Source organism: Microcebus murinus, chromosome 14 (assembly GCF_040939455.1).
Source record: "Microcebus murinus isolate Inina chromosome 14, M.murinus_Inina_mat1.0, whole genome shotgun sequence".
NCBI classification, from domain to species: Eukaryota; Metazoa; Chordata; class Mammalia; order Primates; family Cheirogaleidae; genus Microcebus; species Microcebus murinus.
Window position 1 is genome coordinate 78,189,796 of NC_134117.1, and position 110,040 is coordinate 78,299,835.

Here is a 110,040-nt window from a genome sequence, read left to right on the forward strand (position 1 = left end):
GGGTTAGTGGGGATGGGCGAAGGGACACGGAGGAATTAGGAAGAATACTCGCTTCTCTCTAGGGACAAAGATGTCACTCACTAAAACGTTGGACTCCTTGAAAAGAACACCAGAAAATGCAGAACAAAGAAGGAAACGGGCCATCTGTGGGCTTGAAGGGAAGCCTGGACTTGTTCAGACTCCTGTGGGCAGGGCTCACACCCTAGCCAGGAGGCCTAGTCTGTGAATTCCCAGCACCTGGACCTCCGGGCCTGGCACATTGGTGCTCAGTGAATGTCGCTTGGATGAGTTGGAGTATCCAGTCCAGTGGGATTCATTCTGGCTAAGTTACTCTGCATGAATCCTTTCATTTTTAACGTAATGTGTACTTTGCCCTTTTATAAACCGAACATACCGCAGCTGCCTACACGTGTGTTTCCAGATACCCTAAAGGGGTATCTGGAAAGTGACACAAACCCTCCTAGAGAGACGCCCTGGACTCCCCTTGCCTGGGCTGCTGTTCCATCAGTCATACTCCTTGCACTTGAGGCTACAGAGGAAGAGGGGACCTGCTCAGAGGGTCCCACTGAGCCAAGGGGGTGATCTTGGTGGGGCAGGAAGGTGTGGGCCAGGCACACAGCTGGCGTGGGAATAGCCCTGAGGACCAGTTCTCCCCCTTAGTCCTCCTTTCTCAAGCCTTGGTGGTCACCCCTCCACTGCATATTCTGCCCTTCTGAAGTGCCCTTTCACTCAGGCTCCTGGTGCTCAGTGCCACACAAGCCCACCTGTTAGGCAGCAGGTCCTGGTTTATGGGCTTAGTTCATCCCCTGATAAGTCTTTTTTTTTTTTTTTTTTTTTGAGACAGAGTCTCACTTTGTTGTCCAGGCTGGAGTGAGTGCCGTGGCGTCAGGCTAGCTCACAGCAACCTCAAACTCCTGGGCTCAAGCAATCCACCTGCCTCAGCCTCCTGAGTAGCTGGGACTACAGGCATGCGCCACCATGCCCGGCTAATTTTTTCTATGTATATTAGTTGGCCAATTAATTTCTTTGTATTTATAGTAGAGACGGGGTCTCACTCTTGCCCAGGCTGGTTTCAAACTCCTGACCTTGAGCAATCCGCCCACCTCGGCCTCTTAGAGAGCTAGGATTACAGGTGTGAGCCACCGTGCCCAGCTTACCCTGATAAGTCTTCCACCAAGTTCCTCCCCTATGATCTAAGGGAGCAGTTACCCAAGTCCAGTGACCATTGACCAGCCCCAGTTAGGGGTCTAGGTTACTTAACACAGCAATTCTACCTCCAAATTCTACCTCCAAATTCCAACTACAGCCATTGCCTGAATGTAACTGGTACTTCCCAAAAAGCCAATGGGACTGAGGGTAGTGCCATCTCTAACTGGTCACGTGCAGATGAATCACCTGATGCTCTTATTAAAATGCAGGAAGCCTGGGCAGGGCCTGGGTCTGCATTTCTAGCAAGCTCCCAGGTGACACCATTGTGTCTGCTCCAAGGGACCACACTCTGAGTAGCAAGGACTGGGGTGTGCAGCCTAGGACAAGGCTGCCTATAGCCCCAATGGTGAAGTCATTCCTACTCTCAAGCCCTAGTTTCACAAGTTTGTCTCTGCCCTGTCCCCTGCCCTCACCATATCCTCTACATTAATAATATGAATAGACAGCATTTTATGGAGAAACTGCCATGTGTCAGACACAGTAACTAAGGGACAGATGGGTAAAGAGAATAAACAACTTGCCCAAGGTGAGGCGGGTCAGTCCAGCTCTGCCCCTAGAGCCTGCTCTTGTAGCCATTGCACTTTGCTGCTCCTATTTCCTGGGTTTTATTGACCTTGGGATATCAGTATTGGAAGCTGCTTTCCTCCTGGGGGTCTCTTCTTAAACTGTCTGGCTAACTCCTGCTCCCAGGCTGGTCTTCTCTTTGCTCTTGGTCACTGGCAGCTCTAATGTTAATGTGCTCCCTTTTTTTGGTTGGTTGTTTTTTTGTTTTGTTTTCTTGTCTCAGCCACAGGCCTCCCTATTCCTGTATTTGCTTGAGCTCTAATAGCCCAGCATGGTGGGAATGGAGTAGGCAGCGGAGGACAACAGAAGGAACGTGTAGGGTGGTGTGGAAGGACCCATTCTTGGTGGGCTGGTGCCAGTCAAGTGGCAGATGTCAGGATTCATCTGTCAGAACTTACCCTCCCATAGATTAAGGGTGCCAACTAGTGTCTGGCTGGGTAGGAAATGCACTGGACATTTGAAAAAAGTCCCAGATCAGAACTTCATTTATTTCCTGTTTCAGTGCCATTTGTGCATGGTGCTGGCCCACAGAGCATGCGTAGCTCCTGACTTCCTCACTCATTGATTTACTTAGTCACTCAGCTCCAGGTGGGTGTGTCTCCACCCGCCCGGGAAGGACAGGAGGTGGGGCAGGTGGCACATCTAAGGCACGGGAAAAGGCCACAGGGCAGGAGAGGTGGCTGGAGCTGAGTGTGGAGGAGGGGCCAGAGGGCCTGTAAATCCTGCCCAGAGTCTGAACTGATCCAGAAGATACAAAGCCACTGAAGGTTTTGACATGGAAGAGGAACACAGATTTGTGTTTGAGGAACAGGACTCTGTAGGACAGAGAATGGGTTGGGTAACAGCAAGACTGGGCTGGGGAACCATTTGGGAGAACGTATAGTGGCCACGCAGGGGAGGGTGCTGGTGGCTGAGCCCAGGCCAGTGGCTGCAGGGCCTGAGAGAAACACATGGATTTTAGATGTGGTGATTAGAGGGATGAGGAGCTGAGGGACAGAAAGGGACAAAAATGAGCCTGAAGGCTTGGCTTGGGTGGCCAGATGGTTGGTGATGTCATTTATGTGGATGGGATGGTGGAGGAGGAAGAGTCGGAGGGCAGATGGGTTCAGTGCTGAGCATCCCAGGGGTGTCTAGAAGGCTGGTGGGGACACCAAGCAGGAGCTCAGAAGAGGAGCCTGAGCTCGAGACATGGCTGTGGAAGTGGGTGACGGGTTGAAAGGCGGTAAGCTTAGAGTGCGGAAAGATTTGGGAAGAGCCAGGGCAGCAAGAACCCTGAGGACCACCACCGTCTGGCATTGCATGTATCCATCCTTACAAATACGCCATGGCAAGTGCCTCTGAGCCTGCACCTTTGTCAGTTGTGTTCTCTGAGTAAACTCTATGGGAGGGGTGGACATCCCTTGGTCTGGACTGGTCATTGACTAACCAGCCATCTTATGGGGCTAAGCAGCAATCCTAGGAGCAATGTGTTTATCATGTGGCCTCCAGACCCCCCCTGCCGTGGGGCTGGGCAGCTCTTGCTTACTTGAAGAAACTCAGGTCCTTTGTTATGCCTCTAGGCAGCAACCTTGTTTGTCACAAGGACCCTGTCCAGAACAAATTACTTTCAAATGCTCTGGGCAGAGCACGTACATTACTCACTAAATTTAATTCTTAAACCGGGAAAGTATAAGGTCAGTCCCCAACACTAGACCCTTAACAGAAAGATGATTTGCAAACATTTTCTGCCATTCTATGGGTTGTATTTTCACTTTCTTGATAGTGTCCTTTGATGCAGAAAAAGTCTTTTGCTATCTGTTACTCAACTTGGTGGTTCTCTCCTCAATCCACTGAGTCTCTCCTTAGTCTTCTCATTCTGCCACTGAGCCCACCCACTGAGTGTTTAATGTTGGTTATTATATTTTTCAGTTCTAAAATTTCCATTTGGTTCTTTATATTTCCTCCCTGAGACTATTTTTAAACTTATTTTAGTTGTGTTTGTAGTTGCTCACAAAAACTCCTTGACAGGTAATTCTAACATCTATCTGTGTCATCTTGGGGTTGGCTTCTGTTGTCCTTTTTTCCCTCATGTGAAGATTTTTCTGGCTCTTGACACAATGAGTAATACAATGAATCGTAAATGTGTGGGTATTATGTTATGAGACTCTGGTCCTTACGTAGATCTTCATTTTTAGCAGATGCTCCCTGGCACTGTGTTGGCAGGACGGGGGCTCTGACTCATTGCTTTCAGGTGACAGTGGAAGTCTGGATTCCCCACTCAGTCTCTATTGACACCTCAAGGGCAGCTGCTCAGGGGTGAGTGCTCTGGTTCTCCATGAGTCCTCTGCTGATGTCACCCTTGCTGGGAGAGTCAGGGGTACCTCATTACTGCTCCTCACATGACACTTCAGGGGTGCCCTGCTACTACTGTATGGTGGAAAAGTCCCCTGACACCATCCCAGTTGGGGGCCAAGGAGCACATTGTCATTATCTGGTGAAGATGCAGGTCCAGGCATCAATGTGGCCACTACTGACTCTGTGGATGGGGGGGAAAGCCACCATCAGCTGGGAATGAGGGTCTCGCTCCCCACTTGGCCTCCTCTAGCATGACCCTGTGGGGAGAGGGGTGCCTCATTACAGCTGGTTGGGGTAAAGTCTTGGCTCTCCACTCGCTCTTGCTGACCATTTGTTGAAAAGACTATCTCAATTCAATGCCTTCATTTCTTTGTCAAAGATCAGTTAACTATATATGCTTGGGTCTATTTTTGGGCTCTCAATTCTGTTCCTTTAATCTATTTGTGTATTCTTTCACCAACGTCACACTCTCTTGATAAATGTACTTTATAGTAACTCTTGAAGTTGGATAGTGTCAGTCCTACAACTTTGTTTTTCTTCTTCAGTATTATGTTGTCTGTTTTTTTCTTTTCTTTTTCATTTAAACTTTAGAATCAATTGTTGATATCAGAAAATTAATGTCTGATTGGCATTGTATTAAATCTATGGATAAAGTTGGGAAGAAATGACATATTAACAACATTGAGTCTTTCTATCCATGAACATGGAATCACTCTTCCTTCATTCTGATTTTAAAAAAATTTCTTTCATCAGAATTTTGTGGTTTTCCTTATAAGAATCCTGCACATATTTTGTTAGATTTATTCCTAAATCCTTCATAATATTTGGTGCTAATATAATAATTGATATTATGTTTATAATTTCAAATTCCAATTGTCATTGCTAACATTGATATTAATTAAAATAAAAGCAATTGACTTTTGTATATTAATTTTGTATCCTACAATGTTTCTGTAATCACCTATTAGTTCCAGAAGGTTTTTTGTTAATTATTTGGGATTTTCTACAAAGACCATCATGTCATTTCTGAACAGAGACAATTTTATTTCTTCCTTTCCAATCCATATACCATTTATTTCCTTTTCTTGTCTTATTACATTAGCTATAACTTCCCATACAATGTTGAGTAGGAATGGGGAGGAGGACACCCTTGTCTTGTTCCTGAGCTTAGCAAGAATGTATCCAGTTTCTTATCTACATAAGATATTGGTGTAGATTTTTTAATAATTTTTTAAAAATGAAGTTGAGGAAGTTCCTCTCTATTTCTGGTTAGCTGAGAGTTTGTATGTATAGGTGTTGGATTTTATCAAATGCTTTTTCTGCATCAATTAATTTAATCATATGATTTTTTTCTATAGACTTTGGAAGTGGTGGGTTACATTAATAGTTTTGGAATGTTGAACCAGCCTTGCATACTTGGATTAAATTTTACTTAGCCATGGTATAATATTATGTTATACATTGTTGGATTTGATTTGCTAATATTTTGTTGAAGAGTTTTGCATCCTTGTTCATGAAAAATTGATCTTTAGTTTCACTTACTTGTAATATCTTTATCTGGTTTTGGTACTGAAGTAATTCTGGTTTCATAGAATGAGTTAGAAAGTGTTCCCTCTGTTTATATTTTCTGGAAAATATTGTAGAGAATTGGTGTCATCTCTAAATGTTTGGTAGACTTCAGTGAAGCCATTTAGGCTTGATGCTTTATGTTTCAGAAGGCCATTATCTATTCAATTTATTTAGCAGATATAGGCCTACTTAGATTATCTATTTCTCTTTTTGTGAGTTATTGTAGATTGTGTCTTTCAAGGAATTGGTTCATTTCATTTAAGTCATTAAATTTGTGGGCATAGAATTGCTCATAATATTTCTTTATTATCTTTTAATGTCCATGGAATTAGTAATGATAGCCTTTCTTTCATGTGCGATTTTGTTATTTGTTCTTTCTCTCCTTTTTTCTTGGTTATTTTGGCTATCAACTTAATTGAGATTATCAAAGAAGCTCCTTTTAGTGTTGTCAATTTTCTGTGTTATTTTTCTGTTTTCAATTTCATTGATTTCTGGCCTAATTTTTATTATTTGTTTTCTTTATTTAGATTTAAATTTACTCTTCTTCTGTAGTTTCCTAAGGTGCAAGGTTAAATTATTAATTTTTGATCTTTCTTCTTTTCCAATATATTTATTCAATGTTATAAGTAAGTTCCTACATGAGCACTTCTTTCACTGCATCTCACAAATTTTGGTAGCTCATACTTTTATTTTCATTTACTTAAAAATATTTTTTATTTTTACTTGAGATTTCTTCTTTGACCCCTGTGCTATCTAGAAGTGTGTTGTTTAATCTCTAAACAGTTGAGGATTTTCTGGCTAACTTTGTTATTGAATTATAGTTTAATTCCACTGAGAGCATACTTTGTGTGATTTCTGTACTTTAAATTTGTTATAGTGGGTTTTATGACCCATATATCTCAGTGAATGTTCCATGTGAGCCTGAGAAGAATGTGTATTCTGCTGTTGTTGGATAAAATAGTCTATAGATGTCAATTAGGTCCAGTTGATTGACAGTGTGTTTAGTTTAACTACATCTTTACTCATTTTCTGCCTGCTGGACCTGTTAATTACTGACAGAAAGGTCTTGCAGTCTCCAACATCATTGGCTCCCCTGGTTCTCAGGCCTTCAGACTTGGACTGAATTATGTACACTGAGTTTCCTATGTCTGCAGCCGGTGGACAGCAATTTGTGAGTCTTCTCATCCTTCGTAATCCATGAACCAATTCCTTATAATAAACCCTCTCTTTCTCTGTCTGTCTCTCCTACTAGTTCTGTCTCCGGAGTACCTGACTGAGACAGAAGGTTTCTGAGACTTAAAATTGTTCTATTATTCTTGTTTTTATCTCCCCTATTGTCTTTCGGCTTCCGTAGAAATTCCCTCTTAAACAGAATCTGGTCTTGTTGGTTTTCCAGCTGCCATTCTCTGTTATTACACAGGAGTCATACTGCTGTGGTGGTGTGAGGGCGGGGTATGTTCTATAATCCTGGGATTAGGTGTCAGTCTTTCAGTGAGTTTGTTCCCCTGGGCTGTGACCTTCTTCTTAAGATAAGAAAACAACAACAACAACAACAAAAATTATATGCTGGAAACTCAGACTTGTGGGGGGTGGGGGGGAAGGGCATTTATTGAAACCTTAAAATCTGTACCCCCATAATATGCCGAAATAAAAATAAATAAATAAAAAAATAAAAAAAATTAAAAAAAATTATATATGTACACACACATATATATGCACACACGCACATACATACATGGTTCTGTTTCTCTGGAGAATACCCTGACAAATATATTATGAATAAATTAAACATAAATCAACTATCATGTAAAATGTTTTTTTAATACATAAATCACTGGATTAATGGATCATAATACTTTAAAGCTGAATTTAAAGGCTCAAGACAAAGTTGCTTTTTAAATTCATAACTTAAATAAATTGAATACCAATTAAAAACATGAAGCTTTAATTAGTCTATAATTAATTAGCTCACAGCCACATCCTCCCCTCTTGTAGAAACTTCAGTGGCCCTTATGGCCATGTGACTTTTGTGACCTTAAGTCAATTAAATTTTCAGTTTCCTCATCTGGAAGTGGAGACCATGTTTGTCTTTCTTATTTTAAAGGGTTTTTGTGGGAATCATAGAAGTTTATGAAAACTCTGTGAACTGTGAAAGGGTACTCTACTTAGCAGTCATTACCATGAAGTATAATTGGTTAGGATTCAATTAGTTCATATTGAGGACAGATTACATGATAATGGGCCCTGAAGCCTTAAAAAAGGATGAAATGGTGCTTCCTACAGGACAGGTAGGACTGTGGGACCCAGGTGGAATATAAACTGCACTAACAACATTGAATTATGTTTTGGACATTTTACTTCAATTTTTTTAGATTACAACAAGAAAATCTGCTTAGAAGTAGACTTTTCATATTTCTCAAACTAATTGATCCTTTCATAATGAAAGATCAGACCCCAGGTTCAGAGCTTTGGTAGGCAATATTATCTGGCAGCAACATTTATAAAATGGTTATAATTATCTTCTATTTATGTCCGATGATACAAATTTTCCATTTACTATAATGATATATGGATTCCTTTAAAAATAAATACATTTAAATAAAAAATTGGGGGGTTATTTTGGGGAGGGGTGGACTGACAGCCTGGAAGTTTTATTTTTTAAATATTTATTTATAATAGTGAGATAAGATCTCACTATTTTGCCCAGGTTAGTCTCCTGGGCTCAAGTGCTCCTCCTGCCTCAACCTGCCTGGTGGCTGGGTTTACAAGCATGCCCGGCTGCCAGGAAGTCTTTGCAGGATGGGCTGGCAGGGCAGAAACCCAGAAACCCAGTGGGAGCTGCCGTTGCAGGGTCAGGGCAGCAGGGCCTGGCAGGCGGTCTGCAAGCAGGATGTGCAGTGGATTCTCCAAAGCGGAACGGTCCTCTTGATTGATGCCATCCTCTCACAGAGCAAAAACTTGCTTTAATTGTCCAAGTGAACTAGGCATGTGGCAAATACCAGGAAAATAGTATGTAAAAGATTGAAGATGAGAGAAACACTACTCTAGAATGCTCTGAACACTTGCAAATAATTCTCTGTGCCGGTGTCCCTCTCCCCTCTGCAAGTGGGAGAGCCCACCTTGGGGTGCTGAGGAAAGGCGGGGCATCTGCTGGTTGCCTTTCTCCCACTAAACCTAATGTTCTGTTTCTCACATCCATCTCTTAAGGCAGGAAGTATCATCTCCCTTTGACGGATGGGGTAAATGAGATGTTGGGAGTGTCCTTGTTCAAGGTTATACTACATCAGTGCTGCAGTCACTGTTCAAATCAGGGGTGGGGTTGGACAATGGAGCAGAGGAGGTGTGTGGACAAGGAATGGTGGTGCAATTTCAGGCATCCGCCTGCAAGACAGGTCCCGAGGAGCTCACTGTGGAGAGTTCTGGAAGGTAAGAGCTCTGATGCCTTTAGCTCTTTAAACGTGCCCAGATGAGGCAGGACAGTATTCTCCTCCTTGGAGGAAAGATGCAGTTTGCTCTGGCAAGTTTTGCTCAAACATTTGGTCTGATGTGGGCAGGTGGTTTTTAATGGATGTCCAAAGGGAGGGGGAAAGAAGACAGACACAGGACCAAAGGGAGGAGGGAGGAAAGGACCATTCTGAGAGCTTTGATTCCTTGGATACCCCAAATCCCATTGCGCGTCTATCTGGGGGACATTGAGACATTTGAGGCATTTCGCTAAGGTTGAAAATGGGATGTTTATAGCCCCTCAATCCTGGCAGACAGATGGAAACAATTAACACCACATCTTAAAAGTCACATAGTTGGACGCTGCTCTCATGCTTAAAATCCCTCTCTGGATGGTTGGAGCAGAGATGGAAAGAGACGGCAATGAGATGTGCTCGCCGCCTTTCATATGCTGAGCACTATAACAGGGTCCCATGGGGAGGCTGCTACTATTGGCCCTGTTGCCCGGATGATAAAACAGGCTCAGAGAGGTTAGGCATGTGCCCTGTGCCCAAGGTCTGGGAGCTGAGGATTCAACCTCCCAAAGCTCACGTCTTTCTCAGACAACAGGTAGAGTAGGTTGAAAGAAAAAGAGTCTGTGGTAGGCTGAGTAATGCCCCTCGGAAACAAAGGATACCCAGATCCTCACTCGCGGGACCTGTGAGTGCTATCTTGTATGGCAAAGAAGGCTCTGCAGATGCAGTTAAGGTGGGCCTTAACTATAATCACAGGTGTCTTTATAACGGGGGCGGGGGGATCTAAGACAGACAGAAAAGGAGAAGGTGACATGGCTGTGGAGGCAGATAGTGGAGTGGTGCGGCTACAAGCCAAGGGCTGCTGGCAGCTGGCAGAAACCGGAAGCAGGACAGGATGGATTCTCCCTTAGAGCCTCTGGGGCAGCGAGGTCCTGCTGACACACTGATTCAGCCCTGTGAAACAGATTTTGGATGGCTGGTCTCTGGAAATGCGAGAGAATAAATTTCTGTTGTTTTAAGCCACCAAGTTTGTTATACAAGCCACAAGAAACAAGCCTGAGACAGAATCCTGAGGGATGACCCTCCAGGGACAGTGAAAGGGAGAAAGAATACCAATACTGAGGACCTCAGGGGGAACCAGAGGTTTGAGGAAACAAGGAGTATTTCAAGGGAGGTTAGTTTCCCAAATGCCTGTCCCCATGAGACCAGGAATGTGAGCTTTGTCCCTGCCCTGCTCACGTCCCCTCTGCTTCCCTTGGTTCCCTGCCTGTCTTCCTGGGCAGTGGCACTTTGAACTCCAGAACCAAGAAGGACCTTAGAGACCCCAGAGACCTTGGCCCAAGCTCTGTCCCAAGACAGGGGTATCTCCCAGGGCATTCCAGAGAGCTGTCAATCCTGCTAACTGGCCATAGGATAAGACCAGAGGTCCCCGAGAGTGCCTTGGTGAAGGGCAGGGGAGGGGAGGTGAACGGGGACAAAACACTGGAATGTGACCAAAATCTTACAGTTCAAAAGCCACCACACTGTCAATGTATGGTTATGAGTAACAGAGATCCTTAAGAAGGCACCTTCGGGTAGGTGGCCTGGCCTAGCAGCTGCTCTTGGCAGCTTTACGGGGGACTTGGGCACAAGCGCTCTTCCTGAGGGTGGGTGGGCAGATGTGAGCCTTGGCCTGATTAAGACCATCCCCACTCACAGGACTGGTGAGTGCAGGTGCGCTAAGGTGCTAGACTGCTGGCCCTCAGGCACAGTTACTTCCCTCTAGTTAATGCTCAGCTGGAGGACCGTGTCACAAAGCCTGGCTTTGCACAGCATGGGTTGCATGTGCTCTGCAAGCAGCAGCTAGGCAAGTTTCCTAATGCTTCCAGACAAAAATGCAAACTCCTTTCCTTGACCTGAGAGGGCCCCCAGATGGCCGACGCGTAGCTGTCCAGCGATGCCCTCACCTCCACACATCTCCGTCATCTCCCTCATCCTGTTCAGTCTCGCCGGGCTTCTCTCTGCTCTCAGAATCTGCCAAGCCCTGAGATTTCGTGCCTGCTCTTCCCTATGCATGGAGAGTTTGTCCTATAGCTGGCATCTTCTCAGCCTACAAATCTCAGCTTCGATGTCACCTCCCCGACACACCTTACCTGACTGCTCAGCTAAAGTGTGCCCCGCACCAAAGGCATACTGTAGTGCATTACCTTGTCCTGCTTTTCCTTTGCAGCCTACCATTCTATGGGATTGTTTTATTTGCTTACCCCTGTACACTGTCCTTTTCCCTCTGCCCTGTCCTGACCCTCATGTGTTGGGATGTTATGCTGCTCATCGTTCTACTCAAGTGCAGAGCTTGAAATATACTAGGTCCTTGATGACACTTGTTAAATATAGGACTGGCTGAAGCAAGGGTGTTGGGCAGCCTCACAGGTGAACTTGGGCTGCTGTCCCATGGCCCACGGGAGAGGGAGGCCCAAGTAGAACACTAAAGATCAATGTGGGGGAGGAGACTCCAGCCCTCGCCAGGCCAGGCCGAGGTCTCTGAAGGCTGGAGGCCAACAGAAGCGAGTGCTGGCAGACAGGAGGCCCCCAGCCTGGGAGCTCACGGGGGAGTCCACGGAAGCTCCTGGATGGGCAAATGGGGCCTGGTGTGGCAAAGGAGACTTGTAGGCCACGAGATGACCACGGAAGCCTTCAGAACAGGGAGTCAGCACACAGGGTCAGTCCGTGGATGAGGACTGAGAAGACGCATGAGTGATGAGGGTGGGGCAGTGGAGGCCCCACAGGAGCGCCCACTGGCTGGACACTTCCCCAGAGCGTCCTCACTGTCTGCTGGACCGGCTTAACTGTGGTGGGATCCCGGCACCCCTTTTATCCATGATGATCCACTTTTAAGCCCACGATGCAGCAGTGCGCCGCCCAGGGTGTCTAGAGAGACTTGGAGAGACGCCCAGAGGCATCATGGTGCGCCGGCGCAAGGCTGACAACTGTTTCACAGCCGCGATCACAGTCTCCCCGAAGCACTTCACGTCCTTTCCACAGCTAGAGTGCCGTGGCCAGGAAGCACACTGCCTCAGAGACCCGGAGGATAAACCCACGACCCAGCTGTGTGACACTGGCCAAGTCGCTTGACCTCTCTGTCCCTCAGTTTCCTCATCTGTGGAGTGGGCATGGATGACAGCCATATTTCAGAAGGCTGACATGAGGCTTACATGAGTTAATACATGTAACACAAACAGGGCCTGGCACATGGTAGACTCTATGGACGTGTTGCTTATGTTGTTATTAGAGTCAGTTTGAAATGGCATTCAGGATGGCACGCAGAGATAACAATGTTAACTGTGAGTCCAGGTGGTTCTTGAGGGCTGTGGGGCTGAAGCAGAGTCCCTGGGGTGTCCCCCAGTGGTCCTCTCTCCATCAAGGCCCTTTCCAAAGGGCGCTGGCGTGAGGGCTGCGGGGGCCTGCCAGGGACGTTCGGAGCTCTGCGGGTTGCCCGGCGTCTGCGCTCTCCCGGCACCAGCTGCCCTCGCTGGGCAGGGGCTCACATTCAGCTGGGATTCGGGGGCCAGACAGGGAGCTGGTACAGAAAAGTGAACACACCCAGTTCTCTCTGCAGAGGCCCATCCTGTGCACTGGAACAAGCAGGGCAGATTTTTAATGGAAAGGTTGATGAGTAGTTTGCTGTCACTGACACCTGAGACGGGCGTTTGGCGTGGAGGCTGTGACCCTGACACTTCCAATAACAAGAATGGAAACTTCAAGCCTCAAGTAACTGTTAGTTTTTACTGGCAAGAGGAGTGTTTGATTGGTCAACCTAATTAGTTATGTGGTTTTCTAGATATTAGATGCCCCTTTTTCTTTTGAGTCAAAGAGGAGAAAAAAAAGGTTCCAATCCAAAAACACTTTATTGTCTTTTATGTTTGCCTATGTCATTACGTTCACTAGTCTTGTCCTTTCTCCATGTGGATTTGAGTTGTTGTCTAGTGTCTCTTCATTTCCGCCTGAAGGACTCCTGCTAGTGTCCCTGGGAGGGAGGTCTGCTAGCAACAGATTCTCAGCTTTTATTTGGATATGTCTTAATTTCTCTTTTAATGTTGAAGGATTGCTTTGTTGTGTACAGAATTCCTGGTTGACACCCCCCCTCCTAGAATACGTCATCTGACTGCCTTCCGGCCCCCACGGCGGCGTCTGATGAGAAGTGGGCTGTTTACCTTACTGGGGATTCTTCTTGTGATGAATCCTAGATATTTTCTCCTATTTTTTCCCTAAAAGTTTATAGTTTTATGTTTATAGTTTTATATTTAATGTTTTCTACATTAAATCTATGATTTAATGATAAATTTGAACTAATTTTAATATAAAGTGTAAAGTTTGAACTAATTTTAATATAAGGTGTAAAGATTAGGCCCATATCTGGTTTTTCCATAAGGGACCCGGCACTATTTGTTGGAGAGCTTTCCTCCCTCCACGGAATCACCGTGTGGAAATGACGGTCTCAACCTGCCACGGCTGCCCACAAGAGTTTAACGCCTTTTTCTTTCTAGTCTTAAGGAGATCAGAAAAAATCCACCCATTCAATACTTTATTTTGGGATTTAGAGATTTTCTGTCTATCATAGTCTCAGTGCCCCACTCCCCTTCTTCTTTAATGTCACCTTTAACTGTGGTTATAGAAAGTTAGAAAAATGTGGCAGAGTGGGACTGCCTTGTCCGTAAGTCTCAACCAGTTTATAAAACAATGAAGAATAAAAAAGGAGAAAAAAGGAAAGAAAAGAAAAAAAATAGAAAACAAAATAAAAGAGAAAGAGAGGGCCTAGACTTCCGCTTCTACTCCATCACTTTACCTGGCCACCTTGGACTGCTTTCCTACCTGAAAATGGAAGCAGTAGTCCCTTCTCCACACACTCCTTGTGATAAACAACAGCTCTCAGGTCAAGCTTCCTGGGAGGTCCCTGCCCGGCCAGAGAGAGCTGGCAGAGCAGGGCTCTCTCTCCTGCGCCTGCCTCTGCCCCCGGGCTGCAGGGGCTGGTGGAAGAGCAGCCTGTGGAAGAGCAGCTGGCGAGTGGCGGATTAGCAGGCTGCTGGGGATGGGTGTCTGCGTGCTCCCCACCCGGCCCCAGCGCTGCGCACCGCCTCGCTGGAGCTCTAGGGAGAGGTCAGTGAGGATGCAAACGGATTAGGAAAGCTAGCGCCCCTCGCCACCAGCACCTGGGGCTCTGGAAATGAGTGGCTGGCAGCTTTGTCAGGGAGATAGATATATAAATGTCAGATTTGGTTTAAAGGCTTCTCAGAAGAAAGGGAAGAGGAGACCAGCCCTCTTCGCCCTCCTCCAGCTTTGCTGGGAGCCTGCCCCTTTCCGTCCTTCCTCTAGGCAGGTGCTGGAGAAAGCGCTGGTGCTGGCATCGGCCCCAGCTCTGCATGTGGCGGCCAGGGGCACAAGTCTCGAATCACATATTGGAGGCAAAAGTGGTGAGCGTGCATTCCCAGGCAGAGGGAGCGGGCAGCGCAGCGCCAGGCGCAGGCAGCTCTCTGCAGCAGCCCACGCCCGGCTCTTGGGCTCCCTTCTCACGGTTCATCTGTCCATTCATTTGATTAAGTAATTAATCAATTAGCTTGCTCATTCACTGAGAGCCAATCAGACAGCCTGGCCACCCTCCGATGAATGTTTATTTAACTTCTCTGTGTGCCTGTGCCTGTGCCCAAACCTGGGGACACAGGTGATGAAAACATGGTGTCTACACACCGTGATGAGTGGCTGCACCATACCTGGCTGGGCCGGAGTGGAAAATACTGGCCCAGATGTGTTCCTGGACATTGCAGGGGCTCTGTCACACGTGTGGGTTTTCTTGCAGGCATGAGCCCAGCCTCTGTGACACTGGCCAGCACCCTGCAGGTCAGGGGCGAAGCTCTGTCTGAAGAGGAAATCTGGTCCCTCCTGCTCCTGGCTGCGGAGCAGATCATGGAAGACCTTCACAATGGTGAGGGGTGCGCGGGGCAGTTCTGTCTTGGGGAGTTGTCTGTGAAGCTTCCCAAACAAACACATTTCTGGCTGCTGCTGGTTGCTCTGTGATGAGTCCGTGGTATCAGAACGCCGGTGAGCGGCACCCCCCCACGGGGCTGCACTGGGAGGGCTGGCCTGTCTCTTGGACCCATGCCGTGTGGCAGAGTTGAAAGGAAGGCCTTGCTTCTGCCTGGGATTGCCGCGTTTCCAGGCATGGAACCTGGGAGGCGTCTGGGGGGACCAGCTGCAGCTCCGTGGGCCTCCACCAACACCTGTGCCATCTCTGGGCACAGCCAGAGACGGGAGGCAGGGCAGGCTCCCAGGACACCGCACTCTGTCCACAGGCCGGCACCAGCTGTGCGGTAGAAGGCAGACCCAGGCTGTGCTCTCAACAGGGGAGGTTGATATTAACATAAGAATTATTAACTGCGATATAACAGAAGAGTAAGGTGTAAGGAAACTACACAGTCCCCAGGGCTGAGGGCAGGTACAAACTTTGAAGGGAAGCCCCTCCCGGGTGCGTTCAGAACCACAGGAGCCGGCTGGCAGCCCAGGAGCACGCAGGCCCAGGCGACAGGCGACTGGCACCAGCAGGCGACCCGCACCAGCGACCGGGTGGGAGCACACGGAGGGCGGGGGCGGGTCACATGGGGAGGTGTAGGCCGGCTCGGGGGAGCCGCCCTCCTCTGGGAGCTGGTGTGGGCAGGGCTGGAGCCAGGCCAGGCCTGGAAGGCGGGAGGGACCTCGGGTCCGGACGTGTCGGGTGCAGAGCGCCCGCCGTGGGCCGGCCTCGGCTGTCTCTCCCGTGCCCTCTCCCGGGGGCGCTGCGCGTCGCCCTCTGTCCGGGAGGGATACCTAAGGCGCCAGAGCGAAGGATGGCCCCGGGGCTCCTGGGCACCTGCCAGACACAGCTGTATGGCTGGCCCTCCGCACAGTGGCCCCATCTCTACACCCTATCCCTGGCTTGGTTTCAGATTCCTGCGACTATGTGGTCTGCCCATGGTCAGCCCTGCTTTCTGCAGCTGGGAGCCTTTCTTTCCAAGGCCACGTTTCCCACATAGAGGCCGCTCCTTTCAAGGCCCCTGAACTGCTACGGGGACAGCATGATGATGAGCAGTGGGATGTGTCCCAGGTAAGGTGCACAGCATCCCTCCAGCTCCCGTGTGCTGTCCCCTGGGAAGGGCCTGTCTGGGCAGTGGCACCCCCCGTGCCCAGCTCAGCTCTGCAGAGCCTGGGCCCCAACACCACAGTGAAACAGGCTGAGAGAATTTCACTCCCAGGCTTTCTTGCCAGCAACTTCTAGCCCTCGGATGAAGGCAAGTCCACTTCCCTGAGCCCCAATTTCTACATCTGTGAAGTGGGGTAAATGTGACTTAATTGATCAGGTATTATCAATATTCTAAAAGAAGTGTCAAAAAGCTGTGGGTAAATGGTTTGGTATATTGGTACCATTGACAGCATGGAGCAAAACCTTAAAAATGACCCCAAAAGTCCTCTACTAGGAATTTGTCCTAAGCCATGAGTAAAGATTTAGTTACAACAATGCTGATTGTTGTTGTATTGTTGACATTAGTGACAAATTGGAAATAAGGTAAATGGTCAGTGAGAGTGGACATAGGGCAGGTAGTATTAAAATGAGGTTGTAGGAACTTGCTTAATGACTTGAAAAGAAACTCAGTGTATGCACACGCAGCGTGGACTGAGTCTGCATAGACAGAATGAAAGAGAAAGAGAGAGGAAGCCCTAAAAATACGTGCCCCAGTGTCTGCAGTGATCATGTCTGCATGGCAACATCAGTGGACGTCTTTGGTTTTCCTGCAGTGGGCATGTTTTACTTACGAATAGCAAAAGGTTCCAGCATAAACATTATTTCCAGTTTTCAAAAGAGAAAGTTCAAAGGAGAGAATGACTCAAGGCAGGCCCATGGCACAAGGTGGGGCACGGTGGCTGTTTAATCAAGGTGTTCTGTTCCTTCTTCCTGACCTTTCTGGGAAAGCACAGATCTAGAAATGTCACTCCTCTCATGAGGCTTCCTGGAACTGGGGCTGCTTTTCCTTCGGGATCTGAGAAGCAGAGAATGGGGCCTTAGTGGCTTCCAGGTTTGGTTCGTCTGGGTCCACATGTCTCCACAGATCGTGATGGTGTAAGCATGAGAGTCCTGGCTGCAGTGGTTCCTGCTCCAACAACCAAACCCCACCCCTTTGGCAGCCACCCTGCAGCCAGTCCCTTGAACCCTCTCCTGCACTGCGAGGGGCCCAGGGGTGAATCACTGGACTCCTGGGTTGGACACAGACTTAGGTGCCTCTAGGATCTGTTTGGGTCTCTTGGCTCCACCTATAGCAAGTTGCCTCCCACCTCCGGACTCAGCTGAGATGCCGCATCTTGAGCTCTGGCGTCTGGCTTTCTGTGTGACTGCTACAGAGGCATGCTAATGCAACCTGAAAATGCAGAGAGTAGTTTCCTATGGGGTAAAACTTAACCAGTGGTAAATGAGAGTTGGGAGGGAACTAAGAGAATAAATTTTCCCTCTCCTCTCTTTGGATAAGGAGGCTTTGAGATGCGCAGGGCTTGCAAACCTTCCAGAAAAGAGCTGAGTGCTAGGGAGCCCTGTCTGCTGCGTTTCCTGCTGTGCTCTGTGGCTTGTAGCAAGAGGGTGGCCAGCATGCCGGTCACATCTGCCCATGCCTCCCTTCCCCTTTTCTCCTTATTCTCATAGCTCTGGGCTTGCAGCTCCTTAAGGAAGGGCCAACACTTAATCCTTGCCTCAGGCTTTGCTTTCTAAAGGACTTGCTAAGCCAGATCTTGCGTGCTCTCAGCACTCCCCCGTGAGGAGCAGGCAAGCAGGAGAGTGGTCCCACGACACAGCTGTGCTCGGAGTCCTCCCCCAGCCCTGGGCTTCGTTCTGAGGTCGGGAGGGTGCACCCTGACCCATCTCCTAGAGCCAACATCCTGCTCTAACCAGTGCACTGTGAAATCTCCCCCACTGCTTGGCATCATCCCAGGTGCAGGTCAGGTGGAAGCAGGTCTCTAACTACAAGTCACCTGTGCTGCCATTACCTGTCCCATGTTCATGGCGGACATCGCCAGCCAAACAGGTGCTCTTTCCTACCACTCCTTGGGAGACAGCATCTGCTAGTGGGCTGGATTTAGGATTTAGAACGAAGCCTGTTGTCACCATGGCCCAGGCTTCCTCAGGACACGTTTTGACAAAACCCTTGAAATGCAGATGAGTTTTCAGGTGTGGAGAGGGCCTCTGGCGGCTCGGCCTGCTGCTCCCGCACCTGCTCGCAGCGTCCCTTCCCTGGACGCGGACTGCCGTTCGTGAGCTTGCCTGCATCGTGTCTAGGCGCAGTCGTCTGAGGGGTGAGGACTGGCTTAGGGGTACAATTTCAAACAAAGATGAAAGTTAATTAATTGGCAAAGGCGGCGCTGAGCACACGTCTGGACCTGGAGATGTGAAAGCCAAACCACCTGCGTTAGCCTGGTGGGCTGCGTGCCGTGTCCCTCACTCCAGCGTTGCCCTTCCGAAGTCCCAAGGTCGTTTCCTGGGGACAAGTGCCGCATGGGGATGTGCCTTGTCAGTTATGATGGAAGCTCCACAGCAACAACGGCCTGACGTTTATGGGGGCAAGTGTGGCCCAGAGGCAGCAGAGCCAAGGAGCTCGGGGCAGGGCGCTGGTTCCAGGGGTCCTGGCTTGTCCTTGCATTGGTTTTCTCCTCTGTAGAATGGGGACAATGAAAATACCTGCATCATAGGAATGTTGTGGGAACTATATTCGTTTATGTAAGTATAAACTAAGGCAATATACTTTACCTTAGAACAAGGCAAGGTATATTGCAGGTGCTCTAGGTCTGGTAAGAACAGTTAACAATAATAATAATCATTGTCACCATCTCCAGGTACTTTTTACTTGATCCTTCTGAGAACTGACTCAGGATATTCATTTTAAAGTGAGGAAACTGAGGCTCAGAGAAGTCAGACAGTGCTCTTCCCATTACATCATGTTGCTTCCTGACACTACGATGCTTTTTAATCAGGCAGAACCGTAATATGTCACGTAGAAATAATTGCCTTTGGCTATAAGAAACAGAAAGCCTAAAATATAGCGGCCAGAACCACAGGGACACTTACTAGTTACTTACACGCAGGCCGAGGGGCTGGCCAGCAGCTGGGTAATGTCGTCCAGGATCCAGGGTAGATGTCTCCACTCTACCCTCCTCAGCTGCTGGCTTTTTGTCCTTATGCCTGTTGCCTCATGGTCACAGGATGGCTGCTGTGACTCCATGTATCAATCATATCAGTGTTCAAGGCAGGAACAAGGGGGAAGGGTAGGACCAGTCACATGTGTTCTTTTAGTCAGTAAAGCAAAAGCTTTCTCAGAAGCATAACAAATTTCTCTTACATATTTCACCAAAATTGGGTGTCATGTTTTCTGCTAGAAAGCAAATTTCTGGCTTTCTAGCCTCTAGAGTAGGAGGGAGCAAAAGTAAGGGAGTCGCAGATGGTGTTGGGCTAGCCAGACAACAATGTCTGCATACGTGGAAATTGACTTGTCTTTTGCTTGCGGGACCGTGGAATAACAAAGATGATGGAAACCTAATCCTGTGCTTTTCTCTTGGCAGATGCACGTCTATTCTTTAGGAATGACCCTCTACTGGGCAGCAGGGTTTCATGTTCCGCCAAACCAGGTCTGTAAACAACATGCTCCAAGTCTTGCCAGGCTATGTCTTTGAGTTCATTTAGTGCTTTTCTCCTGGGCAGGGGCCACATCTATTGAGCACCTATTGCAAATGCTCCCTCCTGGGTCCTAGGCAGGTATTGTAAACTGATTACAGAACTTACTGCTAGTATGGAAGTAACCTCAGAATCCTACTCAACACAACATTACAGGGATCAGAGCTCACTGTAACTTTTAACTCCTGGGCTCAAGCAATCCTCCTGCTGCAGCCTCCTTAGTAGCTGGGACTACACACAGGTGCCACCACACCCACATAATTTAAAAACATTTGTTGTAGAGATGGTGTCTTACTATATTGCCCAGGCTGCTCTTGAACTTCTGGCTTCAAGTGATCCTCCCACCTTGGCTTCCCAAAGCACTGGGATTACAGGCATGAGCCACCAAGCCTGGCCAAAACTTTTAAACTTTGTTTATCATAGCATTTTACAAATTTTTGACTATAGGATATGTGTGCATGTGTTTGTGTAAATTTTCTTCTGACACTATAAGAGTTCCTTAGAAACTGGTGACACAAGAGCACGCCCTGGAGACCCTGCCCAGCTGACCTGCTCAGCCTGCTTCCTGCCTTCCCTCCTACTCACACCTGCCCTCTCCTAGCCAATATCCTGGTGCCTCCTGGGTGCTCTTTCTAAAACAGAGACCTGCTCATGGCCCTCCTCACATGAATCTTTGGCAGCTCCTCACTACCCACGGGATCACATTCCTTCTTCTCAGCAAGACACACCTGGAGCCAGGACTGGGCTTGTGGTCATTGGTGTGTGGCCCGTGCTGTGGCGCAGGGTCCAGTGCTTTGATGCTCTGCTACCACTGTCATGGGGTCCTGGATCACTTTGAACAAGGGCCCTGCATTGTTGTTGTGCCCTGGGCCTCTGTCCTGCCCACAGCCCTTCCCTCCGGGCATGGGCCAGCTCGCGTGCACCTTGTGCCTTTGCACACACTGCTCCTGCACCGCACCTCTCCCCACCACCCCGGTGACTCCAGAGTGCTCTTTGAGAGTTAGTCCAAGTTCCATCCCCAGGTCCCCCTCCCCACACAGGGTGGGCAAGGCCCCTTGCCCTGTGTTATTGCCACGTCTTGTGCATACTATATGGTCTTTGCCCCTTCAAGTGATCGCCTTTCTATCAGACTGTGATCTACTTGAAGGCAGGGACTGTATCTGGAGTAGCTGTGCAGTCCCAGGAACATAAGAGGCCCCAGCGTGCTGTGGACGCAGGACTCCGTGGCCGGCCACATGCGGAGGCAGCATTCAAAGCTGACGCTCCTTGCCAAGAAAAGGTGGTGCAGCCTACCTGGGCGGCGATCCTGTGTGGGCTGAGTGTGGGAAAGGCCCACTGCGAGTCTGGACTTGAGGCCTGCCCCACGCAATCATCACCGTTTAAATGCACGAAGGAAGTGCTTATAAGATGCCTCTTTTTTCTTCCGCTCGATGTGTGCATGCGGCAGAAAGTTCAGCCAGCAGTGACTGAGCACTTGTGCTCGCTGCTGCGAGCTCCACAGGCCGTGTGTTCCTGGAGCTCACCTTCTGGGGCAGAGGCCAGGGAGACCCACCTAAACAGCAGGAGACAATGCCAGGCTGCCCAGGGGAATGTGCATGACAGGCTGACCTCTGGTTTGCTCCGGCATGCTTGGCACAGGTGCAAATCCACTCATTTCCCATCGGCATTCCAAGCACAGGTCTGGGGTGAAGGATTAGAAAGCAGCAAATGACACACCACCAATGCAGAGACCATTGCCCTGCATTTTGTGGCCTCAGCGATGAGTCTTGTGTCTGTCCTAAAACGTTCCAGAAGCACCAGTCATCTGTTCTCGGGAAGACAGGAGCATCCGTTTCCCTCGCCTCCGTGGCCCCGACCCGGTGCCGGGCTGGGCGGCGGCAGCCCTGGCCGCTCACGCTCCTCTCCCGCCCGCTCCAGCCCTTGCAGCTGCGCGAGCCCCTGCTCTCCCTGCTGCTGGCCATGTGCGAAGACCTGCCTCGCAGGCGGCGGCCGCTGCACTCGGTTCTGGAAGCTTGTCGGGCTCGTGAGAAAGAAGTGGCTGTGTACCCAGCCCCTGCCGGCCTCCACGTCCGACGGCTGGTTGGCCTGGTGCTGGGCACCATCTCCGAGGTCAGTGTGGGACTGCACAGTCCAGCCAGGTAGCCGCTAGCCACGTGGCTATTGACATTTAAATTAGCTAAATTATGATTAACTGAAATGAAATAAAAGTGCCTGACACGGCCAAGACCCTCGAGGGCTTTGCAGGGGCCTCTTGGTGCAAAACAGGAGCCTCTTGGTTCATGACCCAAGACTCAGCTCTATCGAAATCCAACTCCAGGCCTTGCACGGGAGCTTCCCTGACCTCACTCTCACGGTCCCTGGCCGCCTCTCCTCACCGCCCCCTCTCGTCCCCGCGAAGGGGCCCTGTGCTGCTCGCTGCCCTGCGCACTCCCCCCGGTGCCAGCAAGGGGCACGGGGGGCTCTCAGCTTAGGCCAGGTTCCTCTGAGCTGGCCCAGAGACGGAGTCCTGTGCTGTGCCAGGCACTCACTAGGGACGTGCTCCGGGGGGCAGGCTGAGCAAGGAGGGTCTCACTGGAGACAGCTCAGCCGCCCTGGTGCAGCAGGCCAGCTCAGAGTCAGTCCCTCTCAAGGCCAGGCAGGCTGGGGCAGGGCGGGCAGCGAGGTGCCGTGGCACAAAATGTAAGCGGCTCGCGTTTGAGGGACCAGAGGAGGAGAGGCTGGGGACCAGCCAGCTGGCTGCACTCGTCCAGGGACAGCTGGACGAGGAGTGACGGGGGCCGTGTGGATGGGGATGAGGGGAGAGCTGGGGGGTGCTGCCAACAGTCAGAGAACCCCACCCTAGTCTTCCTGGACCCCTTCTCTCTTGGCATGTGAACACGTAGCTCTATTAGCTGAGCCAGAGGATTTGGTGGGAGAAGCAGAGTATATTTATTCAAAAGATAGTAGAGTCTGCCACCCACTGATTGGTGTGTCGCCGTCCCTGGGCAGACACTGTGCTGCCCTGCGGCCCTCGGGTCAGGAGCCTGCAAAGCAGACTTCATGCCGTGTTCAGCGTTCACGGGGCCGTGCTGGGAGAGCGCGCTGCGATGCTGGGGAGGTGGGCGAGGAGGTGGACTTAACGCGGCGTGGTGCAACAGAGCCAGGCGAAGGGTGCGTGGGAGGGCCGGTGAGCAGAGGGCAGAGGTGGAGAGGAATAAAAATAGAGAGGACACAGCTCTGGGTCTTGCAGGCACAGAGGAGCTTCTGGGGAGGCTGTAGCCGGCGGAGGCGCAGGAGCGAAGGCACAGGCGTGGTGAGCGCACAGCTATGGGAGAGGGGCTGCGCGGGGGCGTGCGTCCCGAGCACGTTCTGGGTGCTGGAGAACGCACCCTTAAGCTCTCGCTGTGTAAGGCAGGCGATGGCACACTAACAGCCGGTTTGCATGCCCTCCTGACCTTGGGGTGCGGATGTGTGATGCACTTGACCCTCAGGTGGAGAGAAGAGTTGTGGAAGAAAGCTCCTCCATGCAGCAGAACAGAAGCTGCCTGCTCAGGAAGAGGCTGCAGCAGGCCAGCAGTGCCAGCCCCGCGGCGTGGGCGCCGGCGTGGGCGCGCCCGTGCAGAGGTGGGTGTGTGCTGCAGGCACCGTCGCTCCCTGCCCTGCGTGGCCACCCGTCCCGCTGTGAGGGCAGAGCAAGCCCATGCCAGCACCACCCTTCCAGGAAGGCCCTGCAGAGAAGGACTGAGCTTAGGACCGGTCTGGGCCCCCAGGGAAGTCTCACTGGGGACACAGCTTAACAGGGTCATTCATATCCAATGTCAACTTCTTAAAAATTGAGTTTTAACTGTCCAAGTTGATAAAAACAAATTAAAACAAACAACAAAAAAGAAAAAGCTTCCTTCAATTAGTCTTTTTTGTTATTGTTCTAGATTTGCTAAAAGAAAAGCTTTTAATTTTCAAATCTTTCAATGTTTTCTACTTTTCAACTAAATCTGAACTTTTTAAAAAAGAAATTAATGTTATTGTTTGTTATCCCTAAAACAAGGGGTTCTTTGCCATCAGGTTTTATCTTCCCTTGTAGCCCTGCCCCCAACCCTCTGTTACTTCCACCTCCATTTTCTGCATGAGGAAGCAGACTCAGAGAGGTTAAGTAATTTTGCCAAGGTCACACAGCTAGTAAGTCATGATGCCACCAACACTATGGGCTGCCTAATTCAGGAAAGTTGTGCTCTTGGTCTCCATCCATGCCCTACACCACGCTGTTTGGTCAGTTTCAGAAAGAAGCACAGAGCCCGAGAGCTCCCTGGAGCCCCATTCGAGCGCCTCGGCACACAGCCGCTGCAGCCGCTTTGCTACCTGGTAAGCAGCAAGGTGTCCAGGGTGCTGTGACGTCGGTGTGGGTGTGGGTGTGGGGCTGCCACACCCTGCTTCTTTGCTGATTGATTATTGAGGAGACGCCTCCAGAAAATGCTCTCAGAAAATGCCAACCCTGCTGCAGTAGCAGATGAAGAAGTCACGTTTAAGCAGATAGGAAACCCAAGCGGGGTGGACCTGGTGGCAACCGTGCTGTTGGGGCACCTGTCTCCTCCGGGAGCCACGGGCCGGCCCAGGGGCGGAACGACATGCCTGGGTGTTGTTGCAATTGTCTAGTGCCACACCACACTGCGTGATAGAGCCAAAAAATGCAGTGGCTAAAAGCAACAATTATTTATTTAGCTTGTGCTTCTGGGGCTGGGGTTCAGGCTGTGCTCAGCCGGGAGGTCCTCTGACTCTGCTGGGAGCCTCTGTGAAGCTGCAATTACCCGCAGCCCGGCGGCGGCCTCGCGCCTGGGCCTTCTGGCTGCCTGCCATCTGGGGAGCCCTGGCTGCCCTCCACGAGCTGGCCAGCCTGGGGTGTTCTCACGACAGGGGCAGAGGAGAGAAAACAGACAGACAGACAGACAGACAGAGAGAAGTGCACAGCGCCTTCAGAACTGGCCCTCCACGTTTCCAGCTCTTCCTATTGGCTAACCCAGCCTGAGGCCAGCCCGCAGTCAAGGGGCGGGGCAGTGGACCCCTCTCCCGGGAGGAGGGTGCAGAGTCTCATTGCAGAGGGCGTGGGCCAGGGAGAAGAACTGGGGTTGTTTTTGCGATTGTCTAACATATTGCGCTTAAATTGGATCAAAACCTACACGGGCCCACATCTTCCTGCACCGGGACCTTGGGTATTTTGAAGTTTGGGGAATTTATTTATTTACATATTGATTTGTTGAGGGCTGTGACAGTATATTGTCTCTCCATGGTTCAGACAATGGCTTTGGCCAAGTCCATGTCAAATCTGCGGCTGGGTTCTTGACTGGATATTGTATAGCTCACCTTGCCATGGTTTTCCCTGCCATTTAAAACTCTATTTCCCCCCCAAAACCAGTTTTCCCCTGGTTCTATAAACAATATACGTTTATTGTCAAAACATTTTGAATAATATATAAAATTCTAAGGAACACCCTGCGATCCCATGACCTGCTCAGGGCTTGCCCCAGACCTGGGGTCACGGCACCTCGAGCAGAGAGGCAGAGTCACGGGCTGGGGAGAAGTGGCCTGTGGCTGTGCCCAACCCTGCGTCGCCTGTGCTGTGCAGCCTGACTTCTCTGGCCTCAGCTTCCCCACTTGGAAAGTGGGTGCAACGACTCCCCAGCCAGGGCGAAGGTGACATGAAGCGACGGTGCACCCTGCCCGCTGAGCGTCAGCAGTGGTGGCCTTTCACTGGGTGGAGGCGTCACTCACCCTTTCTCCACCCCTGGCCAGCACTCTCCCAGAGGCGGCTCCCCAGGACCAGCGGGAGGTCCAGCAGCTCAGCTCCAGACCCACGCCCTCAGGGGCAGAAAGCTCACTGCCGGCAACTCCTTCCCAAACGGGTTTCCTGCAAGGAAGGGGCAAGGTGAGCAAAAGAGGGGTGAAGGACCCTGCTCAGAGAGGCGCTAACAGCGGCTGAAAATGGGTAGGGCCTTCTGGGTTGGACTAACATAAACGTGGAGGGTGCCGCTTAGGGCGCAGGCGTTGAGCGGCCGCTGGGGCAGGCTGTGGCCACGCTGGGCAGCATATAGGCAGCGCCAGCCCCTCCGCGCAGCAAGCTGCGGCTGCAGGTGCCAGGGCAGTGGCAGAGCGTGGCCGTGGGGAGCGGCCTGACAGGACAGCTGGACTTGGAAGGGGCCTTCTGAACAGATGGAAGGCCAGATCCGGACGGCAGGGAGGGTTCCTTAGGGAACCAGTCCTTTCTGACTTGTGTGAACCAAAATAAAATCTTAAGCCCCCTGCTGACTGAATGGACACCCTCTTGGCCCAGGGAACCACAGAAACACCCGAAAGCTGAGTTGCTGGCAGAGACAAAGGAGGTCAGACACACCTGGCCATGCCCCCTCCCTTCTTGGAGATGTTGACCTCCTGGTGTTGAGAATAAACTGACTCAGGGCGCCCCTCCTCCTCTGTGGCCGAGTTCCCATGCTCCCTGCCCAGCCCTGTCCTCCAGGCCACCCTCCGGCCTGCATGAGCTGGGGGTGGGACGGCGGCGAAGAGGGCTCTGAGAGGCCTTGTTCATCTCTTTTGCATTTTCCTCCCGATCATCGCTAGAGACGCCTCTGCTGGGGATACTCCCAGGACACTGAAGGGCTGGAATTTTGGCCTCTTTAGACAAGAGTCCTGCTGGGTACCCTCGGGGCACTTCAGAAGCCCACCCAACCCTGTGCCTTGCTGGTGGTGAGACATGCATAAGCTTCTTGACCTCTTAAAGCCATGATTTCCTCACCTGTAAAATAGGATACGTACCCCAAAAAGTGATGGCAGGGTTTAAATGACGACGGGTATTGAAGCATTGCTGGGTCCCCAGTGTGGCATGTAGGTGAGATACTGTGAAACTGAGAACAAGTGCTGCCCAAGCACACCATCCTTTCGAAGTCCAGAGCTAGGAAAATATTTGATCTCATCTAAATCTAAAGATATTTTTGTTTCTAAAGAATCTTTTTATTACATACAGTACATATTTATACTACATTTGATGCTTTGACACATACAAAGGTTATGTAATGCTATGGGACCTGTGAAACTCACAACTCACCCTGGACAGCCTGGCATCCAAGACCAGGATGGTGCTAGTACCTGCCCGACCTGTGGGGCTTCTGCCCTGAGATACCCAGCCCAGCGGGGCCTCAGCCCAGTTCAGCCTGTTTCCTGCTGGCTCTGGGGGACACAGGCTCGTGGCGGGTGAGGAGTTGAGCTCAGTGGGGAAGCCCAGACCCAAAGCCTGGAACCTGTCCTCCCTTCTCTACTGTAAGTGACTCGAGTGTTTTCCTCCAGTTTTCCAGGCCAGAGTTTGTCCTGCTGGCTGGAGAGGCGCCAGTGACCCTGCACCTGCCTGGATCGCTTGTGGTAACTGCAGGGCTAGACTGGGCAGGGGCGGAGGTGGCCAGGAAGTGCCCAACCTGCTCAGGTGGGCGGGCCGGGGCGGCCCACTGTGCTCTCACTGGGGTCTCACTCAGGGAACACCCTGGGTGGTGCTCAGTCTCCCCCAGACTCCTGGCAGAGCTGGGGCTACTTACCACTCCCGGCTCTGGTCCTTTGGTCTTTAAGGGGAAGCCCTGTGACTTCTCGCCAGGTCCTGCCGCCCTTCCAGACTCAGCCAGCTCTCACTTCCTGTTGTGCTGGGGAGTATCTGTGAAACGTCCACTAGCCAGATGCCAGTCTAGACCTCAGATCTATGAACAAAACACAGTCCTTTTCGCGTGGACATTACATTCTAGCAGGGGAGACAAAGATAGACAAGTGCATAAACATAAAACAATGCCAGGTAGTGATTTGTGCCAAGCAAAGGACCAATGAAGAAGGGAGGGTTGGAGGATGGCAGGTGAGGGAGAGACAAAGAAGCTCTGGGGAGTGTGTGTGAGCAGAGATGGGGACAAAGAGAGGGAAGGAGCCACATGGGCTCTTGCAGGGAGGGCAAACCTTGAGTGAACTGTCCCTTTCCTGTCCTAGCACCTAGGCATGCCCCCTGCTGGTGTTCCCTGTGGCTGGTCTTAGCCTCAGCTCCCTGGGACACAACTGTCCATGTTCAGGCCACATCCCTTTTGTTCAGGGCCCAGGCTGAGGCTGGGGCAGTCGCAGCTGGTGTCGGGTGTTTGAGTGTGTGTCCTTCACATCATCTCCCCCATGCCCAGAGCTCGAAGCACCTGCCTTGCCAGCCTGGCTCTCAGGGCCTTCCTCAGGGCCCTTTGGAGGCAGGGTTATGGGGACGATGGGCCCTGCACCCCTCTTCTCCCAGGGTCCTGCATCACCCACTGCTTGTCCTTCCCTCACAGAAGGGCACCCAGGGAGCCCTCCCCTGGCTCACTCCAACAAAATGCCATCAAACTCCTGCTTCCATGCACTCCCCTACCAAGGAGACTTCTGTTGCTGGGCACTAACATCATTTCTTTGACATCTGTGCTCTGATGGTATTTGAGCAAACTGGTCAGTGTGAGCAAGACACCTACCTAACCGGAGTCTCTGACTCCATGCAGTTAGCACCTGCACTAGCACTGACCCAGCACCTGCCATAGCCTGGTCCACCTGCGCCAGAACAAAAAGTATGAAATGGGGTGATTTTCAAACCCCAAGAATGCAAAGATTAAGTTACCCAAAGCGTAAAAGTACTGAACCCAAGAGGGCTTAGTGTCAGGGTTGGGGGTATCAGGGCGACTCACTCTGCAGGGGAGGAACCCTCTGGGAGGCTGAGCCAAGGCCAGGTGGTCGGGTGGGGCTGTGGTGGGAGACGAACCTGGTAGTGATCTGAGGAGGCAGGAGAGGCAGAAGGCAGACTCTGGTGCATGTCTTTGGCCCTGCCGACCGATTTCTAGATTCTAACTAATCCCCTTGCCCAGCTCTTCTCTTCATTGGATCTGTATCTGCCCAATTTCTTTCTGAAGTTTAGAATTCATTAACCTGGCGTTCTGCAGTGGCCTGGGGGTGCAGTATTAGGTTGGTGGACATACCCCCAGAGGTGCAAGACTCATTGATGAGGGCTCTGGCAGCCCTGCCAGAAAGCATAGCCAGGGGCAGCCAAGATTCCTGCAGGGGTAGGACCTTAGTCAGACCTGCCTCCCAGCCTTCCTGGCCCTGCAGAACCTGGCCGAGGTCAGATTCAAACCCAGGTTCTGCCACTCACTGACTGTGCAACCCTGGGCAAGTCCTTTACCATCTCTGAGCCCCAGTTTTTCATCTGCTGAATAGGAATCATTAACATACTCATCTCTTAGGGTTGTTTGCAAACTAAATTTATGAAAAGTACTTAGCTCAGTAATTATTAAATAGCACATGCTAAAGCTCAATGACTTATTGTTACAATTGATACTGTTACCATTTTCAGACCAAAAAAGGAAAATCCTATCTGGCGCTCAGGGACCTCTGCGTGGTCCTGCTGAGTGGGCAGTGTCTGGAGGTGAAGTGTGACATGGCATCAACAGTGGGAGCTGTCTTCAACGCCGTGATGTCCTTTGCCAATCTTGGGGAAGTCACCTACTTTGGCTTGGCTTACATGAAAGGTAAGCATCGCTTGTGGAGTCCACGGCTGGCTGGGTGCCTCTAGAAACCCAGGTATCTGGATACCTGAGCTATATTCCTTCTGGGAAAACCTCTTGAGACTGGGGGGCCTTATTTTGCACACCTAGACATTAGTTAGCATGGTGAAGGCTTCAGGTGCTCATGTGTAGAGTGTCAAGGAAGTGCAGAAGATTGTCATGAAATAATGAGTGTAGGATAATGTAGGTATCTGTGGCTGGCTGGATCTGGTTCACCAAGCTCAGTGCATTGAAGTTAGATAAGAAAACATCTAACTTGATTTCCATTTAATCTGCAGGACTAATGGGGACTCAGCACTCCAACCCCAGAAGCTTAAATTAAAATTCCATTCTAAATGTCCAAGAGAAAGTGTTTCTGTACCCTTTTTCCTCTCTGCCCTTCCATTAGAGACTCTTTGTTTCGATTGTCAACCTAAAATAACAACAGAGTGAGACTCCAAAGACTGAGTTTATTTGGGAATTGGCAGGAGATTGCAATCTGGGACACACATGCTATAGCAAACTATAGGTGCATCTGAGGAGGTTGAGGCAAAGGCAAGCCTTTGTAGACAAAGAGAAGTATACGTAAGTTATATTAAAACCAAAAGATCATTAATTATGGAGGCAGGAGTTGATGTCAGTTCATTAGTGGAGGCAGAGTGCCAGGCAAGTGTTCTTGTGCAGGCGGCTAGCTGCCCGTGTGGCACTCATGCAGCCAGCTGCACTTCGGAGAATGTCTCCTGTGGCACTTTTTGGTGTAGGCACAGCATGTGAGTGCTCTCCCTCTGGCCTCCCGGCTCCATTTTACGAGGGTTAGACATAAGTGTCTTCCTTTGGTGTTGATACTTTCACACCATCTACTCAATATCCCTCTGCTGCAGCTGAATCTCTCCAACCACTGTGTGGGGATGGAATTCGGATCGTTGGCTTTCTGGTTAAACCCTGGCTCTCCCTATCTCAGCGGCCCTCCGTCTCCCAGCCCCTGTAGGAGAAGCTCACGAGCTTGTTGTGTGGTCGTGCAGTGTACCACACGCAGCAGGCCTGGCCCGAGATGTCCTTATCTCCCCATAGTTCTCATTAGACCTCTGAAAGATCCCTCACCCAGATAAAAAGAACAACTATTATATGCTTTGATGTGATCAATTGCTGTTTGGTCAACCTTTTGTAAAGTGTGAAAAAAGGCATCTTTAAGAAACATATTTTCATTGATCTATAATATTCAATCTAAGTAAAACCAGTGTGCCTGCTCTGTGAGTACAACCTCAAAGTTTATCCCCTACTGCATCTTCCCAGTCAGGTGGCTGTCCCTGAGCCCATCTTTGTGATGATTCTAGGACTGCTTAGCTAGGGGCCTCCTGGGAAAATCACTCAGAAGTGACCACCTGAAGGGTTTGGATATAGATCAACTTGGGTGGGTTTCACAGCCAACCTGTGAAGGGAAACTGCCCATTCCTTGGGGAGAACTGGTCCTAAGGGAAGGGGGAGTTGGGTGTGGGGTGTTGAATTCAGCAGCAAGGGCAGAGGGCAGAGGGCAGGGGTTGGAGGTCTGAGCACCATGTGCTGACTGCTATTTAACCACTTCGGAGCGGTGCTCACGAGCCGAGAAACCTCACACAGCGGCACTGACAGTCCGCACGGCGGTCTGTGCTGTGCATTGACGACGGATCTGTTTTGCTCTTGTGTGATGAGGAAAGCTTGAAAGCACTGAAAGCTTGTTTTATTTTACAGCCAGCTTTACTTGTCATGTCAATCAGAATAGGTAACATACACATATATGTTTTCATTATGTTATTTTTAAATGTTCATAATGTTATTTTGATAAATGAAAAATTAGAAAAGTCATATTATGGCTGCCGGCTAAAGTTGCTGTGCGCGTTCATCTGTGGCTGTCAACTATAGTCGACGCTCGTACCGAAGTGGTTAAACCACTCTGGACACCTGCTTCCACCCCCAGCATGCATATAGACTTGGGGAAATGGCTGGTTGCATTCCCTACTCCATTCTTTCTCCAAACACTTTCTATTTCCATTTCAGGCAAAGAGTTCTTTTTCCTGGACAATGAGACCAGGTTGTGCGAAATAGCCCCCGAAGGCTTGAGAGAGCAGTCGCAGAAGACCTCCACGAACACCTTCACACTCTTCCTGAGGATACAGTTCTTTGTCAGCCACTGTGGGCTGCTTCAGTGAGTGTCGCACACCTGTTCATTTGCTCCTTAAGGGATAGAGTATGTCCAGGCTGACTGCGAGGTCATGGCTAGGCAAGTACTTTGCAACTGTAAGTTACATATTAATAACAACGATTATTGTGGTTGTTCTTCTGTCGATTGGATCCTGATAGAGCAAGAGGGAAAAGTCAGATCTTTGAGCAGTGCCTGGTCAAAATGAGAGCTTGCCCTTTGTTGCACATGTGCGCCACTCGGGGTCAAGGCTCTCTCTTCCTGCCCCACCTGCCCTCTCCCTCCACATGCAGCCCGGCAGCCCGGTGATGAGGGTGGGGAGAGACATGGGTTTGCAGTGGGGTCACTGCTTCTTTAGTCCTTTGCTCATTAAAAACAACACCGAACTGAATATTTTCCTCACTTGAACCATAGCAACAAACATTTCCATGGATTTGTTGAAGTGCCTGGCATAGGGTAACCCTCATTAGTGGCAGGAGGCATAGTGTGGATGGATGAAGGAGACCACACTTGTCTTATTGGCATTTACCTCTGGGTTTTCTTGGGTTGTATCTCATCTTCCCAAGGTTGCACTGCCCAGACTGAAAAGACCTCCTGGTGTTAGTGTGCTCCCTTGCCCTCGGCGTTGCGGCCACCGTTGTTCCTGCATTCCTTCCCAGGCACAGCCTGACGAGGCATCAGCTTTACCTGCAGCTTCGGAAAGACATCCTGGAGGAGCGGCTGTGCGGCGATGATGAGACACTGCTGCGGCTGGGGGTCCTTGCCTTGCAGGCCGAATGTGGCCATTACCCAAAGGAGGTAGAGGCGACACCCTGGCCTGTCGGTGGAACCACTGGAGAAGCAGTTAGGGGTTGTGGGGCTGTTAGTAAAGTGGAGACCATGCCTTTCCGAAGTGTTGTTAGCATCTACCACTGAGATTGGGGTAAATGACATCTATCCATCCATACATCCACCCACCCATCCAACCATCTAGTCCTCCATTTATCCCTCCATCCACCTATCCATCCAAAAAACATTCATTGAGTGCTCTTTGCTGTGCTCTGGGAGACACAAAGATGAATGAATCAAGTTTGTGCATTATCATGTGGTTCTAGTCTAATAGATCCCTTCCAATGACATGCATTTACTAATTTATTGAATTCCTATCATCATCATCATCATCACCATCAACTGTAATAGCCAACCTTTATTAAGAGATACCTGGCACTGACATTCTCCATAATGTTAACTTCCCTTTCTCAACAACATTGCAAGGTTCATATTATTGCTCACGGTTTTTAGAAAACCTGAGGTTCAGGTGGCTAGTAAATGGTCAAGTCTAAATTTGAGCCCAGGTGTATTTGATTCTAAGGTCAGGGCTGATTCTGTTGGGATGCACTCTTCTCAAATGGCAGCTCTAATCTTGCTGGCCAAGCCCTTGCCACTGCAGCAGAATCACATGTTAATTTCTTTGATTTAATTTGCCCATGATGGTCCTGTTATCATCTTCAGGGAGTTAACAGAGGTGACTGGTTATTTAATTTTTAGATGCCTTAAAGTAGAGAGGGATGATGCTAATACATTTATTTACCTAGTTAGGATTCAAAATGTGGACACCAGGGAGGAAGGAGAGACCAGCCAGGGAGCTGTTACAGAGAGCAGTGCAGTTTTGCTTTTGGGTTCATGAAGCCCCTTGCCCATGTCCAGGTGAGAGGTAAAGGGTTGGCAATGGACCTCAACAGAGACCAGGAAGTGTGCTCTGGGATCTAAATGTGGAGTCCACCTCGGGGGTGCATGAGTAGGAGCAGAGAGGAAACAGGAAGGGAGGCAAAGGTCCCACTAATCTCTTCCCTGGTGACCTCCCAGCCAGTATGCTAGGCTTTGTCTTGGAGGGAACTCACTACTGTCATGTGATAAAGCTGGGTGTCATGGGGAATGCTTAGAGATGCTCTTCTCCAAGAGGGCCATGTGAAGGAGGTATTACTACTCAAAAGAAAACGATTCAAAATTTAACCGCCACCCATTCGCCCCAGAGATCTTCAAAAGGACCTTTTAGTCCTTGAGAGCCTAAGACCTGGCATGTCCCTGGGCCTTTGAGTGCCTTCCCATAGTGTCCACATGTCCATCCCAATCATACCAACTTTTCCAGGCCAGCCTCAACCCAACAACTTTCCTGGCTCCACAAGTGAATAGAAACCCCCGCTCCCCACTGGCCCTGTGCAGCACCTCCCCCACAGCCTGGGCCAGCACAGGGGATCAGGCAGCACTCTCTTCATTCCAACTGATAGGACAGCGAGCTCAGATTGGCTTGAATAAAATGTATAATTTATTGTCTTTCAAAACCGAAGCACCCAGGTCCTCCCTTGGCCTCCCCCACCCCTGTGACAAGCCCCAGCTCTATCACTCTCTCTCTTTTACCTTGGAGCTTCCTCCAGTCTCCTCAGCCCCCAGGGCTGGAGTCCTTATCATGCTTGGGCCTTGCTGGGTACAGGGACTCAAACGATGTCAGTAGGACCTGGGCTTCCTGGGTGTCCCTGGGCTCTGCTGTCCTCTGGCAGGTCTGCCTTCAGTCGCTTCCCAATTCCATTCTCCAGGTTTCAGCCCAGCACAAAAGGGAAAGTCCCTGTCTTGGAAACAAATGCCATGGAAATCCTGGGACTCTGTCTCATTGGTTCTGATAAGGCATGTGCCCACCATAAGCTGTGCCGGGGGATGCTATATTCTGATTGGTTAGACTTGGGTCACATGGCCACCCCAGGAGCCAGGGGATGGAGCTCGCAGGAAGCAAAGTGCATGCACTGAGAGGGAGGAAGGTTGGTTCTCCATTTCCAAAAAGAAGGTGAGTGGTTGTACATGGCCAGAAATATATGTCCATCATCAGTGGGCACTTGGTGGTCAGTGATGCCATACGCTTGGTGAAAAAGGAGCCATGTTTGCCAGCATTCTGTCTACCGGGTCATCTGGGTCTGGCCTTGTGCCAGGGCTGAATCGCGCACGCCCTCTCCCAGGCTTGTACGTGGAAGCCCTAATTCCCAGCACTGCACTATTCAGAAGGTGACAGTATTTGGAGCTAGGTCCTTTTAAAAAGGTGATTAAGCTGAAATAGGTGTTAGGGTATGCCCAGTCCAGTCTGCCTGGAGTCCGTGTATGAAGAGGAGACCTGGACACACGCAGGAGGCAGCAGGGAGCCCGAGCAGCGAGAGGAGGCCACGAGAGCACGCAGGACACGGCTCTGCCAGCCCAGGAGGGAGGCCGCGGGGGAGCCACGCCTGAGCCTCCGGGACCGTGAGACAGCAGCTTCCTGCTGTTGAAGCCCCAGCCCGCGGCACTTGTCAGGGCAGGCTGAGCAGACTAGCACGTGGCAGCTGAGACGGCGACCCGGTGCAGCATGCGTCCGTGTCCCTGCGCCCCGTGCAGTGAGCGGGGCGGGCGGCGGCACTGTGACCAGTAATGGGTTAAAGAGAAAGGGCAGATCAAAAGTTAAAAATGATTCTGTGAGAACAGTAGCTTTTTAGCTTTTGGTGCCATGACCCATGATAAATGGACATTATAACCTGACACACACGTGTCCATGCAACAGAACTGAAGCAAAAATTTCAGGAAATGAGGTGAATCCTTTCTGTATGTGAAGCACTTTGATATCTCCTGGTCTATTCTAGGTGGCTTAAAAAATGCTGTTTATGAGCCCCTAAAATGATTTCGAGCTCACTGATGGGTTGCACGCTGCAGTTTGCAAAGCACTTCTTAGACTCTCCCCCATCCTGTCTTGCCGTCTCCCCAGCACAGCCTCAGAGGGGCTGCTGTGCCCTGGAGTCATCCGGGTCCTCTGCAGCCCCTCCCCCTGCTGTGTTTCTGTTTACAGCACTTATCACCACCTGGCATGATACATTCATTTTATTTTTCAGTCTCATTGTCTTTCTCTTTCATTAGAATGGAAACTGGCTGAAGGCGAGATTTTTTGTTTTGTTTTGTCATTTCTCCAGCATCAAAGTAGAGCTTGAAACACAGGGAGTTTGCTCAAGAGCTGCTGGTCTCAGGCGTGGGGGAATGAATGAAGTGCAGGCTTCTGGGCTGGGTGATGCTGCAGGTGAGAGTCATCACCAGGGAAGCCAGCAGAGGTGTGTCCGGGAACTGCAGCTCAATTCCCATCCCCTGCCACCCACTCTCCTGTGCCCACCTTGGTCCTTGGGGACTGGGACTTCACTTTCTGCCCCTGGCACCACCCTGGCCTGGAAGAGCAGTTCCCAGAACTGGCCGGATCCCCTTAACCTCCTCCCGGCCCTTTTGACAAGCCTCCAGCTCTGTCACTGCTTACCCTTAAACCCCTTCTTGTCCTCAGTCCCAGGCCTGGGGTCCTTAACAAGGATCTTAGTCCTTACTAAGCTAGCTCCCTCTTGTTCTCGCGCTGCTACCTTTGGGGGCTTTGGGAAGAGAGTGCTGTAAGGCAGGGTTACCCCACTGAATCATTTGAGATTCTTTCTGCATCCCCTAGTCTAGTCCTGTGTGTGGCTGAGGCAGATAGGTCAGGGTGTCTTGCGGGGCAGCACTGATCACCCTTAACAGACTCTACGCCTGAAGACGTGAGCCGAGATTCTGGAGTCCTGCCCGCTGCAAGTGGTGGCTCATGGTCTCAGGCATGTTATTTCTCTGAGCCTCGGCTTTTTCATTTGCAAAATGGAAAATAATAATCTCTTGCAAAGCTGCTGTAAAGGTAGAAGGTGGCAATGCATGTACGGCACCTGGCATGTAGCAATTGCTGTTTGTAACCTTTCCTTCTCCCTTCTCCAGAATTAGGAGTACTGTAATATAACATGATGCAACAGCTAACCTTCAGCCATTGGATTAAGATGGATGTCAAACCTGAGTCTAACTCTACTGCTTAGCATTGGTGGGGACTACAGGCCAGGTCCACTGAAGGCAGCTGGGGAGACTGAGCAATATTCCCTTACTCAGGCTCAGAATCAGCCTTTGGAGTCACTTGCCCCAGGGATCAGGGCAGGGGCAGTGGTGGAGACCTGTCCCTGTGTGCCTACATTAATCTGGGTTCTTCAGAGAAACAGAACCAATAGGATATCCCCATCTCTCTCTCTCTTTCTCTCTCTTGATTTATTATAAGGAATTGGCTCACGTGATGCAGGCTGAGAAGTCCCAAGATCTGCAGTTTGCAAGCTGGAGACCCAGGAGAGCCCAGAGTGTAGTTCTAGTACGAGTCTGAGTCCAAAGGCAGGAGAAGACCTATGTCCTAGCTTGAAGACAGGCAAAGAGGTGTTTATTCTTATTTACAAGAGGCTCAGCCTTTTTGCTTTACCCAGGCCTTCAGTGGATTGGATGAGGCCCACCACGTTAGGAAGAGCAATCTGCTTTACCCAGTCTTCTTATTTAAATGTGAGTCTTCTCCAAAAACACCCTAACAGACACACCCATATATTCGACCAAATATCTGGGCACCCCAAGGCCCATAAAACTGACCATTTCCAACGCCCCATTCTGATGACCCCCATGCCTGTCCAGCTGACCTCACCCAGCGTCTGCCTCAGCGGGATCTCCTCCTCCATCTCCTGCTCCCTCAACCCCAGATCCTGCCAAGCCTCAGCCTCTCCCAGTGTCCTGGGACCAGAACATTTCTGAGATGCTCTCTGCTGCTCCCATGTGACCCCCAACACAGACCTTTGTCCTTTTTCCTATGTGTAAGGCAGCAGGTTACCCAAAGCTGTTCATTTGAATCTACTCACTCAGTCCTATTTATGGAAGGCCTGCTCCATGCTTGGCGTCATTGAATCCTTGTATCAACCCTGAAAACTGGTGCTATTTTCATTCACAATTGAGAGAACTGTGGCTCTGGTAGGTACTTCAGAGGGCGTTAGAGGAGGCCCAGAAGTCCCTGACACCTCCCCAAGCCCCTCCCTATGCTGCTGAGTGAGCAGGAGGAGGAAGCTGGCCTGCAGGTATTTCACTGCAGCCCGGGGTGGGTGGTTTCCAGGCTGGGTGGATGCCGCCTGTCATATCTGGGAAGACTTAGTGTGCCCTCCGAAGGGGCTTATATTTTGTTTGATAAATGGTTCTGGTGCTGGAAAAAATAATTTGAAAACCACTGTTGTGAAAGATTGGGAGCCCCTGAAGAATTTTAAGCAGGGAAGTGACATGATTACATTTGCATTTTAAAGAGGGAGACAAAGACAATTTAGTATAAAAATAAATCTCCTTAATCACATCATCACAGCAGAACAAATTTTCTCTGGGTGCTTTTCTCACATGCAGTGATTTGTATACTGTAGTAAACATCTCCACGTTTGACTTGCATTCTGCTTTCTCACTTAAGGGCACATGTCCTGCAGTGGCCTTCCCTGGGATCCTTCAGAGTGGCGCCTTGGCAGGACCGGGCCTTCCTTTACTTCTTGGTTCTCCTCCTGTGGGGTACTCACCCAGTAGCACTGTGGAGATGGAAACTGTTACCATTCGAGTTGCTTCTGGTCTTTCTCTTTGATCAGTGACACAGATGTAGAGGTACTTGTGTCTGGAACCTTTTTCATTCCATGTTGACTTTTTCTCTTGAATATATTCCTAGCAATGCAATTCTGGGTCAGAGATCCCAAATATTTAAATGTTTTAATGTTCTAATAGACTTTAGTTTCTAGAGCAGTTTTAGATTCACAGAAAAAATGAGTGATGAGTACAGAGATTTCGCATTCGCCCCCTGCCCCTACATATGCCTCTCCTTAGAAAATATTCTTCAGGGGCTCCCGTAAACATCCTAAACCATCATGTACCTTTGTTACAATCGATGAAGCTACATGGACATATAATCATCGTTTAGAGTACATAGTTTACGTTGGGGTTCACTCTTGGAGTTGCACATTCCATAGGTTTGACCATTGTCAAAGTCAAGTAAAATATAGAGACCAATCTCTAACTTTAAAACATTTTATTTGGGAAGCAAGAACTGCAGTTCGAGTCACACACACATAGACTGGGTGGTCTTCAGTATGCCCAAAGAACATAGACAAGTGGGGGCGTTTTATTAGAGAGAGAAAGGTCACATACTGTTTTGAAGGAAAGCTCATCTGCACTGGAGAAGCTTGGCAGCCGTGGGCTGTGATTGGGGAATGACAATAGCAGGCGAAGCCAGTCTTAGAGTCATGGCAGGGCAGTTCAGCAATTGCTAGGTATAACTGGTCTTGTGGAAAAATTTAGTTCTTGGAGTAGGTGCTATGTGCCCTGAGTGCATTTTCCTCAACTCTGATTTAGGGGAGTATGACAATAACGACCCAGTTTGTATAACTAATGTTCACAGTACCATATAGAGTAGTTTCATAGCCCCAAAAATCCTCTGTGCTCCACCTATTCATCCTTCCCTCCTCACAAACCCCTGATCTTTTTACTGTCTCCATAGCCTTTTCCAGAACGTCTCATAGTTGGAATCATACGGTACATAGCCTTTTCAGATTGGATGCTTTCACTTAGTAATATGCACTTAAGGGTCCTCCATATGTTTTCATAGCTTGACAGCTCATTTCTTTTCAGTGCTGAATAATATTCCACAGTCTGGACATACCACAGTTTATCCATTCACCTAGTAAAGTACACTCTTATGTCCAAGTTTGGTGATTATAAATGAGGCTGCTATAAACATCTGTGTGCAGGTTTTTGTGTGGACATAAGTTGTCAGCTCCTTTGGGTAAATACCAAGGAGTATGACTGCTGGATCATATGGCAAGTATATGTTTAGTTTTGTACGAAGCTGCCTGTCTTCTGAAGTGGCTGTGCCATTTTGCATTCTGTCCAGCAATGAATGAGCGTTCTAGCTGCACCACATCTTCACCAGCATATAGTGTTGTCAGTGATCTGGATTTTGGCCATTCTAATAGCTCTCTAAAAGCTTTTTTATGCACTAGATTGCTGGGAAATTTCTTTCCCTTTGAGCCTCTGAGCTGAGCTCAGGACCAGCATGGGGTCAGCACCAAGCTGCAAGATTCTCAGTCCGTGGCCACATGGGGACAAGCCTGTGCCAAACCAGGAGTGTGGCATTCAGTGGACACTGTGCCGTTCCCTTCAGATCCCCACGTTGGGCCAACTCATCCACGTCTGGCCCTGAGAAGGCCAGACCCCCAGTCCCTGCTGCCATCCTTGTGGGTGATTGCCCTCAGCTGGGGGGCCACCTTGCCCGGGGTGAGGCTGGCAGGGGCCTGCTCAGACCAGGAGAAGTTGATGCAGAAACACACAGGCAGAGTCGGCTTCTCCTTTTGCCCAGTCCTTTCTCGTTCTGTGCAGTGGACCCCAAGCTCGCTCCTCCATGATTCTCTCAGGCCCAGAGTCTGTGTTCAGCGAATCCACTAGCGGGCAGCAAATGATCCAATCTCCCAGCCTCTCCTAGGGGGACATGGCCTCAGTCCCCCGCAGAGCAGCCTCGATGAAGCTTCAGACCACGGGCGGGATGGGGGCATACGGTCTTCCCTTGTTCAGGGGGCTACTTCTTAAACACCTCCGTGTACAGAGATGGTGCCACAGCTGAGACCCTCCTCATAAGAGATGGACCATATGCTAGGAGCACATGTGGACATGTGGAGAAATGCTGAACGAATAAAAAGAAACAAAATTTTAGGTCCAGGGTTTTGCTGTGCCTTTTGGGAAGGGGTGTGGCATCATGGAATGAATGAAGACTTTGGGTGAACAAATCCTGTTTCTGTCACTTACAAGTGGTGTGATCTCAGCCCTGTTGAATGACTTCTCTCCTCACTCATCTTGGCCATGGCAATAATACTGCCATCCTCATGGCATTGCTGTGAGCCTAACGTGTTGTGTAGACCACCAGTGCGCAGAAGGGGCTTGGAAACAGGTGGCGTCTTTCTTCCCTCCATCTGCTCATGTTGTACTGTTTGGTCTTGCTTCTAATGTAGTAGAAAATGATATCCCAGGTGGGCACCTCAAAGAAGCATCCTTCGTCGGCGCCCTTGTTGGGTCGTGACGAGAGACACGGTTTCGTTCTGCTCAGAGTGCACAGACGGCATCTTGCTTATGTCCCTTTCCTTCTGCATCCTGTTTCCAGCAGGTAGAGAGTCAGGCGTACTTTCGAGTTGAAGATTACATCCCCGCAAGTCTGATTGAGAGAATGACTGCTCTCCAGGTCCAAGCGGAAGTCTCGGAGAGGCACCGGCTCAGTTCTGCACTTTGGGGAGAGGATGCTGAGCTGCAGTTCTTGAGGGTAAGTCCTTTCAGACCTTGACAGCAATGCTAGTCATTAAGGGAATGCAGTTAGCAATCCCTTCTGGAACCTTCTCTGAGGGCCAGATGTGCTCAGACCCACTAGGAGGCACAAACAAAGGTCTTCAGCTAGAGGAGGAAGGAAGCCCCCCATGGCCCTGAGGCCAAGGAGAGGCTCCAGGAAGCAGAGGCCCTTGGAAATGACCCAAAGACAGATAGGATTTAGTGAGCCAGGGTGGGTGTGGTAGGGCCTTTCTTTAATCTTAGAGCAGCACCCCAGCCACTTTTCTATAAGTGGGGAGACCACATTTCTCATGATGACATGCAAGACAACAGAAGCACCAAGTCAGAGTCTGAGTCCAAGCAAAGCTATTGGAAGACCCAGAGCTTGCAGCCTTCTGGGCAGCTGTCCTCAGCACAGCACAGCTGGTGTGGCCCAGGCTTCAGCCCACACTCTCTTCGCCCGTTGCACAAAAGCAGTGGCACTTTGATGCCCCCATGTTTGTAGGCATGCACAGTGATGAACAGCCTTTGCTTACTCCAGTGCCTCTGTTCACTGTGGGCTAGGCATTGCAGGGGACAGAGACAAACAGCAGGTGCTCCCTCCCCCAACCCCCGGGGAGTCCCAAGTCTCTTGGGGAGGACTTCCGTGTATCCAGAGATCTGCAAGCTGATAAATGCTCAATGAGACAACGAACAATACCAACTACTCTAAGTCAAGATGATGGGACCAGAGAGGGAGTGGCCACTCTGCCTGTGAAGATGCAGCCAGGGGACAAGTGGGAGGAGGCCCCCAGCTTCCCCAGGATGGGCTACGGGCTGGGCCTTTAGATTTGGGGAACAGCTTTAAAAGGAAACTTGAGGGTTTTCACATTTCTCTGTACATGAGTCTCCTAAGATGGGTAGAAATATTCTGCCCAAGTTTTCTTGTCTTTAATAGAGACTGGCATTTGAAATCAGAACAGACAAACTAGGCCTGGCCTTTGCTTTTTGGCTAGTTGTTTTGCAGAACTATCCTTGCACCTAGCATGGTGTGAGCCTGCAAACGTTTCATGTGGGAAGCCCAGATGGACACAGGCTCAGTGCATTCCATATTTAGTCTGGCCTTCCTGTATGTTCCCTGTCAAGAGGATACAGCATTCCCTTGACAGGGAACCAGTGGGGACTGCAAAAGCCCTCTGATGGGGAGTGGCCACAGAGCCACAGACATGCAGAACCAAACCTAGAGGCCAGCGCCTCAGCCCTGCAGGGGCGCTTCTGCAGGATGGATGCTGCCTGCTAGCCTCTGCCCAAGCCTGGCTGGGCTCCAACAGTGAGTCCCTCCCCCTCCCTCCCTGGTTAAACGATGAAAAATTGTTATAAAAGAAGCCAGCAGGCTCAGAAGCAAAAATACAGGAAAGCTTTTTTTTAAAAATCATTTACGGAAAGCCCTGGATGGATTTGGTTTCATTATGCATGTCAGGGAGCACTCTGGCTTTCTCAGCCCCCTTGGTGGGTGGGTTGGGGCTGTGAATGCTGTGTGCAGCCTGCTGTGGTGCCGGCAGACAACCTAGACAGGACTTCGTCATCTGCAGGGCACACTGGGACCCTCTCGTCAGGGGGAAGGTTTGTTCAGATTTTTTCCCTCCCTGATTATAAAAGCAAACATTTCTGATAATTCTGCCCCCTGGAGATAGCACAGTTACACTTTGGAATATTAATCTTTCTCTCTTTGTTCTGTGCATTTGTATATGTGTGCATATATTAATATATATATTTAAAATTGGGTTTATGTTATATATGCACTTTATATATTCACATAATCCCATATCACTGATGTTTTAAAAACTTAATTTGAATCAACACATGTACCCTAATTTTTTTCTCTCAATATTCTATTGTTTGACATATAAGCTTTTTCCAATATGGGACTATTTAAAATAATACTGAGGATTTTTTACCTAAATTACAGCTTAATCTCCTAAGGACACAGCCCGTGAGTGGAATGCGGGGCTGGTGGTGAGGAGCACTTTGGAGCACTGCTGCTATCTATTGCTGCGACTCCAGCACTGCAGCCTCTTCTGCCGGGCTGTAATCTGGACCCATCGCAGAACCCAGTTACTTCTCTATAGACAGTCACTGGATTATTTAATTACAGATTTTGTGGCTCTTCTTTTTCACTAAAAGAGAAAACAAAACAAACCAAAAGGAAGCCATTCGCAGGTGGCCCCGGCTCTGGTGACCAACTCTGCCTGCCCCCGACCTGCACCAGAGGCAGCCCTGGCAGGAGTCCCGGTCGCACCCTGCTGAATGCCGCCCTCCGTCTGCAGGGTCACAACTGTGCTGGCGTATTAATCTCAGAAACTCAATGTCTTCCAAACTTCCTCAACCATGGAACAATTTTCCCACCTCACTAGGGATATAGGTTATGAAAACGTTTAAAAAAGCTTTTTTGCTATTGAAATCGTACTGGTTGTACCCTGTAGTCTTCCTCACTTAGTATTATAACAATGCAGTTCCCTGATAAGTACAGATGCTTTATAAATATCTTTGTAAAGGCTGCCTGATAACCCATCTCAAGGGAGTACTGCTTTTGCGAAGTCATTTGCGCCCAGGAGTTGGTGTCCCCGACCCGCTCCCCACGTCTGTGCTGAACAGCGATATATGAGAGGCTCTGTCTTGATTATTTCGTGTATTTTCTTAGGATGGATTCTCAGAAGTGGAGTTATAAGGTCAAAGAGTATGAATTGCTGTGCATCTCTTTATGAGTACCTGGGGATAACAGTCCACTTGCTTCCAGGGCGTTCAGCACAGCAAGGGTGCGGCATGGGGCAGCGGGGGCGCCTGGCTCCAGCCTCAGCTTTGCCACCCGCCCGTGCTGGGAGGGCAGCGCCTCACAGTGGGGGGCTAAGCACCTGGAGACGGATGGCCCTGTGCGAGAGAAGCTGGCAATGGCAATGCAGGGTGGGTGAGGGGAGGCACCCTAGAGTGGGGACCCCAACCCTTTTGGCACCAGGGGCCGATTTCGTGGAAGACAATTTTTCCATGGACCGGGGTGGGGTGGAGGGTGGGGAGCACGGGACTCAGGCGGTGATGCGAGCGGTGGGGCAGCTGTGTAACACAGTTGAAGCTTCACTCACTTGCCTGCCCCTCGCTTCCTGTTGTGCGGACCCCCGTTCCTAAGTTTCATGGAAGACAACTTTTCCCTGGGATGGGGAGACAAAGGCGAGCAGGGGGAAGGGCGGCGGAGCTCTGGGGTCATGTCCCAGGCGTCGGGGACTGCAGCCCTAGAGGACTCCCTAGCAGACAAAGAGTGGAGGCAGACATTATTGTTTTATCTTTTAAATAGCCTGACGATGCCCTTGATGGCGTTAGGTGTGTTCACCTATGCTTGCAGACTTTATGGATGTCCATGAAGTAGTTTAGTTATTAAGAGTGAAGACTCAGGAGCAAACAAGCTCATATTTCCATATTCCCATTCCTGGCTCCAGAGTGGGAACTTTGGCAGATTTCTTAACCCTTCTGTTCTTCTGCTTTCTCCGTTGACAAGAGAGAGCTACCTGTGTCTCTAGGACTGCTGCGAAGATTAAGTAACAATGCATAATGCGTGGGAAATGCATAACATGGTGCTTTATCAGCTTAAGAATTTTGAGGCCCAAAGTACTGAAAAGTATCATATCTCCCTTTGTATAATTAAAAAATAAAATAAAAATATAGACTAATATTAAACTATTGAAAAGTGAAATTCAGTCTAGCAAAAGCATCCTTTATTCCAATGAAGACTGCTTATTAATGCTTAAACAATTTTTTTAGAAACTTTACATCAAATTCTTTAAAAAGACTTTATGGAATTGTCTTGGGGTGCTTCGTGAGACCTGAATCCCCTGCCCGCTCTGCCCGCTGGGTGCTCCAGCTCGTGTGGCATGAGTGCTGTTCTGTACGGTGACAGCGACGCGGTGATGGAGGCCGGGAGCGCGGAGACTCGTGGGGAGCTGAGCGGCTGCCGGCGGCGGCCTGCCCGGGAGACTGCTCCTCAGCAGGAGACGAGGGAACGGCTCGAGAGAGGAGCTCTCAAAAGCCATAATTGGTCCCTGTTTTTGTGACCCTGCCTGGGGGTGGGGAAGATTGCACAGGACATGGCGCTGCTGAGGGGTAGAAATGGCATGGCAGATCTCAGCAGAGAAACCCTTCTGAGAGGGTTTCGTGTGCCTGCAGCAAGGAGTCCCTGCTGTGGGTGCAGGTGCATCAGCCTTCTGGTGAGGACGGGAGGCGGCCTGGGAAGACGGAGACATGACTACCATTCAGTCGAGAAAGCCTTGTGTCCGGTTTATACTCTGGTTTCTTAACAATTTGATTGTTCTAATGTGGTCTCCAGCTCCCATTGACCCATGGCCCCTGGCAAGATTTAGTCTCCTAACCTGGTAAACCGAGGCAAGACCCTGGGCTGTGGGGACCCCATCAAGGCATTGCAATGAGGTGAGAAAGGCCAAAGTGAATGGCCACTTTCTCTGCAGGTGTTCCAGCCTCCTGCTGATCCAGCAGCGATGCTGGCGCGTGGGAAGGCCACTCCCTGTGCAGGGCCCCAGGTTTTGCACGTGTAGCACGGCCGGTTTGGTCTAGAAACCACCGCAGCAGCCGTGACTGGCACAGCTGGGAAGGAGGTCCTTACCATGAAATGGCCCACGAGAGTCGGAATTCTAAAAACTTGTTCAGAATATTATTATTCCACTGTATCATTTTCGTAATAACTCTGTTCTAAGTGTTGTTTTAGGTGCTGCGTGAGAAAAATATTCCTTTGGGTAAAAAAAGTAGAAAAGTGCTATCACATCAGAGATGGAGAGAAATTTTGTATGGTAGTAGGGACATTTGTTTAGCTCAATGTTTCCTAAACTTATTTGACAGTCCTACCCTTTTATAGTTTTTTCAGAACACCTATCAATGTGTGTTTCCTGGAATGGTCTGAGGCCCATGATTATCCACCAGTGTGCTTCAGCTGGCCTTCTCCTTGCTCCAGGTCACTCAGCAGCTCCCGGAATACGGTGTGCTGGTTCACCGGGTATTCCCAGAGAAAAAGAGGCCAGAAGGAGAGCTGGCGTTGGGGATCTGTGCCAAGGGTGTCATAGTATACGAAGTGAAAAACAGCAGCAGAATTGCAACTTTACGGTTTCAGTGGAGAGAAACCAGGAAGATTTCGACTTACGTGAGTGTAACTCAGTTGATAAATGACCTGTGCTTCATTTTCCTTTGATCTGTCACCGCTTTAAAGGAGCAATAGGCCATGTGACTTCCTCCTGACCGCGCCCAGCCTGTCAGTTGACCTGCATTCTGAGGCATTGCAGGGTGTTTGCAAGAAGTTCTACCAAGAGATCTTGCGAGATCCCCAGGGGGCTGTTTCCTCCCTCATCCCTGCTCTGGACACCCCCCTTTCACGCCAGTGAACAGCCATGGGGCTAATGGGCTACATTTTCCTTCTGGGGAAAGTTCTGTTAATTTGGAGAATCCCTCATGGTTGGGAACAAGGTTGGAGGTGGGAGGTGGGGGAGGAGGAGTGCGCTGTACGTGGGCTGGAATCTGCAAGGCTTTCAAACGTTTCCTTGTGTTTTAATTTTCCCTTTGCACACAGTGTGCTGAGATCCCTGATTATGCTATGGGACACTGAGGACTGCAGACTTGTGATAGCCATTGAAAGTTTAAAAGCCTTTTTTTCTTTCTTTTTTGAGACAGGGTCTTGCTCTGTCTGTCGCTGGGGCTAGAGTGCTGTGGCATCGTCATAGCTCACTGAAAAACCTCAGATTCCTGGGCTCAAGTGACGCTCTTGCTTCAGCCTCCCGAGTAGCTGGGACTACAGACACATGCCTCCACACCTGGCTAATTTTTCTATTTTATATAGAGATAGGGTCTTGCTGTGTTGCTCAGACTGGTCTTAAACTCCTGGCCTCAATCGATCCTCCCGCCTCTGCCTCTCAAAGTGCTAGGATTACAGTCATGAGCTACCATACCCGGCCTAAAAGCCTTTTTTTAAAAAACAGAAAATCTCCGTTAGACATACAACATTTGAAATCTTATTTGAACACTATTTGCATGCATGTTTGTGCTTCCTGAATTTAGTTATAATCACTTTGGCACTGGCACCCTGGTAGCTGACTGTCCCTGCGTGTCCTGTGGGTCTTCTGGCCAGTGTTTGTGTTACTTCATTATAAGGCATGAGGTTCGTCTGTGGCCCATGAAAAATTGCTTTTTTCCCTATTTAATTTCCTCTTATGGTTTTCAAATTTTTCTAACTAAATCACTGTTTCTATCATTATCTGATGTTAGAATTTCCAAAGTAGAGCATAATTGCTTTTATTCATATTCTGAATATTTCTTTCATTTCTTGCATCCTGGCTTTTGAAATTAACACATTGTCAAAGTGTAATTCTTGATAGAATTTCATAATAAATTATTATTTGTCTTTAGAAAAAGCTTCCATCTAAAAATAATCATTGAGTGCAATTTAGTTGAGTTTATTAAAGTGGTCTTTACATTGTCAGGAAACTGGCTTTTTCCCAAATAATTTTGACCAAACTTAAATGACAACAATATTTATATACTTATTTTTACTTTAATCCCATGATAGATTAGAAAACAATATTTATATTTGTGAATTTTTCAGAATTTTAATTACTTTAATTCACTTGAAATGTTATTTGAAGAATTTTAACTATTTAATTCAATACTGTTACATTACTTCTTATTTACTGCATATTTAATTATTCACAATTTTCAGAGTAATTTGTTTCAAAACATTTGTAAAATAACCTAAAAAGTAATTTAGAAAAATTATATTTTTTGAAGCCATGAAGTTTAAAGTCCCCTTAAGTAAGTACTTTATATATAAATTGGTTTAATTTTTTTTTTTTTTTTTTTTTTTTAATTATTTTTTTTTATTTTGGCATATTATGGGGGTACAGATTTTAAGGTTTCAATAAATGCCCATTTCCCCCCCTCCCCCCAAAAGTCTGAGTCTCCATCATGACCATCCCCCAGATGGTGCACATCTCACTCACTATGTATGTATATACCCGCCCCCCTCCCCCCTCCCACCTGCCCAATACCCTATTACTGTAGCACCTATGTGTCCACTTAGGTGCTACTCAGTTAATACCAGTTTGCTGGAGAATATATCTGGTGTTTGTTTTTCCATTCTTGGGATACTTCACTTAGTAGTATGGGTTCCAGCTCTAACCAGGAAAATATAAGGTGTGCTATATCACCATTGTTTCTTAGAGCTGAATAGTACTCCATGGTGTACATATACCACATTTTATTAATCCATTCTTTGATTGATGGGCACTTGGGCTGTTTCCACAGCCTTGCAATTATGAATTGTGCTGCTATAAACATTCGAGTGCAGGTGTCTTTTTTGTAGAGTGTCACTGGATCATTTGGGTAGATGCCCAGCAATGGGATTGCTGGATCAAATGGTAGATTCACTTGTATCGCTTTAAGGTATCTCCATATTGCTTTCCACAGAGGTTGAACTAGTTTGCAGTCCCACCAGCAGTGTAGGAGTGTTCCTCTCTCTCCGCAACCACGCCAGCATTTATTGTTTGGAGATTTTTTGATAAAGGCCATTCTCACTGGGGTTAAGTGATATCTCATTGTGGTTTTGATTTGCATTTCCCTGATGATTAGAGATGTTGAGCATTTCTTCATATGTTTGTTGGCCATTCTTCTGTCTTCTTTAGAAAAATTTCTGTTCAAGTCCTTTGCCCACTTTTTAATGGGGTTATTTGATTTTTTCTTCCTAATTTTCGTGAGTTGTAAGTATATTCTAGTTATCAGTCCCTTATCGGATGCATAGGATGCAAAAATTTTCTCCCATTCTGTAGGTTGTCTGTTTACTTTCATGACTATTTCTTTGGCTGTGCAGAAGCTTTGTAGTTTGATCATGTCCCATTTATTTATTTTTTTTGCTGCTGTGATTGCCTTTGGGGACTTCTTCATAAACTCTTTGCCCAGGCCGATGTCTAGGAGAGTGTTTCCAACTTTTTCCTCTAGAGTTCTAATAGTTTCATATCTTAGGTTTAAGTCTGTTATCCAGCGTGAGTTGGTTTTTGTGAGAGGTGAAAGGTGTGGGTCCTGTTTTAGCCTTCTACAGGTGGCTATCCAGTTTTCCCAGCACCATTTATTGAAGAGGGATTCTTTTCCCCAGCGTATGTTTTTGTCTGCTTTGTCAAAGATGAGACGGCTATATGAGGATGGATTTATATCAGGATTCTCACATCTGTTCCACTGGTCAATATTCCTGTTTTTGTGCCAATACCATATTGTTTTAATTACTACAGCTTTGTAGTATAGTTTGATATCTGGCATATTAATGCCTCCCATTTTGTTTTTGTTGCCTAGAATTGCTCTTGATATTCGGGGTCTTCTTTGGTTCCATACGAAGCGTAAAATTATTTTTTCTATATCTGTGAAGAATGCTGATGGGATTTTAATAGGTATTGCATTGAATCTGTAGATCAGTTTGGGTAGTATAGACATTTTGACGATATTGAGTCTGCCGATCCACGAGCATGGTATGGATTTCCATCTGTTTACATCCTCTGCTATTTCCTTCCTCAGTGTTTCATAGTTCTCCCTGTAGAGGTCTTTTACCTCTTTGGTTAAATATATTCCTAGGTACTTTAATTTCTTTGTTGCTATTGTGAAGGGAATTGAGTCTTTGATTTGGTTCTCAATTAGATTGTTGTTGGCGTATATGAATGCCTCTGATTTCTGTGTATTAATTTTGTATCCTGAGACTTTACTAAATTCATTGATCAGTTCCAGGAGTTTCTTGGTTGAATCCTTGGGGTTTTCTAGATACAATATCATATCATCAGCAAACAGTGAAAGTTTGATCTCTTCTGCCCCTATTTGGATACCTTTGATTCCATTTTCCTGTCTGATTGCTGTAGCCAAGACTTCCAGCACTATATTGAATAGAAGTGGAGATAGTGGGCAGCCTTGTCTGGTTCCAGTTCTAAGTGGGAATGATTTCAGTCTTTCCCCATTCAGTATGATGTTGGCTACGGGTCTGTCATATATGGCTTGTATCATTTTTAGGTATGTCCCTTCTATGCCTATTTTCTTAAGTGTTCGTATCATGAAAGGGTGTTGAATTTTGTCAAAAGCTTTTTCTGCATCTATTGAAAGAATCATGTGGTCTTTGTTTTTGCTTCTGTTGATGTGGTGAATTGCATTTATAGATTTACGTATGTTGAACCATCCCTGCATCCCTGGGATGAAGCCCACTTGGTCGTGGTGGATTATTTTTTTGATAAGTGTCTGGATTCGGTTAGCTAAGATTTTGTTGAAAATTTTTGCATCTATATTCATTAGGGATATTGGTCTGTAGTTTTCTTTTTTTGTTGCATCCTTTCCTGGTTTTGGTATCAGAGTAATATTCGCTTCATAAAAGGTGTCGGGGAGGTTTCCGTTCTTCTCGATGTTGTGGAATAGTTTCTGCAAGATAGGTACTAGTTCTTCTTTGTAAGTATGGTAAAATTCAGGTGTGAAGCCATCTGGACCGGGACTTTTCTTTTTAGGGAGATTTTTAATTGCTGTTTCTATTTCAGCTGTTGAGATTGGTCTGTTCAGGGAATCTATTTCTTCCTGGTTGAGCCTAGGGAGGCTGTGTGTTTCTAGAAATTTGTCCATTTCCTCCACATTTTCCAGTTTGTGTGCATAAAGATTTTTGTAGTATTCATAAATTGTATCTTGTATCTCTTTGGGATCAGTTGTGATATCTCCTTTTTCATTCCTGATGGAGCTTATTAGAGATTTCTCTTTTCTGCTTTTCGTTAGCTTAGCCAATGGCGTGTCAATTTTGTTTATTTTTTCAAAGAACCAACTTTTTGTTTTATTAATCTCCTGAATAGCTTTCCTGTTTTCAATTTCGTTTAGTTCTGATTTGATCTTGTTGATTTCACTTCTTCTGCTGGGTTTGGGGTTGGTCTGTTCTTCTTTTTCCAGCTCTTTGAGTCGTTTCATTAGATTGTCTATTTGTGATCTTCTTGCCTTTTGGTTATAGGCATTTATGGAGATAAACTTTCCTCTCAGAACTGCTTTAGCTGTGTCCCAGAGGAGTTGATAACTTGTCTCTCCATTGTCGTTTTCTTCATAGAAGTTTTTTATTTCCGTCTTGATTTCTTCATTTACGAAGTAATCATTTAGTAGGAGGTTGTTTAATTTCCACGTTTTTGTGTAGAAATGTGAGTTTCTGTTAGGGTTGATTTCTAGTTTTATTCCACTGTGATCTGAGAAAGTACATGGTATGATTTCTATTTTTTTAAATTTCTTGAGATTTTCTTTGTGTCCTAGGATATGGTCAATCTTAGAGAATGTCCCGTGAGCTGATGAGAAGAACGTATATTCAGTGGATTTTGGGTAGAATGTTCTGTAGATGTCTGTCAGACCCAATTGTTCTAGAGTTTTGTTTAAGTCCATTATTTCTTTATTAATTTTCTGTTTGGAGGATCTGTCTCGTGCCGTCAGTGGGGTGTTGAAATCTCCGGCGATTATGGAGTTGCTATTAATCCATTTGCTTAGCTCCAGTAAGGTTTGCTTTATGAATCTGGGTGCACCTAAGTTGGGTGCATATATATTTAAAATTGTTATCTCCTCTTGTTGGACTGTGCCCTTCACCATTATATAATGACCCTCTTTGTCTTTTACTACTTTTGTTGGTTTAAAAACTAAATCGTCTGAAATTAGAACTGCCACACCAGCCTTCTTTTGGTTTCTATTTGCTTGGAATATTGATCTCCACCCTTTTATTTTTAGTCTATGTGCATCCTTGCAGGTTAAATGTGTTTCCTGAAGACAGCATATACTTGGCCTGTATTTTCTTATCCATTCAGCCAGCCTATGTCTCTTGAGTGGAGAGTTTAAGCCATTCACATTTATTGAGAGAACTGATAGGTAAGGGAGATTACTGATCATTCTGTTGGGTTGGATGTTGTTGCTATGATTTCTGTCTTGAGCCATTGTAATATCTGGCCTTTAATATCTTTGGGTTTTGGTTGTTTTTATATCCGTGGATTATTATTATGATGTTCCGTGCGTAACGCTGATTTAAGTACTTCTTGTAGGGCTGGTCTTGTCTTGGTGAATTCTCTGAGCCTTTGCTTGTCTGAGAATGTTTTTATTTCTCCTTCATATATGAAGCTTAGTTTTGCAGGGAATAATATTCTAGGCTGGGCATTGTTTTGTTTCAAAAGAGTGAGAATGGGGCCCCAGTCTCTCCTTGCTTGTAAAGTCTCATTAGAGAAGTCTGATGTTATTCGAATTGGCTTTCCCTTGTATGTCACTTGCTTCTTTTGTCTTACAGCTCTTAGAAGGGCTTCTTTAGTTGATACTTTGGTCAGTCTGATGACTGCATGACGTGACGTCTTCCTGTTTGCATTGAATCTCCCAGGGGTCCTCTGGGCTTCTTGAACTTGTATATCGAGATTTTGAGCAAGGCCTGGGAAATTTTCCTCTATTATATCTTCAAAAAGCTTGTCCAGCCCTTGAGTGTTGTCTTCCTCCCCTTCGGCTAAACCTATGACCCTCACGTTAGGTTTTTTCACATAATCCCACAGCTCTTGTAGGCTTTGGTCTTTTCTCTTGTTTCTCTGCTGTATTTCTGTGACTGATTTATTTAATTGGAAGGTGTTATCTTCAAGCTCTGAGATTCTCTCTTCTGCTTGATCTACCCTGTTCTTGAGGCTTTCCACAGTATTTTGTAGTTCTCTGAGTTGATTCTTCATCTCCAGGACTTCGGTTAAAGTTTTCTTCACTGTGTCAATCTCTTTGTTGAACCTTTGTTCCATTTCTTGGAGGTTTTTTGTGTTTTCTTGGTGTTGGTTATTGAGTTGTTGTTGCAGCTGGGTGAGTGTTCTTATGATCCACTAAATTGGTTTAATTTTTACAGATATTTATTTTCTCCAATGCCAGGGGATTTCTTGATTGAATGAATTGACTAATTTCTTGATTAAAGCTGAGAAGTCATCAGGTTTGCAAGACAAACTGAGTAGCTCTAAGCACACTGCTTAGTTAGGATTTCCATTCCCTGATGGTCATCCACTTCTTTGGCAGGAACTATCTTTACCAAGAAGTCCTCTGGACTAATGTCGCCAGCTGCTTGCCGCAAACCAATCATCTTGCACAGAAAATGACTTGAAGTCCTTATGCTTCTGCAAGCACAGAATAGGGAGCTGTGGGCAAGAGGAAAATTAGCTCAGGAAGCTGGGTTTAATTTTGTTTTATTAATAGCTGAAGCCAAAACGCCTCAAACAATCACGGATGGCTCATCCTGCCAGCTTGCAGGGAGCCAGCAAAGGAATTAGAGAAAGCGCCATTTTCAAAGGAGGCGATTCATGGACATGTTGGATTATTCAGTCAAAAAATGTTCCTTCCAGAAGAATGAACCTAGCCATGTTAGTAACCATTCTTGGTTATTACCACTGGTTAGTTAAATTTTTGAAGAGAAATACATGGAAGCAGAGGCAGACACAGGTTATGTAGGGTCCTCTTTAAGAAAAAGAATACAAACTAGCATATGAAAGGGATATTTATTTAGAATGAGAAAAGATATCACAGAAACTTAGGAATTTTTAAAAGTTGAACAATATTGCAAATATCACCAAAGCCAGAAAACAATATTTTATTAACTCCCTCTCAAAGTCTATAGTACTTTTTTCCTTTCAAATTATTGGTGGCCTACTCTTTGATTATTTTTTGATATAATGATACTTTTGTAATATTTTCTCTAAAGAGAATAGAAATATAGTTTTTCTTCCAGCATGGCTGATTGAAATTTGTTTTTTTAATTGATAATGTTGTTAGGATGCATAAAACATGCAGCTTTGCACAGAGACATACTTAAAAAATGACTTATTTATCTAAAAAATTGTAATACCCTAATAAGCTTATATAAGATTGTGGGGACTGCATAAAAGCATATCAGTGTGTACTGACAAAGTATATGGATTTCAAGCAAATACTCAACTTTGGAAAAGTGTGAATAAAACAGTCCATTGGATTATTAAGACCGGTAGAATAGCACCTATGAATGCTTGAGAAAGTACGTTATTTAAAGGAACATGAAATGTAGTACAGTTCAGTTGGCTTCAGAATCCATCCGCATTAGCACAGAGAGGCTGAGCACTATGTTCATCAATAAGAGGAGTATTTAGAGAATGATCAAATTATCTAAAATTAGGTTAATGGGGCTGGGTGCAGTGGCTCATGCCTGTAATCCTAGCACTCTGGGAGGCTAAGGCGGGAGGATCACTCCAAGGTCAGGAGTTCCAGACCAGCATGAGCAAGAGCAAGACCCAGGTCTCTATTAAAAATAGGAAGAAACTAGCTGGACACATAAAAATATATGGAAAAAATTAGCCAGGGATGGTGACGCATGCTTGTACTCCCAGCTACTTAGGAGGCTGAGGCAGGAGGATTGCTTGAGCCCAGGAGTTTGAGGTTGCTGTGAGCTAGGCTGATGCCACAGCACTCTATCCTGGACAACAGAGTGAGACCGTGTTTCCAAAAATAAATAAATAAGTAAATAAATAAAATTAAGTTAATGGCAAAAAGGAATTTCTCAGAGGAAAATCAGTGAATAGTTATGTGCCTTTTGCTAATATCTGACTTGTGTGAATGGAGTTTCTTAGCAATGGTGACTATCAGGAATTTAAAAAGATGAGCCTCACAGGGGATCGGGAGTTTCAGGCATACAGCCTGTTTTTATGATGTTACCTTTATAGGAGCAAGCTCAAGGTTCTTACTAAAATATATAGGATATCTAGAATAGAGATTTTATTTGGAAGTTATATATAAATTTGTATCTACTGTAACCTCTATTACTTTGTATTTTATTGTTCTTATGAGAATTAGACATTGCAATAAGTTATGATTCTTTTTCCACGAGGCTCCGTATAGATATCCCCATGTAGATAATCCTCCCCAGTGTGGCACAGTAAGCTGGGCAAGTACTGTCACTTTGTATGTGGCATTGAAGGTATCATGTAGGGAAGCGTTTCTTGGTGGTGTGACCTCACTTCCTATGGCATTATGAGGACTGTTCTTCTGTTTCCTCCTCTGTGGATTAAGGACAATGATAGAACTTCCCCATTCAGTGGCTATGAAGACAAAATGAGTTTATACTTACACAGCCCTTACAACAGAACCTGGCATCTAACAGCCAGAAATATTAGGACACACACAGTACTTTTATCTTTTCTATACTCCGATAGCTAAGAATTTTGTCTATAACGTCTTTGAATTTATGTAACAAAACAAGGGGAATACTTTGTGGCCTTTTCATCATGCACATGGAAGGTTATATTCTGTCCTTGCTGAGGCCGACGTACCTGACTCAATTCATTATCTTTTCACCCAACACATTCTTTGACAAACAGCAATTGCCTGATAAACATTTAATTTAGGAATGAAGGAGAAAATTAAAACGAGGATTTTCTCTAATCTGAGAACAACATCAGGCCACAGTCGGAACGTCTGCAGCTTCGGATACTTAGGACGTTGAGCTGAGGGACTGAGCGTTTGCTTGCTCTCTGGCCAGCTGTGGGTCAGTGGACGGGTGAGGATTATCAATGTGTTAAATCTGTGTTTGCTTCCTTCAGCAAAAGAAGTTCACCATCACAAGCAGTGTCACTGGGAAAAAGCACACATTTGTCGCTGATTCAGTCAAGACCTGCAAATATTTACTGGGCCTCTGCTCGGCCCAGCACCGGTTTAACGCACAGCTGGGCTCTGGGCGGCCCCCCCAGGTTTTGACAGGTGAGTAGATGCTGTGTTCTCAACATACTCTTCGGCAAGTTTGCTCTCTCATAAAATAATTTGGAAAAATAGATACGATTCATCCAGAAACCTCTAAAAAGTTGTAAATCTCCCCAATAACAACAGAAATGACAACACAAATGAAATATGATTTTATTTTCTCAGATTGGCAAGTGCTAAAATAAATAACACTAGGAGGGTAAATTGATATTATACAATCTTTTCTGAGTGCAATTGGGAATATATATCAAAAGCCTTTTAAAAATGTTCATGTCCTCTTGGCCCCATAATTTTACTTGTAGATGGAAATTTATCCGAAGGTAATCAATAGAGAAGTGCACAAACGTTGATGTCCGTGGATGTCCACTGGGCATCATTTATAACAGTGACCATTTGGAAACAATTTAAGTATCCAAAAATACAAGACTAGTTAAATGAACCACAGCACATCTATATAATTTAGACAGTAAAGTCGGATTTTGGAGAGTGATGATGGTGAGACCGTACATGACACAGTGCCAGGGGAGGAAAAGCGAGTGGTGAGACCATATCTAGCACTGCCTGACGGGGCTTTCTTCAATGGTAGAAATGTCTGTACTGTTAACGTGGCAGTCGCTACTAGCATGTACCTTTTGAGCGCTTGAAAGGTGGAAAGAAGAACTGAGGAATTAGATCTTTAATGTTATTTAATTCTCATTAATTTATATTTAAATTTAAATGACCATGTGTGCATAGTGTATTGGCTAGCACAGGTATAGACACATGACACTAATTTGGTTAATATTAACATGTTACAAAACAGGGAAGGAAGAATACAGAAATGAGCTGCACCAAAATATTACATTACTTGTTACTTTTGTGAGTTAGGCATGCAGGCATGATCATTTCCTCTGTTTTATATTTTTCAGTATTTATTACACTTTCAACAATGAACGTGCATTATTGATATAATTAAGAGAGAGACTATTGGTCAAAATGTGGTCACACATCACATAAGAGTAGTTAATATTTATTGAGCATTTAGGAAGTGCTATGGAACTGTTTACTATGGTTATTGCTACATTTCCCTGGCATTATGCTAAATACTTACATAAATTTTCTCATTTACACTCATAATATACTGTTTTCTGAAATTACAGTTGTCAAGCAGCCCCATGAGGCAGGAACCAGCAGGGAGGCACAGGCTGACACTGGGAGAGTTTAGTGCTGTGCCAGCTGCTGGGCGGTGGGGCTCAGATCTGAGCCTGTGGCTCTCGGGGCCCAGTGCCTGCACTATGGGTTTCATAATTAGCCAGAGCATGGGCTTGAGTGCTAGAGAGACTTGGCTCCGAGTGCTGGCTTTTTTCACAGTTGCTCTTGATGTCTAAGCACTATTTCTTCTTTGGTTACAAAAGGGAACAATCTACTATCGTGGTTTTCACCCTTCATTCAGAGCCTGGCCCCTAGACCTGCGGCTTACACATCACCCGAGAGCTCGCTAAGGACGGAGCCTCTCAGGCCCACTCCAGTCCTATTAAATAGGACTCTGCTTTTTAAAAAGAACCCAGGAGATTTGGATGCACATGAAGTTCCAGCAGGGCTGGCGTGGAACACGGTCCGTGGAGTCCCATAGACTAGGGAGTGCCACTGACTTGCTGCGTGACTTGGGCAACTCGCCTCCCCTTTCTGGACCTTAGTGTGCACATCTGAACACACAGGCCGTCTCCCGGTGTGTGTTGCGCTCCAGGGGGACAGTGTGTGTCGTTTGCAGAGCGACCTCCGGCGTTCCGTGCTCAGTGTGAGAGCAGTGACAGTGGTTGTCCGGTGCAAGCCAGTCCACGGGAGCCGTGCCACTGGGTCCTGAGCACTGGGCCAGGAGTCAGGATCGGCTGGAAAACAAAATTGCTGAGCTTTCAGATTCAGACCCAAACACAGAAGGTAAAGGTAGCATATTATTTGCAGCAGAACCAAATAAACACATAAACACTTCGTTGAAACCACATGGTGGTGGTTCAGGATGTATGTTTCCAGGAAGCTGCAGATGACAAATGTAATTATTAAATAATTATATCTGACTTACATGCTATTGCTGAGAACAGTGTATGAAACACCATCAGTGTTGTTTTATTGCCAGGATTTCAGTGACTGTAAGATATTTATAAAGACTCCAAGAGCTCACTTGTGAAATTAATCCTTCCAGGCCTATTTTGCTAATAATAGACTGTTTCCTCAAGCCACAAATTCTATCATCTTAGCAGTTTTCAGGAACCTAACATTTATTTGCATTAAAAGGATTAGTTTAGACAATTTTCGCTTGCCTTAAAAAAATGTCTTCTAGCCTGGCCAATGGAGCAAGACCCTGTGTCTAAAAAAATGAATAAATATAAATTTTTAAAAAGCTAAAAATGTTTTCACATGAGGAACTCTCTCTGCAGACCCCATTGTCAATGACTGCATGCAACACCACCGGAGGGCCCCACGCAGACTCCAAGCTCAGCACATGCACAGCTGGTCTCTTCCTCCCACGCAACTCCCTCCAAGACTTGATCTTTGTCTTGTTCAGATGGAGCCACCCTCTCTCCCTGCAGAAAACGGGGAGGGCCTGCACCTGCACCCTCTCTTCCCACCCCACCTCTCACCAAACACTCTCAAGTGGACTTCCTGCCTGGACTCATGTCTGGTTCATCATCCTTCTCTCAGCCTTCAGGGTGCCCTTTCGAAAGGACCAATCCAATTATGTTCTTCCATACTGAAAACTTGCCAGTGGCTCTCTGCTGCCTGCAGGGACAAACTTCTTAGGATGGCACTTCAGACTCTCGCCCATCTGGCCCCAACCCTGACTTCTTTCTTGCCCCAACTCCTGGCTCCTTCCCTCGGCTCTCTGGCCACACTGCAGGCTGCTCAACACACCAGGAAGGCTCAGATTCCAGGGACTTTGGGCTCCGCATGGCCCTGCCTGCAACAGGTTCCTAACCCTCTCAGGCTCAGACCACCAAGATAAGCCTGATTCGCTACGAATATGTTTTAAGGACAACTCCCTTCGTGAAGGCTTTCCTGGTTGGCTGCCCCCAGACGGAGTTGACCGCTCCCTCTTCTGTGCAGATCTCTGTCTTCTCCCTGCAATATTCTGCCACTTCCATCTGTGGGGACTTGTGCCCCAGTGTGTAGGGGCCGGGAGCTCCGTCAGGACGGGCTGCCATCACAGCCTCAGCGCGGAGCAGAGGCGTGCCACGCGCGGCGACCAGCACATGCTTTGCGGATCAATGGACGGGGGATTTGTGTGGAAATACAATCTTTTACTTAGCCCTTCCCCCTTTCAAATATTTAGTTTGCTTTTCAACAAATGATATTGTTATGAACACCATTGGAAGTAATATTTTTCTGTATCCTGTGTCACTTCTTTAAGCTAGAACTCAGAAGTGTCATCATAGGGTACAAGAGCCACGGCATTTTTAAGGCTGTTGCTGTCTCCCTGTGCCACTTTCGTGCCTGGTATCGGCCTGCCTGTGTGACGCACCCTTGCCAGAATAGATACAACCATGTTTACCCTTGTCCATTTGATAGGTAAAAATGATTTCTCACTGTTGCTTTATTTTGCAGTTCTTTGATTGTTGAGAAGTTGAACATTTTCCAAATGTTTCTTAGTCATTCTTCTGTGAATTGTCTCAGCAAACATATTACTTTGTAGTTATATTTGGTTCCCTGGGGAGAAAGACAAATCACTGAGCTTTTACAAGTGCATAATTTCGGGACTAAATCAGGCAGGCTCTGTCAGCCCAGCAGAGTGAGGGTCAGCCCTTTCCCATGGGAGGCCTGGGGGCTCCAGGATGTTCCCTACCCCGTGCCCCTGAGACTCTGTAACTGAGCTGGACTCCGGCTCTCGACATTCAGATGGATTTAGACATTTGTCAGCTGTTTCCCTGGTGCTACTGGTTATGCTGTGAGTCACCCATGGCCAGGGAACAGGACCCATCCACTCTCCTTGGTTTGTCAGTGGCTTTGGGACATTCTTGACAACCCGCTCGTCCATTCTTGAAAGGCTGTCAACTCTTGGCTCTTCCACCTTCCCTCCCTCCCCTGTTCGCCCACCCACCAACCCAACGAAGGCGACCAAGTGACGGCACCAGCACCCCGCCCCCGCCCACTGCTGCGTGCTCATCAGGTCTGTGGCGCCAGGTGCTTGACTTCTGGGTCTGGATTCCGGACCTCACCGTGAGGCCCTGTCCTGTCCGCTGAGCATCCTCCTCAGTGCCCGGATGCTCTCCAGCTTCCTGCAGACCCTTGGGGCGCTCACTCCTCTGCTGCCTTCTGTGAGTCCTGCCCCTAAGGGACAGCGCCTTCCTGTGACCCCAATCTCTGTACAGCCTTGTTTCAAACCTGCTAACCTCTCTGCCTGAGATCTTGCTCTTCCGTCTCTGCCTACAATATCCCCCTGTGGGTATTAATTGCCATCATGGTTTTGTCTAAGGTCACTGTGCCTTTGGGCCCTGGTGAACAGAAAGCTGGCCATTCCCACAGTCTCCTCTGCTGCTGTCTTTGTGCCCTCGGCTCCCCCGTCTTCCAGCGTGGACTGTAGAGTCAGCAGATTTGAGTATGAGTTCTGCTCCGCCACTCACTAGCCTTGGGACCATGAGCAAATTATCAACTCTCTTAGCCACACATTTCCTCATCTATACAATGGGTGCAATAACATCTACCCCATAGGATTCTTGTGAGGATGAGATGAGACAATGTAGATAATGTGCCTCCTACTGTGCCTGGCACATAATAAGCACTCAGCAAATACTAGTTGTTGGTGTTGATGTTACCGCTGTTGCTGTTTCTGAACAAGTCTTTGCAGTAAGATACTGTGCCGTTTGTGCAAAAGCCACAGGTCATATTCCAGTTCCTTATATTCCTCCATTCTTTCTTGCCTACTGTATGTGAGTGACAGTACCATAATGCCTCCTGCATGCTGAAAATTCTCAAAAAGTATTTTTTAAAGACTAGCTTTTTCAGTGGGCACAGCCCTGGCAATGAATCAGACACCACTGTAGGGAAGAGATGGGTTCTGCTTGAAGACACAAACGGCACAGACACCCTTGAAGTGGAGGCACTTCAACGCACATGTGCATGTGTGCACGCGCACACCCCCCGAGAAAACAAGAGCCACACAGCACCATGTGTCTGACCATTCTTTCCTTCTTGATTTTAGCAAGGAGCAGATGGCCAGAATATAGTCATCATTTTCCTTTTTCAGAATACTAACTTGGCTTTGTGTAAAGCCTAATTAACTTAAAGGATCTATTTATTGAATTCCAATTTTTTAAATGAACAATATGAATAGTGAAGTGGGGAGTAACTCACATCCATGGCCTCAAGTTCAGGACTTCATTAGAGTCATTTATTAAACCTTTCTGCATGAAGGGAGAAGGGGGCATGTCAAAGCTGGGGGCTTGAAACATCTGATACGCAGTTAGGTTTCAGGAAATAGGATCCTACATTAAATATTACTACCAGGGCAAATGAAGCTGTATATAGATTAAAGATTATACTCCACCGGCCGGAGCCTCATCCTGGGAGCCAGGTGATTTGAAGACCCATTTGTTACCAGAGCATTTGGAGGACAGACCTGTAAAGGCAGGAAGCAGAAGGAGATGGGACTGCTAAGTTATAGGCTGCTGGGCTCGGCTGGAGCCTGAGGTCTTGCTCTCCCCAGTTGGAACAGGCTGCTTGGCTCCAAGAGCCCAGGAAGCACCTTGTTTCTTCCTTACTCTGTTTCTGAGGTTTCTTTCATTAGCAAATGCTATTAAGAACACTTGCTTGGATTCCAGGCAAACAACAAAGCAAGAGGCAAAATAGCAGGCCTCCAAGTGCAGGAAACGAAAGGGGGAGCCTGGGGCTGGGAGGTGTCACCAGCACAGGAGCAGCGGGTCCAGCATCATCCCTGTGTGTGTGTTTATTTTTTCTCCCCAAATTCAGACCATGATAAGTTTGTGCAAATGGCCCATTTGAGTCCTGTACACCAGGCCCAGTGCAAGACTCTCACTTGGATGCAGAGATTGTCGAGCTCAGAAAACGAGTTGTTTGCACCCGGGCTGCAGGGTGCTGCGGGAGGCCTGCTGAGCACATCCCTGGATAACTTCCACGTGGAAGCCAGCAAGGAGCTTGCGGAGGAAGGCCCGGGAGCCAGGTGGGTTTGATGCATTTGTTCTCCGGGCCCAAACCACCATGTTCTTGGCATTCTGGAGCAGTGTGTACCTAAAGAAGTTGTTAGATGTCTAAAGAAAGTATACATTCCTTGAGTAACTGTCAACCAATCCCACCAAGATTTCTGGAAGGCCAAGTCTATGCTAAACACTATAGGGCAAACATCTTGTTCCTCCTACTATGCTGCTCCCATCTTTTGGTGGAGAAAGAACTAGGTGATAATATGAAATTGAAGAGGACAAAACAAACAAGTTGCAATAAGCCTGTTCAGCCTCATTATGAGCCACATCAGCTAAAATGCTCACAACTCTGTGAGGTATTTCTGTTGCTCCCCCCCCCACTTGACAGGAGAGGAAACTGAGGGGTTAGGATTGAACCCATGCAGCTGGCCCTGGATCCTAACCTCCACACTATCCTACCTTCTCTATTGACTGATAGGTTGCTCGTAATTTAAATTTGTATGTGAAATAATGAACTTATAAATGCAACTTTACATGATAAAAAATGGATCATAGATTTAAAAATAGCCTAGAACTTGGGTTACATTATACTGCAAGTTATATAAATAGCACAGCTACACAGGCAGCACATGACCAAGGAAGGTTGCCGTAGGAGCTGTTTTGGGGATGAGTTATACACCTGCTTCAGCAGGAGGGTATGGATGACTCGTTCGACCTGAAAGTTATATCTATATCTATACCAAATAGTTCTTAGAAAATTATTGCCCCAAATTCTGTCAATGCGAATGGGCATCACCATGCACTACAAACATAAAAATGGCCAAGCAAAACTGTTTCGAGCCTTTATTGCTGCGACAAACTACCCCAAAGCACAGTGTTTTAAAACAACAACATTTTTTAAATTCAATTTCACAATTTTGTGTGTTAGCAGTTCAGGCGGGACTTACCTGGGGGTTCTCCTGCGCGTGGGGAGTTGGCTGCGGCATGGCACTCAGCAGCGCTGGGCTCGTCTGGAGGGGCCAGGACGGCTTCACTCAATGCCAGCCCCTGGCGCGATGGTTGGGACGCGATGCTCACCGCCCCTCCCCCCCGTGCAGTCTCAGGCCTGTCCAGTGGGGTCCCCAGCAAGGCCCTGCCGGGCGGCTCTGCTCTCACAGCCTGGGCCTGAAGCCAGTGCGGGCCACTTCAGCCATGCTCTTGGCTAGTAGCTGGAGGTCAGCACAGATTTACAGGGAGCAGAAATAGACACCACCTCTTGATTTTAGAGTTTTGAAGAATTTGTGGGCATCTTTCATCTGACCCCTAAACTAACGGTACCTTGTAGCACTTTATAAACCGTGACTGACTGAAGGCCACCTTGAGAAGTGTTGCCGCGAGGCATCCTTCCTGAGGACAGTGGGACGTCCAGCGACCTGCCGTGGCCCCGCTCACGGGGCGCTGTAGCGCTGCACGGCAGCTGGCCTTCCTGGCAGAAAGCTGGATTGGAGTCCTCCATAAACTCTGGCACTGCTCTAAGTTCAGTTTACAAACGCCAAATTTTCACAACCCTTTTTGACTCACTTCAGAGTTACTAGTAAGCCTTGAGTGAAATGGAACCCTTGGAGCTTTCCTTTTTTAGTCCTTGGCCATCTGGAGGACCCCATCCCCCTAAAAACGCACAGTTTGAGACAATGAGCCGGGCACAGGCGGAAGTGATACCAGGAAAAAGCAGTGAGCAAGAGAGCGAGCTGAGGAAGCAGTGAACAGGACAGGGTGGAGTCTCAGTTCCACAGGGAAGTGCCAGAGGCCACCGAGCGCCCTGCCGGGAGGGCAGGAGGGCGGGAGCTTTGTGCCAGCCCCGCCCCCTCTGGTTGAAGGTTGCACGTGGGAGGTTGGCGTTGACTCCCCCACGCTTGGAGCACGGTGGAGTAGCGGGCGGGGCTCCCTCGGTGTACAGGAAGCTCTGGGGAAGAAGGAGGACCACACTGAAGACAGGACCCTGTCAGCACAGCTGAGCTGGCGCTCGCGTGGAGTGCATCCCTCTGCTGTGGTCGAAGTCGTGGGGAGCTGTGACAGTGTCCCTCGGGCACAGTCGATCTCTGTCACGGAGAAGACAGCCTGTCTACTCGGGGCAGGATGACTCGCGGAGGGCCCCTTCAGACAGGGTCCGGGGCAATCTCAATGTCACGGAAGTCCGTCACCAACACCTGCTCAGCTGGCTGGTGCTGTGTGGTCTTGAGCAAGTTATTTAACATGCTGAGCCTCAGTTTCCTCATTCTTCCAGTGATGATTATAGCAATGCCCATCCCCGGGCGGCTGTAGGAGTGAACTCGAGTCATAGAAGCTGAGCGTGGCCAGGTGTGTGGCGAGCGCCCCGGCGCTGTGCTCCCCGCCGGCAGGAGCTCAGAAAAGTGGGAGGCAGGGCAGACACGAGAGAATTCCCAAGTGGGGGACAAGGGAGGCCCGTGTGGGGACATGACATCAGGACTTCAGCTCCTGGTCTCCAGTGAGCCTCCACCGCTGGCCTCCCAAAGTGCGGGGATCGCAGGTGTGAGCCACCGCGCCTGGCGGACGCCAGGGCTCGACTGACCGGGGGCTCTGGGCTCCGCGAGAGGGAGCGGAGCAATGGCCGGAGCAGAGGCCCTGTTAGTTGTGCTTGAGAAATAAACTGGGCACTTACTGTGCTGCGCCAGCCCTGGGCAAGGTGTCCCCACCCCGCTGTGCCCACAGGCTGGCAGAAAGGGCCTAGTGCTGGGTCTGTGTGGGAAAGAGCCGGCCAAGCTGTGGGCCTGGAGCCTGGGGCACGTGGCCAGCCGAGGCCAGGACGGGAAGGCGGGCCTGCCTGCTGCCTCTGGCCCTGAGGAGGTGAGGCCCACCACTGGCGCCATTCGTGAGCAGCTGTTTGCTCAGCACCCCTGAGAACAGAGATGCTGTGGGTGGCACCCCAGAGGTTTACCTCCTGCCCACCCTCCCGCACCTAGAAGTCGGCCACCTGTGTCGCCTCACTGCTTCTCCGAGGACTTTCCTGACTGCCCCAGGCAAACGGTGGCACCTCCACACCACGGCTTCATTTAGGGCAGCTCCTGTGCCCCTCTACCCGACACCCACATCTTTCATCCATCTATCTTATCAATCACTGAGCTCCCAAGAACAGCCTTCCACAGCGCCCAGCTCAGTGGCATGCAGTCCATGCACATTGTTGTGCTGTCATCTCCGAAGTCCGTCCCCAGAACTCTTTTCATCTTCTGGGATGAACCAAAGTTCTGTGCCCACTGAACACTAGCTCCCCATTCCCCTCCCTGCAGTCCCTGGAAGCCACCATTGTCCTTTCTGTCTGTGAATGTGACTACTCTAGGGACCTCATGTGAATGGGATCACACACAAGTCGTCCTTTGACAATTGGTAGTAATTGGGATTTTTGCATGTGCAGCCCAGATCACGTGGGCCGTGGAAACCCGGGCACAGAAAAGCCCTTTGTTCCCTCCAAAGGCCCACCCCAAATGCCCCCTCGTCCACACAGCCCCTCTCAGCTCCTCCTGGACTGCTGGGATTCCTGCTTCCCCTGAGCCCCAGCACTGTGCCTGTGCCACTCCCTGGGGACCCGGGTCAGCTTCACCAGGCAGGAAAGGCCTCTACCCACATCCGCGGCAGGCTGGGCGCTCCTGGGGGCGGGGCCCACGCCTGACTCACCCTGTTACCCTTGGCACCTTGCCCGTGGGTTTCTGTCCACTTGGGTTGATCTTGCTGCACCGCACAGCACGAACAGGAGCAAAGGCAGAAGGAGGCGCCATCCCTCACCTCCAAGGAGCTGCTCCATGCTCCGCCCCACCTCCCCACCAAACCTCTCCCCTGCTGGCTCCGGCCCCTCTGAACAGTGCAGGCTCCGTGCTGAGAGCTCCTGGTGTCTCAGCTCCAGGGATACAGGGCAGGGTCCATGGGAAACCGCCCAGGCCAGCATCCCTTGCTAGGGGCCAGCCACCTGCAGCAAAGGGGCGGGTGTGGGTCCCCTGAGTGTGGGGACAGCCTGGGTGACCAAGGGCAGTGAAACCTGCTCAGGTGTTTGGCTGGGCTTGCAGCTGAGAGCCACCTTTCCCAGGGCTCTGAGCACCCACAGCTTTGCAGCTATTCTTCCTTCTCATTTTCCGCTTTGCTGTCTCTGAATGTAGGTTATCTCTGTGCAGAGTTGACCCTGGGGGTGGGGCAGGGTCCTCACTTGATTCATTATTCTCCCAGGGCCTAGAACAGTCTTTGTTTACTAGAGTGCTGCACATTCAGCCAAGGCTAGGTGGATGCCTGTGTGAGTGCTTCTTGTCCCCGGCGCCCAGCGCAAAGGCGGGTAAGGATTAAGCAGGTAAGTGACAATGTGCAGCCTCAGAACCTTCAGCTGAAAATAAGAGTGAATGATAAAACACCAGGACCCGCTGGGAGTGTGGGTGCTTTATATTCACCAACTCATTTTGGTGCCATCACAAGCCTGGAGAAGAATATTATTCTTGCTGTATAGATGATGAAACGGAGGTTTCGAAGGGCCACACGGCCCACCAAAGGCGGATGGTGGGAGGACCCTATGAAGTGCATGTGGCTGCAGGGTCCCCTCTGAGACAGGAATGCTCTAAAGCCATCCTTCCTGGTGCACTGCTGGTAACCAGCCCAGGCCTTCACGGGGTCTGTCTGGGATCTGCTGGCTGATGGGACATGAGCCTGCCTTCCCCAGGACGCTGTCCGTACTCTGAATGCCGAGAGGTTGCCTCCTAGGGGCCCGTTATCTACCTTGTCTCCCCTGCAGCCCCTGCACTGGCCGCGAGCAGCTGGAGACTGCCTGTTTGATCCAGAAGCCAACGACCTGTGACTCTCTCTCTGGACCACCTGCTCAGAGCCTGTGCACGGGTACGAGCTGGGCTGGGGCCGGGTTTGGGTACAGAAAACCTTAAGTAGGAAGTTTGCTTTACATCTTTTTCCACCACTTCATTTTGCTTCCTAGACATTGTTCACAATCTTTGGCTTTTTGAATTTTTTTCAAAACTCTTAATGGTTGGGAAGAGATCTCAGAGTCAACATTTGGCTTTGGCTGGGTATGTGGATCTGAGACATGTTAGCTTTGGCGAAGAGACTCTCAGCACTCTGGTCCAGAAGAAAGAATACGCGCTATACAGTGGTGTGTTTAGGAAAATACACCATCCGTTTTAGCTGTGCTTCTTCATGCAGGCCCAGAAGATCACCTCTTAGTAGTCACCAGAAAATGTATACAGTGTAGACAGTATTCTGCTCTATCATGTGTCTTCCTGGTGTGGACAAGGAGATTTCATAATTACGGAGGATATTTTACCTGATGAGCAGTAAGCCTGGGGCTGGATCTGGAATAGCCCCAGGCAGCTCTGTACCACGCACTGTCTGCCGGTTCCCTGTGGTTTCTGGGGCAGGGAGAAATGTGGACGGTTCGTGGTGGTGGGTCACCATTTGGGGGTTTTCCTGTGTATGCTGTGACAAGCACTGCAGTGCCCCACCCAGGACTCCAGCTTGCAGGCTTCAAGGCGCTGTCTGGGGCTCCTCCAAGACCCAAGCTGGGGGAGCCCTGCGGGGCACCAAGGCTGGCATGCTGGCGTGTCACCCACACTGATTGTTAGAGATCCAAGATGAGAAGGCTTTGCTATCTCATCTCTGTGTTTTAGTTTTCACTGTTTATCTTCTGTCTTGTCTGAAGGCCAATGCAGAAAAAAAAAATAGCTATTGTAAGTCACGCAGAAAACAAGCAACAGCCTGTCCTGCCCTTGCTCCTGCCCAGACTGAACCAGCCCAGTGCAGTGAGGCCACTGGAGTTGTGTGTTCAGTGACTCATTGGCAGTGGTGCTGGGTAAATGTGAACTACTTTTGCTTTTCAGGAACATGTGTGTGCACAGTGCATGCACGTATGTGTGCATGTGTCTAGAAATACTGCTCACTCCTTTTGTGTCAAGTCCCAAATACTTCTGGGGAAAAGCACAATATGGTGCTTTCATTTCACCTCTAGGGCCACAGAATAACAGGAGCAAGAGTTTTGCAGCTGAACCAGGCCGAGAGATCGTGTGTGTGACGCTGAAGCGTGATCCGCAGCGCGGTTTTGGTAAGAGGGCTCCCCACGGGCTAGGCCAGGTCTGCAGCGCCGGGCAAAGAGGGAGGTGTGCGCCGATTCCCTATGGATTGTTCTACCCCCTCTCCTGCCCCTCCTCTCCCAATTCGCAATTTTCAGTGATCATTCCCACTTTTTCCCCCTTTAACTGTCCCTATAGAGTAACAGTACTTTGGTTTCAAAGTTTTCCTTTTAGACCTGATACATTTTGGGGGTGCATCTAAGCACAACATAGAAAAAGGCTTTTTTCCCTAATACCATGTAACAGCCTTCTGTAATCCATATAGCTCCTCAGTGATAGAGAAGAACAGTCGTTTCACCTCTCACTACTAACTGCATGCTAAGATCCTGAAAACCACATAACATATAAGATACTGAGACAGGGTACTCGGCTGAGAATCATCCCTTCCCTAGCTCTGGTTATCAACTGGAACAAAACTCAGTGCACAACGGTGGGCAGTGTTCCGGGCTTTAGCTGTGCCTGCTAATGGGGAGTGATCCACTTTTCTCCTTGCATCATGGCCGAGTGGAAAGGATCCTCTGAGGATCTGGGTGCAAGTATCAGCTAATGCCACTTGGTGGCTGTATGATGTGAAACAAATAACCTAACCTCTCTGAGCTGCAAAATCATTATCATCTTATTATCAAATATCATCTTGGATTACAGGTTTTGTTATCGAGGGAGAGAATGCAGGCCAAGCTGACCCTGGCATTTTCATATCTGCCATTATACCTGGGGGACCAGCAGAGAAAGCTAAACACATCAAACCAGGTACATCTTCTTTCTAAGTTGCCCAAGATGCTGCCTTAAGGAATCTCTCTGTCTCACTTCCTTGATGGGATTATTGATATGTTTATTTTTCCAGGAGGGCAGATACTCGCCCTGAATCACATCAGTCTGGAGGGCTTCACATTCAGCATGGCTGTTAAAATGATTCAGAATTCTCCCGACGACATAGAATTAATCATTTCTCAGCCAAAAGGTATGTTCTAACCTTCTCACCTGCTTTTGGAAGCTGAAGAGCCTCGTCTATTTTCAGGCGTCTCTTATTACCATGAGGCGCTGGATCTGCAAGGCCACGTAGGTCTTTTGTGTCTCTTCCCTGTGGCGGTGGCTGTAAAGCAGCAATGCAGTGGCACAGGCCAGTGAGCCTTGCATTCCCGCACAGAACGCGCTCCGCTACTGCTTGTTCTGCTGAAAGTGAGCACCGGTTCTAATTCTTATTGGATGTGGCTGGACATAACCGCAGTGTGTTCTTCTGGCCACTTGCCTTGCACGGCAGGGAGGACGTTTGCATTCTTACCCAAGTCCTTATTGAAAGTGGCTGCTCCAGATTTGTGCATAGTTTGGGTTTAGGTATAGCAGTCAGCTGGGAAGGAGACAGGGAACTGTTCTTGAAGCTGAATTTGCATAGCAAGTTGCTGTTCTTACTTGGTGTGCATGTTCTAGATCAACCCAAAGAGTAAGGTATTTTTTAAAGATGCTTTTCTTCATCATTTAGATAACAATGAGAGAGCAACAATTGCTTATATTAAAGAGTAATATTATTATGTTTATTTGGGACAGGTTTGGTGGGCTTGATGGAGGTGGAAGGTGGGAAGATTACATCCCTCCACTCTGGTTACCTGGGATCTCTATTGCTTTTTGGTTGGATGATCCTGTAAGTTAACAGCAGACTGCCTGCACATTCAGGCTCACGGACTGCTTCCTCACACTCTAGGGGCATTGTACAATTTTCCCTTATATACAGAAATGCTTCATGTCACACCAGCCAGCATTTTCTAGTCCCTAAATGCAAGCACCCCATATGCCTCGCCCTCTGAAAACTATGCACACTCACACTTACGTATGTACACTCTGCCATGCAGCTGCCCTGTGCCAAAAGCCGTGGGGGCTGGGGGTGGCAGTGCTGGGGCCTCAGCCACGCGCCTTTCGTCCTGTGGTCTGAGCTGCCCCAGCGGCTGGCCTCAGCATGCTCGCAAGGCCAGCCTCTGCTCGCTGTCTCTGTGGGCGTTCCCAGCGTTGCCACTCTTCTTCCTGGGGTGGCTCAGCAATCCTGCATTTTCCTCTGCTCCCTGCACTGAGAGGAAGAGTCAAACTGGCCTTTTTGTTGTCAGGAAACACAATGTGGGTGACTGAATCACAATTCAATGTAGTCCAGGGTGGCCTGCTATGATGGGGGTGTCAAAAATTGGCACCTAGAGTCTGCAATGCTCAATCCATAGCCTCATATTAGAATTCCAGACAGTGGTTTTCCTGCAATGGCTGGAAATGACATGTCCTCTCACTACGGGGCCCCAGTCACCTGTTGATGCCGCTGCCTTCATCACAGTGGATGTTCTTCACATGGCTGGGCCACGGCTAGAGGAAGATATTTCCATGGCGACGCTGGCTGGGTGATTTTCTGTTTGGCTAAGCTGCTATCGAGGCAGCCGGTCCAAGGTGGAGGTCGGGGCCAGGCGGCTAGCAGGCCCGCCATGTGCGGCCGTCGCCATCTGCAGTAAATGGAGTTGTGACTGCCCGCAGAAGGGCTCCAGCTCGCGGTCAGTGGGCAGGACCCAGCGGCTCAGCGTGGCTTTTCAGTTCAGTCATTAGTCCCACCCTCATCTCTCGTAGAGGGTGTGGGAAAATGCACAGATGCTTATGGTATTGCAAGGACAGCGACAGCAGAATCCGTGAATGAAACGGCCGGAACGCAGCGTTATGAAGCAGTGGCTCTGCCACTCCCTGTTGAATACTTTTAGATTGGAATAACTTCAAATCAAATTCATTAAATCAAATGTATTCAAATCAAATTCATTCAGCATGTGAGTTTGGGCACTTCTCTGGGTGCTAATTAGCCTGTATCAAAGTGGTACATCTACTTGTATGTTTATATATCCAGTCTAAAGAAAATCTATTATGCATTTCTCCCACATATATTTGTTTAGCAGCTAATACTTAACATATTAACAGCAGACACATTTACTGAGGCTTTACCATGTACTAAGCTGTGTGTGCATATATGCGTATACGTAAATATATGTAGGAGAGCTGTAGACATATACACATGCATATTATATGTGAGAGAATATGTTCTCTCATATATACATGCATATTTTTATCTCTTTCTCTACATATGTAAAATTTTCTATGTATAATTTCTAAGCCTCATCAACCTTATGATATTGTTACTGATATTATCTCTATTTTAGATACAAGAAAATTGAGATCCAGAAATGTTAAATGCCTTGCCCAGGGTTTACCCTGTTGATTGTGACCCCGTGTTCTCTTCTCTGTCCTGTGCCAGGTTGAGGCAGACCTGGGCCTCTCGCTACGGCAGTCATGACAGTCCGCCGTGTGTGGCGGGTGTGTCTTGCTCTGTAAACCTATCTCCCTCTTCCTCAGCAAACCTCGTTTTCAGGCTTCTCTTGCTTTCGGTGTGTCTGGCCATTCTTTGGCCAAGACACACCAAGAAGGGAGGAGAAGATTGCCGCCCGCCGTCTCTGCGCTGTGACACTGTGCCCAAGCTTCGCCTTGGCCTGGCCACGTGGGTGCCGGGGCCAAAACCCTCCCTAACATCCCTTTGGGTGCATTCTCTCCAGGGGCAAGTGTGATCCAGACACTCTGAAGAAGAAATGTCTAATCTGCTGCGCAACCGCCTGGCCACAGTACAAGCTGGACAGTGCAGCCCAGTGGCTGCCACACGGGACTCTAAGTCACCCCGCCATCTTGCAATGGGACATCTTGCAAAAGGGAAGGAAAATAGGCTGAAATACCATAAAAAAGAGTCAGAACTGGGGTAAACAAGAATCAGTGGTCCAGCCTTCAGCCACAAGGCCCACGGTGTGGTTGCTACCCAGCCCCCAGAACGACCTGAGGCATTGGTCTTCGGTGGTTTCGGTGTGCTCGGTGGGGTCTCCAGGAGAGGCCAGGTTTAAGACAGCACCACCTCCTGAGATTTGGGGCAAGCTACTTAATCCTTTGACTCTGTTTTCTCATGTTCCAGCAGGGATAGCACCTTCCTGGTCGGTCTGTTGAGAAGATGGGAATATATATGTATCTCTCTCTCTATATATATATCTATCCCTGCGTGTTTGTGTGTGTGTGGGTGTCCTGTGTATATGTGTGTGTACCCAGCATGTGGCAAGGGCTTATCAAAGGAGAGCTGGCATTATTAACTTCTGTTGCACCTGTGTTTCATAGTTGGGCCATACAATCTCTATTCAGACTTCAAAATCCCAACCTGAATCTTCCCTTCCTCCATTCTCAATGCACCATCTTTCACAGGCGCTAAATTCGTGTTGTTCCCAGCAGCTATAAAAGATCTCTGTGTCATTGGAGGAAAATGCCCACGGAGGTGCCACTGAGAAGCCAGCCTTTTAAAGCTGTTGACTTCTTTTTGAATTATTTTTATAGGTGTTTGTGGAAATACCCCAAATGAACCAAAGATTAGCACAGCCACTTCTGGGGTCTTCTCTACAGACACCCTGAGCATCGAGCACCAGGGAAGCTTGTCATCCCACACGCAAGACCAGGACGGAAACATTGAAGAACCAGGAGTGGCTCGGGTGCGGAGCCTAACGTCCAGGCTGAGGCCTCCTCAGCTCTCCCTGCCGCCATTACAGGTGATCATCCCTAGGGTTTGCTTTCTAGAATTTGGAGGAAAGAGAGCAGGCTGAGGAGTCGAGCAGCCCAGCTCCCTAGTCCTTCCTTGCTCTCTATTTGCCATGTCAGGTGGATGGAAGTCACCTGACCCTCTGACCCGCGGCTTCCTCGTCTGTATGATGGCAGAAAGTGTCTGCACCGCATGTTGTAGAGAAGAACATACAGGGAGAAGGCAGTGCTCCTAGTGCACTTCCTGGGCCATGGGCTCCTCATTGGAGCCTTTGGTGTCCTTGGACCCTATTATAACTGTAACTGATAGTGACAACATGGGAAATTGGCTGCTGCGAAGGGCAAGGCACTGGCAATCTGGCATCTCCTATTCTTGGCCTCTAGCTGGTCCTCAAGCTGGCACTTCGGGGCATTTCCCTTGATCACCACCCCACTGTGGCAGAAGATGAAGTCCAGCTGAGGTGTACAGAGGGCCACGTGCCCCAGTCCCAGCGCTGCCTTCCTCCTGCTGGCCCCCTGGACGCTAAGTGGCATCGGCTGCCTCGGCCCCTCCAGACCACCTCCGGCCTCTGCTCTTCTCGGGCCCTGCCTGGCTGACATGCATGGGCTGTGTCAGCTCACTCTCTTCTGTCTTCTGAAGCCCCAGTAAGGGCCTGCAGTTGTGGGAAGGTGAGGACAGGCTTGCCGCTGTCCCTGTGCTGACACAGGTTGGCTGTGTCCCTCTACTGGCACGCACAGCTCCCATCAGGTGGTCTTTGCTATACAAGGACTCCCTAGGCCCCACTAACCACTCCCTCCTCTTGCCTCTTGGGCTTCGGGCTGGTGACGCTCTAGTGGTCACGCCCCAAGGTGCTCAGCTGCTTCTTATTGGTTTGTCTAAAGCCTGCCAACACCTTTGAAAGCAGCTTTGCTTAAATTCTCCTCCCTTTCCCAGATCGGGTGTGTGCCCCTTCCCGTTCTTGCTGGGACTCTGGCTGAAACAGGCAAATTATGGCACGTCTCAACCTCATTTCTCTTGTTTATGAATAGAGGTGACGATGCCTGGCCACAGAGCCACGGAGAAAAAGGGCTGTGCCAAGCATAGGGGAGGAAACACACCCTTCCTTCTACCCATCTTAGGTGCAGCGGCTGGGGCCCCTGTACCAGAAGACAGATTAATAAGAGAAAAGCACACAGATTTCTTTAATATGAATTTTATGTAACACTGTGGTCCCCAACCCCCAGGCCACCGACCAGTGCCGGTCCGTGGCCTGTTAGGAGCCAGGCCGCAGAGCCGAAGGTGAGCTGCGGACGAGCAGGCCGAGCTTCATCTGTATTTGCAGCTGCTCCCCATCGCCGGCACCAGCTGCGCCCCGCCTCCATGCTCCCTGCTCCCCCCAGCCCCCAGCCCCCAGCCCATGGAAAAATTGTCTTCCATGGAACTGGTCCCAGGTGCCAAAAAGGTCAGAGACCACTGATGAGGCTTCGTAAGGAAATGAAGCCCTGAAGAAACAGTTCACGCTGTTTTACAGTAGGTCTGATGAAGAGTGGAGAGTCGTGGAGAAACACGGTCAGGCCAGGGCAGGAGTGCGTGACCCGGGTGACTCTGCAAGGCCTGCCTGTTCACATTCCCCTCCGTATCCCTGTGTCTTCAGAGACGAGCGCTCCTTTCCTGTGGGCAAAGGGAGGCACCTCTCACTTGAGGGTCTCATGCCCTGCTTCTGGGGCAGGCCAGAAATCCTCCCTAGGTTTTATGACCTGCTACAGAGGAAACCTTCCTGCACGTGCTGTTTCTGAAATGTCTTCACTATGCTGAGGTGCCGTATTTTGGGGTGGCGTGTCTCGAGACCTGTCACCAGGATGGGGCTTGCAGCAGGCTCCACGGATGTCAGTGCCTTCCCGACTGGCCGTGGTGTTCACCAGGAAAGCACATCCCATGAGGAACTGGGTGCGGGGGGTCGGCAAGAGAATGCCGATCATAGCTGCGCGCTCACCAACCTGTGTGTCAGGTGCATCTTGATCTCCTTACATATGCTTGCTCATGAGGGCGCCCGGCAGTCCTATGAGACAATTATTACCACCAATGCCTTTCATAGCTGGGGTACCTGAGGCACAGAGAACAAAGGAATATGCCCAAGGTCCCTTAGGGAGTAAGGGCGGGGCTGGGGTTGCAGTCCACAGGTTGGCCTCCAGAGCGGAAACCTTCACCCTGGGCTGCCCTTTGGCAGGTTCCCTCTGGCAGGGGCCTTCAGGCTGGGGCTTCTGTGGCCACACAGCTGCAGGCTGGCTTCTGGTGGGTGGCCGAGAGGAGCAATGGCGCTCCAAGGCCACAGCGGACCACAGCACAGGCTGCAATCCCATTCAGTCCAAATCCGGGCTCTTCTGGGTCACGTGGCTAGCTGTGTGGCCAGGTAACCTTCTGTGGTGTGATCGAGTTTGCAATTTCATATTAGGTCTCACCTCGGCTGTGGTTTTACTCCTTGAATTGTAAACCAAATACCTCCTTAGACCATGGGTGTGCAAAGTCTCTGGAAGAACCGAGGCTTGTTGGTTACTCTTCCAATCCCTTCGGAACCTCCTCTGTTGCATTGGTAGTTTCTCAGCTTTCTTCAGCTTGTTTATTTTCCTGTGTGTTAATAGTGTTTTCCAACATGGTGACCGGGACGCACTAAGCAAAGGGACCAGATAGGACAGCAGACCCATCTTCTAGGCACAGGGGCCATGGGGCCTGGAAGCGGTGGTCAGCCCCACCCAGCACACCCTTGGCTTCGTTGCCTGCTGGGTCTCCCTTCTCTGCTCCTCAAGCTTTTGTTTCAGCCAGACCCTGAGGTCACATTTCAGTTCTCCCCCTTGCTGGGTGCAGGCACTCACATCTCTGAGCCTCCAGGGGCTAACACACACTTTATCATAATCACAGTTGTTATCACAATGGTTTTCAGTTAATTGGTTGGGAACCTTTCCATTAAAATCTCTATCCTATTAGATAGTAGTTCAACATGGACAGGTTTGTCTTACAACTGCTATCTGCCCAGCAACTTGCATGGTGCCTGGAACATAATAGATGCTCAATAAATGTTGTATGATTAGACGAATGAATAAGTCATACATGGGTATTGTCACATACCAAGCAAGATGCCTGGTACATGGTAGACAATTTTTCTCTTCTGTCATTCCCTAAAGCATTCAAAAATTGTCAAGTAGAGAGCCAGCATGGCCACTCTTGCTAGGAATAATCAAAAGTCCTTCTAAAGTTGTGTTTTGCCTTAAGAAGCTGCTGTGGATCTGGTATCCAGCAAACCATCCCTTGACTGGTATCAGGTGTGAAGCCACCAGGAAGTACCCGGATAGCTTCAGTTCTAATATAGATTTTGCATCATGAGCAGAGAGGAGGGAACCTGCATTTCCTGATCCCCTGCTAGATGATGGGCATGATCCGCAATCACACAGTGAAAAGGGGACCTCACGCCAGTTCTATGGATTAGAAAACCGAGTCTTGAAGGACTGAGAGACTTGTCCAAGGCCACGTGGAGAGGAATGGTACAGCTGAAATGAGTCCCCTGCTGCCCCAGCCTGAGACCTGCGCTCTGTCCGGCCTGCAGTGCTGCCTGCTTCTGAGAGCAGGGCGGAGCTAGGAGGTGTCATCTGCTCAGACAGGGCACATGCCTTCACACCTTTTTTATTTTGTTTCTTTGGGGCAGGATGCTGGTTCTTCTCATCCTTCATCACCTTCAGAGTCCAAGGCTGGTGAAATCTACTTCGTGGAACTGGTTAAAGAAGATGGGACACTTGGATTCAGCGTGACTGTAAGAGTTGTTAGGCGAACTTAGAAAGCAGTTAAGCAGATGTCCATCTGGAGTGGGGGTGGGCATTCCCCTGGATGGCACCCTTCAATAACGTGCTCTCTGTGCACAAGTGCAAGCGGTGACCTAAAAGGTCAGTGGGGCCCTGCAGTAGGGGGATGAGTTCAAAGACAACAGGGAGGCACTGAGAAGCCTTGCTTTGGGCGGAGCAGGCGCCGAGGAACTCCAGCAACACGGGGAGGCAGTGTGGGTGGAATGGGCAATGTGTTCTGACTCTGAGGTCAAGCTGGACTGCAGGGCCAGTGCAGCAGGGTGGGGCTTCAGGGACACGAGCCAAAGGCCAGTGGGGCAGTCCACTGCCATCCGGCCAAGAGTGAGGGGATCAGCTCACTGTCATCTAGGGTAGGATAGGGGTAGAGCCTCCCAGGCCTCCCAGGGCCAGGACAAAGTCCCACCAGCCGGGCCTCCGTCAGGCCTGGCACTTTGCATGTGGGTCCTGGGCTGCACCCAGGAGACCTTCAAGGAGGATTGCCATGTAACTGTGGCTGCCCAAGGGTTGGGGAAATAGCATGCACAAAGCTGGTGAAAGTCCAGAGGTCAGAGGTTGGAGAGTGCCGTGTCTATTACTGAGTATTGAAAATAACTCATTACCTTGAGATGCTGGGATGGGCCTGGATTTCAGGAACCTCATTGTTGGATTTAACCGTTGATTGGAAACAGAATGGAATTTTTAATAGGTAAGGAAATGCCAAAGGAAACCCAAGAGATCGGTGAATGGAGGGCATTCTTTGCTTTCCTATGTGACGACTCTGTGAACCTGGAGCAAGGGTACCGGGAGTGTTGGAGCATTAGCCTGCAATAAACTTGTCATCTGTAGATGATTTTAAGGGAGCAAGTAAGAAACCAAGAAATAAAGCTCATGAGTCTACATGGAGTGAACAGGCTGGTACCAAATATGGTCAATTTATTCTTGGCCTGGCGTAACAATCCTATCAGACACAAACATAGCTATTTCTTATTGAAAAACATGATAAATTTTGGATTATTCATAAATAAAATGTATATGTATGTATGTGTATACACACACACACATATATATATACATACATACATATATATGTGGAGAAGAGGTTGGTGATTTCCTTTGGCTGGCAAAAAACTTGGATTTTCTTTGAGGAAATTTAATCTCAAAAATAATTTTTGAAATGTTGCACTCAAATCCAGATGGCCATTAACAAATGAAAAACACTCAAACCCCCATAAAAAACTGCAGGAATACAAATTAAAATGAAATTTAAACTTTTTATCTACCAGTTTGGCCAACTATAGCTGGTAGGACGCAGAAAAATCATACCATCATCCGAAGCTGTGAGAAATGTGAATAAGTGTATCCATATTCACATTGGGATGCAATCTGGCGATGTTTATTATAATGCGAAATGCACATAGCCTTTGGCCCACAAAAGTACACAAGACATGCCAGGCACAAGCCTTCAGGCCTGAACCATATCTACCTCTGCTGCTTGCTACCTATGGAGAGGCCACGGTGCACCCCACGTGGCCAGTAACCCTGCACCTGCCACGCGTGGCAGCACAGCTCCTTCACACAGCTTCTAGTCCGATGTTTTATTTCTGGTGAACTCCTAACCTTGCTGCTCAGCGGGGAACACACTGTAAACAAACAGGCGGATACAGAAGGTACTGCCCGATGGAGATGGAGCCACGGATCGAGTGGTGGGCAGGTCGGGGCTTCCTTAGTCAGGGAGGGTGGGAGGCTCCCCAGAGGGGACAGGCGGCGGTGAGTTTTGTTGTGTTTTCCAGGGTGGCATTAACACAAGCATGCTCTGTGGGGGCATCTACGTGAAATCCATTGTTCCCGGAGGGCCTGCTGCCAAGGACGGGCAGATCCTGCAGGGTGAGGGACGGGGTCAGGGTGGGCACTCTGCATCCCGCGTGTAAAGAGCCCTGGGCAGGGAGGGACAGCCTCCAGGCCTGGCCCTACTCCCTCTCGGAAACGTCATGCAGACGCTTGCCTCTCGGGGTTGTGCCTTCCTCACCTGGGCAGGCGGTGATGGAACCTGCCTGCCCACTCAGCAGGTTAACATGGCGGAATGTTTGCAGTGGCACGTTGGGAAGTGTAAGGTGATATAAAAATAATAGAAGACTTAAAAGAAGCACGTTGGTGTTTGGCCTTCATGGGAGAACCAAGGGCTTCCCTTGGAGGACAGAGCTGGCCTCGGTGGCCCACTCCCGTGCACAGGGACACTGCGAACCTTCTCTCTGTCCTTCCTCAGCTCCCACTGCTCTGACAGAGGGGGTCATTTTTATTGCTCTCCAAAACTGCCAGGATTGAGGCCAAAGCAGCACCTAGGATATTATCTCCATTTCCCATAGTTCTCCAATGTTCCCAGCATCAACCATGACCTTTTTTGAAATTAAGAAGAAAAATTCTAGAGATATAAATATCTAAGCAACTTGAAAATACTTTCAAAAATGGTTTCACAAGAAAATAGGAGATAGGATAAGGCTGAACAGAGCTGGCTCAACCATTCTGTGAGCCAATAATAGAAAGGCTTTTACATCATTGATCTGTTATATGCCACGGGAGGAGCGAGGGTGCTCAGAGAGGCAGGATTCCTGCTGATTCCATGAGACACCTGGCCCCGCTGCTTCCTGCCCTGCTCCTTGGGGCTGCGCTGGGTGGACGCCAGGCAGGGGCCTCCAGAAAGGGTCCTTCCTGCAGCCCCAGACGCCTGAGACATGACACCTGTCCCTTTCCCAGGTGACCGGCTCCTGCAGGTAGATGGAGTCAGTCTGTGCGGCCTCACCCACAAGCAGGCTGTGCAGTGCCTCAAGGGCCCTGGGCAGGTGAGTGCTCTGTTTCTGGGGAGCTGCCCTTCTGGAGCTTTCCTGGGAGCCATCAGAAAGTGCAGTTGCCTCTGGGTAGGGGGAACGAGGCAGGAAGCAAAACAAGACTTTGTCTTCATCTGTTTTCTTTCTCTTTCACTTCTTCCTCTTAACCACCACTTTTTCCATGGAGATGTGAAACCAGGAGGTAGCAGACAGATGTTTCCTGGCTGAAAAATTCACCTCCTAAAAATAACCTTGAAAAGCTCACTTGCGGCTTGCCTGGGTTCTGGAGTCAGACAGCAGAGCAGAGCAGGTGGAGGGAAGCACAGCCCCAGCCTGGCTCTGGCTGCTGCAGGCCCCTGACCAGAGCATCCATCTGCTCTTAGGCCTTCTCTCCTCCCCACCTCTGCACGTGGTGACCCCACCCCACCCCCAGTTCATGCCACTTCCTATCACCCTGTGTTCTTTTCAGCATAGTCGAGGTAGAAATCCAGGATGCCAAGAGCGGGGTGGTTCATCCGTTATGTGGCCTGTATTGCCTGCTGTGGCCAGTGGTGTTTGGATGTCAGCACACTGTGCTCAGTCCTCTGCCTGAGGGTGGGAGCCTCTCATTGCTCTAGTGCCCAGAGTGGGCCTCACGCTTTCCTGGCAACCAAAGAATTAGCAGAGACAGGAAGGATTCCCGAGGCTCATCCAGCAGACTGCTGGGAAGTGTTCTGGCCACTTTTTGCCTCCTTTCCCAAAGCAGTCTTCTGGTTTCTGGTGAAATTTGCTTATATTGGTGATCTTGGTTGACATATCTTGGAACAGTGTCCTAATTTATTAGCATCCTCTGTGCTTTACACCTTGCTAACGAACATGGCCAGAGAGGATACTTGGCTGGCCTCCTGGCAGTGATAAAAGGTAAGAATTGTCACTCAGGGATCCTGGACCAAGTGCTGGGTGACAGTTGCAGCAGGAGGATGGAGACAGGTCCGAGGCCCTTAATGGAAGCTTGCATTTCTAAAGAGCTTCTGTGTCATGTCTAGTCTCTGGTTCTTGCCCTGTGCTTTGGGTGACAGTGTTATACAGTGGGAAGAAGCATGGGACATCAAATCAGGAAGGGAGGGGGAAGGCAATTTGGCATAGGCCCGGGATGCTGTGCTATGGGTCTGGGTTTTAGGTGATGGGAAATGTTAGAGACTTTCGATCAGGAATGTTGCACGCTCAATTTGTGTTTAGACCAATTCACTGGCAGCCGTCATGGGGAGGGACCAAAGGCACAGCCAGGGTCCAGCAAGCCACGCCGGCTGGAGCTTGCCGCGGCCCGGCGGGACGTTGGAGTGGGAGAGGGGTGGAGGAGGAGCACTGGGGAGCTGTTTCTGACGGGGAACCTGAAAGCCTTAGACCAGATGCAGGAGAGCTGAGCCACTCCACACGTGGCCCCTAGAAGGTTAATGGGGCATGGTTCCCCATCTGAGGGAACAAATGCAAGCAGAGGAATGTTTTAGGCAGAATGAGGAGGCAGAAATGAGGGGCACTGAGGGGAGGAAGACAAGTTCGGCACTGAGTGTGCTGAAGAGGAGGGACATGTGTTACTTGCAGGTGTACTTGTCCAATAGCAGTTGGAGATGACAGTCGGGATCCCGACAAAAGGCTAGATGGGAGATTCAAATAAAGCAGCTGACTGGAAGCATCAGAAAATTAAGAGGAATTTGCAGAGTCAAGGGGGTGCCTCTTGGTTGCCGTACGAAGTGTGAATCGAGTCTGTCTACCCTGTCCTTGTAGGTCGCAAGGCTGGTCTTAGAGAGAAGAGGCCCCAGGACCGCACAGCAGTGTCCTTCTGCTAATGACAGGATCGGAGATGAACACGTGGCTGTTTCCTTGGTAACAGCCCTGCCTGGCAGGACCTCGAGCTGTGTCTCGGTGACAGATGGTAAGAGAGAATTGAGTGCTACTATTATCATGTTATCGCGTGCTGCTTTTGAATTGTCAAGTCAAAAGGGAAAGCAGGAAGGCTTCTCTGCGTTCTCGAAAGAAAGCAAGCAGTGGCGGTCACCATGTGACCGGCTTTCTGATGCGGCGGAGGCCGGTCTAACGGAATATGTTTCTGGAGAACAGATGCATCATCCCCAAGTGATTGTCAGGCATAGTTCTGCCTCCAAGCCTTCCTCAGTGTTCGGATCAGCTGCGGAAGGTTAATGTTTGTGTGTGGGTATTTGGGATGAAATTGGGGGTAAAGGGTCATGCATTTGCAGACACATGTGGCTCCAGCCAAGGCAACCGTAACAAAGTTATCGGAGAAATAACCAGGCAGGTTAGGAGAGGAAGGTGCTCAGCAGTCTAGCCTTGTTATTAGCATCGTTTTAAAAAGCAAGCCCACCGTCAGTTTAAAGGGGCATAATTGCACGCCTTCTGATGGGTTGCCCCTCTGCACTTCCTTTGTGAGTTTGTTTCCTGCTAGGGAAATGTTTATTTCCTCGGTACTTTGTGGTTTGGAGCTCAGCTGTTTTTCAGTACCTTCATAGAGATTTTCTGGTTCTGCAGCAGAAGGGGCAAGGCAGCTCGAGTGTGAGGGCTGAGCGATGGGGTGGGGTGGAGGGGACACTGTGCTTAAATCAAGCCTCTCCCCACTGTCCTTACCCCCTGCACTCTCCATGGGGGCCTTTGGGAAACTTCCTCCAAAATGAGTCAAGGAGCCCGTCTGGCCATGGCAGAGTTGGTCACACACCGCACCTGCTTCAGGAACCTCCGTTCTTGCCTTAGTCAGTTCGCAAGTCAGTGCCCTGTCCCTTTCTGGGCTGTTTGCTGGCTGGGCTCTGAGAGGCAGACAGAGGGGAGGCCCAGAGCCCTCTTTGGCCACCAGACTACCTTGGTGCCATCTTTGATGCCCAGAGGCACCTGTTTTGTTTTACAAGTTTTACTGAATGCCAAGGGCATGTTGTGTGTGTCTATCAACCATATCTTTACATATAAATGTAGTTGGGTATCTATAATTGTGCTGTCCACTGTGGTGGCCACTTGCCACATGTGGCTATTGAGGACTTGAAATTGGACAAATTGGTGGACAAAATACATAGTGGATTTTGAAGACGTAGTTTGTAAGAAAAATGTAAAATATCTCATTAATAATTTTTTGTATTGATTCCATGTTGAAATAGTAATATTTAAGATATATGGGGATAAATGATAAATGAGATGTGCAATTAAAGTTTAACCTATTTTCTTTTACTTCTTAAATTGTTTTAAAAATTTTTTGTTTTTACGTTTTGTTTGCTTAGTTTTTTTGTTTTGCTTTTATTTTAATGTAGCTATTTGAAAACTCTGAAGTGACGTTTTGGATTTGTATTTGCAGCTCACATTACATTTTATTGGACAGCACTGATTATAACATGGATAATGGACTCTGTCATAAAATTAGCACCTGAAATCCTTTTATGTAAAACAAATAATCTGTCTGCTTGACAATTTGTGGTTTGAGGCTGCTCAGTTTCACTTGCACTCTACTGAAGGATTTATTTTTATCAACATCCCGCAATGCAGGTCCTAAGTTCGAAGTCAAACTGAGGAAGAACGCCAATGGTTTGGGGTTCAGTTTCGTGCAGACGGAGAAGGAGAGCTGCGGCCTCCTCAGGAGTGACCTCGTGAGGATTAAGAGGCTCTTTCCCGGGCAGCCAGCTGAGGAGAACGGGGCCATCGCAGCTGGTGACATCATCCTGGCCGTGAACGGAAGGCCCACGGAAGGCCTCGTCTTCCAGGTGCTGAGGCCCCTGGTGGCGTTCGGGGGGCCCTGGCGTGCGGGGGGCCCTGGCGTGCGGGGGGGGGGGGGGTGGCCCCTGGCGTGCGGGGGGCCCTGGCGTGCGGGGGCCCTGGCGTGCAGGGGGGGCCCCTGGAGTGCGGGGGCGGGCCCTGGCGTGCGGGGGCGGGCCCTGGCGTGCGGGGGCGGGCCCTGGCGTGCGGGGACGGGCCCTGGCGTGCGGGGGCGGGCCCTGGCGTGCGGGGGGGCCGTGGCGTGCGGGGGGGCCGTGGCGTGCGGGGGCGGGCCCTGGCGTGCGGGGGCGGGCCCTGGCGTGCGGGGGCGGGCCCTGGCGTGCGGGGGGGCCGTGGCGTGCGGGGGCGGGCCCTGGCGTGCGGGGGGCCCTGGCGTGCGGGGGGCCCTGGCGTGCGGGGGGCCCTGGCGTGCGGGGGCGGGCCCTGGCGTGCGGGGGCGGGCCCTGGCGTGCAGGGGGGGCCCTGGCGTGCAGGGGGGGCCGTGGCGTGCGGGGGCGGGCCCTGGCGTGCGGGGGCGGGCCCTGGCGTGCGGGGGCGGGCCCTGGCGTGCGGGGGGGGGCCCTGGCGTGCGGGGGGCGGGCCCTGGCGTGCGGGGGGCGGGCCCTGGCGTGCGGGGGCGGGCCCTGGCGTGCGGGGGGGGCCCTGGCGTGCGGGGGCGGGCCCTGGCGTGCGGGGGGTGGGCCTGGCGTGCGGGGCGGCCCTGGCGTGCGGGGGCCCTGGCGTGCGGGGGCGGCCCTGGCGTGCGGGGGCCCTGGCGTGCGGGGGCGGGCCCTGGCGTGCGGGGGGCGGCCCTGGCGTGCGGGGGCGGGCCCTGGCGTGCGGGGGGCGGCCCTGGCGTGCGGGGGCGGGCCCTGGCGTGCGGGGGCGGGCCTGCCCACCGCAGGGCACGCTCTGCGTTCGCAGGATCACACCTGGCGCCGGGGCTTGGATCACGCAGAGGAAACTGGCAGAGCCCTCTGTGTTTATGTCCCACCTCTTTTCTTAAATGCCTGCCCTTGAGTGAGCCTCGCTTCTCCTTGGGGTCATCAGAGACGCCGAAGATAGAACTCTGCTTTTGTGCTGGCTGATGTCTCTTAAAACGTGACCGGGATGTGGGCGTGGGCCGAGGGGCGTGAGCCGCCCCTTTCTGCTGCCCCTCGTGTCTCTGCTGAAGTCACAGCTGTTGGCGGAGCGCCGCGCTGATGGCTCTGCCTGTGATAAAAACAGAAAGGGCGAGAGTAGGAAGCGAGCTCTTCTCGATGCTCATAGCACAGAGTCTCAATGAGGGAGGTCTTGCTCATGTCAGTCAGAAAGTTGAGTCATTTCAGGGGCTTTTAATAAAGGTGTAGGCAGGTTGTTGGGAAGCCTGGGGGGCATGTGGTGGCCCCGGGCTGGGAACAGCGGGGTGCAGTTACTCACCCCCAAGCCCAGAGGGAATGGGAAAAGCAAGTACCCAGCCCCAGAGGCGGAGAGAGCCCGGCGGAGGGCCTTGCTGGCACCAGGCGTGCCCGCAGCTGAGGGACGCAGTGTCCCGCGGCAGCGGGGGCGGGAGCCGGGCTGCAACACTGCCCTCCGCCCTCCCGGCGTCTGGTCCCTGCCACGCTTGTCCTGGCTGGGCCCAGCGGGAAGCCTCATGCAGCCCGAGTGGGGTGGCTCCAAGCGCACAGAGAGGGACGACGAGACGGACACGGCTCTGGGCGGGCTAGGAGGCGCCTTCAGAACGGCGGGTGTTCGGGTGGGGAGGCCGTGGCTTCATCCGCCCGTGCGCTGGTCCAGGGCTTCTCTGGGGACTGCTGCTGGGCCAGCCACTCTGCGAGGGCCCGAGCACAGGCAGACGGCCCACACGGTCTGGCGCTCACGGACAGGAAGCAGCAGTGTCGGGAGGAGAGCCGCGCTGCAGTGCCTACACCAGGGAGCACAGCCCTCGGGAGTCCTGGGCGGCGGGGCAGGGACTGAGGGGCGTCGGCATCTGTGCTTCTCAAGCAGGGATGATTTTCCTTCAAGGGGACATTTGACCAAGTCCAGAGACAGCTGATGGGTGCTGCAGGCATCTGGTGGGTAGAGACCAGAGACGCTGCTGAAGATCCTGCAATGCACGGGACAGGCGTCCCGACAAAGGGTTCTCCAGCTTGAAAGTTAGGGGTGCCAAGAGGCTGAGACAGCCTAGTCTAGATGGGAAATAGAGCTATTGAGGCAACCTCGTGTCCTGGACATCGAGAGGGTGGCTTGGAGCAAGAGGTTCAGCATGAGGGGAGCTTAGGCTGTGGGAGCAGGTGGCATAGAGTGGGCTGGGACCAGAGGCAGCAGCAGGTAGGAACAGGCCCGTGCGCTGTGCCTCGGAGCTCGTGCTGAGGACAGTGTGAGTCGGCGGGGTGGGGAGGTTGCAGGGCTGGGCCATATTTGCGTCTTGGAAAGACCACCCTGGGCAGTGTGGGGGCAGGCAGGTGGGTGCCACTGGGAAGGCAGGGAGCAGAGAGGAGGTCACTGCAATGTCACAGGTGAGAGGTTCCCAGAGCCCAAGCCAAGCCATGGCAGGATGCCCAGAGCCACGTGTCAGGGTTCAGTCATTGGAGTTGCGGGGCTACATGAATGATGGCCTCCACAATGGGGGGGGTTGGGAGGGGAGGGAGACTGAGACGAGACCAGCCATTGTTGGCTCGCTCTTTCTCTCTCTGGAGAAAAGGCACTGGCATTGGTAGACTCTGCCCCGGAGAGGCCGTGGGCAGGCCTGGCCGTTTCCAACGCAGCGTCCGAGCATCGCCTTTGTGGGAGCCACAGGCCACTGGCCTTGGTTCCCTGGGTTTCGGACATCAGGGCCATGGTGTTGCCCCGTAAAGTTCCCTGGAGCTGAGAAATGGGTCAGGGTGGAGGGAGGGGAGCCAGCACCTGGGAGATGGTGGGGAGCACGGAGGAGGAGACCCCGGTGATGTCAGCCCCAGATCTAACCGCAGATCTTGGCTTCTCGTAGGAGGTGCTCCATTTACTGCGTGGGGCCCCTCAGGAAGTCACGCTCCTCCTCTGCCGACCCCCTCCAGGTGCGCTGCCTGACATGGAGCAGGGCTGGCAGGTAAGATGCAGCATCTGCCCTCTTCACGCGAGTCCTGCCGGGCACCCCCTCCCGACTGGGGCTCCTGAGAAGCCCAGCGCTGCTCCTAGGCAGGGTGCAGTGCCACCTCCTCTCACTGGAGCTGAAAGAGCTGCCCCTCAACACTCAGCGAGCCTCCTTCCTCCCCCTGCTTCTGCCTCGCCAACATCTGCGTCTTCCTGTAAATGTCTCCACCGTGAGACTGGGCTGTGAAACTTCACGGCCAGGCTCTCCGGTAGCCCAGGTATAGGAGAGGGGGAGCCAGGAGCCAGGAGAGTAGACCAAGGGAATTTCCAATAAGAATTTCCATTCTGAGAAATGAAGTGGAAACAGGATATATATTCACTCTCCTAAAGCATACACAGGCATGTGTGGTCTAGTGCAGAGAAAAGAGGCGTTGGAAACAGAACATTTGGGAATTTTACCTTGATGCCTTTATTAGTTAGCTTCTCCAGAGAAATAGAGTTAATAGGAGGTTGTGTGTTTGTGTGTGTGTGTGTGTGTGTGTGTATGGAGAGAGAGAGAGAGAGAGAGATTTATTTTAAGGAACTGGCTCATGATTACGAGGGCTGGCCGGTCCACGTGCTATAGGGCAGGCCAGCAGGCTGGAGACCTAGGGAAGAACTGATGCAGAAGCTTGGGCCCAAAGACAGTCTGGAGGTAGAACTCCCTCGTCCTTGGGGGAGACCAGTCTTTACTCTGAAAGTGTTCAACTAATTGGGTGAGGCCCACCACATCACCAAGGGTCATAAACTCTACCCGGAGTCTACTGATTTAAATGTTCACCACATCTAAAAAATACTTTCATGGTGACACTTAGACTGATGTTTGACCAAATATCTGGGTACCATGGCCTAGCCAAGTCGACACATAAAATTACCTATCACCATGGCCTCTGCAAAGCCCCAGGAAATAGACTCTGCCACAGAGATTCGAGTGCAGGAGGTTTATGGGACCGGCTTTAGAGAACATGGCCGAGAGAGTGAGGGGAGCTGGGCCGGCAGAAGGCAAGGTCAGCATGAAGCTGCAACCGGGCCTCCACTAAGCCCACAGGGAGCTCTGGAGCTGGGATGGCCCCTCTGAGCTGGCCTGAAGTGGGGCAGGAGAGCCCGTGCCTTTGACCCCCAAGTCTACCAGTGCTGGGGTGTGGGCTGCCCCAAGGAAAGGGACCTAACTTTGGCTGAGGCAGCTCCTGGGGAGGGGCTGGCTAGGAGCCATCAGCAGCTGTCTCTCCTGGCAGCGGGAGGAGGGCCTCAGCCATGGAGGGGCATCTGGGCGGGCACCCAGCTCACCTATACCAGCTCTGCTGCACAGGCCTTGACAGTTGCCTAACTTCTCGAGGCCTCGAGACTCCTTGTTTGTAAAATGTGGATAAAACTGAGCACTTATCATGACTGAGTGTGACAGTCACTAGGGACGGCACAGGGGACTTGGTGACCCAGAGCCTCTTCATGCTTGGACTCCAAGAGGCCATTTGACACAGACTCTGGGGAGAGCTGAGCTGTGGGAAAGGGGCCTGGAAGTTGCTGGCAGGTAGGAAGTCGCAAGAAGGTAGACAATGGCAACGGTGTTAAGTGATGGAACAGGGTGACAGGGCCACATGTCACACCCACGAAGATCAGGCCTAGGGGCTTGGGACCTGTGTTTTCATTGAGATATCTAGGAGATATCTAGGAGATACCAGGGGAAAAGTTGTCCTTCTGTCCTGGAGAGTAGCTCTGTCCAGGAGAGCCCAGAGGAGCTAGTGGGGTTTGGGGTGAGGTATGGGGGATCCACTTTCCCTGCGTACACCTGACAGCCACGTGGAAGAGGGATTTTGATTCATTTCTGTGGCTCTGGTGGTCATATTGAAGACCAAGGGGCAGTAGCTCTAGGGAATAAACATTTAGCCCATAGCTAGAATGGGCAGGTATGAGAAGGAGGCAGCTATAGAAACATCTGGAATAAGGCTATTCCAGACAGAAGGAACAGCAACTGCAAAGGCTGTGGGACAGGAATAACCTGGAGGTTTGAGGGACAAAAACAACAGGTGTGCCTGGACTGTTGTTGATGAAGGGGAGAGTGGATGCGGGGAGAAGCAGTAGGGCAGGCAGGGCCGGTCACACAGGGCCTGGGAGGCCGTAGCTCCGTTGCGCCCACCCTGGCTACAAGGGGCCGGGGGTCATGGTGGAGGGCTAAGCAGGGAGGTGCCCGCATGGCTCGGGTTGCCGACAGAGAGGACTGCAGGAGGCGCCTGCAGCCATCCAGGTGAGTCACTATCGTGGCTTGGGCGCAGGCTGCTGCAGAGCTGTTGTTAAGGAGTCAGATTTGGGATATGTTTGGGAGGTGGAGTCCATGAGATTGTTTTTGGACTAGATATGGGAACGAGGAAAGAGAGCAACCAGGCTTGGTGTGAGCAAACTGTGGATGGATGGTGTACCACCTAGCAAGAGAGGGACTGCTCACAGGGAGGGAGGCAGTTTGGGGTGCATGGAGGGGAAGCAGTAGTACTTGAGATCGTGCAAACTGAGATGTTTATAGGGTATCCATTGAAGGTGTCTATTAGGCAGCTGCTTGTGGAGAAAAAGTATGAGGTCAGGGCCAGAAAAAGTGGTTGAGATTACCTTGGGAGAGAGGACAGGCAAAGTGGAGGGAGGGCTGAGAAGTCAGCGAGGGCCACCCCGACACCGAGAGGCCTGGCACAGAGACGGGAGCGCGGGAGAGGAGCACGCCTGGGAGGTGGCGGGAAAGCCAGGCAGGGCTGGAGCTCACAGCCAGCGCCACGGACTCACACGAGTAAGGAAGCTCTCCAGGAGACGGGGCGTTTTGTTGAACGCTAGTGAGAGCGTGAGATGAGGACAGGGAATTGTCCTTTGGCTTTCGAAAGATACAGGTCACTGGAGAGCCTGCTTTGAGCTTGCCAGCTGGGTGGTGAGGACAGAGGCTGGCGGGGCGGCTGTGAGAAAGGAGACAGAGGCACACACAGTGAGAGGGGACACTCGTCTGAGAGTTTGCCATGAACTAGAGCAGGGACGGGTGGTGGGCAGGTAAGGGTGACGTTGGGGTGGGGTGCAGGCTGGTCAGTGGGGTGCTGTGAGGAGACGAAGGGTTTCGTCTGAATGTGTCCATTCGCACTGTGAAACGGCAGGCAAGGCTCAGGGGCGGGGAGAAGATGAGGAATAATTTAGAGAGCATGGAAGCAGAAAACCGGATTTACTAAGGACATAGAAAAAGCTGACCTGGAAGTCTTTCCTGCCCGTGTGATATCTACAGCCATCCATCTGAGCTCAGGGTGAGGTCCACTCATGGTCTCAGCAAGGACTAAAATTAAAACCCAGTATCTGCAGGGGCCGCGTGGCAGAGGCAGCGAGGAAGCAGGGGCAGGAGCCCAGGGTCTTCCTGGTTTGTTTGGGACCATCCATGGGGGAGAGCCAGGGAGCGGGCAGAGCGAAGGGAACAGCGAGGGCGTGCATGGTGGGGAGCGGGGGGAGTGGGACAGCCGCCGGTGCGCGCCGGAAGCCTTGAGCGGCAGGATGGCTGGAGACCGAGTCGGGGGTGATGAGCTGGCAGGAGAGGAAGTATTAAAGAGGAGATTTTGGCAGTGTCCCCAAAGAGTGTGAAAATATGATAAACTATGCCCTTTCCCTTTATTTTTTTATCTCATGCATTTCAAGTTTTGATTTTAGGTATACCATTTATAATGTCCATAGTCTAGCAGTAGAGTAGTGTTTATGATTTATAATTGCATAAATGTGCACATTTGGAGGTCACAGGGTGCAAGTGCTAAAAGATAATTTTCAGGAAATCATGACTCGTGTACAGAGATAAAAATGAACACATGTTAAGGATTTTATTTAACTCATTCAATGAGGGAACCAGGCAAATGTTAAAATGAGTTCAAAAGAGATTTCAAAGGAATCTCTTATAGAGTTAGGAGTTATAGAATCTCTTATAGGAATGTCTTATACAATTTATAGAGCTGTAAAATAGCTCAAGGACAGTGAACACAGCTGGACGCAGATAAGCCAGAAGGTTGTGCTGTAGGGATGCGCGGTTTTCCACTGAAGCGCGACCATTTTTCTACAGATGCTGAGCAGTGGCCCCAGGTCATGGTGGGCCGACAGTGATGTGAGCAGTTCAGGCAAACCACGCCTGACTGGAGCGGGAGGAGACCCAGGAAAGGGCATAGGGGCGAGGGTGGGGGGTAACAGGCAAGTCGTGGCAGGTGAAGACAAACTTCAAAAAGACCTCTTATTGGAAAGTGGGATAAAGAGTCATTGTTTTTCACATTTGTCTCCTGTTTTCATGTTTGTCTAAATGTTGCAAATATTTTTCATTAAAAAATAACGCTCACACCTATTGAGAGCTTCCTACGTCCCCAGGCTAAGGGGCTGCAGTGTGTTGCCCCAGGCCCAGCGGGCACATGTGAAGGAGCTGGGACCCTAACGGGGGTAGGCGGACCCCAAAGCCCATTTTGTCACTGCTCTGATCTACCATAGCGTGGGAAAAAAAGCTTTTTAGTTTTTAGAGAAGCAACTTTTAGATTTTGCTCAGTGTGCACCATGGAGCCAGTAATAATTAGTGTTTCCTTTAATAGACACCTGTACTCTCAGCTGACAAAGGATTCACCAGGGCAGTGTGCGCCGACTCAGAGTGGAGCCCCAGCCTGGATCGAGAGGACAGCTGGAGGGACAGCACCTCCCCAGACGCAGGGGCAGGCCTGGGTCTCAGGCCCGAGTCTTCCCAAAAGGCCATCAGGGAGGCGCAATGGGGCCAAGACGGAGAGAGGCCTTGGGCCGGGTCCCTGATGCGTCCTCCAGAGCCCGCCCCTCACTCGCGCAGCCTTCACCAGGGAAGGGGCGCACCAGCATCGGCCACCTCTCTGGAAAAGGATGTCAGGCAGAGCTGCTATTCAGTCTGTGATCTCAGGAGACTTGGAAGGTAAGAATCACCACATTTGCAGACATTTGTATGTATTTCATTGGTAGAAAATGACACTCAAGCAATTAGGAACTCTGCTCAGATGCCACTGTGCCCAGCGCGGCCCTAGGCATTGGGAGGGGAGGTGGGCACAAGAGAAGCGTGAGGTCTGAGCCTGCTGTAACCACAGCTTGTGAGCGTTTGGGGAAGCAAACCCACCCAGACCACGACCGTCTCCCATGTGTCTCGGAGTCTACAGATGGCAGGCCTCGGGGTTTCTCCCAGCACACAAGTATTTGTCATACCTCCTTCATGGCCTCTTAAAGCACTGTAGTAAGAAAGAAGTTCTTCTATGCACCCTCATTTCTATTGCTAATATAATGCTTTATTGTTGATATCAGCTTTTATTTTTTAAGAGATGGGGTCTTGCTATCTTGCCCAGGTTAGACTCGAACTCCAGGGCTCAAGCAATACTCCTGCCTCAGCCTTCCAAGTAGTTGGGACTACAGGTATACACCACCAGGCCTGACTACACCACCTTTTATTTTTTTAAAATAAAACCCCCACACATCTGTATCGTTGCAACCAGACTGAAACATTCATTTTAATAGCCATTTTCAACTTAGTCTACATTTTTGTGCCCATCCACCTGTAAGTATTTCTAGTTCTCAGTCCTGTTCTGATGGGAATTATACTCTTTAATTTAGTTTGACAGGGACTTATTACACATACTCAAGGTGCTTGGAAACCTGTTGGGGCAGAAAGGAGGGGCACCGATGCAGAGTGAGGTACTGCTTCTAGGCATTTGCCAGCCTGATGCCTGGGCGCAAGGAAGGCACACGATGGTTTGTGTTTGACACCATATAAGCCCGCTGAGGTGAAATGGCCCTTACTGGGCAGTCATTCAAGAAGAATGACCAGAACAGATCCATAGGGACAGTGATCCCTGGGAAGTGGGAAGCAGGGGCACAGAACAGTTAGGCCCGATGAGAGCTTTGACAAATAGGAGTTGGGCTATGTTCCCTAAAAGCACCCAGATACAATTTTTAAAGAAAACTGTATCAGCCAAACAAAACTAACTGTTATAGTTTGCAAAGTAGAACAGGGTTGGCAAGCACACTCATCAGTGATACTCATTTTCATTGTCTGATCATGTGTAAACACAGGTGTATTTATAGTTCCTCACAATTGCAGTCTAGGTAGTAATTGATATACTTGATAAAATGATAAAGGAATTAACTTACAGAGATTTATCCAAGGACAACCATTAGCATGATCTTATAGGACATACAAAAAGAATTATGCTTCCTTGTAGGCCCCGCGACATGTGGTTGGATTGTTAAAGGTTTTAATGCCAGATAGTTTGAAATAATGAATAGAGACCCTAAAAACTGAATTATAAATTGGCTCTGGGTTTAGGTACAAGCCAGGAATTTGACTTGCCATATGCCTTTAATCTAATATAGTTAACAGTTATTAAAAATGGTATTTTAAATTAATTATTAGTATGGCAGTCACTGCTTCATTCATTAAATCACAGACTACAGGTTGTTCAATATAAACATGATCTACTCTAACCTCATAGTCCATGCTGGAGTCTGCTCTGTAACACCCCTGAAGAAGGGGTCCTAGCTTTTGCTCGGATATCTCCAGAAATGCAGACCTTGCTACGTCTTGAGGTGACCTATTTTGTCAACATCTAGTTGTTGATCAGAAAGTGCTTCCTTAAATTGAGGAGAAATCTACTTCATTATGTTTTCTACTTGCAAGTCTCGACACCTATTTCCTCCTATCTTTTTGTCATTCCCTTTTTTCTTCAAGAAACATCACATCTTGTCTTTCTGAATCAAATTAAGTTTGGCTTAGTGTTCCTACTTGCAAGGGTATACCAGATGTCCAAAATCTGTCAATTCTCAGAGGGGCTGCCTCTTCTTTGAGGTACGCAAGAGTCCTGAGGGCTCGTCCAGAACATTCCAGCAGAGCCTCAACTCGACTCCTCAGCCTGTTGTAATTGCCCCTGCTGGTTGCACAGCCCCCTGAGGTCCAAGTAGCCATGGGTGGCAGCCTTGCTGTCCTCAGCACTGGCTCCTGAGATGACCAACACCTCCCCGAGCACCTGCCTCCCTGTGGCGGTTCTGGTGATGACAGTGTTCTGCCTGCTCACAGTTCCTAGCTTATTGTTACCTTATTTTTTCTTTCCCACGGAGGAGCCTTTCTTCTTCTCTGAATGACAGAGTCAAACCATGCCGGCCTCTCCTCCAACAGTGAGCGTGCATGTAATGCACACAGAGCTGGGACTGCCCCTACAGCAAGGAGCACAGCGCATGCTCAGCAGTCGCTGAACACGGTTCCCCCAGCACCTGCTCAGTGTCAGAATTAGGATTCCAAAGTGGGATTATGGCTCTTTGTGGACCCACTTAGAAATGTCTGTAGCTCAGTTCAGAGGTGGCTGCCCTGGCCAACTGCCTCTTCGTTTCTGGCATTTGTGAGTCAAACTCTTCTGCAGTCTAGAAGAAAGAGAGCACAAACTTCTCCATCCCATAGCTGGGTTTCAGCTTTAGCACTTGCTAGTATGTGGAGTGTTGACTTCCCCAAGCTTGAAGCTTCCCAAACATAAAGGAAGACCATGACAATTCCACAGGGTACTGTACAGGTCAAAAGAAATAACACATGTATAGTGCTATTACAGAGCCCAACGGACAGCAGGAATTCAACACAAGTCCATTTTCTTTCCTGTTTCTGAGCTATTTCCAGTAAAACAACAAGTCTTATCAATTGAAATTCCCAGCAAATTGCCACAACTTGCCACCAGCCAGGTGGCTACTTCCTACAGCCAAGTGGCTGTCAGCACCTTAACAACCCAGAGTATTCTTGGAGAAGACTAGATTTTACTTTTCTTTCCCCATTCTTTTCTTTTTTTGCACTCTATATCCAGAGATTTTACCATATAGTAGTAAATCTTTATAAAACACGTTGTAACAAAGCAGTACAGTACATTTTTGTGGAGGAAAGTTGGGATTGTGTTCCTACCAGGGGAGGGCTTGTCTTGAGTAGCATCTTATACGAGGTTAGTTTCTAAAGTTGGAGCATAAGGTGAAAATCACATCAAGTCACATTACTCCTGAACATCACTTTGGAAGATGTAATGTTATTTGCTCCCTTTGTGTGGGCAGATCACTTTTTCTGTGGTCAAACCTTGGATATAGTCTGGAGGCTTGCATTTATGGGCTAGAGTGTATGCAAAATGTTCATCTTTAAATGCCGGCCCCATAGGAAGAGAGACGGACTGAGGGATGGAAGAGTCAATTCTCCCACTCATGTGCACTTCCGGGCTTATACCCATTGGGTGGAAAGTCAGTCAATGCAAAATGTTTAAGGTTATTTCTCTCTCTCTCTCTCTCTCTCTCTCCTCTCTCTCTGCCTAGCACTTATTACTAAACTAATGTAAGTATAATGCATGTAAGTTCTGCAAGTATCACTTTGTGAAAGTGATGATATGAGTCTTCGTGGTCATTTAAGAATGTTAAATGAAGCTGGACTCCTTGAAATGACCCTGAAGTTGCTGCACACATTCTGGGGTGGCGGTAGGCTACTGTTCCTGGAATAGCAAAGGGTAATAAGGAGGCCACAGGTCTCACTCAACTGCAGCTGCCAGGCCAGGTGTGACATCAGCAGAGCTAGAAAAGGATGAGGCTGCCTGAAGAGGGGTGTCATGCCTGCTCTTGGGTCAGAGTGTGGTGTGGCCGAGGGGAGTGAGTGAGGCAGGTGCCTGCCAGGAACTGCAGTGGGCTAACACAGAGCAGAGCCTGGGGCAGGCTGGGCACTTGGCGCTGTCCAGCAGGGTTCTCTTTGCACACTGACAGGCTCCCAGGGGAGCTGCCTCCCTATACCCAAACACAGATTCACTCTGTTGAATCCTAAATATCAATCTTCAGCTCAGGTTTATAATTTGAGCTTCAAATCTGGCAGTCCATTGGACTTGTCTACCATGATGTCTTAGAGACACTAAATCCAACCTACTAAACGCTACACTCAGCTGGCAGGAGCAGAGGCCTGGAGTGCCCAACTGCATCACCAAGGCAAACGGACATCTGGGCAGGGCCTGCTGCTGCAGAACTGGAGAAAGTCGAGTCTTACACAAAGAGACACATAACCCAAACTTTGTTGTGAGTTTAACCATAAGTATATGGGGTAATTACAATACCTTCATTTTTTTTTTTTTTTTTTTTTGGAGACAGAGTCTCACTCTGTTGCCCCAGCTAGAGTGCTGTGGTATCAGCCTAGCTCACAGCAGCTTCAAACTCCTGGGCTCAACCAATCCTCCTGCCTCAGCCTCCCTGCCTCAGCCTGTAGCTGGGACTACAGGCGTGCATCACCATGCTCAGCTAATTTTTTCTATATATCTTTAGTTGTCTGGCTAATTTCTTTCTAGTTTTAGTAGAGACAGAGTCTTGCTCTTGCTCAGGCTGGTCTCAAACAGCTGACCTTGAGCAATCCTCCCGCCTCGGCCTCCCAGAGTGCTAGGATTACAGGCGTGAGACACTGCGCCTGGCCACCTTCATATTTTAAGCCTGAAATTCTGTCTGCTAATTTGATTTGTCTTCCTGAAAGGTGGAGATGATTTTGGTGGTTCACATCTTTAAAGGAAAGCTGTCCAGGGAAATTAGGCACAGTGTTTTTTCTCTTAAATATCCAGTAGCCAGCAGCACATTCAGAAGGATTCCACTGCCCTTCGAGCTGAACGGGGATTCCTTTCCTGAAAAGTAGCTGCTAAAAGGTTGCAGGATTTGGTGGAGACCCTTGTTCTTTGGCCCTGCCGGCTTTGTTGGGGAAGTGGCTGGGCAGGGGGCCCATGTGGGGTCTCTAGATTCTTCTCTAGTTACCATCTGTTTATAAAAGTCTCCTTCTGTCTCCAGCTTGCTAGGCAGGGAACCAGGGCAGGGGGAAGCTGAGGTCATTGCATGTACCCAGGGGTTGAGCAGAGGGCTCTGAGCTCAGGGTCTTGATGAGAGTCCTTTGCATTAGCTCCAGATGCCCTGAGCTGGCCTTGGGCCCAGGGTGAGGGACTCTGACCTAAAGAGTCAGGACATCAGGACTTGCTGTAAAGGAATGCCACTGTTTCATCAAATTTCCCAGATCTCCAGTCTTGTCCCTTCCATGAAATAGGCTCTGCCTTGGGACAAACACAGCCTCCTGTGCCTGTTCACATTTTCCCTGCGCCCAGTCAGGCTCCAGGTGGGATTTCCAAGGGCAGCCCAGTGGCACATGGGCAAGGGTAGAAGGAAAGCCAGTTGTCTCCCTGACTTGCGGTGGGGTGGTGGCCAGGATTTCACCCTTGGGACCACCAAGCCACCTCAGGCAGTCTGCCTTGCCTCTGGCCCCTCAGGCTGATGGTGTCCCCAGGTCTCTGTCTGGGCAGAGCCCGTAGCTGGAGCCCCTGATGGAAACCAGAGAGCAAGGAGCGTGTTAGGAGGGTGGAGGGGGCCATGCTGAGAGGTGAGGCGTGGACAAGCGCGTGGCTGTGTTGGCCGATAGGCACACGGTGTTGCAACCTTCTCAACAGGCTCCGTGCGCTCAGGTGGGGGCAGGGGCTGCTGCTTGACGGGTACGGGCCTGGGCCGGGGCCAGACTGCCCATTCTTTGACAAAATTCTGTGAACATTTTCTTCCTATGTTTATAAGAAAGTGCAGTTCCTACATAATTCAGCCAAAGTTTTCAAACCAATTTTCCCTCCAAATGCTCAGCAATTAAAATTTTTTTTCTGAAAGTGAGTGTTCCTTTTTAGTTCTTGTAGAATAATTTCTTTTTTATACACACGAGTATGCATATATATTTATATGAAGTGCACTCTTACATACCCTGTAGCTCTCATGAGCAGAAATAATGTCTCTGTCTCAGTGAAGCTCAGCTTGGGACAGATACTCCGCCCTGGGCTGGCTCTACTGGGGAGGGGCGGGCTCCCTGGGGCTTAGGGCTTTGTAGCTGTGGGTAGGCGCCAGAGTGATTTTTAAAGGAAAGGGAAGGGAGGGCAGTGGAACATGACAAAGGCAGCCCTTTGATTGGTGGGGGTGGGGGAGTGGGGGGCTAGGAAAAGGAGGCTGATGAACCAGGATCCCTGTGTCTGGTGAAAAGCTAAATCTTTGTGCTTTTCTCTTAGATTTCCCCTCTCATCCTCTCTAATCAGACTTTCGCCAGATATTTTCTGAGCACCTTCTCTGCATGTCTGCAGCGCTGTGCCGAATGCTGGCGCCTGCACCGGCTGCTCTTTCTAATCAAGGGGCATGCGTGGCGACCCTGGCAGGCCGGAGCGCTTGTTCTTTGACCGCTGCGCCTGCAGATAATGAGCTTCACCATTCGTCTGCCTCCTGTGTCCTTCCGTGGGGAGTAAATGTCATTCCAGTCGGCTGCCTCTCTAAATGGGCATGTTTTCAGCGCTCAGAAAAGGACCTGTTCCCTGCACAAAGTGCTTTGAAGGTCGCGGGCTCCAGTCACTCCCGACTCCTCCCGGGCCTTTCCATCTAGCTCCTCTGTTGTCACAGACATCGCAGTCACAGCAGTAAGCACGGCTCTCGATGTGCTGAAGCTCCCTGCACCCGGCCGTGGAAGGGCCATATCAGAATTGTGCAGTTTAAGCTTCCCAACTATCCTGCAAGCTTCTTGACCGTCCACTTTTTCCGATGAGAAAATTGAGGTTCCAGAAAAGTCAATAAGCTTGTGCATGGTCTGACTGTGTGAAGAGTCAGTCCTAGCACTGGGTCACTGCTCTGCCCGCCGTGCCCCCTGGCGCATGCCACGTGCTCTCCTGAGCTTGGAAGCTGCTCCCTGCTCCAGGTGCTCTGCGCCGTCTCTGCCACGGCACTTACTACCTGGACTGTAGATTTGTTTACTGACCTTTGTTCTCATTAACCTGGGGCTCCTGGAGGACAGGGCCTGGGCCTTATTCTCGGTCTGCTTCTTGGTGCCCAGAGCAGTCCCTGGCAAGAGCCATTTGGAGGCTGGCGGGGTCCCACGGCACATCATGGCGAGCATCCTGAGAGGCAAGGTGAGGCTGGGCAAGGGATTTCTTATCAAGGCTGGAGACACACGGGTTCTGTTTTCTAGTCCTGAACAGGACAGGGACCATGAGGACATTGACAAGTGCCATCCACCTGGAACCCCTTCTCTCACCGCCAGCCCCACACCCAAAGGCCAGCTGCCCTGCGGAGAGTGTTTGGAAGCAGATGCGTGGGCCATTCCCTCGTCACAGTTCTGTTCTTGGGGCACCCTCTCAGAGCCTTCACCTCCGGGAGAATCTTACGAGAGTGAGAGCAAGTGGGAAGACCTGGAGGGGCCCGTGGGCCTGGAGGACAGTGCCCGCAGGTGGGTCTCCATGCTCTGGCTGTGCTGCGGCTGAGCTCTGCTGGTAGGGCTCAGTGTTTTCAGTCCACTCTGGCTGGGGTGACGGCCCATGGGTGTCACTGAATTCCCCAGCATCCCTTTGGGGATCATGCGCCATTGTCATGGCCACTTTCACTGAGCGCTCACAGTGGTCCATACTCCACAATGACCCCACAAGATGGGGACTGTCACCACCCTCCTAACACAGGACACATCTGGGGCCTTCCCAAGGTCACCCAGTAAGTGACACTCAGACTTCAGTCCCTGGTTGGCGCCCCACTCCATGGCCCTCGTGTTGAGCGCACGTCTGTGCGGCCTCCTGCATGGGGTGGTGCACAGCGCGGCTCGTTCTCTCTCTTCTGGGAGCTGCACGCCGAGTGCCGATTCCTACTTCGTCCGCTCCCGCCTGCCTCTAGGCTAGATCTATCTCAGAGAAGAGTCCTGGTGTCAGTTTAATGGGGCCCTTCTTGTTGAGCCACTGGGTATAGGTCAGAGTCAGGAAAGCCGAGCTGTTAGTGCACCAGGAGCTGGGCCGGGCTACAGGCCAGGGGCAGAGCACACGGATGAGACAATGGGGTAGAGGGTACAGCAGAACCGTCAGATGGGGGAGGTTAAATTCTCCACGTGTCAGTAGCCTCCAACATTCTGTTAAAGTACCTACAATATATGTAAAAACTGCTAAATGTTCAAGAACCTTTCCTGTAAACACATCTTGGCAGCGCATTGACACTTACCAAGATTCAGTTTGTGAAGAGTCAGGTATAATTAAAACACACTCGTTCACTTTCGTCCATTGTGTCCCAGCTGTATAAAAGGAAGTTCAGTCACCACCAGTGATTGAACTGGGTCCTCAGAGGACAGTGGCAGGCAAGCTGATAAGGAAAGTGAATCTTTGAAATTCGAATAGCACAAAAGGGCTGCTTCTTATCTGAAATAGGAAGCAATGAGTTAATAGAGTGATGATTCAGAGGCCTTGACAGCCAAGCACAGCCATTTGCAGGAAGTGAGACACCCACGGTGTTGGGGTGCACGCTATGGGTCCACAGCAGGGTGGAGCGAGCAAGGAGCGGCTCCTGTGTGGAGGGCGATCTTCCTGGGGGGCTCCTCGGGGCTGGGGAGTGGAAAGAAGAAGGCTGAGCAATCTTTCGGGACCACTGTAAAGCAACTAAGGACCACAAAAGTCAGTGCTTATGAAATGTCCCACTGAGATCGGGGGCCAGCGCCTCTGAGTCAGGGGGCAAAAAGTGGAGCCAGGAGGGGGGACGCTGTGGCCTGAGAGGCTCAGGTTCGAAGCCTGGCCCCGCTACTCTCTAGCCTGGAGATCTGCAGCAAATGACTTTTTAAAACCGTCTATGACACAGCTGACTGCCAAATGGAGATAATCAAACCCACCTCATGCTGTTAGTGTAAGGGTTAGATGACAATGCATGCCAAATGTTTAGTATAAGCACTTGAAAAGTGTTAGCTATTTTTATCATAAATCATAACGGAGCAAATTACTTCAGTGAGATGGTACAAGGTTTTTAACGCATTCAATCCTGTTGGCTTTTTCCATTTAGACGAAGGCACTAGGCAGTTGGACTTGTAGCCTAACATGAGGTGTGGCGGGGTGGGAAGAAGTGCTCACCTGTGGCAAGGGTGTCAGGACTGGGATGGACTGACTGGCCCTCAGCTATGGGCGATGGCGTGGGATGCAGGGAGGGCGAGTCCCGTTGAAATCACTTATCCTGCACAAAAAGGAGGGCAGGTGCCCTCTCCTCTGCAGACAGAGGGTGGGTGTGCGAGTGTAAATGCTCAAGTGTAAGTTCGCAGCTTGGGCTCGCTGCTGCAGCCCCCAGATGTGCTTCGTTGCCTGCTTGTGCATGGAGTAGTGCATCCTTTAAACCTACCTCACACATTATTTTGTTTGGTCCTTTTAGCCATTATGACAATAATGGTACATAGGTAATTTCTATAAGTGATTTAATTTAATCTTCTCATCAATTTTGAACGGTATTCTTATTTTGCTTTCATAAATGAGCTTAGAGCGATTAATTTGTCCAAGATCATACAGCTGGGAGGGGTAGAGTAACACTGTCTCTGTCTGATTCTACTTTTGGTGGCTTTTTACATTTCCCTTAGAATGCATCTTTCCACGTGAATCTGTATAACACACACAGCTTCCATCAAGTGCCATGAGTCTTACTTTTTCTCCATAAAATATTTCTCTTTTATGAGGCTAAAACCCCTGTGGCCCAGGGGATGAAGACAGGGGTGGAGCGGTTCTGTCTCGGGAGGGCCGCCAGCCGGTGGCCGTGCTGCTCATTAAAGGCGTTTACTGTTTTAGGTGAACTCGGAGCGAGACCGTCTCCTGCAGCAGAGGCCAGGGTTTCTGCATGGACTTCCTTTTGACGGGAGAACCCTCAGATCACCTTGGTCCCGGGAATCTGCCCACCAGCTCTGCCAGGAAAGAAGCCTGTGGCTCAGGGGCCTGACCCTGTTTTAAGAGCTAACTTCAAGTAGACCATGCCTGTCATTTCTGGGACTCATTTTTAATAGTGACCACGACTTCTTTTCAGTTCTGGGGCTTATGTCCAGCAAAGGTTTGTGTGTGGGGTGGGTGCGGTCAGGGCAGGTGGCTTCCCTTTGTCAAAGGAGCCGAGAGCCAACCTCCTCCGTCAAGACAGCCGGGCTGGTGCGGTCTCGCCGCCTCACTGGCACATGGTGCCACTTCCCAGGGCAGATGCGACGTTCCGTCGGCTCCTCACCGGACAAAGGAGTGTCCACGACTATTGCAGTGCCCCCAGCTCCCTGGAAGGAAGCTGTGACGGGGTTTGGCTCCAAGGCCATAAGGATAATATGCTTTGATATCTTTCCATATCCTTATACAACTCCACATAGCTGTAAGTTCTTTTAAAAGGACTTTCCTTTTGGACTTAACACTTGATTATCAAAGATTATATGAAGGAAAAATGAGATGGGAATATCTAATAAAGAAAGGAGAGCGAAGTGGTAGATCCAGCACTACCAGGAATTAGGACGTATTGCCAGAGCATAAGAAGAAACGGAAACTACATGGGATGAGCAAATGCACAAAAGCAGCAGTGCCGGTGGAGCACAGCGCAGGCCAGGAGCACGCTCCACGCTGCGTAACGGGGAACACGCGGCAGAGTCGGGGGCTCCTTGGGGGTCAGGGAGGACAACTTCATAGATACAACTGCCAGAGCTGGAAAAATGATTTAGATTCAAAGATTGCTTCATCTACTAAAATTATATATTTTATAAAACACATTGGAGAAAAACTGATAGAAGAAAGGTTCTAGTTTTATGAGATCTAAAATGATAAATAACTTCCTCTGACTTACTGCAATAGACAAAAAGCTTGTAACGACAAAACTACAAAGCTGACAATATTGAAAAAGTTTAAATTTCCATACAAAAATAATGACAAAACTAATGTAAAAAGAGTGGCAATGGATTGGGAAAACATTTGTATAATTGTGAATAAAGATTAATATCTATAGCCAGGCATGGTGGCTCATGCCTGTAATCCCAGCACTCTGAAAGGCCAAAGTGGGAGGATTGCTTGGGGCCAGGAGTTCAAGACCAGCCTGGAAAACATAGCAAAACCCCATCTCTATAATAACAAATAAAATAAGGTTAATATCTATAATATTAAGAAAGTTTATTATAATTTATAATAGATCAATAAAGGATTTCAATAGACAATGTATAAAATTAAAATACTAACAGTAGACAAACACATTGAAAATATTCTGATCACAGTAGTCAGTATACTGATTTGCATTCACTACATTCACAAAACTGAAAAAAAAAACTATCCAATGTTGGCACAATTTCGCTGAAGCTGGTATACTCAAGAATACCAAAAGCATAAAAATTTTTATTTTTAATCATCCAGCAATGCCACTCCTAAGAATTTATCCCAAAGAAATAATCCAAAATAAGAAAAAACCCTCATTTATTTTAAAATGTTCATTGCAGTGCTCTACATAGAAACAACAAATTAGAAATGCCTGAAAGGCCTTAGAATATAGTAATATTAAAGAAAACTATGGTACAATAGCATAATAGAATATTGTGTTGCCAGGAAAATAAAAAAAACTATGAAAAAGTCACAACTTAGAGAAGTGTTTGATATGATAACCCAAAGTACATGCTGGTTGCAACTACAAAAAGCAGGCGGAGAAGCACCGTGAGCCAAGGGAAAGGTCAGCAGGGAAGAGAAATTGCCAGTGATGGGATCAGGGATACACTTTATTTTGTTAAAAACTCCCTTACTTTTATATTTTTATTACTTGTATAATAAATTTTACATTGAAAATAAAGAGACTGAAAGAGAAAAAAAAAAAAAGGTGGGGGGGGGGGGAAGAAAGGAAAAGGGAGAAAGAAACAGCAACCAAATGAAAACAAAGGTTTAAAAAAGCCTGTGCTCTATGATCTAATTTATGAACTCTTTTCTATGTGCTTTTGTTTCTCATTTTCCTGCTCTCTTTATAACATAAAAGTCTTATAGGTCATTTGGCTTATTTTGCTGTTAATGAAAAAGAGGTTTCCAGGGATTTGAACAGTCTTGTTCAACAGTCAAGCCGGCTCCCTTGGTGTATTATTACACAGTTTCACAGGCCTCAAGGTTAGGGAATTAATCAAGTATGCAATGAAGTGATTAAATAACAATATTTATAATTTTGAAACTGCTTGCATTCTGCTGAACACTGGTTGCTTATTTACTCTTTGGAAAATAAACGGGTGGATACAGGTTCAAAATGCATCTGGTTCTCTTCTTTATAGGAAAGAGCTCCTCCCTCCATCCCCCTCTCCCCAGGCTCCGTACTCATTTTGAGCCATATCTCATGAAGAACATGTTAATTTGTCTTAGGTGGACTCAATTGCAGCCACCACTAGCTTTATTTCAGGACAACTGTCAGAAAGAAAAGAGTATTCCTGCAGGAATTCAGGACTCAGCTCATTGCCTTCACTCTGCTTCCATTTTTGGCCTCTACATCCTACATTCCCATCCTACATTTGGCCTCTACATCCTATATTCCCAAACCCGGCTGTGCTTGAGATCAGCTATAAAGGATGTGAAAAATACAGATTCCCTGGCCTCACCCCTGGAAATTCTGAATCAGCAGGGCTGGGATGAAGCCCAGAAATCTGTACTTTTATCAAGCTCAGCAGATGGTCATTTGTGTGGCCAGATTTGAGGCCCACTGATCCAAACTACTGAAGATTTCACTTGGCATTCCCATCCTTCCTCAGCCATACATATTTATTAAGCTCCTATTATGGGCCACCACACTGGTATGAAGCTGCTAAATCACATACGTGTTTGGTACTAAACTGCGGTGCAAAAGTGGACTTCCCAACTCAGTGTAGCAAAGACGTCGATCCTCCTCAAATTAATTTATAGGATTAATGCAGTTCCTATCAAGATCCCAAGATATTTTGTAGTCATAGACAAGTTAATTTTTTGAAATTAATTTTATAAATTTTATTTTATATTCATAATATTATATAATTTATATTATATAAATAAAAATATGATTTGAAATTTATATGAGAAGGCACAAGCCCTAGAATAGCTAAAATTATCTTGAAAAAGTAGAATAAAGTGGGAGGAATCACTGTACGCAATATTAAGTCTTACTTTACAGCTACAATAATAGACAGTGTGGTGTTGGCAAAGGTATAGACATATAGATCAATGGGAGCAGCATAGAGAACCCAGAAATAGACCTACACAAATATTCCCAGCTGATATTTGATAAAAGTACAGAAGAAATTCAATGGAGAAAGAATTGCTTTTCAACAAATGGTGCTGGAAAAACTGGACATCAATAGACAAAAAAATGATCATTGACCTTAAACCTCACACCTAATGAACTCAAAATGGATCCTAGATTTCAATGCAAATGTAAAACTATAAGACTTCAAGGAAAACATAGGACAAAATCTTTGTGATCTAAGGCTAGGCAGAGTTCTTAGGCTTGACACCAAAAGCATGATCTACAAAAGGGAAAACTGACAAGTTGGTTTTTTGCTCTGTAAAAGACTGTGAAGGGGATGAAAGGTAAGCTGCAAACTGGGATAAAGTATCTGCAGCCACATATCCAACAAAGCAGTGGTCCCCAGCCTTTTTGGCACCAGGGATTGGTTTCACAGACGACAACAGTTTTCCACGGATGAGGACGTGGGCAGAGCTCCGGTGGTGACACGAGCAACAGAGCGATGGGCAGGGCCCCTGAGATGAGGGGAGGTTGGGATGGGAGGGAGAATGAGATGGGAACAGCTGTTTGTCTGAGTCACTGTTCCTCTCTCTGAAGAAAAGGCATGGAGGGCGGCAGTGAGGGAAATGTTCTGTGTCTCAACTCTGGTAGTGGATACATGAACCTACTATTGGGATAAAATTGCATAGAATTTAACACACACACATACACACATGCACATCCACGCAAGTAGAAATAAAACTGAGAAAATCTGAACAACATGGATGGATTATATCAATGTTAATATCCTGGTTGAGATATTGTAATATAGTTTTGCAAGATGTTACCATTGAGTGACCTGGGTAAAGGAACTCATCTGTATTAAGTCTTCCAACTGCATATGAATATAAAATTATTTCAAAATAAAACAGTTTGATTAAAAACATAGTGGGCTTCCCAACTCAGATCTAACCACACTAGGGTTACTTCACATATAAATGGGACAGAGTCTACGGAAAGTTAGAGACCCACTGACAAGGGGGGAGTGCTCAGCCCCAGGGCCCATCTACACAGTCAGTGGTCGGTGTGACACTTGTAGCAGTTATTCACAAAGTACAGTAGTCTAAACAAATTCCACCCCTCAGCTACACATAACTGCTGCAGAATGAAGGACTCTACTTGACAAACAATCATGGAGGAGAATAAACAGGAGGAATACTGGAACTGCTCTAGATGTCTTCGCTCCTTTTCAGCTTGACATGCATTCAGTGAGCACTTACTGTATAGCAGGCTGCAGGCAAGGCCCAGTGGTACGGTGACTGCCCTCTGGCAGGGAGGGTTTCTTTCTGGGGAGGAAGTAAAATCCAAACCCATGAAACAGTACTTTAACCAACGGCATTGATGCTGTAATGATGGTATAGAAATAAATGTATGGAAAGCAGGGATTTTCCCCCAGTGGAAATGTTAACCCTGCCTGCGGGGAGGGCCTTGGATGGGGCAGCCAGGCGTTCCTCTGAGAGGAATGGCGAGCACTGAAGCATTGAAGGGCGCAGGGAGGAGGCGGCAGACAGAGCACAGGGCCTGGGGCGGGAGGGGAGCTGAGGGCTGGGTGGGGCCGCCTGCCGGCCCACAGGCGCAGCTTTTCAGCAGGCATTCGTTACCATCGGAACTCACCTCGCAAGGTGGGTTTGGTTTGTGCAGTGGAGGAAGGACTGGTTGGGAGAGACGAGAATCCGGCCCACTTTGGACACCGCTGCTGATTCCAGGGAAGGAGGAATGCGGGAAGTCATCAACTGAGTTGTAGACGACTGAAGAATATCTTATTTGGTGATCAGCTTGGTTTTATACCTTTTGAATTTGAGGTACATCTGCATATGAGGCATTCCAGAGGGATATTTTCCCTCAGGCGGGATCGTGATGAATTCCCCCAGGAGAGATGCAGTCACTGAGGCCTCGAGCAGTGCTAGGAAATGGCTTCCCCTGCAAGTTGATTCTGTGGGACGCAGCCTGGAGACAGCCGTGCATGCAGTGAAGCGCCATCTGGCACAGGGAGAAGCAGAAGCAGAGCATACGTAGACTCTCTCGTGGTTGCAGGGCAGCAGGAGAGACAGCGACACCAGGTCACCTCTCCGGTTCTTCATTAGACTCGTTGGCTGACAGTCAGGTTCTTCCAGCTCATCCCGTCTCTTTGACAAGAAGCTACTAAAGATTAGCAGCTTTCGAACCCTCCACCTCTGGCTCAGGTCCTCAGTCGGGCCTGGGTGTCCCCACTGGGGACAGGGCAGACTGTGTGCTATCCATCCAGCATCCTCTCCTCCTTCCTGCCAGGGTGGCCTGGTTGGTTTCAGGACAACCCCTCTTGCCAGAGATATAAGTATTGGTTAACTTTAAGCCAGTGAAATACATAGATATTTTGTGAGGACTTTAAGAAAAGTACCCCACACATCTTTAGGGAAACTTTCCAGAAGCAATAATTTATTCACCGCACTGGATAGCTTCTGACGCCTTTCTGTGACCTTAAGAGCCAGTCTTAAAAGGAAGTTAAATGAAATCAACACTACAGATGCCAGAGCAGGGAGAAGGCGAGAGCTGGGGTCGTGCTGACATAACAGCTGTGGAAGCAACCAGTCTGGAGCCCTGCCCTGCAGTGGGGCTTGCAGCTCTTGGCAAGCAGCCTGCCCTCGCTTTGCTCACAAGCCAGCTCGACCTGCATTGTCTGTCGCTTGCAGCTGAAAGCCTTTTAATATGTGCAGGGATTCTCAACTGCCTTCCCCAAATTCTGTACTTGAGGGCCCTCTCTCTCTGTCACTCAAAGATAGAGATTTGTTGATCCTGGTCTTTGGGATTTATGTTTCCCCAGTAGGTTTTTCCTTAACTGGAATTTCCAGATTTCCTTTTACTATATGAAAGGGTTTTGAAATGGAAGGCCTGATGTCTAGCTGTGTCACTTTCCCTAAAGCACTTGTCAGCGAGAAGCTGGAAGTCTCACCACCGCTGTGGGCAGAGGCTGCTCTTCCTAGAAGAGCTTTGTCAGAACCTGCCAGGTGGCACTTTCTGTGCCAGGTGCTCTGTGTCATAACCACATTCAACTCTCTCCATAGCCTTGTGGGGTAGCTATCTGTGATGGTCACACAGGGCCCCTTTGTGGTGGAGTAGGGCCATGGCATTCCTGACCACGAGTTGTGAGCAGAGGCAGAGGCATGCATGCCAGTTCCGTGCTGGTGCATCTAATTGCAGGTGCAGGGTCCCCCAGAGTGCTCCTTCCATCTGCCATGGTGCCCCTATGTGATCAGGCCATGTGCCAGGGAGGGAGTGGGGCCTCCTGCCAGCTGACACACACTGTGTACGCACTGGGAGCAAGCAGTAAACTTCTGCTGCTGCAAGTGGCTGAGATTCAGGATTTATCTGTCATAGCAGCATAATCCAGTTTATCCTGACTCATACATTGTGAACATCATTTTTATAGATGAGAAAACTGAGGCCCAGAGAATTTCAATAATTTGAGGTCACAATAATGGCACTGAAATAAAACCCAGGCCCTTGCCCTTCTCATTTAGTCATGCTGCCTCCCTAAGGACCTGGCAAGCTGTTCTGTATTCTTTTATGATGTGGCCAGTTAGGCGTGGTCACAAGAGGAGGTGCAGGAGAGGTTCAGAAAAACAAAGACCATTATACTCACAGGTCCTCAAGACAGGAGGCCTCCTGGGATAGACACCATAATAGGGGAAGAGTGGAGCCAGGGGAATGCTTAGGCTGTGTTTCCATGGGAAAGGCAAGTTGGGCAGGGTGAAGAGTTAGGATTGGCTCATGTGAATTATTTCAGCGGTCTTTGGGCTCTCAGGTGGTTTCTATTGCCTGGTAGGAGGCCCTGGGATGATTAAGGAGAGGAATGTTGCCTCCAGGGGTGTTTGGGCCAGCTACAGGAGGGGTGGCTGGCCAGTCTGCATATCAAAGGCATGCTCAGGTGGAGTTCTGTCTCCTGACCACCTGGTATAACTTCCCACGTTGCCTTGCCTGGTGCTCCTCCTGCCTCTAGGACCTGTGAGGGTCATAGATTTTGTTTTCCTGAGCTTCTCCTGGGCCTCCTCTTGTGGCCACACCCGACTGACCACATTATAAAAGAGTATAAAACACAAACCAAGGAGAATGAATGGCTCTCAAGGCTGTCTTAGGAGCCACTTTGAGAAATGGGTAAAAGGTGACAGATTCTTTCACTCGAGTGGAAGATGTTTGAGCACTGCCCATCACATCTTAGCTCACACCAAAGAAGTCTCTATTTCACCATGCCTCTCCGCCCCGCACCCAAACACAGCGTGCTCAGGGGCACATTAGAATAAACATGTATTCCACTGCTTAAGATCTTTGGATGGCTAATCCTGTGGGCTAAAGTTCGGATTTCTTAGTATGGCATGCAAAACAGCCCCGCATCTGGCTGCAACCCAGTTCTCCAATTCCAATCCCATCTCTTTGACCATCTCCAAACTCTCTCTCGCAGTCCTATGAGCTCCCACCCTGCAATACGCCACACTCTTGTGCTGCGCCTGCCTGAGACACCCTCAGGGCCTGCTCGCCCTTCTTCATTCGATTAGCACCTAGTCATGCTTCAGGAGTCACCCCTCTGGCAAGCCACCGCAAGGATGATCACCCATGCATAGCCCATAAGGTAAGGAGGCCAGGAGTGGAAAATTCCTCTGTAAGGAGTTGTTGGAACACTATGGCTTTTCCTCTTTCACACCTGTTTCCCTTCCCTAGGGTGAAATGCATGAGGTGCTTCTCCTTCACCTTCAGCTACAAGAGAAAGACTTTATGAAAATAATGCAGAGGATCTGACATGTATCTTCTGTAAGGGCTTGAAGTCTGGAACGTGCCCAAGCAATGTAATGGTGAGAGGTGATGGCTGCAGCATGTCTGGTGGGAGAGCAAAGAGAAAGAGGACTGCCTCCGCCCTAGGAGTGAACTGCTAATCCCCACGCCAGGGCAATGGTGTGGACGCCCTTCTTATGTAGCCAAGTAGTCTCACAGGCAGGGCACAGCCTGGAGCCTGTGTAAGACTTGCAGGAGTGATGAGTATCCAAACGGAGGGCGAGCCAGAGTCCCAGCTCACCCAGAGGGTGGATCAGGGATAATCACAAAGTGCACCTTCCTGTGGCTCATGAATTGCACAAAGGAGGCCTTTCCTTCCCCTGAACAGCCCCCAAAAGGGCCTGCAAAAACATGCCTGCCGCTCAGACCCCACTCACCCATTTGTCTGGTACTTTTTCATGGCACAAACTACATAAACACATCGATAGCCCTGGAGGGGCTAAGGGGAGGTGTTAGAAGCAGCTGGCCAGAGGCAAGTCACCCAGGCAGTGGAGTTGTACTTGGAGATTTCCCGCAGGGGAATTCCTGAGAAACCACAAGACTGCCTCTCAGGAGAAACAGCCAGCTGAAAATATCTACCAAGCTAAGAGGGCCTGTTGCTGGAGGAGTCAGACACCGAGTCTGGAGGGTAGAGCATGGGTGTGAAGCTGCTGCAGAGAAAGGAGAAACTGATGCTGCCCCTTACCCAGGCCTGCAGAAGAAGGGAGTCTGATGATTGGATTAGTCAGAGGGAGTCTTATCTTGAACTGGGAATATTCTGGGTGTTCAAAGATATGGACTAGCCCAAGATTTTATATGCACAGGACCAGGAAAGAAATGCATTCAGGCATTGAGTTTGAATGGCATTGAAAAGAAACAAAGAAGTCGTTTCTGTATGCATGCAGCTAGTATGATGCAGTATGATGGAGACATCCGTATTCTTGCTGCAAAGCACAAGGCTTGGCACAGACCAAGGAGTGATTCATAAGTATGGAACGGCATGAATCCAGGTTCTCTCAGAATTTGGCAGTCTTTGCCCTTCGCTTTCTGCCACATTATTATTTTACAGTTAATAAGTTTTTAGGGCTGGAAGTAGAAGGCACGGCATTTATGTTCAAGAGCTTGTCAGGCTCTCCCACCAAATCAGCAGTTCTCCCCCATCAAAGCCTATGGGTTCTCTCTCCTGGCGGTATGTGCACGAAGAGCCATGGGCTTGTCGAAGCTGCAGACAGGTGAGCAGCCCACTAATAGATCAATCCGTTAGTGTTTATTGGACGTCTGCCATGTGCTAGGCTCAGGGACTAGGAAGCTGGGAATTCACAGCAAGGTAAGTGCATGTCCTTCTGCTCTTTAAATAAAATAGTTTTCAGTCTCCACTGGGATTTTTATTGCCATTGAATGCTCCACAATTTATTTTTATATAGTCTTTTA

General features: G+C 49.2%; 1 protein-coding gene across 1 annotated transcript; it reads left to right on the top strand.

Annotated features, from left to right (window-relative positions):
- Positions 1–2,961: 2,961 nt before the first annotated feature.
- LOC105860090 (FERM and PDZ domain-containing protein 2) lies at positions 2,962–97,004 on the top strand. The gene is made up of 32 exons (XM_076009668.1): positions 2,962–2,995; positions 8,949–9,102; positions 14,484–14,581; positions 14,965–15,090; positions 16,088–16,245; positions 19,737–19,802; positions 21,766–21,957; positions 23,319–23,451; positions 24,099–24,186; positions 25,612–25,744; positions 27,157–27,228; positions 29,201–29,375; positions 31,425–31,572; positions 32,226–32,364; positions 40,589–40,744; positions 45,737–45,922; positions 55,374–55,530; positions 61,471–61,681; positions 66,424–66,524; positions 67,645–67,737; positions 68,411–68,515; positions 68,610–68,726; positions 72,143–72,351; positions 76,018–76,122; positions 77,941–78,034; positions 78,902–78,987; positions 80,737–80,884; positions 82,492–82,706; positions 85,667–85,765; positions 90,360–90,703; positions 94,683–94,848; positions 96,840–97,004. Exons 1-32 carry the CDS (start codon positions 2,962–2,964, stop codon positions 97,002–97,004), a joined length of 4,473 nt encoding a protein of 1,490 aa, XP_075865783.1.
- The last annotated feature ends 13,036 nt before the right edge of the window (positions 97,005–110,040 follow it).

Bases quoted from the DNA above. Each gene is read 5' to 3' on its own strand.
- LOC105860090 (XM_076009668.1), top strand. From the start codon at position 2,962: ATGGCTGTGGAAGTGGGTGACGGGTTGAAAGGCG. The intron at 15,091-16,087 runs GTGAGGGGTGCG...GCTTGGTTTCAG, and splicing joins CATGGAAGACCTTCACAATG to ATTCCTGCGACTATGTGGTC. The intron at 29,376-31,424 runs GTAAGCATCGCT...TTTCCATTTCAG, and splicing joins TGGCTTGGCTTACATGAAAG to GCAAAGAGTTCTTTTTCCTG.